Raw genomic sequence first — 141104 nt, 5'->3', positions numbered from 1 at the left:
GATTCCCAGAGACTCCGCCCCACCCAATTTACAGGCCTATCCAAGCTGCTTTTCCAAATGAGCAAACAAGCAGCAGCTGGCCTCCGTGAGCCCCAGGCCCAGCACTAACAGCCTAGATTCACAGCTTGGCTTCACCTGGGAATCTCCAAGCCCGGCACAAGTAGCAGCCATCTCAGGCTGCTTTACAGCTCAGGCAGGATCCCTGGGCAAAACACAGATGGGGGCTGACCTTGGCCTGCACCACCCAGGAAACCCCAGGGCCAGCATACCCAGTGGACAGCTACAGACCACACCGGGGCACCACCACCTGCCCCTGCACAGCTGATCCTCCATGGAGGGCGGAAGTTGGTGGTCAGTGGCCACAGTCAGTCCTTGCCTCTGACTGGCCTGGGTAAATTCCTCCCATTGATCTGCCAACAGCAGCCAAGGCTCAACTACAAGAGGAGGGTGCTCTCAGCCCACACAAAGATCATACCTTGAGTACCCAGCTTGGGTGACAGGGAAGGCTGTGCCACCAGACCCGACAGGACACCTAGTGCATTAGGCCACACGACCAAGACACGGAGTCAAAGCAACTCTACCTAATACACAGAAACAAACACAGGGAGGTGGCCAAAATGAGAAGACAAAGAAACATGGCCCAAATAAAAAAAAACTCCAGAAAAAGAGCTAAACAAAATGGAGATAAGCAATTTATCAGATGCAGAGTTCAAATCACGGGTTCTAAGGATGGTCAGGGAACTTAATGAGGGCCTCAGTGGCATTAAAAAAGGTCCAGTCAGAAGTGAAGGATACACTGAATAAAGCACAATTTACAGGGAAACAGCAGGAGAGTGGACGAGGCTGAGAATCAGATCAATGATTTGGAACATAAGGAAGCAAAAAACAACCAATCAGAACCAGAAGAAGAAAAGAGAATTAAAAAAATAAGGGTAGTATAAGCAGCCTCTGGGACAACTTCAAGTGTCCCAACGTTTGCCTCATGGGGTGCCAGAGGGAGAAGAGAAAGAGTAAGAAAGTGGAAATCTGTTTGAAAAAACAATGAAAGAAAACGTCTCTAACTTGGGGAAGGAAATAGACATACAAGTCCAGGAAGCACAGAGAGTCCCAAACAAGATGGACGCAAAGAGGACCACACCAAGGTACATGAAAATGTAAATGCCAGAGGTTAAAGATGAAGAGATGGGAGGGATGGGGGGTGGAATAATGGGAGAAGAGGTGAGGGGACGAGGAAGCACAAATACGTACAGAACAGCCATGGGGACGTATGGATAGGACAGGAAATGGAGGAGCCAAAGAGCTTACATGCGTGACCCACGGACATGAACAATGGTGGGGGTTTGCCCGAGCGAGTGGGGGTGCTGGGCGGAGGGGGAAAATCGGGAAATATCAGGACAACTGCAATAGCATAATCAATAAAATATAATTTAAAAAAAGAAAAGCAGAGAAATGAGTCGAGCTCCACGAACACAGGGCCAGCAGCTTGGCTTGTGAGGCCGTCACTGGCCTTTGGGTGACGATCCAACACCCATTGTCCGGAGCGGTGAGAAGCATCGTGTTTCCGTTTCCGTCTGCAATAAAGAGTCTCAGCAGTGCGGTGGCTTCCTGGATGACCGCTCCAAACTGTCCGTCGCAGGCACAACCCCGGTGTCCCCTCCACCCCACCCTTCAGCTCGCCCACAGAGGGACCTCTGGCAGGAGCCCTGAGACTGGAGTCAGCTGGGCGGCGGGGCTGTCAGGCAAGGGGGGCTGTCCCGGTGCCTGCTGAGCTATGGGGACCATCAGAGCGGCACACCAATCTCACGTCTGCGGTCGTCTTTCCCTCCCTGAGTGTGCCCCCTCCATTGTCTGGTTCCATCCCTGTAATCTGGACAGACGTCACTATTGTTTGACGGGACCCAGTGATGGTGAGGACTGCCTGGCGTCGCCCGGGTACAGTGACACTTGGGGGCACAGCATCAGGGCATCAAGCCTGGCCTGGCCCCTGGGCGGAGTGCCAGCCGGTCTGCTGACCGTGTTGTGGGGTCCGGTGGCTGATGGCTCAGAGCTCACACCACTCTCGTGTGTCCCCTGGGGGCCTGCCAGCCTCGTCACAGGCCTGGGAAGTACCTGGGCAGGGGATGGCCAAGCACATGGAGACCAGGGGGCGGGGGAGGACATTTCCAAGTTAAAGCAGATCATCTTGTCAGACCTGAGACGTGCACGGTGGCCCCTCCGTGACAGCCCAAGGAGCCAGCACAGCCTCCCTCTCCCTGGGAGCCCCACTTCCGGGGGAGCCCAGAACCTGACCACTAATCTTCCCTGATGCCACGTGACGACCACGGGGGCCTAGAGTCATGAGCAGAGCAGGCTGAGGGCCCTCCTGAGGGCTTGGGGGACAGAAACAAACATGGGGGAGAAAGAAGATGGGATGGTCGAGGAGGGAAGGGGCAAGAACAGCCTCTCATGAGGAGGAGACTGAAGCTTCAGAGTCCCTGCTAAAGCCAGCGGCTCGGGAAGGGGGCCTCGTGCGCCGGCACCAGCCTCTGAGCCCAGGATGGGGCGCTGGTCCTCCAAGTCGGGGGGGACCTCCAGGGGCAGGCCAGGCGTCTGAGCAAGAGTGTCTCTCCGTGTCCTCTCTCTCCCTCTCGCTTCGGCCCCGTCTCCCTCTTCTCTCCCTCTCTCTCTCTCTTGCTCAAGGTAAAAAGAAGCACAAGGCCTTTGGCGAACCATCTGGGTTGAGAACAAGGAGTTAACTTCCCAAACTTCAGGAGGGGCCAGCAGCAATGTGCTCTGAGAATAACACTTTCTGCCCCACGAGGACGCAGTCCAGCGGGCACCGAGGGCGGCATCAGTCTTGGTGTGCCACCTGCCAGTTCACGGGCATCAGGAAACCGCCCCGAGCTGTAGCGGTGGGACCGCTGGCTGGAGGGCAGGACGGGGTCTGCATCTGCCCCACCCGGCCCCATCCCACCGGCCCCGGCTCCTCTGCGACTGGCCAAGTCCTGGGGCTTGGGCCCACTCTGCAGACACGCTCGCTCGGTAACGCCGGCTTCCATCTGCAGCTGGGGTGGGGGGAAGGGCGGGGACCCCCCCAGGGAGACAGAGGAGTCCCCGAGACCTTGACTGAAAGGCACCCAGATGACGGACAGGCAGTTGCAGCCCAAGAGCTTGGACTCCGCCCACAGGCGACCCTGCCTCCCAGCCCCCGCCTGTACTTACGAGTTTGATTCCTTGTGGCTACTATTTCCTGCAGGGATGTCCTCGTCACCCCACGTTCGGCTTCCAGGTCCCCACCTCGGCGGCNTGCCACCTGCCAGTTCACGGGCATCAGGAAACCGCCCCGAGCTGTAGCGGTGGGACCGCTGGCTGGAGGGCAGGACGGGGTCTGCATCTGCCCCACCCCGCCCCGCCCCACCGGCCCCGGCTCCTCTGCGACTGGCCAAGTCCTGGGGCTCGGGCCCACTCTGCAGACTCGCTCACTCGGTAACGCTGGCTTCCATCTGCAGCTGGGGTGGGGGGAAGGGCGGGGACCCCCCAGGGAGACAGAGGAGTCCCCGAGACCTTGACTGAAAGGCACCCAGATGACGGACAGGCAGTTGCAGCCCAAGAGCTTGGACTCCGCCCTCAGGCGACCTGGCCTCCCAGCCCCCGCCTGTACTTACGAGTTTGATTCCTTGTGGCTACTATTTCCTGCGGGGGTGTCCTCGTCACCCCACATTCGGGTTCCAGGTCCCCACCTCGGCGGCCGCCCCTCCGCTGTTACGGGCCCCGCACTCAACAATGCCCCCACTTTGGTGTGACCCACGTGATCTTGTCATCAGTGACAAGATGGATTCCGGCGCCTCCGCCCCAGCTGTGCGATGGGGAGAGGGTGGCCGGTGCCACTCAGGGATCGCTGTGGCTTCCCTCCAGGCCCCGCCCCCGCCGGCCTCAGGCCCTTCTTCCTGCTTTGCTCCTGGGTGTTCAAAGCCAGACTCTGGGGGTGTTTGCCCCACCCAGCAGCCGCCTTGTTTTGGCCATGGTTCGTACCACCTTGAACTTGCCTCGTGTTCACGCATGTGTGGTTTACCTTTCCTCTCCCCTCCCGAGACGTAAGCACCTGGCGGGAGTGTCCATCTGTGGCTCTGACTCCCCAGGTCCCCTCACGCATCAGCCCTACTGGAGCTCGGAGATGCCAGTCCCCACCCCCCACCCCTGCCCCTCACGTTGCTGGAGGAAGAGGGTCTGTGCCATCCCAGGTGACAGGTGAGACAGCGAGTGGGTCACCGCACCTCCCTCCTGGCTCCTTGCCCCTGGACCCCAGCCCCCCAGCCCTAGTCGGCTGGGATGGGGGTCGCACCCAGGCACGGGCCCTCCACTGGTCCTTGCGCAGGGGGCGTCCCTCTGGCCAACGCAGACTTCAGGCTGCACGGCGCCGCGTCCCTGGGGAATGGGCCTCCACGCCTCCCGGAGGCACCCGTTCACCCTCTGCTGCCTCAGGAGACCCTGTCCACAGCAGGGGCCCAAAGCCAAGACTGGGGACCACTGATCTGGCCCATGGGCCTGCCCCGAGCATGGGCCGTGGGGGCGGGGGACTCCGCTGTCTCAGCTTCCCCCTCAGGAAAGCAGGCAGAAGACACCTGCCTGGCTTCAGGGTGCGTGCGCCCCTCTACCTGTCCCTGAGCCTGCCTTCAGCGTGGCTCCCCCTTGTCACATGACACTTTGCGTGCCTGCCAGGGGGACCTCTGGGTGCCATCCCTCCGGAAGTTCTGAGAGTTAACCAGGCTCACATCCTGAAGGTGAGGCTACACTCAGGCACCAGGCAGCCTCGGGGAGCCCGGCGGGGCCTTCTCAGTGAGGGGCTGGCACCCGCGTCACAGACCAGAAGACAAGGGCTCCGAAGGACGAAATCATCGCTGTCCCCGGAACCACGACAGAGCCAAACCCGGGCCAGGTGTCCGCATGCTGGTCGGCCCCCACAGCAGCGGTTACCTAGGTTACCGGGGAACGAAGACTCCCTCTGTCAATCACTCCCCTCCCAGCGGCTCCTCAGGGCGCTCTGGGAAATGCTCCCCTAGGTAACTGGCCAGCAGAGAGATTTACTCTTTCTCTAGGGAGAAGGGGGCTGGTCACCCCGAGGGCACCCAGCCCCCACGGCCCCCCCGAGAGGCCGGCTCCGGCCCCTGTCCCTGCCGCTGGTCTGTGCTCACGGGCACCTGCCACATTTCTCCCGACCCCGTGACATTCCGGCACCCCGTGTAGCACCAGGGTGAGATTTTACTCACTCTCCTGCCACTGGCTCGGAGACACTGCGTCCAGGGAGAGGTCACGCAGGCGAGGTCAAATCCACTGGGTTTCGGAAGTGGCAGCTCCCCGCGGGGCCTCTCCTGCATCCCCAGCCCCCCACGACACGTGTGAGCGAGAAAGGCAGTGTGGCTGCCAGGACTGAAGGCCCGCTTGTTCCAATACAGTCGATCTCAGACTCCCACGGGTTCCGAACGGGGACAGATAGCCAAGCCGGGTATTGAGAAACCCAGGCACTCGGGGTCCCTTTGTCTCGGATGAAAGTGGTTGCCTGCCTGAAGGTCACCCGGCAACGTGACTCGGCCGGCGCGGGCATGGGCTGGGCGAGTTCCTGGAAAATGAAAATCCCTTTGTTGTCCAGGCTGGAAGGTCAGACACTGCCATTTGAGACTGCCTAAACAGCAGGAAGGCCACCCCCACCAAGGTGGCCGGGACCCGGGCATAAGTCAGCACCGAGCAGCGCCCGGCCAAGGCCCATTATCCCGTCACAGATGCCTTTGTGGCCCAGAGACGGCCAGCAATAAAGTGGTGCTTGTTTGAAAGGCCACCGGCTCAGTGGGGCCCGGACAGGGAGATGGCACCGGGCACCGGGCGTCCAGAGAGCGGCCAGCCCCACCCAGCCTGTGGAGCGAGAATCCTGACTCAAGGTCCTTAGATTCTGCAAGGTCCCCCTGAACTGTGACCTGGCAGAAATACAGGGCCTGGCTCCTGGAAGCTCTGATCATGTGTTCACACCACGGACCCTCCTGGGAGGTGTGTTTCTGCTTGGTGGTCCCACCTCGAACATGCATTCTTTATTTTTATCCTCACTCGAGGATACGCTGATTGATTTGAGAGAGAGAGACGTTGATCGGATGCCTCTCATATGCATCCTAACTGGGGATCGAACTTGCAACCCAGGCGTGTGCCCTGACCCAGAATGGCACCCACACAACCTTTGGGCACATGGACATGCTCCAACCAACGGAAGGAAGGGAAGAGGAGGGTCAAAGGGAAATGCAGACCTCAGACCCCAGAGTCCTTGGACGTGGAGACCGAGGCTGGGCGCAGGGCGGCGGGGAAGGGCTCCCCGGTCAGCAGTGACTCAGACCGCTGTCCTTTGTCCCTTGCCCACAGTGCACCGCGGTGCCGGGCTTGGCACAGAACAAAGAGGTTCTGTGGGGTGGCACCAGGGGGCAGAGTGACCCAGGAGGGGACGCACAGAAAGGAAAGGCCGTCAGAGTGGGTGGGGACCAGCCGGAAGTGCAGCGTCACCCCTGGGTCTCCCACAGGCCAATGTGTGCTCAAGGTGGCCGGACACGGAGGAGGAAGACAAAGGTCGGGGGCAGTGTGGCTGTGGGCTAGATCAGGAGGGAGGGGTCCAGAGCCAAGGGTCCCCACTCCAGACCCCAGGCAGGGCCCAGGCCCTGCACCCCTTTCTCTCCCAGGACCTCCAGCACCACCTAGGATGGGGCATCTCTGGGTGGGGCTGTCCTCTCTCCCTGGGGACACCGAGAGAGGGCACTTCGGAGACAGCAGATGTCCAGCCTAACTCCAGAGTGATGNATCCTGACTGGGGATCGAACTTGCAACCCAGGCATGTGCCCTGACCCAGAATGGCACCCACACAACCTTTGGGCACATGGACATGCTCCAACCAACGGAAGGAAGGGAAGAGGAGGGTCAAAGGGAAATGCAGACCTCAGACCCCAGAGTCCTTGGACGTGGAGACCGAGGCTGGGCGCAGGGCGGCGGGGAAGGGCTCCCCGGTCAGCAGTGACTCAGACCGCTGTCCTTTGTCCCTTGCCCACAGTGCACCGCGGTGCCGGGCTTGGCACAGAACAAAGAGGTTCTGTGGGGTGGCACCAGGGGGCAGAGTGACCCAGGAGGGGACGCACAGAAAGGAAAGGCCGTCAGAGTGGGCGGGGACCAGCCGGAAGTGCAGCGTCACCCCTGGGTCTCCCACAGGCCAATGTGTGCTCGAGGTGGCCGGACACGGAGGAGGAAGTCAAAGGTCGGGGGCAGTGTGGCTGTGGGCTAGATCAGGAAGGAGGGGTCCAGAGCCATGGGTCCCCACTCCAGACCCCAGGCAGGGCCCAGGCCCTGCACCCCTTTCTCTCCCGGGACCTCCAGCACCACCCAGGATGGGGCATCTCTGGGTGGGACTGTCCTCTCTCCCTGGGGACACCGAAAGAGGGCACTTCGGAGACAGCAGATGTCCAGCCTAACTCCAGAGTGATGGGCAGGACGTCCCTGTTCAAAGTGAGAGACAGAGCCCTGTTCTGAGACCAAAGACCCCTCCCCGGGCCTTCATCCCATCCGATTGGTTGGTCCATGCCCCGATCATCACTGGTCTGACCAACTGGGACCATCCTCCGGGGCGGGGCTCTCTGAGAAGCTGCAGGCAAGTGGCAGTCCCGGAAGAACCCTGTGAGGTGGTTTTCCACCGAGACCTGGTTCCTGAAAGGGACATGGCCCCTGAAGCCACGCTGCTCTCAGAGTGACACAGAGTGACCAGGGGAACAGGGGGAGGCTAATGCACAATTAATGCAATCACTGTTCCCAGGTCACTCTTTAGAAATTACCCCAATATACGATTTCGGTCAGCAAGCAGAAGAACACCAGTATATGAGACATCACCCCAGAATTGTAGGGGTGGTGTTGTGTGTGGGCGGTGGCCCCACCTGGGTGCTGCACCTGGAGGCCACGGGCCTGTGAGAGAGTGTAAGTGGCGTGATTTGTGCCGATGGGCGGTGGGGGGGGATCGGGTTTCTGGTGTGGAGAGGAGATGACGCAGGCTGTCTGGGGCGAGTTAGCAGAGGACAGGTCACGCCCACAGGAGAGCGAGCCAACCCCCAGGGACACAACGGGGTGCCCTGAGAGGCCCCTAGGGCGACCTCGGGTCCAGATTTCTACGGCCACAAGCTCCTGACTGGCGTTTGTTCATCCCACTGGGATGAGAAGCTGAGAAACGTCCCTTAAACAAACTCAGAGTGCCCCGGACGGCCACAGACACGGCCACGGCTCACACTCCGGGACAGGGGACAGAACAGAGCAGAATGGGGATGCCGAGCAGGGTCGATGGGCTTGTTCCTCGGGGGGGGGGGACCCCTGTGTCGACGGTCTGCACCCTCAGAGCAGGTGGAAACCTGCCGGCAAAGTGTAAGGCTCATACAAGCTTTAAGACACGCTAACATTCAATGGACCAGGACAAAGTGTCTTTAAAAAACATATATGGCCCTGGCTGGTGTAGCTCAGCGGATTGAGCACGGGCCTGTGAACCAGACGATCACAGTTCGATTCCCAGTCAGGGCACATGCCTGGGTTGCAGGCCAGTTCCCCCCAGGGGCCAGTTCCCAGCAAGGGATGCACGAGAAGCAACCGTACGTTGATGTTTCTCTTCCTCTCTCCTTCCCTTCCCCTCTAAAGAAAATAAATAAAATATTTTTTAAAAAACTCAACGAACCACTTATTTTTAAAATTTTTATATATATATATATATGGAGCAGAGATGGAGCAAAAACTAGTGAACCAGAATCTACCCAGCCTGAGTACAGAATCCTAAAGCCAAGTTCAGGGTGGGCAGTTAGCTGGGGAAGTCCGCGGACACAATTCGGTGCAGGGGAGGAAAATCCAACCAGTCTGAAAATACCCTACAATCCAAATGACCCATTTGCATGTTGATGGCATTGAGTATTCAGCGTACTGGGTGCAGACCTGGATGCTGGGGAGACTGACACTCAAGCGAGCTGGACCGAGCCCCAAGGAGAGGGCACAGAACAGACCAGGAAAGTCAGCCACTTGCCGGGGTGCACGGTGGCCCGCTGGTTGGGAAGGCAGCCTCTCCCAAGCCTCCCGTTGGCCCTGGCCGGGCGGCTCTGAATAGCCACTTCATCTCTCTGCACCTCTGTGTTCTCATCGGGAACAAGCGTCCTCTGGAAACTGCTCTCGATGAGATCATTCCTGGAATCACTGAGCCTGTCTCAAAGGCCGTCACGGGCAAACTCCCCTGGTGCGGCTCATCATGGTCATCAGTGTCCCTCGCATTATGGCCGTGCCGGAGACGGTGTTGTGGCCCAACCGGCCCGACAGCCAGCTTCCGATACGTGTCCCCTGAGAGACAGAGGAGGACCGGCTAGGCGTCCAGGGATGAGGGGGCGCTCCACTCAACAGGGACCACCCTCCGACAGTTTGACTCTGGTGCAGGAGGTCTGGGTGTTGAACCTGAGGCTCATGGTTGTCAAGGTGCGCAGCCGAGAAAGTGCCCGCATCGCCCACCGTGGGTGGAGGCCGGTGCCTGCCCGTGTGGACATCAGCTGCCCCTCCACTCATGCCGTGCACGGCTCCAGTACTGACCAGCAGAGCAGGTGCCATGGGGTCCTGGTGTCCCCAATGAAATGCCCCCCACAAGGCCCCTTCCCTGCTGGAGAACCAGCTCCCCTGAGCCCTAGGCCTGGCCATACCTAGCCCCACACACCCAAGAGCCCTGTTCCCAGGGTGGGGACAGCTTGTGTCCCCGCCATGACTCAGGGGACCCACACACACCGGGTCAGCCTTCTAGCCAATAGGCCCTCAGCCACCCAGACGTCGCCACAGCGCCCTGAGCAAACCCCGCACATCATTTCTGCCGCCAGGAGAGCATCGCTGAACTCAGGCCAGGGGAGACCAACTCATCACGGGAGGGCCTTTCTCCGCCTCAGTCCCAGAAACGCTTCTTTTAGCCGCGGCCGTCCCTTCTCGCTGGACCACGGAGGCAGCGCGTGCTCCCTGTGCGACCTATGGGAGCTACGGGAAGGTAGGGGGCGGGTAACAGCCCTCGTCCCCAGACTAGAGCTCACCAGTGACTGTGTCGTGGGGCACGTGGCCTTCACAAGTCGGGGCTGAGGACATTCCCTGCACTCGGCGTGCTTTCTGTCACCCACCGTTCCCACAGGCAAATGTTCCACCTCGCTAGCTAAGCCACAAACCTGTGACTGGCACCCTGCTCCACGGAGGGGAGTCACCTCACTGGGCACGCCGTGTTTGAGCTACTTACGTTGTCTCGAATGTCCTGGTGTCACACACCCCACTGCAGTGAAAATGAGTATGTGCAGCTTTGTGGGTTTTATTCAGGGTTAATTTCCTGAGGATAAGCCTAGGGCAGGTCTATTGTGGGGTCCAATGGTTAAAGCCTTCAGAATCTTGATGTTTCAAAAAAGTAATAAAATGGCCTTTAGAAAACGCTACCAGGTTACTCAGAGGTGGACACGACGGTTCTGGGCTGGCTGTTCTCTTGTGATTTTCTGCCATTGTGACTGTTGACAAACATTGTTTTATTTCACCGTGAACTATTTGATTACTAATGGATTGCACACTCTCCTTATTTTCATCGGCTGTTCGTCTTCCTTCTGAGAGTTGTCTGTTGACGTTCAACACTTCTTGCTGATCCTTAGGAACATTTTATATTTAAGAACTTTAACTCTTTGTCATAGGTACTTTTTCCCAGGAGATTTTGCCTTCTAACTTGACATGCTATTTTCAATTTGCAAATATTTTCAATTGAATAGTCAAACTTTTGGATCGTTGACTTTCTGGGGTCTTCCTCATTTTAAGATAAAAAAGTGGGGTTCATTCTCCCCGTCCGAGTCTTTGGTGGGCCTTTTTTTCCACGTGGATTTATTTAATCAACATGAAATCTACTTTGGCACATGGTGGGAAGTGTAGTTCTAAGTCTTCTCTCCCGAGCAGTAATCTCATAGCAACCCGGAGCCCAAAAACCACTCACTGAAAACCTGCTCTTTCCCTGAGTCGGTGAAAGGTGCACCTTGTCCTGTTCTAAATGGTTTTAAAATATGGGGGCATTATCTCTGTCTCAGGCTTTGTCCTGTTGTTCTAGCATTTTCCTACTATTTGATATAATATTTCTTCATAACACATTTAATTTTGTAGACCAAATACACCCTTAATTTTCTTTTCTAAAAATCTTTGTCTGCTTCCCCCTATTTGCTGTTTTCTAAAGAATCACTTGGTCAAGTTCCAAAAGCCCTCTGAAATGATTTGACTTGAAACTACTTATATATTGTTATTAATTGTGGGGAAAAGTGTGTATTTATAACATCAGATCTTCACATTTGGGAATGTGGCATAACTCTCCATTTAGTTAAATGAAAAAAATTGTACTTGTTTGTCATATGAGTTCTGTATCTGTCCTGAATTCATTTCCAGATATTTCATATGCCATAATAAATACCATCTTTCCTCTCTTCAATTTTTAAACTAATTATTGCCAATGTGTAGAGCACATATTGGCTAATGGTTTTATACTGTAACAAGGACTTTAGAACAAACTGTTTTAATAGCTCCAATAATATTTTTTATTTACTCTCAAGATTTTTTTAGGTGGACAATTAAAACATCTATGTTATGGGTATTCTTTTTTCCCCCTCTGCCTTCTGGAGGTAGATATCATTTCTTATGTTTTTCTTGTCTTATTGCATTGGCTAAAATGTGTGGGTCAATATTAGAGTAGTAAACTCAGCTCTCTTGCTTTGTTCTTAAGTTTAACAGGGATCTTTTGACTGTTTACCCTGATGTCTGATGTTAGGCTTCAGTTTAAGAGACAGAATGTTTACCAAATTAAGAAAGAGTTATTCTACTCCTCACCTGCTAAAGCTTTTTTTTAATCATAAATAGAATCTCTTAGAAATTTATCAAAATGAACATTTTGTTTCTATCCTTAGGCTTACTGATGTTATAAATTATACTCTTTGTGACAGCATGGATGGAACTAGAGAGCATTATGCTAAATGAAATAAGCCAGGCAGTGAAAGACAAATATGATATGATCTCACCTATAAGTGGAACCTAATCAACAAAAGAAACAAGCAAAACAGAACCAGAGACATGGAAATAAAGAGCAAACTGCCAGTGACCAGAGAGGGGAGGGAAGGGGGATAACGGGGGAAAGAAGGGGAAGGGTCAAGTCAAGGAGCATGTATAAAGGACCCATGGAAAAAAGACAAAGTGGAGAGGATTGAATGTGGGAGAGGGTGTTGCGTAGGGAAGGGGAGAGCAATGGGAGGAAAAGAAGGAGAACTGGAACTGGACAACCATTTTTTAAAAATTTTAAAGCCTTCTATTAAAAAACACACACCTGTATGAAGCCGTCATCTCATCTGTGACATAAATCCTTTTGAAAATCAGGGTGGATCATGCTTTTAACATTAAGTAGTATTTTATTCACAATTTAATGCTTCTGTAGGCATAAGTGAAAGTGGTCTGTACTTTTTCATACTATTTTGTCAAGGGTTATATAAGAACTATGCTAACAGTCAAATGATGGGGAGGGGGGCTTTTCTTTTACAGTCTGAGTGAACAAACATGAAAACAACATGAAAATTATCTTTTCCCAACCAACAATGAAATACCAACACACACCTGTTAGAATGGCCAAAATTCAGGCCCTGACAACACCAAGTGCAGACAAGGAGGTGGAGCAGCAGGAACGCCCACTCACAGCCGGGGGGATGCCACGCGGTACGGCCACGGCAGATAACGCCTCTGCAATTTCTTACAAAACTAAACCCACGCTCCCCACAGGACTCAGTAGTCACTCTCCTTGGTCTCCACCCAAATGATTCTGAAAAACCTACATCCACCTAAGAACCTGCACGCAAATGTCTGTAGCAGCTGCATTCTTAATTGCCCAGACCTCGAAGCCACAGGGATGCCTTTCAGCAGGTGATGGATAAACAAACTGTGGTCCTCCCAACAAGGGACTATTACTCAGCACTAAAAAGAAAGGAGCTATTGAGACATGGAAAGACAGGAAGGAACTTTTGAGGCATGTGAGTGGGTAGAAGAAGCCAGTCTGAAGAGACTACCCACTGTGTGATTCCAACTCTGTAACATCCTGGAAAAGGCAAAACTATTGAGACAGTACAAAGGGCAGGGGTTGAGGGGTGAGGTGGGATGAATATACGGGCCACAGAATATTTTTAAGGTGGTAAAAATACTCTGTATGAACTATAATGATGGAACCACGTCATTATTCATTTGTCGAAACCCACAAAACATACAACACTAAGAGTGAACTCTGATTTAGACTATGCACATGAGCCCTGGCTGATGTGGCTCAGTGGACTGAACACAGGCCTGCAAACCAAAAGGTCACCAGTTCAATTCCCAGTCAGGGCACATGCCTGGGTTGTGGGCCAGATCCCCAGTAGGGGGCATATGAGAGGCAACCACACATCGATGTTTCTTTCCCTCTCTTCCTCTCTCCCTTTCCTCTCTCTAAAAATAAATGAATAGAATCTTTAAAGAAATAAAAATAAAAAATAAAGTGTGCACTTGGGTGGTGATGGTGAGTCAGTGTGGGTGCACCACCCACTGTAACCGGGGTACCATCGCGGGGGGGTGGTCATGATGGAGGAGGCTGTGGGGAGCAAGGGGGTGTATGAGAAATCTTGGTACCTTTCAGTTTTGCTGTGAGCACAAAACTGCTCTAAAAAATAAAGCCTATTTTTTAAAAAATTGTCCCTTCCCCAAAAGTGTGAAACAACTTGCCACGATGAGTGTCTGTGCCCAGAACTTCCGTTTTCTGGTTGGATGTGGACCCTCAAGAGCATTTACAGGGGTTCCCAGGACGTCGACCTGTCCGCGTGTGATCAAGCCCGTCTCCTCATTCCCGGGAAATCACCCGAGTTCCCCAAACCTACAAACATACAAGCAGAGAATTATAGCTGTGACGAACGTTCTCAGGTCCACGCTTCATAACTTCACCTGCACCATCACAGTTTCTAATTTTCTCCATTTCTAATTTTATGCATTTGTGCTTTTTTTTAAAATTTGACTTTTTCAAATGTCTTTATTTCTATTTGGTTTTGGGGGGCGGGCAGAGACGTGCAAAACAGTGAAACTAGACCGCCTTCNATGAGAAATCTTGGTACCTTTCAGTTTTGCTGTGAGCACAAAACTGCTCTAAAAAATAAAGCCTATTTTTTAAAAAATTGTCTCTTCCCCAAAAGTGTGAAACAACTTGCCACGATGAGTGTCTGTGCCCAGAACTTCCGTTTTCTGGTTGGATGTGGACCCTCAAGAGCATTTACAGGGGTTCCCAGGACGTCGACCTGTCCGCGTGTGATCAAGCCCGTCTCCTCATTCCCGGGAAACAACCCAAGTTCCCCAAACCTACAAACATACAAGCAGAGAATTATAGCTGTGACGAACGTTCTCAGGTCCATGCTTCATAACTTCACCTGCACCATCACAGTTTCTAATTTTCTCCGTTTCTAATTTTATGCATTTGTGCTTTTTTTTTAAATTTGACTTTTTCAAATGTCTTTATTTCTATTTGGTTTTGGGGGGCGGGCAGAGACGTGCAAAACAATGAAACTAGACCGCCTTCTTGCCCACACACAAGAATAAACTCAAAATAAAGACTTAAATGTAAGGCTTGAAACCATAAAAATCCTAGAAGGAAGCATAGGCAGTAAACTCTCAGACATTGCTTGTAGGAATATTTTTTTCTGATATGGGTCCTCGGGCCAAGGAGACAAAGGAAAAATAAACAACTGGAACCCCATCGAACCGGAAAGGGTTTGCAGAGCAAAGGAAACCATCGACAAAATGAAAAGATACCCCATTGGATGGTAGAATATTTACCAGTTATATATCTGATGAGGGGTTACTATCCAACATTTCTAGAGAACTTACAACATTCAATACCAAAAAAAAAAACTATTTAATTAAAAAATGAGCAAAGGACCCAAATAGACACCTCTCCAATGAGGACACAAAGAGGGTCCAGAGACATGTGGAAGGACGCTCCACGTCACTAATCACCGGAGAAGTGCAAATTAAAACCACAACAAGATATCAGCTCACGCCCATCAGAATGGCCGTCATTAATGAATCAACAAACAACAGGTGCTGGGGAGGGTGTGGAGAAAGGGGAGCCCTCGTGTGCCATTGGTTGGAATGCAGACTGGAGGGTCCTCAAAAAATTAAAAATACCTGGCTGGTGTAGCTCAGTGGATTGAGCACTGGCCTGTGAAGCAAAGGGTCCCCGGTTCGATTCCTAGTCAGGGCACAGGCCTGGGTTGCAGGCCAGGTCCCCAGTAGGGGACACACGAGAGGCAACCACACATTGATGTTTCTCTCCCACTCTTTCTCCTTCCCTTCCCCTCTTTCTAAAAATAAATAAATAAAATATTTTTGAAAAATTAAAAATAGAACTGCCTTTGACTCGAGACACCACTTCTGAGAACATACCTGAAGAACCCTGAAACACGAATTTACTAATATATACCCCCGCCCACGCTCATTACCGGTGTGACTTACAATCACCAAGATCTGGAAGCAGCCCAAGTACCCATCGGCAGACAAGTGGATGAAATGACTATGGGGCATTCAGACAGGGGAACGCTACTCGGCCATAAAAAAGAAGGAACTCTTACCCTTTGTGACAGGATGGATGGACCTGGAGGGTATTACGCTAAGTGAAATGAGTCAGACAGAGTTAGATGTCCTATGTCTTTACATATATGTGGAATCCAATGAACAAAAAACTAACAAAATAGAAATAGACCGCAGACACGGAGAACTGACAGACAGCTGTCAGAGGGGAGGGGGCTGGGGGCCAGGTGAAAAGGGGGAAGGGATGAAGCAGAGAAGAATAACTCATAGACCCAGACAACTGTATGGTGATGGCCATGGGGAAGCGGGGCCGGGGGCCGGGGAGCGGGCGCGGGTAGAAGAGGGTGCAGGGCGGGTAAATAGTGATGGAAGGAAACACACAACACCTCATACAGATGATTTATTATAGAATTGTACTCCTGAAACCTGCATAATTATATTAACCAAGGTCACCCCAAAATATTCAATAAAAGGTTTTGAAACGGAAAAGAAGCACTGTTTTAAAATCTGAATGCTCTCAAACACGGGGATGCCAAACAAATATCTCATCCCCACCCACAGACAGGCACGGGTCTCCACACAGAGACCTGGGGGGCGAGGCCCGGAGTGCAGGGGCCCGGCAGGGGCCGCTCTCAGCACAAACCACTGGGCCTCCCAGCTGCCGGCAGCTGCCCCGCCCCCCCAAGCTGCCAACCATGAGTCCATTCGTGGCTGAAATGCTGGCACAAGTCCCTGGGGGAAGAGGCCATTTAAAAACCAAGTACAGGTCGGAGTTTCCCAGTCCCCGCTCTCAGCTGCAGGGTGGGGAAAACACGCCTGCCCTGGACCCTGACCCTCGCCGGCTCCCTGGCTGGGACACAGGCTGCGAACAAGTGTCCACGTGGCTTTCTGTGCTCCAGGCCACACCGAGGTCCGCTGTCATCCTGCCCCGACGGTTTACTCATCTCTGCAGAACAATGCCCGTGAAAATCAAAGTCACGGGGACCCGCTGCGGGGCTGAGAGGCCTTGGCTCCTCGCGGGAGACAATAGAATCGAGACTGCAAACAGAGAGGACAGGGAACATGATTAAATCACAGAGGCGACAGGAAATCAATACAAGCTGGGCCGGATCGATCCTCCCTCCCTCCGGGCCGCAGCGGCGCGCTTTCTGATGGCTCTGGGGCTGCTTCCTGCCTGCACAGCACAGAGAGGGGCTTCGGGGGCCACGGGGGGACCTGCCGCTGCCCTAAACGCCTTGCTGGGTTCTCGGGGATGGTGGCACTCGCTGCTTGGCTCAGCGGTGCAGCCAGTCACTCCCAGCCCTGTGCACGTAGGAGACACCAGCACCCTGGACAGCTGGGCCAGACCCGAGGGACCCTGGGGCGGCCACTCGGGAAAAGGCGGAACTGCCATCACTGCTGGAAGGACCGGCTGGTGCAGATCTGGGCCGGGCGAGCCGTCCCCTTTCTGCCCCAGGGCTCTGCGTCACTTGAAACGGGACAGTGGCCGTGGTCCACCCAGCAGACTCCACGGCTGGAGACCCGCTAACCTAACACGCCGGCTTTCTGCCCGGGTAGGGCCGGCGAGGAGGGAATCTCGGGCTGAGGAAAGGGTCTCGGGGTTCCGGCCCTGACCTCGGCTGACCAGCCCAGGGTGTTATGCCCCCCGCCAAGCTCCCGCAGCCTCAGTTCTTTTCATCTTTTCCATGAGGGCTACGGGCGCCAGTGACCTTCATGGTTTCTGTAACCTCCAACATTCTCATCCTATAAAAACCGGCCCGGTGTCTCTGTTGGTTAGAGCGTCGTCCCATGCACCAAAGGTTGCAGGTTCGATCCCCAGTCAGGGTGCATAGCAGAGGCAGCCAATCGATGCTTCTCTCTCTCTCCTTTCCTTTCTCTCTAAAGCAATAAACATCAAGCAAGGATTTAAAAACAAATTATCACACCGTAACAATCGGACGGAGATGCCTGTGAAGTGTTGCATGACGGTGACCAACCTGGGGGCCGTAGGGACATTTGTCAAACACTCTGGGCAGAGGACTCTGGGCGGGGCCCCACGCACACCTGAGCGGTGACGAGAGCGCGCCCAGACAAGCTGTCTCCTGCCATCGACCGCGCTGGCAACGGCAGCGGGATGTGGCCACGGTTTGCATTTGTTATTAATAGGCGGGCTGAATTTTCAGGACAAAAATAACATTATCCCCCGAACGAAAGAAGCGTGGAACTGTAAATAAAACATGTGCAGTTGTCAGCGACGGAGAACAGACCCACAGCAGCTCTTCAAAGATGTCCCTCCGCGGGGCTCGGGGACTGTTCTGGACAGAAAGGTGTCAGGTCCCAGTCCAGCCCGGGGGGCGGGGGGGGACTCCGCCTCCGGGACCCCAGACTTGCTGCCCAGAAAGCCTGGGACCGGATGTGCAGGGCCACACGGCGGCAGGAGGGGAACAAAGCCCCCCATGGACATGTCGGGGAGCCTCTGCTGCCGGGAACCTTGGAGGACAGTGTCCACCTCCATCCTGACGGGGGCAAACGGCCAGCCTGCACACCCCCCCCCCCACACACAGCCAGGGCCCCCACTATTCAGACCCCAGGCTCGGGCGGCAGCCTCTGAGCCCCTCTCCTCCCAGGTAACGGGGATGTGCGGCCCCTTGCCAGGCAGCGGGAGGCCCGAAAGGCCCTGGGAGCCCAGCTCAGCCCGCACTGACTGACTGCCGAGGGCTCCGGCCCATCTTCGTCTTTCGTCTTCACCGTTCGGTGTTTTAAACGTCCCGTGGCCCCAGAGGTCCGAGTCTGCACTTGTAATCATTCTCAAAGACTCGGTCTTTCGTGAGCGATGAGATGTTTGAGTCCCCACTGGACTGTTCTTGCTTATTGCCTCAAGGGCGGATCTTGGAGGAGCAGCCTCGATTTTCATTTTCTTTCCAGGGTGTGTCACAGGCTGGATTCTGTCTTCCCCCAAACCCACACATCGGAGCCCTGACCCTGGAACTTTGGAAAGGGCCGTATTTGGAGATGGGGGTCTCTAAAGAGGTGATCCAGGCAGAGTGAGGTCATTTTGGAGCCCTGATCACCTAGGAAGGGGTGAGGACACAGACGCACACAGAGGGCCGGCTGCGTGAGGATTCGGGGGAGGACGGCCGTCCACAGGTCCAGGTGAGGAGCCCCGGGAGGAACCAGCCCTGCCCACACCTGGGCCTTGTCTCCCAGCCTCCGGGTCAGAGCAGAGGCATCGCTGTGGTTCAGCCTTGGTCAGGGGGCAATGTGTCATAGCAGCCCTGGGAGACGAGGACAGGACCAGAAAATGAAACCAAAAGAGTCGAGAGAGGCACGGCCAGCCACTCACGGACTGGATGGACAGCTGAGAGGTTGCAGGTGAGATGCCTTGGCTCCTCCCACTCCTGCCACGAGGCAGGAACCCCGTTGTCCGGCAGCCTCCCTGGCCCAGGTCGGCCACCCCTGAAACGCTGGCCGTGACACTCAGTGGGGGGCGCCGGCATCCCAGAGGCTCTGAGCAGCGGGCCGCGTGGCCGGCTGGGGAGGGCGGCATGAAGGAAGCCGTGTTTGTGCCGGGTCCTGGGGGTCAGATGAAGAGAGGGAAGGAGCGGCATTCGGGGCCGGGGGCAGGTCACCCCACGGAGTCAGAAAGGGGGGCAAGTTTGGGGACAGGGAGCAGGAGGCGTCAGAAGGGCCATCAGCACCTCCCCCCCGCTGAGACTGAGGCTTTGGCTGGCGCCTTGAGCTGATGAATGTTATACACACACAAGGCTGCCTTTATCTGAACCCCAATCACGCTCTCCTTCACCCCAAAAAGAAGGCATAGGTTAATTCCATGCACGTGGGTCATTCCCTTTAAAAATATTTACATGGACTCTCCAAGATTTTTTTAGTACGAAAGAATCACTGAGGACACTCCCCGACCTGGGGCAGCTCGTGTCCGGGAGGGGAACCTGCCCTCCTGACCCCTGGCCCGTGCGCAGTGGTGGGACATGCCGGGGCGAGGGGTGACATGTTTTGAAAGCCCCCCACCCGGGTCAGGGGCCCCCACCCGACCCCAGCAGCCAACATGGGAGCTCTCCTCTCCTTGCAAAACCGGACCGCAATGGTGGTCTCTTCTCCCCCAGCTGTGAGAGAACAGCCCATGGAACAGTGATGACCCAAGTCATGCCTGGCCACTGCAGGGCACCAGGGCCCAGGGGTTGCTGCACTGGCTGGTCCCATGAGCTCAGGTCCTCACGGCAGGTGAGGGACAGCATGCCCCGGGCCCGAGTTCCTCAGACAGAGGTGGGACCCACTCTGCCCCCAGGGGTGACGTCCCCATTTGGAAACAGAGAAATGTCTGATATCGAACTGAGGTCACGCTCCAGGTCCCAGTGCACGGCCCCGGGCCCCTGGCCTGGACATTGGCTGCCAATGGCAGGTGTAGAAAGAGCCACAGCCTTGAGTCATGGAGGGCACGAACGGCCAGTTGGTACTCTGTCCCCGAGGGCAGGACACCTGTCTTTCTTTCCTCTGTGCCCCCAGTAGTCCCAGGGGAGGGTATTGCCTCCAAGAGTGAGAGCTGATGAAGCATCGGTAACATTAAACTCACGGGCAGCACCAGTGAGTGAGTGAGTGAGTGAGTGAACAAATCAATGAGTGAATGAGTGAGTGAATGAGTGAGTGAGTGAATGAACGATTGAGTGGAGTGAGTGAACAAATGAATGAGTGAATGCATGAATGATTGAGGGAATGAACGGATGGTCCCAGTGTGCATGGGAGGACCGCGTTGGTGTGAAACCCCTAAGGTGCACCGAGGACAAGCAGTGACAAAGGTGTCCTGATGGGGCAGAGGCTGTGCGTCCAGCCAGGCTGTCCTCGGACGCCGTCTGATTTCGCCCCCCTGGGTCTTCGCACAGCCCCGCCCACAGGGGCCAGGTGAGCGAAGCCGCCCGTCCGCAGCAGCCTCCCTCCCAGGTGCTGAAACCCGAGCTTCCTACCATTTCCATGTGTGGGGAATCACGCTGTTCAGTTTCGATTGTTCTCCACCATGTCCACATGGGAAACCGGCCCTGCCTGGGTGGCTCAGCTGGTGGGGCCTCGTCCAGGGCCCCAAAAGGTGGCCGGTTCGATTCCTGGTCAGGGCATGTGCCCGGGTTGTGGGTTGAGTCCCAGTCAGGTACATACGAGAGGCAACCGATCGGTGTCTCTCTCCCTCCCCCTTCCTCTCTCTCTCTAAAATCAATAAACATATCCTTGGGTGAGGATGAAAAATAGTAATAATAAGCCCTGACTGGTATAGTTCAGTGGATTGAGTGTGGGCCTGCAAACCAGAGGTTCGCGGTTCAATTCCCAGTCAGGGCACATGTCTGGGTTGCAGGCCAGTTCCCAGCAGGGGACCCACGAGAGGCAACCACACATTGATATTCTCTCCCTTTCTCCTTTCCTTACCCTCTAAAGATAAATGAATAAAATCTTTAAAAATAATAATAATAATAAATAAAAATGTAAAACTGACTCCTAGCTCCACGGTCACATAGAAAGAACTGGGTGGCCGGGCGGGCTGGCCGCTGGCCCGGGGCTCAGCAGAATGAGATCCCCACAAACCCGGGGGCGCCTGGGGAAGGAGGGAGGGCGAGTCACTCATTTCACTCCCAGAGGTCCACCGCGGCGACACGCTCTTCTGCCCGCGACCCAGCCCCTGAACCTGCGGCCACCGGGGAGGCCGAGACCGTGGCCTCCAGCCCAGGTCGCTGACAAGAGCTGGAGAGAGGGTCCGGAACGCTGCTGCCCCAACCCCTGGGGTTGCCCGACCCGGCCTGAGAAGCGACCTCTCACTCGGCGGCGAGCACACAATACATCATGCAGATGGTGCATTATAGAACCGTACCCCTGAAACCTGCATCATTTTATTAACCGAGGTCACCCCCATCAATTCCATTAAAAATAAAAAATACAGGAACAAGGAAAGTCTTTCTTGGGGGCAGCCTGGGAAGTGAGGTCCTCCCTGCCCCCTGCTTCTCTCAGCCCCGGAGACCCCGGGGCAGTGGTGCAATTGTCTGCAGTTTATCAGTTGCTTGACCTGAACAGTGTAACGGACGCCCTTCTACCAACTTGGTCTTCCAGCCAAGGGAAAGACCCCACCCCCACCCCGCCTCTGCCCTCTCCCCGCCTTTCACCAATTTCCATCCCCTCCTCACCTATTAGGAACACGAACACCGGCGTCCGGTCCCCGGGCCCTCACCAAGTCTTCTGGGCTTCACTCCGGGAGGACAGATAATTGTCCCTGAAGCCGGTGCGTTTCTGGGATCCTGGCTGCGGGAAGACAGCTTCCTCCAGGCCAGGGGTCTGGCCCGGCTGCATCGTCAGCGGGTCCCGAGTCCCGATGCTCTGCCGCCCGAGGGAGGCCGCTCCGCACACCCAGGGTCCTCGCCAGCCTGAAGAGGCGTCCCTCTGACCTGGTGCGAGAAGACCACGTCATCACAGACTCCTGCTGGTGTCGGCGGCTGCCTGTGCTGGGCGTGGGGCCGGGGAGGGGACAGACGAGGGGCAGAGGCCTGAGTTGTCCACACGGCTGTCTGTCCGCAGCCTCGGCTCCTCTGCGCCCCACATGGCGGCAGCCGCGCCCCGACTCTCCACAGTGCAAGGCTCCTGCGCCCTCCGGGTCTTGCAGAAATTTGCTGGAACATCTGCCCTGTCCTCCCCCGACGAGGTGGCTTTATTCCTTTGTGGTCACCCCTGTCCCTCCGCAGGAGGACAGACGCAAATGCAGGCTTCTCAACGTGGTCGGCTTCCCCCGCCGAAACCCCCAGGCTCCGCTGCTCCACCGACACGTGTGTGTAGACGTTTAGGAAGCGAAACACAAGCCTCTGACGACAGAAACCACAGCGAGCAAAACCCAGCGGAGCCCCAGACGACGCTCCCTGGGGTGTGCAGGACACAGCTCCGGGCTGCGGTCCCTCCAGCCGGCCATGCTGGACAGCTCCTGGCTGCTCCAGCTGCCCAGCAGCCTGTGAGTCCCCCACTTTGCACCATGAGGGGCTGTCACCACCCCAGAGTGGCCTCGGCCCCCACGGCGGGGGGGGGGGGTGGGCTGTCAGCAAGCGCCCCCTGCCAAGGGGCAACTCCTGGGTCTGCCTGCCCTCAGGTGGAACCTGTTGGCTGCCCTTGGGCCCCAGGGGCGCCCTCCACCCGCTCTCCCTGGCCCGGGTCTCCGCTCCTCCTCCTCTCTCCTGGTTCCTGAGACCACCCCCCATGATGGCTCTCCCTCAACCACCCCCAGGCTCTGCACAGGGCGAACCATTTACCGGCGTGAGCCCCAAGGTGGGACCTCATTCAGATGATGGGTGAGGCAAAGCCGTCTGAGTCAGGGCCGGCCCCTGGGGCACAAGCCGGACCCAGAGCCCTGGAGCCCTGGAGCCCTGGCCAGGTCAGCTCCGCAGGACGCCTGCCAGGAAGCTTTGTGTGAGGACGGGGCCGCACCCTCCAAATTTTATCTCCACGCTGTAGCAAAGAATTGTTTTCAAGCTGAAGTTTGCATTAAACATTTTTTTAAAGATTTTATTGATCTATTTTAGAGAAGAGAAGGGAGAGAGAAACATCAATGTGTGGTTGCCTCTCTCGTGCGCCCCCTACTGGACACCTGGCCGGCAACCCAGGCCTGTGCCCTGACTGGGAATGGAACCCGTGACCCTTCGGTTTTCAGGCTGGCACTCCATCCACTGAGCCACACCAGCCAGGGCTGCATTTAGCATTTTTCTAATCACAAACGAGTTCAAGGCCCGCCCGTGGAAACCATGTGAACTGCCACCAGCAGCCCCGTCATTGCGCGGCGGCGTCAAGAATGGTCATCGAGGGACATGGGTCAGGAGCGAGAGCGTGCGTGGGGCCGAGACGGCGGCTCGGCAAAGCAAATGTTTGCATTCGTCATGAAAAGCGCTGTCACTTATCAAGTAGGAGTAATGACATCGACACCGCTGGAATCGAGCCGCGGCGGGTGGGGCCTCGGCCTTCTGAGGGGTGCCCAAATAAGGAGGCCTTCAGGTCCTTCTACTCGGGGTGCATGCGGGCCGCCAGGGTGGCCATGTGCCCGCGGCGGCAGTGGGTCGGGGTGGACCGTGTCCCAGAGGTCCCAAACAAAGACGAGATGCAATGGAACCCTGTGAGGACAATGTCCCCTTATTCCCCCAGGGCCTTCACTCATCACCACCCAGAAGCACCTAGGGGCTCAGGGTGGCTGGCCTTCCCGCAGGGACCCCTGACCTTGAATAGGTGAGATGCAAGCCTGGGACCGGACCGATTTTGCAGTGACTTGAAGAGAAAGGTGGGCAGGGCCCCCTCCGCTGGGATGGGGAGTGGGTGCCTCTGACCACCCCGAGATAGACGGGCTGTCGGCGTGGCGACTGTGGACTCTGGACACCTGGGCCAGTGTGCGGTGGGCTGCTCTCCCCACGGCAGGCGGGGGGCAGAAAGACGTGGTTAACCACTCGCTGTTTCTGGGGCTTGCGGGGGGCTGTGGGGACATGCAGACGGGAAGTAGAAACACAAGCACAGAACGGGAACCGTGGCTGGGAGCCGGGGTTCCACGGGGTGGGGCTGCCCTTGCCACTGGGGTCTCCGCATCGCCACCCCTGGGCAGACGACCCTGACTCTGCTGTCCACTCCCGAGGCGGCCCCCTCCCCAGAGTCTGTGCTCATCAGGCAGGACCGCCACCTCCACTTCTCGGCGAGACGACCCTGTTGGTGGCCAGAGGAGACGCAGGCCCGGGCCTTGGAGAAGATGGAGGCGCTGCCCCACCCCGGTCCCCGGCCCATCGGCATCGCCCTGGGGGGGATGGCACTTGCCGGGGACATCCCTGGTGGCCCCGTGGCGGGCCATCGAGAAATGATCCCGGGGATGGAACTGTGCCCACGACAGGGCTGGCTGCCAAGTGTGGTCCCCGCAGAAGGGGCCGTTGTGCAGGAAAGAGGAGAGATGATTGCAAATAGGGGCTGACGTCAGCTTTGTGTTTGGAGACCAGAAGTTGGTGGCAGGATGAGGTCATGCAGACAAGACTCCCTCCTCCTCCGGTCCAGCCCTCCCGCTCCCGTGGCCAGGAGGGCCCTAACCCGGGGTGGCTTCTCGGGTTCCAGGTCACCCCGGGGAAGGAAGCGACAGGCCCCGCTCAGGAGGTGGCCCTCACACCACCCGGGGCTGCCTCTGAAACAGGGGCATTTCCTGCGCCCATGAGGAGGTGCGCTGGCCTGGTAGCGTCCTGCCGCAGCCTCTGTCTGACGCGCCTCCGCCGAGTGTGCCCCACGGCTGGCCCTGGCTATGCGTCAGTGCACCCACGAGGAAGCTGGGCCACACTCACCCACAGATGGGCCCCCCCACCAGGGGAGGGCCAGGGGTCACGCGTCAGGGAGGGAGGAGGCCTTGTCCCAGGAGAAACCGGCACCAAGATGGGTAGATGTCCACCAAGGAGCTGGAAGGACCCAGGCTAAGTGACTTACCCAAAGTCATATAGCTGCGATGAAAAAGGGTGGGTCTGAGCTCGGCTCTGCGTGACTGTCCCACTGGGGGCCTGGGTGAGGCCCCCCAGAGAGAGTAGAGGCGGTGCCTGGTAGGGGAGCCCTGACCAAAACACCCTGGCCTTTCTGTCTGAGGTTCAGTCAGTCCCTGTCACGGGAGTGTGTCCCCTTGGGGGCAGGCAGAAAGGAGCAAGGAGGAGGGGACTGAGGGATCCGTGGCTGGCACTGGAGCGAGGACCTAAGGAAAGAGAGAGGATGGCTGCTCAGAGGGACAGTGAGGTGACGTCACCCAGAAAATATCTCATGTCCAAGGAGAAACCGGAAACCGTCCCCTTTTAATATTTTAAGATTTTATTTATTTATTTTTAGAGAGAGGAGAAGGGGAGGAAGAGAGGGACAGAAACATCCATGTGTGGTTGCCTCTCCTGCAACCCCTACTGAGGACCTGGCCCACAACCCAGGCAGGTGCCCTGACTGGGAATCGAACCAGCGACCCTCTGGTTCACAGGCCGGCACTCAATCCACTGAGCTGCACCAGCCAGGGCAACGGTGAATCTTGTAAACATTCTGCAGCCTCGTCTGGTCTCCAGTGCGCTGGCTCAGGGTGCACCTCTGATCGGTTGAGAGCCCAGAAGCAAGCGGATCGTGTTGGGGAGACCCATGAAGTAACTTCCTTCAGAGGTTCTCAGGCTTCAAGGCGGGGAAGCTGGAATCCACCAGGAGTCTGGGTGTGGGCACCCAGGACGGCGGCAGTTAATCATTGACAGGGTGCGAGGCCGTCCAGGGTGTTCAGGGAGTGTCAGCAGGAAGCGGCCGCCAAGGGGGAGGCAGGGACTCAGAGACGCTTCACGTGTCCCACCACGGAGCACCCAGGGGCCCATCCCTGCTCCCGCTGAGTTGGGGGTGGAGGGGACAGCCACCGGGGCTCAGAGCAGTGGGCGGGAAGGGAGGGCAGTGCAGGTGACAATGGACACACCCAGGGGCCGCCGGCCACACACCAGCAGCCTGGGCCGGCAGGGCCTTGTGGGGACGTCCCCCACTCCCCAGTGTCCAGTCACTCTGAGTCACCCAATGCCCACTGCACGAGTGCAGGACCGACTCCAAAGGGGACGTCTCCCTGGTGTTTGAGTCAAGGAGTGCGTCTCAGGCAGGAGACAGACAGGCACTAAGTGAAGGGCAGTCTGGTCCCCCCACATTCTCCTTTGGGCACGATGCCCCCGGGGGTGCACTGGTCAAGGGCACGGTGTGGGGGGGTGCCGGTTCTGCCTGCCTCACCCCACCCACAGGGGTCTCGCCGGATCGGCCAGGGACTCCAGGGATGAGGAGAAAGCAACCGATTCAGAGGAGAAAAGCGTGGAAGCCAGCACAGGTCGACCGCTCATGCAGGGGGGCCCGGAGCAGGGACCCCAACGTGGGAACGGCTATGAAATGAAGCCAGCCCAGGCAGGCCAAACGCCCGCGGCGGGTCAGCCAGAGCCAGCATGCCCAGTGTGGTAAGAAGGGCAAGAATTTTAACCCGAGAGGGACCCAGAGAAGACCTTGACCTGAGAGCAACCGTGTGACACACCCCAGTCCCGAGGTCCCGGCTCCTTCCATGAGACAAGGCTGGGCACCCGGGGGGGCAGGCGGCGACCCCTGCACACTGCTCACACCTCCCACAGGGCGTCCACGCTGGCATCCTGAGTGCACACACTGCAGACGTCCTCAAAAGTGACCAGAGGTGCCCTTCAGGGCTGGGTGCCACTTCTCCGGAAAACCGGGAATGTCAGAGGTCAGACCGAGCGAGCCAGACAGGCTGCCCGGTGAGGGCCCGGCGTGCTGCGCGAGGCCCCGGCAGGTGGAGCAGCCACTGGGGTCCGGTCTCGTGGGCTGGGACAGGCCCCCGGCCACTTCCTTCCTGGGGGGTTGCGTGTGCCTGTGCGCACATGTGCTGTATGTGCACGCACACGCACACATCCACAGGTGTGTGGCTCTTGTTCTGAGGCCCGTGTTCGGGTGCACATGCTCGCAGGCAAAGGCCCGGAGTCTCACCATGGTGGCCCCCGCAGCCAGGCTCCCTGGAGCGCACACACGCCTCTGAACAGATTGGGCTGTGGGTATGAGTGTTATGTGCACCCTGCTCAGACTGGAACTGCCCGAAGGCGGCCGACGTGCCCGCGCGTGGGAGATGGGGTGGAGACCTCGGGCAGAGAGCTTGTCACAAACTCCGTGAACGTCTGAGGGGTGTGTGAGACCACAAGGCGCAGGAGTTTCACGGTCAGGAGGGCAGAGGGACCGCCATCCCCGGGGAACAGGCCTCCTGCAGAGCCTGGGTCCTGTCTGCGTCAGACTACTGAGTCTTCCCCACGCCCCTGGCCACTGCTCCCGCCACGGGAGCTGCCAGGCCGCACGTCCCACCAGCCCGAGCAGAGCCTGGTGTGTGGCCGTGGAAGTGTCCGGGTGAGGAGTCCGCCCAGCTCTGCCAAGAGCTGCCCGCGAACCCCATCTGAGTTCCGGGGGATGCACCCATCAGGGGAACAGGTGCACCCACCACGTGCAGACCCCAGCCTTCCGTGTACTTAGAAGTGAGCGAAGACATGATTTTCACGTGGTGGCGTGGCAGGTCCGTCCACCAGGAGCAGGCCCCCAGCTGCAGCTCGGCCCCGACGGGCTTGGTCTCCCTGGCCCAGGGAACGGGTCACGGTCCCCACATCCACGGTTCTGAGACCACCAAAGCCCACCTGACAGAGCACCGAATTCGAGACTTGGTTTCGCACGTCTGCACACCTTTGCACTGACGCCTGTTGCCTCGATACGTTAGGCAAGGGCTGCTAGCTGTGGAGACACTGAGTCTGCTCAGCGTCTTGAGTCTGTGACTCCGCTGTGCCCACAACAGACCATGCACACGCACCTCAGGGCTGGGCTCCGGGGCGCTGGTGAAATAACCCGCAGGTCTGATCCCGGGACTGTGACCTCAGAACAGGCGGGAGAGATGCCCTGCGTCATAGTTACGCTGAGATTCAAGGCCAAGTCCTCCGCCCCCCAGGTTTGTGTCCTCGCCACCTGGAAGCTCTGTTTTTCAGAGCGCCCGTGAAGGGCGTCTGTGTCGGGGGCAGTCACAAGAACCGAATGACGCCTCCGATGAAAACGTGTACGGTTCTAGATCCGCGGTCACAGCCATAGGTCCGCACGTTCACAGAAACCAAGTCACCGAACCAAACGCGATTATTCCCAAGAAGGTCCTCACTTTGTCCTTCTGGGTCCCGGGCTCACGTCCTTCTGCCGTCTGATGGCACTCGGTACGACGGCGCCAGACGCTTGAGAAAACGCCAGGGGACTTAAGCTCGAACCCGAGGGAACTTCATCCCCCAACTCATTTTTTTCCGATTCTGTTCAGTGAGCTTGACGCTGCGGTTTTAGGTCATGGTTCAGAATCGGCCATGTTGCCCCAGCGTGAACTCCGGGACCCTCGGCGCGGGGTGCAGAACCCCGGCGGTTTGGCCGAAGCGTCACCGGGACTTCCGGAACCGCAGCTTGCTGCCCAGCTCACAATGTGGCAGCGTTGACGCCACCGGGCGGGGGGGGGGGGGTCAAACCCGCCCTGCCCACGCCTCTCTCCTCTCCGCTCTCTCTGCCCTCCGCTCTGACCCCAAGCCCCAATTTAGGTCCCGGGCCCGGGATTCCGGATTCCACCTACAGAACAGTCTCACTCTGATCCCAGCCCCCACCAGGTCTACCACCATGGGGGCACAGGTGGCCGGAGTGCAGACCGCCCCACTGTCGGAGAGACAAGGAGACCCATTCTGCGCCAGAGCCGAGCTCCCAGAAGGGGTTACAGTGTGACCCGCCCAGCCCCCCACCAGGCCTCCGTGGGAGGCTGGGCCATGGGGCCTGCTGACCTGCGCCTCTCTCCGCACAGCACCTTCGGGAACAAGCTGCCCGCAGGCCTCGGAGTCCGGTGGAGGCATCAGAAGTGTGGGAGACTGACCGGAAAGGGACCAAGCGCAAGTTTCCTGGAGGAGGGGGCGCCCCTGGGAGCTGCCTGCTGGGTGCCTGGTACGCCGCAGGAGGGCCCTCATTCTGGGGTCAGGGGGCCCCCGTGACGAAAGGCCTCTCCGATCATCCTCCCCCCGCCCCCACACTGGACCCCAGGCCAGGCCTCATGTTGGTACCCACGGAGGTGATCTCAGCAGGGAGTCGACAATGTGTCTGAGACACAAACTGGTAGGTGTACAAAGACACGGAGGAAAGGGGACCAGCGAGATTCGGGAGCTGCTCCGGCCTCTCTACACCCAGAAAATAAAGGGGGTCGGGGGCCCCTGCACTCCTAGGCTGGCCTGAGCCTGGCCTCTGGCCCGAGGGCCTCGGTGTGCATTCTAGGGCTGCCTTCGCCTGCTCCGGCCGGTGGACGGGAGCCCCTCCCTGCCCCACCCCCGCCCCCAAAAATCCGGCCTTGGGGATGACAACAGTTTTCTCCTGAAGTTCTGACCTTCAACAGAGCTGAGATCTTTTTTTTTCTTTTGCTCTTTTATTCTTTTTCTTTTTTTTTCTTTCTTCTTCTTTTTTTTTTTTGATGAGTCAGAAACTCAGGGGTCCCGGGAGGCCTGGGGCCAAGCGCAGCTCAGGGACCAGGCGGGTCCCCAGCCCACGGCCCCTGCCCTCTCTCTCCCACAGCCGCGTCTGCGCCCTCCGCGCGTGTCGGGTTTTCGTCTCTGCTCCCTGAGCCATGATTTATCTGGCTTTCAGAATAGAAGGCTGAAAGGCCTAAGTGAGTGTGTGGCTTCTGAGGTTGTTTCGATTTATAAATATTTTAACAGGACTTTTATTCCTTCGTCACAAATACCTTCGAAACCTTCGGACCAGGAGCAAATTCCTTGTTGTTGTTTTTTTTAACAAAGGCCATCTTGACAGACAGAGAGAGAAGAGTCAAGAAAACCGTCACCATCTTTAAAGTCCCTGAAAAGGACCCGAGGGTCACACCTGGTTTGTACCCACCTCTAGCGCTCTCATGACAATTGTCTGTTATTCTTACAAAGCTCCGCCCCACCCAAAACTGCAGGACAGCTGGGGACACGGGTCACAATTTAGCGAGTCTTCTTAAGGACTGTGCTGGGGAGGGAAGAAGACAGGTGAGGGACTTGAACCTGCAGCTGGAGGGNTGGAGGGTTGGGGGCCGGGGGGGGGGGGGGGGGGGGGTGGTCAAACCCGCCCTGCCCACGCCTCTCTCCTCTCCGCTCTCTCCGCCCTCCGCTCTGACCCCAAGCCCCAATTTAGGTCCCGGGCCCGGGATTCCGGATTCCACCTACAGAACAGTCTCACTCTGATCCCGGCCCCCACCAGGTCTACCACCATGGGGGCACAGGTGGCCGGAGTGCAGACCGTGGACAGCCACCACCAGCCGCCCCACTGTCGGAGAGACAAGGAGACCCATTCTGCGCCAGAGCCGAGCTCCCAGAAGGGGTTACAGTGTGACCCGCCCAGCCCCCCACCAGGCCTCCGTGGGAGGCTGGGCCGTGGGGCCTGCTGACCTGCGCCTCTCTCCGCACAGCACCTTCGGGAACAAGCTGCCCGCGGGCCTCGGAGTCCAGTGGAGGCATCAGAAGTGTGGGAGACTGACCGGAAAGGGACCAAGCGCAAGTTTCCTGGAGGAGGGGGTGCCCCTGGGAGCTGCCTGCTGGGTGCCTGGTACGCCGCAGGAGGGCCCTCATTCTGGGGTCAGGGGGCCCCCGTGCTCCGACTTCCAGGGGCCCTGGTGGCGAAAGGCCTCTCCGATCATCCTCCCCCCGCCCCCACACTGGACCCCAGGCCAGGCCTCATGTTGGTACCCACGGAGGTGATCTCAGCAGGGAGTCGACAATGTGTCTGGGACACAAACTGGTAGGTGTACAAAGACACGGAGGAAAGGGGACCAGCGAGATTCGGGAGCTGCTCCGGCCTCTCTACACCCAGAAAATAAAGGGGGTTGGGGGCCCCTGCACTCCTTGGCTGGCCTGAGCCTGGCCTCTGGCCCGAGGGCCTCAGTGTGCATTCTAGGGCTGCCTTCGCCTGCTCCGGCCCGTGGACGGGAGCCCCTCCCTGCCCCACCCCCGCCCCCAAAAATCCGGCCTTGGGGATGACAACAGTTTTCTCCTGAAGTTCTGACCTTCAACAGAGCTGAGATCTTTTTTTTTCTTTTGCTCTTTTATTCTTTTTTTTTCTTTCTTCTTCTTCTTTTTTTTTTGATGAGTCAGAAACTCAGGGGTCCCGGGAGGTCTGGGGCCAAGCGCAGCTCAGGGACCAGGCGGGTCCCCAGCCCACGGCCCCTGCCCTCTCTCTCCCACAGCCGCGTCTGCGCCCTCCGCGCGTGTCGGGTTTTCGTCTCTGCTCCCTGAGCCATGATTTATCTGGCTTTCAGAATAGAAGGCTGAAAGGCCTAAGTGAGTGTGTGGCTTCTGAGGTTGTTTCGATTTATAAATATTTTAACAGGACTTTTATTCCTTCGTCACAAATACCTTCGAAACCTTCGGACCAGGAGCAAATTCCTTGTTGTTGTTTTTTTTAACAAAGGCCATCTTGACAGAGAGAGAAGAGTCCAGAAAACCGTCACCATCTTTAAAGTCCCTGAAAAGGACCCGAGGGTCACACCTGGTTTGTACCCACCTCTAGCGCTCTCATGACAATTGTCTGTTATTCTTACAAAGCTCCGCCCCACCCAAAACTGCAGGACAGCTGGGGACACGGGTCACAATTTAGCGAGTCTTCTTAAGGACTGTGCTGGGGAGGGAAGAAGACAGGTGAGGGACTTGAACCTGCAGCTGGAGGGGCTGTAAGGTTGCATCAGGCTACAGGGAAGCTTGGACCTGACAGTGGAGCGCACGGGACCCCAGCGAGGACAGAGGCCTCCAAAAATGAAGTGGACGGTGGTCCCCACGTGGCCACTCATGGCCACACCCATTTGCCCTGCAGGACTCAGCCACGGAGACCTGGGTGCTCTTGGCCAACCGCTGCCCGGAGGCCAGCTTCCCGCCCCTGGCCACAGCCTCCCTGAGCCGGGGTCGTATCCACAGCACCTGTCAGTTCTCTGAGAACAAGGAGAGATGGTGTGTCCCAGGCACCCGGGCGGTTTTCATTCTGAGGACGTGGACTTCCATGTGTCAGGGTGCAGAGTGACACCAGGACAGGGGGGGGACGTACATTGCACTCGGACCGGGTGGCCCCGCCCCCATGGCCCTCTCTGCCCTGCGACCGCCACGGTGTGAGACGCAGCCCTGCCCCCGGGGCCGCTCGGATGATGTTATGGTGCCGGGAGCCAAACCATGACAGCGAAACTGAACTACTGCCCAAAAGCAATTACTGATTAGAATTGATTATTTCTACAAAGAAAGGTGACCGACGGATGAGTTGTCACAGGACAGGGCATTTGGGCAAAGCATCTGCAATTGTTGAGGGGACCGAGCGCCCCGACGTTCAACGGGAACAGAGGCCGTTACGTGCCGAGGATGCTTCTGGGTCCCTCCGTGAACCTGCGATGCGCTGGGGCGCAGCCGCCGGGGTCTCCGGGGCCGTCCGCGGAAGATGCCTCCCCTTCCCCTCGGGAGAAACCTCGCCGTGCCCGACGGGACCCTGGGAGACGGGACCCGGCCTCGTTCCAGCCCAAACCTCGGCCGTCCGTGGCTTTCCCGTCACCAGGGGATGATAAAAGTGCAAACCTCGTGTAAGCACCCAGTAAATGAATGGGGAACGATACGTGACTAAATAGTTGAAATGTGTTGCCGTGTCTTCTTTGATTCGCCCAATTACACGCTTTACCGCCGCCTGTTTGGAGCTGTTGCCTGAGGTCACCGTCCCTTGACCCCTACCTCCTCGCTAATGGCTCGGTCCAAATGCCACATGGCCCCATCAGCGTGCAGTTTGAAAACGGCTTCCAAGCCCGCGGACCTGTACACCCTGCGGTGGGGGGCGGGGCACCTCTACCAGCCTCCGGGGGGTGGCACTGTAAGAGCCGGTGATGAGCATCCTTCAGGGCCCTGTCACAAAGGACATCGGGCCACAGGCCCCTCTGTCGACCCACCCTTCCTCCACCGAGGGCAGCGCAGGAGAAGGAGGGCAGAGATCCACCCGGGCAAGGACGATGTCACACACACACAACACCCAGGACCGTCCTCCGCGTCTCGGGGAGAAAGGGACCCACGCAGACGGCAGGCCAGGACCAAGAGAGGCCCACCAGCATGGGCAGGAAGCACTGAGCTCGAAGGGACCCCACAAAAACCTGCCCGACTGGGACTCGAAGGCCGAGCGATGGGTCAAAAGACAGAAACTGACCGTGGACCACGGGGGACCGCCACCCAAGCTCACTCTCCTCCCCTTGTCACACGGAGAGGACAACCTCAAACCCTCCACCTCAAAGCATCGCTGCGCAGGTCACGTAATCTTTGAAGACACATTGAGTTGGGGATGCAGTGCTCTGAGGCCGCGCAGACGGTCATGAAAATGTCGTGAGGAGCCAGAGTGCAATGGAGTGTCGTGTTCTGTGACACTATTTAAGAGGTCACCCTTAAGAGTAAGGGACACAGGCCTGGCTGGTGAGGCTTGGTGGATCGAGTACCAGCTCCTGAAACCAGAGGGTCCCCAGTTCAATTCCCAGTCAGGGCACACGCCTGGGTTGTGGGCCAGGTCCCCAGTAGGGGGCGCACAGAGGCAGCCACACATTGATGTTTCTCTCCTTTCTCCCTCCCTTCACCTCTCTAAAAATAAATAAACAAAACTTAAAAAAAGAAGAGTAAGGGACACACATATACTGGGGTCTGTCCCATGCAGTCCCATCCCTGAGGCTTGTCCCCACTGGCTGTGGACAGACGCAGAAACCAAGTCTGCACAGGAAGTGAGATTATTTAAATTAACTCACCTTGACGGACGTCCCTTTCTGTCTTCTTTTAAAGCAGAGGCCCATGGTGGCCCCACTCTGTTTATTTTTTCTTATTTTTAATCCTCACCTGAAGATATGTTTACTGATTTTATTTTATTTATTTACTTTTAGAGAGAGAGGAAGGGGGGACAGAAAGAGGGAGAGAAACACCGATGTGCGAGACATCCATCAGTTGCCACGCCCCCAACAGGAAGCCCCGCCCACAACCCAGGCCTATGCCCGGACTAGAAATTGTGGCCAGCTTCCCGCCCTTGGCCACAGCCTCCCTGAGCCGGGGTCGTATCCACAGCACCTGTCAGTTCTCTGAGAACAGGGAGAGATGGTGTGTCCCAGGCACCCGGGCGGTTTTCATTCTGAGGACGTGGACTTCCATGTGTCGGGGTGCAGAGTGACACCAGGACAGGGGGGGACGTACATTGCACTCGGACCGGGTGGCCCCGCCCCCATGCCCCCCCCCACCGCGACCTTCCAGAGCATGGGACACCCCAACCCACTGGACTACCCAGCTAGGGTCCACTCCATTTAAAAACGGCTTCATCACTTCACACTCCGTTGCTTTGGCCTTGAGCGTATTTGTACCTCGAAAGTGGCAAGTCCCACACTGAGACTCTAGCAGCCAGGGAGTTGGCGGAAACATGAAATCGCTTTGCAGGGAGCATGGGGTGGGGATGTCGCTGCCCCCTTTCAAAACATCATCGAGGCGGGTGTTTGCTAGGGGAGGGTGGGGAGGACAAGGATGTGCGGCTGCCTGGCCTGTCTCAGGGGCTGGGATGTGGGACCCCAGGGCCCCCCCACCCCAACGCCACACGGGGCTGGGCCTCTAACAAGTTTGGAGAGGCCCCTAGGGAGGCATGGTGAGGTGGGGGTTGTTGCCCCTGTGGGGTGGGGGAGGTGATGGGCGCACCTAAGGGGCGCGCTCACAGCGAGCAGGGAGCCGATGGGCGAGTCGGGAGCGTCAGTCGCCCGCTGGAAGGGGACTGCTGAGCAGCCTGGGTGCTGCGTGTCTGTCTCCGTCCGAGGGCTCGAGGAGATGCACCCTCCCTCCCTCCATACGGAACCATTCGAGGGAGCCCTGCCAGCAGCCACTGACCCTGCACCCAGGTTCAAGTCCTTCCAGGAAGTCCAGGGAATTCAGAGTCAGACAGAAGGACCCGCCTGACCCTCAGGGGCTCAGGGCACACACAGCAGCCCCACCGGGCGGGGGTGGGGAGTCCAAGTTCCCTTTGCTCCTCCACCGACTGCTAGGGGGTGCGGCCGCCCCTCCTGAGTGGCTGAAGAGCCGGACCAGGGCAGGGCGCGCTGAGGAGGGGGAAGTGGGTGCAAAGGGCCTGAGTCGCCATGGCCTGGCCCGGCGAGGGCTGGAGACCTGGGGGTGCCTCCGCCAGGGCCCCGCCCGGCCCCTGCCCCCGCTGCAGCCTTGACCCTCATCCCTCAGAGGACTCGGCTTCCTGTCACACACACACTCGGGTACCCATGCTCGTACACACTCATATACACACAGCCACAAACATTCATACACACTCACACAGTTACACACTCATACACATTCATACATGAACTTATACGCATTCACACTCACACACAAAACACACACCGAGACTCATACACACGTATACACTCATACACACACGCACACCCTCACATATGAGGTCTGTCTGGAAAAAGCCCAGCATTGCTAATACAACAAGAACAGTTTACACGTCGCTGTCACCCGGCAGCCGAGGAGAGCGGACTGGGACGCACATGGGTGAACAGTGACGACTTCACTGTACTGGTCAGTGGGGGCGGTAGACACTGTTGAGTGAGCGTGTGGACGGTGTGGCCGTCCCATTCAAAATGACGGAGTGAGCAGAGCAACGAATCTGCATCAGATTTTGCGTCAAGCTTGAACCTTCCTCTGCAGAAACCATTCGGATGACTCAGAAGGCCACCGCTGTGGACGACTGGTGATTGGCAGCGTCATGGCGACTACGTGACCACTCACGCGGCACGTCTCCTGCAGAATTTTGTGGCGAAACATCAAATCACCCAGGTGATCAGCCCCCCTACAGCCCGGAGTTGGTGCCCTGGGACGCCCAGCTTTTCCCAAAGCTAGAATCAGACCATCAATGGTCTAAAGAGATTTCAGACCATCAGTGAGATGCAGGAAAATATGACGGGGCAGCTGATGGTGACTGAGAGAGCGGTGTGAGGTCCCAAGGTGCCTACTTGGGAGGGGACTGAGGCATTGTTGTCCTATGTACGAGGTGTCTTGTATCTTGTAGGTCCTTCAGTAAGTGTCTCTGCTTTTCCGAGTAAGTGGCTGGACACCTTCGGGACAGGCCTCGCCCACAGCCACACACACTCATACACATGCGGCAGGAACGGGACAGGACTGCTGGGTGGAGGTGCAGCCAGGCCCTGCCTGTCGGTCTGCTCCTGCGTGGGGTCCCCAGGTGGCCTTCCCCGGTTGAGGGTGGCCGTGTCTCTCCTGGGCCTCGGCAGCTGGGCACCACGAGGAGCGCACTTCCTGGGCGTGAGCCGCCTCCCCACAGCGGGGTCCCTGTCATCCCCCAGGCGTGGCCACGGCTCCCCGGCAACTGCTCTGATGCCGCCTGAAACCTGTAAGGGCCGCCGCACTCGCTGCCGGCAGTCCTGGGACCTGGGAGTGAGCTGAAGACTGGGCCGACGGGGAGATGAAGTCCGAGAGGAGCACCCGTGGGGCCCCCAGCGAGCCGCTCTGCCTGCACGCTGGGCCCAGAGCGGCTTCCGGGTCCCCATCCGGCCCCCCGTGCCCAGCCCCAAGGTCCACACCTGTTCTGAGTGCCAGCATGGGGTACAGGAGACACAGGAGGCGAAAGGCAAGGCCCGGGGGCGTGCCTCATGGCCTCTCAGGGGGTGAGGAGAAAAGTCACCAAAAAGGTCTCCACTCCGGGAGACAAGCACGTCCCCATCGGGGTTGCCGCCCCCCCCCCCGGCGGGCATACTGGACATCCCAGGGGTTTGCCCAGCGGACTCAGCCACAGCAAGGGCTGGGACCGCAGGTCCTCAGGAGGCAGGGCTGCAGAACGTGCCTCCACCTTTGCTTCAGAAAGTCACTCAGGGCAGGAAGGCGCAGGGCCTCCCCCCACCACGTGCCCTGGCCGTGCCCGCTCTGCACGCTGCTCCACCGAGAAACGCTGCCCCACGAGCCCAGCCCCCTGGAAGCCACTGCTCGGCCGGCAGAGGTCTGCGTGTCCGGGCAGCCTCCTCCCCGGCCTGGTGGGGACCCGGAGGCAAGGAGGCCAGCTGCCCAGGGGCTCTCTGGAAGCTGCAGACACATCCCCCAGGCCCAGCGAGCGGTGGCACTCTGGCGGGCAGTCATAGCGGGGACGCGGGGACTCGATGTGCCAGACCAGACAAAATCAGAACAAAATTGGAAGGCATGACTGGACAGAAAGAGACTGCGTGCACAGACGGACAGACTCCCAGAAAGAGACATCAGAAGGGAGGGGGCCTGGGGAAGACGCATCAGGAGCCGGAGCCGTGCCTCAGACATGGGAGTCCAGGGAGCCCCCGAGAGCTGGGTGCACAGCGGCCGGGGCACCGAGGCCTGAGGAAGGGAGGCTGCTGGGCCAAGGGAAACGCAGGGGTCGCAGGGACAGGGGACGAGGCCGGGACAGAACAACCGAGTCGGTAACCCTGCTCCCGGGGGCCTCCCCACCCAGTCGGCTCCGATTCCGGCCCACAGAGCCGACCCGAAGGCAGAGTCAGGAGGCCATCTAGCGGCGGGGCCCGGTGGGGCAGCACGGGCCGCGACGGCGCCTCCTGGGGGTGGGGGCAGGAGGCAGGCAGCCACCTGTGCTCAGCAGGGATGCTGGTGAGCGATGGAGGGGCAGGGGAAGGGCACGGGGACCCAGGGGCGTGGGGCAGAGCCCAGAAAATTAGAAAAGGGTCTCCAGGGTGACCTGGGGTGCCTGGCCAGGTCAGGCAGAGGTGGGGTTTGGAGCCTCTGGCCTGCCCCTCTGGAAAGGGGGGAGCCAGCTGGTGTCTGGAGTCCCAGGAAGTGGGAGGGGTGGGGAAAGGAGAGGAGGAGGCTCGCTTCTCCAGGTGCCTCACCAGTGCCCTTGTGGCCAAAGCAATAAACAGAAACTGCGGCGGAGTTTTGCCCAGACTCCCCGCCCCCACCCACCCATGACGGTGGGGCCGGGGGTGGGGCGGGGTGTCCTCAGACGTAGTGGTCAGGGGCAAGGTTTCTAGTGCCCCCTTATTTCATTCCTGAGGGTTTCCGGACCCCAGGCCAAGGGCAGCACCACGCAGGGCTCCCCAAGCCGGGTCCTGGCTCCCCACACCGTGCCCAGGCCGCTGCGGTGTGGCTGGTCTGAAGGCCCACACTCGCCGGTCGCCTGCGCAAGGGCGCACTCCCCTCTGCCTCTGCGCACCAGCCGCAGCCCCGGGGCCCTGGCCCGGGGCCGGGTTGGTCGGGGAGAGAGAGCAAAAAAGTGGGGGGAGGGAAGGGACTGGGGCGAGGCCAGACGCAGGGCTGCGGCAGGGGAGGGTGGGCCAGAGGCCAGGGGTCCCCAGCACTCCACCTCTGTGCGCTGCGCCCCGTGCAGGCCAGCCCTCCTGGGGCCCGGCCCCTGCAGGCCTGGAGGCCGCTCGCCCACCACGCTCAGGATGGGTGTTCTTCCTAGCACTTCGATTCTCCGCTCACAGGGCCGAAAAAGCTGGAAACATGGTGGGGGGGGCGGGGGTCAACCTGGGGAGGACCCGGGCAAGGCCCAGCTGCATGGCTCTCCGCAGGCCCCTTCCTCACCTGCACCAAAGCGGTCATCTGCCAGCCGGCCTGCAGGTGCCCACAGTGCAGGTCCCACTGTGCCGCCACCCAGGCTCCAGACCTGGCCTCTCCGGCTGCAGGCGGCACCGCTGGGTCCAGGGACAGCCCTTAGCTTCACCGGGGGACAGTGAAGGGCCTGGCTGTCTCAGGGCCAGCATTTGCACCCCACGCAGAGGGCCCTGACTCCGTGACTTATTCCAGAACAATTCCTGCGAGAGTGGGAGTGAGGAGGGCATGTCCTGCAGCCAGCTCCGACCACCAGGCCCTCGTCCGTCTGTCTGTCTGTCTGTCTGTGCAGATGCCCCTGCAAGCCCCAGTGCCCGCTCCCCGCAGGGCCCCACGGAGAGCCAGTGCGTGCGACGTGGAGGGAGCCCGAACCCCACACTCTGCTCGTCCCTGGCCTGCACTTTGCTCAGATCGATCGATCGTGGGGGTGGTGTGTGCAGGGCCTTGCCCACTCCCCGCTGCCCCCAGGCACAATGGGCCTCCGCCCACCTCCCCCTCGGCACCAGCCCACACCCCCTCCCCCTGCATTTCTGCAGGTGGGGTGCGGCACCCGGACCCTCCGGGCCCGGGCTCGGGTCTCTGTACCAGCCCCTGAGCACACCACGGCCNCTGCTCGTCCCTGGCCTGCACTTTGCTCAGATCGATCGATCGTGGGGGTGGTGTGTGCAGGGCCTTGCCCACTCCCCGCTGCCCCCAGGCACAATGGGCCTCCGCCCACCTCCCCCTCGGCACCAGCCCACACCCCCTCCCCCTGCATTTCTGCAGGCGGGGTGCGGCACCCGGACCCTCCGGGCCCGGGCTCGGGTCTCTGTACCAGCCCCTAAGCACACCACGGCCAGAGGGTTAAAAATAGTGCATTCGCCGCAACCCACTAGAGGGGCCGGCTGCCCGACTTTTCCTGGGGCTCTGAGAGCACTTCGAGTCTCCGGGCTCTCGGTCGTGGTCGGCGAGGACACCCGTCCGCCCAAGGACACTCCGAGACGCACAGCGACCCTCTGTGTCGAGCAGGCAGGCAGACCCGGGCTGCACGCTCCGGTCTTGGGGAAAATAAAAACATTTACATAAGACCGTTCTGCCTCTCCGACGCGGGGGAGACGTGTCTGATGGTCCAAGCTGGTTCAGGGGGCAGGTTGGGTGGAGGGGGGGGTGGTGTCTAGTCTGGCCTTTAAAAACTTAAGTTGGTTTTAACTGAAGCACCTACCATTCTGGAGGCAGCGGAGGGGGAATGGGGAGACCTGCAGAAAGCGGGGTGCTGGCTGGCAATCCAGGCACCGGCCGCCTCCCTCACGCCCACCCTCCTCTTTGGCAAAGGGTTTTTTTTTTCCTCCTTTTAACTCGGAGCCTTCAGGTGAAAATAAAGCACCAGCAGCCACAGAAAAAAAATTCTAGTCTTTTTTAGGGTTAACATCAGAAGAGAAAGAAGCTTGCGTTGCTGTGGCCAATCAGATACGCCCCTGCCAGCTATAATATAGTACCGAAGGCAGGCTCCCGCACAAGCTCCCTCGGCTCGCTACCATTTAAAATCAGACTCTTTTTGTCTTTGATTGCTGTCTCCCGCCCCAACTCCGATGTGCTCCGTTATCAGCGACCAGCAGCAGCCTGCCGCTCCAGCCCCCGTCTGGGTGGGGATCGGCCGCGAGTCCCCCGCGCCGGCGGCAGCGGCGGGCAGGGTTCTATAGAAAGAGAAAGAGCCAGGCGGCGAGCGAACGAGCGAGCTAGCGAGCGAAGGAGCGAGGGAGCCAGCAGCCAGCCAGCCGCCCGCCCAGCCAGCCAGCCGGCGAGCCGGCGAGCCAGGCAGGGGGAGCGCACACACAGCCACCCGCGCACCCGCGCACACGGACCCGCGCGGGGACGGCTGGGGAGTCGCTGGTTTCCTTGGACGAGATGCTGCTGGTGGTGAGATGCCTGCTGGTCGCGCTGGTCTCCTCGCTGCTGATGTGCTCGGGGCTGGCGTGCGGACCTGGCCGGGGGTTTGGGAAGAGGCGGCACCCCAAAAAGCTGACCCCCTTAGCCTACAAGCAGTTCATCCCCAACGTGGCCGAGAAGACCCTGGGGGCCAGTGGAAGATACGAAGGGAAGATCTCGCGGAACTCGGAGCGGTTTAAGGAACTCACCCCCAATTACAACCCCGACATAATATTTAAGGATGAGGAGAACACGGGAGCCGACCGGCTGATGACTCAGGTAGAAACCACCGGGCGTGGAACGTGTCGCGAGCAAGGGGGCTCGGGGGGACCGGGCAGCTCCAGACTTAGCGCGTTTGCTCTGCGGGCAGACAGCTCGGCGACTTCACCCTGGCCTCCCCACCCACCTGCCTGCCGGCCATCCCTCCCTCTTCCTGGAGGGAATGCAGGTGAAGGGTCCATCTGGGCTGCAGAAGTTCAGGGTGGGGGCGGGGAGGCCCACGGGAGACCTGGTCCAAGGATGGCCCGGATTTGATCGCTCCAGCTGGGATGGCCTTCCCGCGGTGCCTCAGCGCTGGCTGGTCACCAGGGGAGACCTTCACTGGGGTGGGGGGGGTTGCGTCTGTCCTTTCCAAGTTTGGGGTGGACATGGAGGGAGGGAGAAGAAATCCCCCACAAACAAGGACCGGCTTCCAGGTCCCCGGACAGATGTAGCATCAGACGCCTGCGCTCCCAGGCTCCCTTCTCTGCGCTTTTCTCTCCCACCCACCCCCCCACCTGCCACCGCACCACCCGGGAGGCCCTCCCTGGGAAGAGCGTGGTGGCCGCTCCGACCGCAGGGCTCCAGAGGCTGGAGGCTGGTCCCTGGCCACGTCACACAGTGTTCTGCTGAGACTCCGTGGCGACAGTTGTGCCCATCAGGGCGAATGTATCGATATTTCTTTAAGGATGCGCTTTCCTGCTCCCCGCCTGGTACCTGAGGGGAGGGACTTGGAACTTACTGGCGTCGCCTCGGTCCAGCTTTCAACCTGCTCGCCTGGGGACTAGGGAGGGGGCTGGAGAGAGGAACCAAAGCAAACGCGCGCCCGCTCTCCCTCCCCGCTGCCGCTGGAGACCGCGGGCTGCCAGTCTCCCCGCCCAGGGTGGGCTGTCTGAAACTCCGCGCACGGAGGACTGAAGCTAGAAATGGATTTCCTGGCGAATATAGGTCAACATCCTTTTTATTGCCCTATTAAAATATTCAAGCCCTACCTTTAGGGCTAGGAGCGCGCCGCGGCAGCGCAGCTGATGGAGCGGCGCTGAAGGGGCGCGAGGGCCGAGAGGGTGGGGGTGGCGGGACCGAGACGCCACCTCCGGGGCCTCTGCGCGCAGCCTGAGCCCGGCCTGGCTGCGGAGCTGAGCCAGGACGAGGGCGGGCAGCCGGGGAGCCGGGGGAGGAGGGGAGCAGAAGACAGGGCCCTTCGCCCTCGCTCGCTCACTCTCTCTCCCTCTCATCTGGCCCGACCACCTTAAATCTGGACCTCGAGTGTGGCCCGGCGCGCGCCGGTGCCCAGAGCGACGCAAGCTGCGATTAACTTTGCGCAGGCCTCCGGGCGCCCAGCGCGCCGCCCGCGGCGAGCAGTCCTCCAGCTGTCCGGGGCCCCGACCCCTGGTCACCCTGCTCCCCCGGGAGGGAGGGGGCCTTCTCGGGGTCTCTCGGAGCCGGGGAGCAGGAAGGAGAGGCTGGAGCAGGCGGGGGGCGGGGACACCAGAAGTCCCCGACCGGGAGGGGTCAGCATTTACCCCCGAGTGCGCGGTGCCGACGCCGGAGCGGGGCCCGGGCCGGGCCGCGGGCCTGCGAGCGCAGAGTCGCGCGCCCAAGCAGACGCATTCGGCTCCACTTACTGCGGGCCGATCGATCCCGCGGCTCCGGTTTCAGCGCACGGGGCGGGCTGCGGCCGCCCCTCCACGCGCCCTGCGCCGGTCGGCCCGGCTCGGAGAAGTGCCCCGACGGCCCAGGTCGCTGCGCGCGGGTGCGGAGGCCGGTGCCAGGGCCGGGGCGCAGCGCAGGCTCCGCCGCCTCCGGGCCTCCAGGGCCTGGGAGCCCCGCCGGGGGCCCAGCGCCCCGCGACGCGCCACTCTCGCCGCCGCGTGCGCTGGCAGCATTTGAACTTCTGACCTTCTGTCAACTTCCCTCAGACGAAGAAACGAAAACAAATACTTTTTTTCCTTGGGCAGTGGCTCTTCCCTGTTCCCAGGACAAAAGGACGGGGGAGGGGCAGCTACCGTAGGGGTGGGTGGGGAGAGCCAGGCCTGGGTGGGATCACAGACCCCCATAATGTCCCAGGCGAGGGGGGCAGCCTGGAAGGTGCCCGTGGTTTATCCCTTCCCGTGCTTCCTCCTATTTCCACGAGTGGGGGGGCGGGGCAGTGATGGGGGGGCAGGTGGAGACCGTGGGTGGTGAGGGGCAGGGCTGGGGTGAAGGGGTGAAGCAGGGACCGCCTCCGAGGCCAGAGGAGGTCAGGGCTCCTCCGGGAACCCGCGCGCGCCGGCCCCTCAGCTCGGACAACCACCGAGGGACTCGGGGTTCAGGAGCTGTCCCTCCTCCTCCGTCCCGCCGTCCCTCCGCCGCTCCGTGCGCCTCTGTCTCTCCAAGGTGACTGCGGCCCGAGTCCCTCAACCATGGCAAGACCGTCCCCAGTGGAACTTTGAGAGCAGCTCTGGAACGCAGGAGCTCCTGGTTAATATTAACTCCGCGAGGGGGGAGCGCAGACAGACGCCCTGTCCCTGCAGGCCGCGGGTGCCCGGCGGGGTGCCGGCGGCCGGGGACTCACAGGGGCCCGGGGGCCGCGAGGGGCTGGCCTGAGGGCTTCGAGGGCACCGGCCTGAGACGCCACGATGAGTAGATTTCTGGGTGCGTGGCAGCCCCGGGGCACCGCGCTCAGGTGTGGGTTTAAGGAGTGTTTTCCTGTTTTGATGGGAGGGGTCTGGTTTTCCGGAGTAGGGAAGGAGCTGGGGGGTGTCCCTTTTGAAGTTGAAGCACCCCTCCCCCGCGCTGGGGAAGCCCTTGGGCCGCGGGCAGTGAAGGTCCGGCTCCGCCGCTGGGCGCCCAGCGTCTGCGCAGACGGGGGAGGCGGCGGGAGCTCAGGCGTGGGGAACCGCTCGGCTTCCGCGACACAAAGCGGCCGAGCGGCCCCGCTGGGCTTCACGGTGGCTGCACAGAGTCGGGCTTGGTTCGCGGCCCACGACCCAGTGAACTGATGGCCGCCCGGGCGCAGCGCGTCCTTGCAGCCGCCGGCCCAGGCCGCGCCGGGGGGCGCCGGGGGGGGGGCGCGGAGGCGCGGGGCGCGGACTCGGGCCTGCCTCGGCCTGCGCCCTCGCCCGGGTCGTCCACCTCTGGCCCCAGTGGCGCAGCTCACGACATAGGGGTGGTTCTGTGTCCTCTCCATTCTGCCCTCCCCGCGCCCGCCGCCCGGGGGGCCGCCGCGGGGAGCTCCAAGTGCCCCCAGGAGACCCGCGCTTCGGTGGGATGGGGGCGCGGGACGCCGGGAGTGTGCGTGTCCGCGCTGTGCGCCTGCGCCGCCGGCTCCACATCCCGGCTCTCCGCCGACCCTGGTTTACTGATTGATTTTCATGTAAAACGCGTTCAGTCTTCGAGATGACCTCGCTCCAACTCTGCCCTTCCGACTTTTTCTTTTCCTTTTTTTTTTTTTTTATTAAGAAAAGGGCTATCAGGCCCAGAAACCTGCAAGCGCTGACCTGTTACCCCGGGCGCCCCTCCCCCATTTGTTGGATGCTTAACTCCACAACCGTGTCACTGGGTTTTATTGCTGCCCTGTACGCAGGGCTTTTCCTGTGGCGAAGGCCGTCCCACCCCCTCCTGCAAGGGCGCCCCCTCCACTCTGTAGGAAATGAGCGCCCCCCCTCCGCGGTTATCAGGGTCCTGCATGGGGCCGCCTTTCCAGCGCAGCGCCTGCCGCGGGCAGGAGGCCAGTCCCTGCCCTCTGCAGACCTCACCTTGAAATTGTCGCCCCCCCCCCCGTGAGCCGGCCTCTCCGGGGGATGCCCCCTCGGAATTTTGTCACTGCCACCTCTTTGAAACCCCGCATCCCGAAGCAGGGCGCGCGTCCAGAGAGTTCTGTGGGGTGGGGGGGGCGGAGGAAGCCCACAACGCACACACTGGATTCAGCTGTTTCCAACGCTTCCCCCCCCCCCAACCACGCGCGTTTGTCCGGGACCCCGGCTTCGCGCATCCTGGTGTGCGTCTGGCCTGTTCCTTCCCTGGCTCCCCCAGGCAGCTTCCCTGTGGCTGCGAGTTGTGGGAGCGGTGAAGGGTGGTGTCCAGAGGGAGACTGCCCCAGGCGAAGGGCTCCCAGGCCTCAGGCTTTTTTTGCTGGCTCCCCATCCCCCACCCTCCCGCCCCACCCCCTCCCTCCCTCTCTCCCTCCCTCCACCTCTGAAGTTTGCTCTTCAAACTTGCCGGACACCATTCTGAGCCTCGGGGGGGGGGGGGGGGGGGGAAGGGAACAGGTTAAGGAAAACAAGAGACACAATCAGACCACAGAGACGCCGGCAGAAAGAGTTCTGCGGGGCAGAGGAATGTGGCCGCCCAGATAAAGGCTGTTTGTGGTCCGGCCGAGGCTCGCGCTGAAAATCCTAAGTCGCCCGGCCGCCTATACTGCTGTCTCCCCCCACCCCCCGCCCGCCCCTCCTGCCTGGCTATCAGCTTCCCACCTCCTTCTCTACCTTTGGCTTCCTTCTCACCTCACAGAGGCGCAGGCAGGAGGGAGGGTCTGCAGATAAGGCAAGGCTGTTAGCTCTTGAAGAAGCACAGTGTGTTTTGCTCCATTCCTGCAGAGTCGCGCCCTGGGCCTCTCTCTGGCCTACAGGTGAGGGCGTGCGCCCAGGAAGAAGGGCGGAGCCCCGCACAGGTGCAGGGAAAGGGGGGCTGCAGAGAGGGCTGGGGGTGGGGTGGGGGCACCTTGCAGAAGGAGGGAGGCATGGCCAGTGGTTCCCCTGGTGGGTTCTTCAGCCTATACAGTTTCCAAAAAACCTCATCTGCAGCCCAGGCCGGGTCAGGGCTCTGCAGGGTCCGGACTCAGAGACAGGCCCACCCCCCTGCCCCTGCCCCAGCCGGAGGCCACCTCCTCCGAGCCGACTGGGCTCCTTCCAGGCTCTTTCTCCAACTTCCCTGCTCGGCCGGTCCTGGGGGAGACGGTGTGGGCGGATGCCGATGCCTCCACCCTCCTCTCCCCACAGAGATGCAAAGACAAGTTAAACGCCCTGGCCATCTCCGTGATGAACCAGTGGCCCGGCGTGAAGCTGCGGGTGACCGAGGGCTGGGACGAAGATGGCCACCACTCAGAGGAGTCCCTGCACTATGAGGGCCGCGCCGTGGACATCACCACATCCGACCGGGACCGCAGCAAGTACGGCATGCTGGCTCGCCTGGCGGTGGAGGCCGGCTTCGACTGGGTGTACTACGAGTCCAAAGCCCATATCCACTGCTCCGTGAAAGCAGGTGAGTGCCCTGGGCCTTCCCACGGCCTCCGGCCCTCGCCGGCCACACGCCCACGGGGTGGCACCTGTGTGCCCCTTGGCCCGATTGGAAGCAAAGCCCCCAAATGGGGAGGGGCACTGAGGGCCAGAGAAGGGAGGAAGGTGGTTGGACTGTGTTTCCCATCCTTCGAGGATGGTCCCTGGCCAGGAATCGCACCCGCCCCTCAAGGCCGAAGAGGCCTGAGGTCCTCTGAGTCCCGATGCCCAGGGCGTATGGCCTCCTGAGCCCTGCCCACCCCCCACCCCCGTTTCCGGAGCCCCACTGCAGGTGGTGGAGACAGGGAAGGAAGATGGGGGCACTGCCCTGTTGCAAGACTGCAGCCCCCGTGGTCAGCCAGGTCTGGCCTCAGCCTCCCTCTCATTCAGGGCTAAAGGATCAACGGCCCTAGGGCCCCCCCCCAGCCCCCCTCTGCCTGCCCCAGAACAGGAGGTTCTGTCCAGGGACTAAACCCGTCCGCCTTGCCCCTCCCCATGCGCGCCTGTGGATTCTAAACTCACTTAACTCAGTGGCTAAGCCTTTGGGGGGAGGCCTGGTGGGAGGTAATAAACCCAGCAGTCGCCACTTCCAACATCTGGACGCCGCAAGCCCAGAAGCCCCTGCCCCGCTCGTTAGGAGCCAGCTGGGCTGGCCTGCTGCCGCAGGCAGGGCCAGGCAAGCGGAGGCTGCAGCTGCGGCCAGGCCAGCCCACCGCGCGCGCGCCCGCGCGCTGCTTCCCTGGGCCTGCAACGCCGCATGCGGTCGCTGGCGAGGAATCGCTCTGAAAGGAAGGCTTTACGCCTACACGCGCGAATATCTCAACTTGGCGACTGTGTGCGCCACGTCTCGGTCTCAGCATAAGCTGGCGCATTTAGCAAAACAGTTCACACTGAATTCCGGAGCAACTGTGTCTCCCCCCCCGCCCCCACGCACTCCCCCACTTTTGCCTATTTGCCTTCTAAACTGTATTTTGATAGCAGATGTGAGTAGAAAAACACTTTTTCAAGTGTCAAGACACACTTCGTAGATAAAGAAAAACAGTGGCTGCCTTACACATCAGAAAGAAAAGGAGTGTGGGGGACGGAGGGGAAGGGGTCTCAGTTTTGGAGAAGGGAAGGAGGCGGCCCCCCGCTTCGCGCGTCTCTGCCAGGGACCGGCTTCTCGCTCCCCCCGCCCCCCCCCCACCGCGCCCCTGCCGGGTAACTGGGAGCGCCCTTCCCGGCACCTTGCGACTGTGCTCGAGCGTGCGCGGTCCCTCTGGGGCCACCCCAGTCCGCGGGGTCCCCCTGGGGAGGGTGCCCCTGATGGGGTGGGGTCCTTAGAGGTCTCTTCGCAAATGAGCAGCGGTAATCCGGCCCCAGGACCCTTGGGGGAGCAGACCCTGGCCGCACAGAGCCGCTCATTGGCATTCCGCGCACACGGGCCGGGCCGCAGCGCGCTGCGTGTCAAGCAGGGTCGTGCGACTCGACGACTCCGGCTTGTCTGCGTCCAGGGCCGCATTCCGGGGGGCTCCGGCGGGCCTCCGGCGGCCAGGCCCGCACTTCATGCCGGAGAAACCGATGAGAAGATTAAAAACCCTCTAATTCCAGCAGGAAGACTCTTTCTCGCGATCTCTATTTGCAAAAAGCCTGATCCCAGAGATTGGAATGCAAAGAAGACCGGGGGCCTCCGCGCCCCTCCGCCCGGCCCCCCGCGCGCCACCCGCTCCGATCATTGTCCTCGGGACAGAGAGCCACCGAGGGCTCGAGAAAGCGCGTCGTCAAGGGGCCTTGAGAACGCGGCGGCTTCCAGCGCCCTAGCGGGTCCCGCCATTTAAAATTCAAATACACGTCTTGAGAGGTTGGGAGAGAGGCCTGGCTGTGCAAACAGTGCTCGCGAGGCCCGGGCTTCTGGAGGGCCCGCGTGTGAACGCAGGCGGAGGGGGGCGGGGGCGGCGAAGCGGTGCACCTGAGCAAATAGGGAGGGGCGGCCGGGGGCCCCAGAGGCGAGGGGAGCCGTGGAAGTGTCCCCTCTTCCGAGAGTGTCTCCCTCGCAGCGCGGCCATCGCAACCACAACGCGGGGCCCTTTATTGGATTTTAATGGGAAAATCCACACAAGCCCCGGGTTTTCACACCTCGGCCCGTTCTCTGGAATGTTTGTCCAGTTGCTACAACTACTGCAGCTATTTTCACCCCGCCCCCGCCGCCCCGAAACACCCACACCGGCGGCCCCCGGCTGGGCGCTGGGGGCAGGCGGGCCAGGGGCCCCTGCGGCGCAGCCGGGTGCTGGAGCGCGGTGGGGGTGGGGAGCGGGGGGTGGGGAGCGGGCTGGAAGGCGCCCGGGTGGGGTGAGCTCAAGGCGGCTTCCCGAGGAATCCAAGTGGAGAGCAAATACCTTCTGAATTCGTGGCGAAGTTGGGTGTGTACCGAGCGCGGGGGTGGGGTGGGAGGAAGGAGCGCGGCCGGGCAGCCTTTATCACCACCAGCCCGATCCTGCAAGAGTTGTGAAGGAATGTGTCTGCGTGTGAAGTTTGTCGCCCAGGCGGTGGGGCTCCAGGAGGGAGGCCTTCGTCCGGCCGACCCCTAACCGTCCCCCGGAGCCGCGCGCATCCCCGTCGGGGCGCGTGGCACGCCGAGCGCGCGCCGCTACCCGCGCGCGCCTCTGCCTCGGGACTCACCGTCCTGTCCGCTCTTCTTTCCTCCTCCCCGCAGAGAACTCGGTGGCGGCCAAGTCGGGCGGCTGCTTCCCGGGCTCGGCCACGGTGCACCTGGAGCAGGGCGGCACCAAGCTGGTGAAGGACCTGCGCCCCGGGGACCGCGTGCTGGCGGCCGACGACCAGGGCCGGCTGCTCTACAGCGATTTCCTCACTTTCCTGGACCGCGACGACGGCGCCAAGAAGGTTTTCTACGTGATCGAGACGCGGGAGCCCCGCGAGCGCCTGCTGCTCACCGCCGCGCACCTGCTCTTCGTGGCGCCGCACAACGACTCGGGCGCGGGGCGGCCGCCGGGGCGCCGCGCGCTCTTCGCCAGCCGCGTGCGGCCGGGCCAGCGCGTGTACGTGGTGGCCGAGCGCGGCGGGGACCGCCGACTCCTGCCGGCCGCCGTGCACAGCGTGACGCTGCGGGAGGAGGCCACGGGCGCGTACGCGCCGCTCACGGCGCAGGGCACCATCCTCATCAACCGGGTGCTGGCGTCGTGCTACGCGGTCATCGAGGAGCACGGCTGGGCGCACCGGGCCTTCGCGCCCTTCCGCCTGGCGCACGCGCTGCTGGCCGCGCTGGCGCCCACGCGCACGGACCGCTGCGGGGACGGGGGCGGCGACGGCGGGGGCGGCCGCGCCCCCCAGCCCGCGCCCAGCGCGCCGGGGCCGGCGGACGCGTCGGGGGCGGCGGGCGTCCACTGGTACTCGCAGCTGCTCTACCAAATAGGCACCTGGCTGTTGGACAGCGAGGCCCTGCACCCGCTGGGCATGGCGGTCAAGTCCAGCTGAAGGCCGGGGACGGGGCGGGCGGGGAGCGCGGGGTGGGGGCGGGGGGGGCGGGCAACCGCAAGATACAGCAAAAGACACACGGAAAAAAGCGCACGGAATGAGACGTCAGTTATCATAATAATTAATAATAATAATAATAAAGTAGGGCAGCCCAAAGTAGACTGTAAGGAAACCAAGGCCCCGGGGAAGTTCTGGCATCGTGTTTCGTTCGTTTATTTTTTATTTTTATTTTTTGTTATTGTTTTGATGACTTTTTTCCCCCACCTCTCCTGGCTATTTATTTGTTGGGTATGAATAGATGTTTTAAATAATATGACCCGGACCTTCAAGAGCCTTAACTAGTTTGTTTCTCGGATAATTTATTATTGCCGTGTGAACTGTACTCACATGGGGAAGGAGTATTTTGTGAGGCCAAGCGAGCTGCTCAGAGTCTATATTTTTCTACGCGTCCCCGGCCCTGCCGCTCGGAAAGCCGCGCTCCGCGCGCCCCGCCCTCGCCCGCCGCCTCTGCCCCTCGGCCGGTGTCCACTGAGACGCGCTTCGCGGGGGCCCACAAAATCTATTTTTATACCCAGAATTGTAAATTAGATTTTCTTGAGAGATCAATACTGAACTGAATTACATTTCATTTTTGAAATAGTGTAAAATATGAAAATATATTATTTTTAATTTAACTAATTTCCAGCGTCGCCGCCGTCTCCTCTGGTATCTCCCTGGTGTGATCTTTGCTTTGTCGTCACCGTTTTGGCCACATTCTTGGAAGTCAAGACTGTTACACACTCACGCACACACGTTCCCCCCTTCCTCGTCCTCTTCCTCCTCTTCCTTCTTTGTCTTCTTCCTCTTCCTCTTCTTCTTTCTGGACAAACTGGAAGATCTCTGTTATTTTTAACTTCAAAGAATTTATTAGAAAATGGTATTTTTTAAAAGCGCACATAGCGATGAGCGCACGCGGACGGAGTCTGTAGTTTGTGCAGAGATAAACAAGGATGTTTTGCATTAATAAATTCAGAATAACTGCTGTAAATTTACTAAACTGTATTTTTGAATATTTTGTAATAGTTTTATAGAAATAAAACGTGCCACGCACAGGCTGGTCAGTAAGTCAGAACCGAGAACTGCTGTTGCAGCCCTTTCTTTGTTCCTGGCCCCCTCCCCCAACGCCCCCCCCCCATTTAGATCCATTGCTTATGCTGTGAACTCAGGTCCACGCACATGCCCCGATTTTCACCCCTGGAGAGGCCTCAGCTCTGTGACCGTCTTCCCACACCCCACCGCTTGGGGGCGCTGTGCTGGGTACTGTTGGCCCCCACGCTAACCAGCACAGCTGAGGGGTAGTCCCGGAGGAGGAGGAGGTGGCCCAGTGCCGGCACCCGAAGCTTCTTCTCGGGTTCCTGGTTGTTGCTGCTGCACCTTGCTCCCGGGGCATGGCTACCTCAGTTTGGAGAGCTGAGTTCCCTGGCCTTGTCCGAGGGTCCTTCGCTGCTTTGTTAAGTATTGGGGGGCCTCTAAAGGGGGTCCCCCAGGAGAAGGCAGGATGTGGATCTGTCTGGACCTCCCACGCCTTCCCTCAAGGCTCCCCACAGGCCCCCGGGGAGGCCCACTGCAGAGTGCCATCCAGCTGCCCTCTCCCGCCCCAGCCGCTGAGGTCTCAGGGCCACACTGGTGTCCTCAAGTCCCGCTCGTCTGTCTGAGTGGCTGCTGAGCATGGACTTTTGTCCCTAGGGTCCAGCTCAGTGTCAGTGGACGCCTGCGTCCGTGGGTCTGGGGGAGGAGGCCCTCTGCACTTGCTGCCCCGCCCAGAGGGCTCTGCCCTGGGCAGCCTCGGGTTTGGGGAGGTCACTGCCTCCTGGGCTTTGTGCCTCCAGCCCAGGTGTCTGCGCAGCCGGGCGTTGCCGGGGTGGCTGTGCCGGCTGCTCCGGAGACAGGAGCAGAATGGGACCGGCCGGCGTGTCTGGGGAAGCTGCTCCGGAGGCTGGGCCTGCGTCCCCGGGGGGCTTCTGTGCCGAGGGTGTGGCGTGGCTTCTCCAGGGGGCCGGGACCCGAGGGCACGGTGCTGGGGCCAAAGACCTGTGAGCATACTGAGTGCGCCCGGGGCCGGGCCCTCTGGGTGGGAGTGGTCCTCAGTTTCCCTGGAGGAGGTGTCTTTCTGGTCCTGTAGGTGGTCAGGTTCAAGGTTCAAGGTTAACAAGCCCTGGTGTCGCTCCGTGGTTCCCATGTGCTGACCGTCCCAGTGTGCGTGTAAGCTGGTCGCAGGTAGACCAGAGACCCCAGACACAGCAGCGCCCTCTGCAGACTGGGCACGGCGGCCATGTCACACCGGGTACTTAGCCCTCTCCCACGGCCCGGTCCCGCATTCAGCTTTACACGAAGAACTCTTTTTTTTATGGGCAACAGAAGGGAGCCCGCTCTGCTGCACGAGGCCCCCACATCTCTGTCCGCAGGGCCGACGCGGCCGTAAGTCTGCCGCGTGTAGGCCGGCTCGGCGCCGGTCCCTCCTGTCCAACACCCAAGTCACAACGTCCCTGACACCACTCCCTTGTCCGAACAATCAAAGAAGTTGCAGAGACGTCCTCGTGTCTGTTCTGTGGCCAAACTCCTGCCCCACCCCGCCATGGGCCAGCTCTCACTTCCCGCCACGGGGCCACGCAGGAGCAGCAAAGGGACAGTCTCACTGAGCCCCCCCCCCCCCCCCGCAAGTCCTTCACAGGAGGCCCGGTCAGGCCGGGGGGGTCAGGCTGGGGGCGGGGGTGGAGGGCAGGAGGCACCTCCTGCTCCCTTTGCTGTTGGTTCACAGTCACATGGGAAATGTCGGGTGGGCGTGCCGAGAAGCCCAGTTGGTCGCAAGATTTGGCAAGAAAACAACAGAGTGCTGCTGGGCGGGGCTGGGGAGCCTGCCGCGGGGGCCCAGGGCTCAGTCAGCGTTCTGAGACCAGCGTTCTGAGCTCAGGGGCCTGCTGAGCTCCCACGGGTGGGGTGAGGGAGACGCTCAGCAGGTGCACCAGAGGTTGCAACCCAAAAACATGGCCAGCGGAGTCCGGAATACTTGCAATCTGGGTCTTGACAGGGAAGTCCGCCCCTGCACTGCAGAGCCGGAACCCACACCACGCCGGGCGGCGGGGCAGAGTGAGGGCAGGGCCAGAGCATGCGCTGCGGCCATGGTCACAGCACGGCGTTCGACTGGGATCGGAAGGGTCACCCCTGGATAGCGTGCCTCGCTGTGTCAGAGGGGGCCCGGGAAGGCCCGGGGGGCAGCCCCTCTGGCCTGGCCTTTATGCTGAACAAGCATGAGCTAACCTGGAAAGTAGGGGACCCCCTGGGCCAGAAACACAGTCACGAGACACCCCTGGGCCTTTATTCTCCCGACCCCAGGAAAATCATCTGTCTTTGGAGAGAACTTCCTTTTCTCTTCCGGCGGAGCTTTACATTCTCCCATGAAGAAGAAAATCTTAAAATCCACATTTTCACTATGGAAATGAGCTCTGGGTCTCAGACGAGGACACCCGGAATGTCTCCGGGTGGGGGGGGTCGCGTTCTCAGTGGGCGTCTCCAGTTTCCAGGGTGACGGTGGCTCTGTTGCCAAAATGGGGAGATTGGTTTAAACGAGGTTCAGAAATCTGGGAAACAGAGATGGACTAGAAGCACTACAATGCCAACAATCCGAGGAAAAACTCCCCGCACCACAGAACTTGGCTCCGGAGTGGGGTCCTGTGTCCCTTCGCCCTGGGCACCAACCTTCATCCCTGGGGGGCGGGAGGCAGGGCTGGGGGCGGGGAGCCCCATTCTCCGGGCCCCAGAGGAGATGCAGGATTTCTTCCAGGAGCCCTGCAGCCTGCAGGCAGCAAAAGCACCCCATGTCCTCGAGAGGGAGCCCCGCACTCAGGGTCCTCATAGTCTGTAACCCTGCAGGCCCATGTCATCCGAGTGCCAGCTGAAACCTTTCAGGGGGCAGGTGCCGGCCTCCCTCAATCAGCGCTGGGCCCCAAAACGCAGGAGCCCAGCCATGGGCGAGGGGACCCATCAGCTGCTTCAGAAGGAGCCTCAGTGTGTCAGCATCAGCACGGGGCCAGGCCCGGACAGCCCTGCCTATGGATGGTGAGGCCTCCCCCTGTCCCTGCTGGGGTGGCGCCCTTCCCAGGGCTGGGAGGTGTGGCTGATATCAGAGCCTGGGGCTCTGTGGGGCTGAGTGAACCCTGCCTGGCTCCCCACTCTTGTGTCCCCAGACGCGGGCGACCCCAAGGCCTTGCCTGGAGCCCCTTCTCTGCTGAGAGCTGGGGGGCCTGTGTGCACAAAGCTTCCACTCCGCGTGCTTCCCGCTGGCTCAGCTCTGGGGCCACTGAGAACGCAGTCTCCTCCTGCGCCCACCAGGCCCCCGAGGCTGGCAGACCGCGAGGGAAGCTGGCAGGAGGCTGCAGGCCTGATGCAGGTCCACGGACGGACGGTGCGGGTCCTCTCCCCGCCCCCGACGCCCCCACCCCACGCAGGTCAAGGACCCCAGAGTGTGGCCTCCTGTCCCTGCGTCCTACCCCTGGCAGGGTAAGAGCCAGGCACGAGAGGCTGCCGGGAGTGACGAGGCGTGCCTGGAGAGATGTGGGGTCTAGAGCAGGGGCAGGGGAGGGGGGCCCGCCTCGGTTCGCCACTGGTCCCCGGGACCCGTCGCTAGCGCCGTGCGCCCTACGTACACACCGAGGGCGTCGCGCGCCTGGGTGGAGTCCGAGCGCCCTCTGGTGGTCGCGGCGGGACAGCGCGGGCGCCCGCCCGGCCGCCCGCCGCAAGTATCCGAACTGCCTCCGAAGAGCGGAGGGACAGCGGGACACACTGGGGGCTCTTGGTCCTCCCCCCACAGGCTCCAGCAGCGTCTGGAGTCACAGTCCCCACAGTCCCCACAGTCCCCACAGTCCCCAGAGTCCAGGGGACTCTGACCCCTCGCTTAGCTGTATGGCTCCCCTCCCTGGAAATGACGCCCCACACCTCGAGGTGAGCAGGTGACCTGTGAGAAGGTCTGTCCACGTGGGCAGTGGTCGCTGCGGCCGCTCTGAGGCCACGTGCCTCTTCCTTAGGGACGCACAGCCCTTCCCAAGAGGCCACTGTGCCCCCCACATCCCCTCACGGGTTCAGGGGAAGGCGGGGATAGTCCTCGGGCCTCAGGGGCATCCAGGAGAGCAGCCCAAGGGTCTCTGCGCTCAGAGAAAGCCCCGTTCTCTGGAGGTCCCGGGGGTGCGGGTGGTCCGGCTTCATGCCCCCGTCTCTGGGCCTGCCCCAGTGGGGTCTGGGGTGTCACGCAGCTGTGTCCTGGGTGTCTCTGGCCCAGGCCCGGGGCCGGCAGTGCCGGAGAAGCGGAGTGACCATGGAAAGGCAGCTGGGCAGCCAGCCTGGTCCAGGTGTCCCCCCAGCCGCGCCTGGGGCCCAGGGGCACTGTCAGGAAAGTGCCCTGTGGCTCAGCTGCAGGGCAGGGTGTGGCCTGAGCAGGTGCCGGGTTGGGACGCGGCAGTCAGCGCCTCTTCCTCCCGGCCGCTCCCGGAAGAGCCCAGGAGGGAGGTCTGAGGCCACGGCAGGTCCCGGCACAGCTCTGGGGTCCCTCATCAGGAGGGGCCCGCCTCTCAGCTCTTTCTCTCTTTTCAGGGAGACGTTTCAGGGGGGAAAAGAACCAAACAGCGCAGGGTTGCCGGTTGCTTACCCGATGTGCAGGCCTACTGTGAGACGGGCGTTCTCAACCCGCCTCCATCTGTGACACCCCGGCCGAAGTTCTGTAAGAAATCTCGCCCTACTGCCTGCTATGTGCTCAGGCGCCTCCTGTTCTTTTTGTTCGTTGGGATCAGGCGACTGGGCTGATTTCCCGATCGCTGCCCCCCACGCGGGCTCCTGGGGGGCAGCCCTGTTAGAGACCCAGGGCTCGGTCCGGGGTGAGATGTGGAGGGGCAGGGCGCCTCCTGCCCACAGCACCCAGCATGGCAGGCACCTCTCTCCTCCAGAGCCAGGTCCCCCTGCAGCCTATCCCCCCTCTTACGAGCTGGGTGAAGACCCAGGTGCGGGCCCCCAGGTGCAAGCACAGGCTGCCTCACCACCCCTCACCTCCCACACCTGTCCCCTTCTCGGCACTCTTTTCTCAGGGCTGGAACTGTCCTTTGTCACCAGGGCCGTGAGTGACCCTGAGGCTGGGCTGGAGGAAGCCGGAAAACCTAAGGACTCAGGACCGGGCACGAGAATACAAAGGGGAAACTGAGTCATGCCTGGAGTCGGCAAAGGCGGGGTGGGCGCTGCCTGGGACCCTGCGAGGAGTGACAGCGTCCCCAGGGGCGGGGAGGTAGTGCCAGAGTCCGGGGGGCATGTCACCAGACCAGAACCAACACTCTGGACATCAGGAAGCTGGTGGCAGAGGCCGGGGTGTTCAGCTCCCCCCAGCGTCCAGGTCTTGGCTACAACGAGACAAGGACAATGACACAAGGTGAGACTGGGGGCACCCACACCCCACACAGGAGGGGCTTGGGGACTTTGTGGCAGGTAGGGCTACATCAGTCCTATGTTCTGTATGTCCCTGGGTCAATGTAAGGAGCACCCGTCATTGTTTGAAGGAATGAACATAACTCATCTGCAGAGCTAAGACCCTGCCGGGGGCCCCCAACCCCGCAGCCCCCAGGCTGGGCTGCCCACAGCTGCACTGAGGGGCAGGTGGGGCAGCAGCCGGCCTGCGGGTGACGGAGGCCCATCTCGTCTTTTCTGGGTTCTGTAATTGGATTTAAACAAGGCACGCACCCCCTCGGGGGCCCCAATGCCTGCAGAGGTCTGAGCTGTCCCTAGCTGTCCCCGGAACTGCTGGTCCCCCGTTCAGGGGGACATCTGGACAAAGTGAGGGTGTGTCTGTGTCTGAGAGCCAGAGAAGTGGGCACAGGGGTGTCACCTGGGTGCCGGGCTCCCCTCGACAGGCGATACCGTGAGGCCGCCATCCACTCAGGTGGGGCAGGTGTGCCATCCACACCCCACCATCGAGGGCACCCCGGGTCCCTGGACAAGAGCGGCAGCTGCCACGCGGAGCCGGTAGGGCTGTGAGTGTTGTCCCCAAGGAGCAACCCGTACTCGTCACCCGAGAGCACATTCTGAAGGAATGGGACGGGGAGATGGTGGTGACCACTGTTCCAGGTGAGGTGGGGGCCACAGGGTGCTGGGGGGCGGCAGTGGTGAGGGTGGCTGGGGTGTTCGTGGGTGCATGTTGTTTTGCACCCATGCACACGTGTTTGTGCATGTGCATGTGTGCATGTGTATGTGTGTGCACAGGCGTTCTCTCTCTGTGTGTGTCTGCACATGCTGACCACCTCACAACGATGCTCTCTGGGTGGCGAACTTACAGAGTGCCCTTCCTCACCTCCACAACAGTTTCGTAGGCTCTAAGCAAAAATAAAATCCTGTGTTTTTAACACATTTAAGAAGTTTTCGTGTCGCCCTGTTCTGTGTCCCCTCCACATCACCCTAGTGGCCTCGGTCAGCAGTCAATGCCGTGGCTGCCACGAGAGCCGCTGTGCGCTGTGCTTGCAGGACCGTCGGTTGGGGGCGGGGGAGCGGCTGCCTTCTGAGGGGGTTGCCGACGCTTTGGGAGGGTCAGGCGCCTTTCGGGAAAGTGCCTCGCAGGCCCAGGAGGAATTCAGATGCTGGGGTGTCCCCACCCAGAGGAGGATCATGTTTCCACACTTGAAGCCTGTGCCTGTGGCCACCAGGCACCACCCGCAGTGTCCTCACTGTTGGGGCGACCGGCGGGGCTGAGCGAGGGCGACCTGAGAGCCGGGCTCTGGTCTCAGACCCGCACGGGACCTGCACGTCCGGACAGAGCCACGTCCGCTCTGTGGGCTCGGTCCCCTACCTGGCCCGGCCCTGCCATGCTCCGACCTGCTTGACCAGTGCCAGTGAATGGAGGCCAAACGGGCTTTTCTCAGGGAGTGCCACCTGGCTGTCCCTGGCAGGGGATGAGGGAGTGAGCGCCATCTGCTGGGCAGCTCTGAGACCCTGGGTCTGGGAAGCGTCTCTCCCCACCTCCACCCGCTTTGGGGCCCTTTCTCAGGAAACAGCGGAGAAGAGGGGCCCCTAGTCATCACCTGCACGTGCGGGACTGCGGCCTGGGTCACAGTCTCGGGGGAAGGAGCAGACACCTCGGTGCCATTGCAGGGACCAGGCCCCAACAACCTCGCCAAGGAAGGGGAGAGTCCCCCAAACAGCTGTGGACAGAGGGAATGGACAGGGCCCATGGGGAGTGGACACGTTGACAGCAGCCTCCTGGGAACTCTCACCGCGTGGGATTTCGCATTTTCAACAGCAGAACCATGGGAATGTGGACACGCAGGCTTCCCGCTTCTGCAAGAATGCCCACGGGGGCCTCGGAACCCCAGCTCCGCACGCAACCACAGAGCGTCCCAGAGGCTGGTGCTGCCTGCTTCCGAGAAGGGTGGCCAGGACATTTGCTAAGAGCGATGGCAGCGGAGGCAGCGGGGGAAAAAGTGCCCGGGCCAGCCATTCGGGAGGAGGTGACCCTTGGGGAGGACAGTGACCCAGTGGCCTGGTCTCAGGAAACAGTGAGAGGAGGAAGGGCCCTCCCTGAACCGGTGGCCCCCGGAGTGGGGGCAGGAGGAGGCAGAGAGGCAGCCCTCCCAGGCCGGGGGGTGCAGGCCCACAAGTCCCCGCACTGGGGGTCTCCCATCGGTCTCTGCTCTCACCCCAGGCCTGGTGGTCTCAGGCACTGGTGTGAAGTCAGCGTTTGGTCAGTGTCCGCCTCGGCCTCGCCCGTCTCGGGCCCCAGTCCGTCCTCGAAGCCCTTCAGAGGACAGGGCTGCCCCGATACCCAGGTCAGTCCACCAGCACCGGTCTCTCTGCAGCCCAAGAGCACCTGCAGACTCAGGTGGGGGGGACGGGCCAGCGTGGGGCTGAGGACCCCTGAGGGGCACAACCAGGCTCAGGGCTGACCAGAACGTTGCCCCTGGGCAGTCCACAGGCAGCGCCCAAGGGCAGCCACCGAGCCCTCCAGGGAGCAGGGAGCTGCCGTGCCCACCGTCTTGGCAGCCCCCCACCCCCTGTGCATAGCACGTTCCCCGGGGCTCCTATGTGCAGGGCCACCAGAGAGCACGGCCCTCGTCCCCTCCAGCCCCAATGGGGGGTCATCCTCACTCAGGACACACGTGTTTGGACAAGGCCTGTCTGAGGATACACAAAGCCTACTGCCATTGAAGGGCCCACACACAGAGACTTCGCTTGTGCCCACGGGACCAGCGTAGGCTCCAGATGGCCCCCTCCGCCCCCAGGCCAGCGTGCACCTGCTCCCGAGTCCAGACCCCTGCCCCCCGCCTGCCCCTCAGTGCTGTAGGCCGCCCTCTGTCCGGGCTCCAGATGAGGGGCCTGACCCGGGAGAGCGGGCTCCAGCGGGACCGGGGTGGTGGGCAGTTGCCTCGAGGCTCCAGCAGGCGATGGTTTACGGTTTCCACCCAGGCTGTGGTTTCAACCTTCCACCAAGTCATGCCTGACATTTCCACCGGACACGAGAGCCACTTCCCGCTCGACCTGCTGCCACGTCGAGCTCTCCTTGACCTTGGGGCAGGGTGGGAGGGCACTGGCCCCTCAGCTGCCAGGACAGCACCCCCAGAATTAGAACATGTGCCATGCAGGCAACCCGCCTTGGAGGCCCCCGGCCTCAACCCTGCCACGGGCCACCCATTGTTGACTTCAAGTGGTGACCCTGTAGCATGTGGCCCCTCTGAAGGGGGCACAGGGCTCTCTAATCCCAAGAGAGACAGCAGGTGTTGGTGTCCAGGCCCCACAGCCCGCCTGCCCAGCTTGGGGACAAAGGGCACCTGCCCCAGCACCACCTACGGCTCCAGAGAAGCCCCTTCATGCGGAGAGGGCTGGGACGGGCCGCCCCACCCCTGGGTCTTGGCCTGGGTGCCACGCAGGACCCGGGTTGGGAGGGGGGTCTGTCACTGCCGGGCTAGTGTGCGTGTGCACGGGTGTGCAAGAGGAGACACCGGCTCCTCGAGCTTTCCCTTCAACCATGCTTCCTGGAGCGCTCTGCTTTGGAAGCCCGTTTTCCACCCAGGTGGTGACTTGTAACCTGGGCAGTGGACAGCACACCTGGCATGGCATACACACAGGTGCGGGGTGGGGGTGGGGGGGCGCTGCCTCTATCTGTAGGGTTAGGGCAGGGCACAAGTTTCATTTGAAAAATGCTAAAAATTAACCCTGGCTGGTGTGGCTCAGTGGATTGAGCACTGGCCTGAGAACCAAAGGGTCGCCAGTTCGATTCCCAGTCAGGGCACAGGCCTGGGTTGTGGCATGTGAGAGACAACCACACATTGATGTTTCGCTCCCTCTTTCTCCTTCCCTTCCCCCTCCCTAAAAACAAATAAAATTTAAAAAGAAAAATGGTAAAAATTGTTTTAAAAAATGTAGAAAGAGAATGCAACCCCCTGCTTCTGGGTCGGTTCAGACCCATGCAGCCCCCGTGCGGTGCAGACAAGGTGCCTGAAACCCCAGGGTTGTCCGTCCGTCTGTCCATCCCCGTGGGAAGCAGGCTGGGCTGAACCTGAGTGGCGAGAGGAAATGAGAGCTACAGAATGAAAGCAGAAACGTCAAGGTATTTTATTAACACATTATTCCAATTACAGTACAGCTCGAAACACATTTCCGCACGGCGTCACACAAGGGTACACAACAATACAGTCCCACTGCGTCACTCCGCTCCCACACCCACTCCCGAGGAGGCCGCCGCGGGCCAGCAGCGGATGTGCCGCCCAACGAGGCGCCGGCCCGCACACTGAGGAGCCGCCGGCTCGCTAGGACACGCCAAGTCCGTTGGCCCAGAGGAAGGACGCAGTCTGAGCGCTCGCTGTGCCCGCAGCTTCGCGCCCGCCTGCGTCGCGCACTAGGTTAGGAAGGGTCACAGTCAGCCAGAGCAGGGACAAAGGCCACGCGGGCGGGCAACTCCCAGCAGAACAATGGGGCGTTACTACTAACACAACCCACGCACAAGAGGTCCTGCAAGTGGAGGGCAAAACAGAGGGGTTAGTGCCGCCGCCACGCCGCTGCCGTGGCCTCCAGAGTCGCGCTGCAAAGTAACAGAACGCAGGTGTTATTCTCTCCGACCACAGACCTGGAGGGACAAGGCAGGGGACAGACCTGTCAAAGCAAAGCTGAGAGGTGATGCAGGGTCGAGAAGTGCACGAGGGCGAGTCCACACCAAGGGGGAGGGTCAGGGGCGAGGGCGGGAGGCGGAGCCGGGGAGAGAGCAGGGAGGGGTGGGGGTGCAGGGAGAGTCCAGGGGACGCCCAGAGCAGCAGGGACAGCTGGCCTGGGGCTTCGGTGTCGTTGAACCTGGAAATTAAACGGTGGAATTAAAAGCTTTGGAGTGTGAGTCCTCACAGAGGAGCGCACGCAGGGCCCGCGCCTGTGGAAAGCAAAGCAGGATGGTAAAGCCGCAGGACCGCCCGCTCTTCCGTCCGCCAGTGTGCGCACCGGCCCCTCCAACGGCCACCCAGGGCAAGGAGCGGCTCCGTCCTTCCCACGCAGCGTCCACTGCGCACGCCCTTCCACTGGAGAGCAGGCTACAGGGCAGTCGAGCTGCAAGGAGGCCAAGGCCAGCCTTCCGGAGCGGCCGCCATCACCAACTACGCGGTGTGCGGAAACAATGCGCTTGCCTGCCGCTCTGCAACGTGAAAGTTTTAAAACTGCATGATGTTTCTTTAAAGGGGCTGCATTTTTCTATAAACCTCTTAAAATCAGTGAAATAAAACAAGAGCAAAACACCAACACAAGGCCCTGTTCACAGGCTAGTCGGTGAGAAGTCGGTGAGAAGTCGGTGAGAAGTCGGAGGAAAAAGCCCCTCCTCCCGGCCAGGACCTGCCGCCTCACTGAGACGGCCTCTCGGGCCGGCCCCGCCCGCCACGCGCCACCGGAAGGTGTACCTGGGATCCAATATGAATCAGTGGGTGTCACTGTGGTTCCAGGACACAGAACCACAGCCGCGAAGGGATGGAAATCAAATAGGTTGCAAAAAAACCTCACACAAAAATCCTTAGGATTCAGTACTAAACCAAGACCACGGGCCTCTGTAAAGTTATTTAAAAGTGTCCAAAAGAACACTTCGTTCACAAATTTTAAAAACAGGTGAAAAGGGTACTTGAAATGCTCACTAAATAAATAAATTTTAGGATTGTCTCAGCCTCCCTCTCTGGATCTGTGTGGCTGCCTTCCTGGGTCTCCAGGGCCCCCACCGTCGCCCCCCCCCCCGCCCGTCTGTGAGCTCCCCCCACTGGCGTCCGTCACTGAAAAGTTTGTAAAGAACCCCAATACTGAAGTGTGCCCTCCCCCGACTCCAAATAAACTACCAAACGTGGGGGGAGGGCTCCACCTGACCGAGGGCAGGAAGGGCAGGCCTAACAGCGGCCGGACCAGGGAGGGGCGTCCAGCCCGACCCGGAAGGGCGCTCGGGCAGGGGAGCCCGGGGCCGGGCACGCAGACCGCACTGCAAACCCAACTGTCCTCACGGCCCCGTCAGTCCACTGGTCGACAGGCACGCTGAGCTTACCTTCAATTAGACAGAAACAAGGAACACAACAAACAGAAGAGGCACAGAAAGACCACAGGAGAGGAAGCCACAGCTGCTGACAAGGCCTCCCTGCGCAGGGCCCCCTCACGGCCCCCGGGAGCGGGGCCGGGCACTGCAGCAACCCTGACGGCGCCCACCTCGCGCCCCTCAGCAGGGGCGGTCCAGCAGGCACTCCCCACCCGTCTGCTCCCCAGTGGGTGCGTGAGGAGACGGCCCAGGGCAAACACTCGTCACAGCCGCCCCACTCCAAGAGTCCGTCCTCCCCGCGGCCCTTCTCCTGCCCCTTCGCCACCCCCGGCCCCCAGCTCTTCCCAGCAACAGAAGCCTCTGTTGGCAGAGTTAAGCACTTTTGCTGTGGAAGAAAGGACCCCTGGGTGCAGAGTCTATGCTGCTACAGTTCAGAAACGCTACAGAACCAAGCGTGAACAGTTGTTTCTCAAGACCTTTACAAATCACGGAAGGACACCCCGAATGGAAAATACTTAGGAAGGAGCCCGCCCCTCCCGCCCTGGGGCCAAGGCCACAGGCACCTACTGGATGCTGCCTGTTCAGGAACGGGGACCCTCAACATTTCCTCTGGAAAGAGAGACAAGATTTCTCCTTTAAAAGAACACTGGTATAAGGATTTAACACAGGTGGCCAGACCAACAGTACCGCAAGGCTACGCCCAGGTAGCTGGGTGAACTCGTTACAACACAAACTCGGAACAAGCTAATGCGAAAGCAAAGTGCCGCTCGGCTCCACAAATCGCCTGCAGTGTTCACCGCACGAGGTGCACTGACAGTCACTGGCTTGAAGCTCCTTGAGTTTGTGGACAAATAATACACAGGTCAGGATAAATGTATTGACTTACTCCCATCTTTATAAAAATCGAATACACACACGAACACATCAACAATTACGGAACTGTATCCATTGAACTTCCGTGAGACAACACAAGAGAACTAGCAAACAGCTGAGGTGTGGCCGAGCTGAGAACACATCCAGTCACATGTGGGTGCTGGACGCCCCGCGACACACGCGTGCGCGCGAGCGGGGGACAAAAGAACAGAGATAATGGTTGCAGCAGATCTTCTGAGAGGGCTCAGCTCCGGCGCCCGACTCCCCGCGGGAAGCGCGCTGAGAGTGGAAGGGCCCTGACTTCCTAGCTCCTCTCTCCTTCCCTGCAGCTCCCTCCCAGGAAACGCAGCCTCGCCCGAGGCCTGGCAGCGCAGCGGGCGCGCCGGGCGGTGGTGGGCGTGGAGCGGCTCGGACCTGCGCCCACCAGTGCTCCAGGAAAAGCCCACTGCACCTCTGGGTCTGCACTGCAGGGACCGCGTGTCAAGAGGAAGCTGGCCTGGGTACAGACAGGCACGCACAGCCCCGAGCATCCCAGGAGCCGGCCCAGAGCGAGGGGCCCACGTGGAACGTGCTCACCGTGGCCCACTGAGCGGCTTCCGTGCCTCCCCTTCCTGGAGCATGCGTGACTCTGGTCCCCGTGCCACGGTGCACTCAGACTGCTTCAGAGAGTGGCCCCAGCTGACTCGGCTCAGGCTAGTGCCCCACGCACCCTCAGCACAGACCCTACTGACTGTAAGCCCCTGCTGGCGCCCGGTGTGGGGAAGGGGTCTGGGCGGCTCTGAACTAGAGCTCCGCCCACTCCCACCTCCACACAGCTCCCTGTAGCTAACTCCACGACGCCTCTACGAGCGAACACACTGCAGCCACTTGCGGAGGGTACAGTGAGCCCACGTCAGCGGCTGACAGGCACAGGGCATTGCCGTATGGGAAACCCCACAGAGCCCCTGGGCACGGGCTGGCCTGGGCCCTCCGGAGTGAGACTAGCAGGTGCCCAAGCGGACCCTACAAGGCCTACACTTTGCTACACTGACGTCTCCTAGGAATGGCCGGCACTCCCACGGCCCAGGCTTGCTCTCAGCACACAATGCCACCCGAGAACGAAGGAGACACAGGGTCTCACAGGGTCTGGGGACTCCCCTCCAGTGCTGGCCCCTCACTTTGAAAAAGTAAAATAACACACTGACTATGCAAACAGGATGGCACTAACTCCCATGACCCAGGTCTGGTGCCCTCCGCTCCCACAGGGGCCAGGCCGCACAGGCCTTTGGGTCCCCACTCGGGTCCCCACCGGGCTGACCAGGGACGGCCAATGGCAACAAGCCTCCATGTCCACTGACTCTACGGGTAAGTCCAGCACAGCTTCCCGGCATGCAGCACGGCGGAGAAGTCTGGGTCTGCCCGAGACCGAGGCTCCGGAGCTCAGGTATCTGCGCGAGCAGAGGCTCAGGAAGGCACTGCGCCAGCGCCGGCCTGGAGTGCACTTCCCAAGGGGAAGGCAGGTCCCACTAAAGGGGCCCTCCGCAGCATCGCCCAGGCAGGGCCACAGGGGACACGCCAACCTCACCCAGGGTCCCGCCGTTCCTGCGACCCAGCCCCCTCCAGCACCCGCCGCAGAGAGAGCCGTGCCAGGGTTAGGGCCGCCCTGCTCTCCGGTCTGCGGGAGAAAGGAGCCCCGCCCACTCAGAAGGGCTTCGAAAAAGAAGAAGAAAAAGGAGGAGAAGGAGGAGAAAGATTAATCAAAGCAGTAACCTGCTCCCCAAGAACGGTGCACACCAAGAGCCAGTGCCGGGGTCCTGCCCTCTGCCCTGCATCCAGGAAAGGAGAAAACCACCACCCAGGTCTGGTCAAGCTCCAGGCTGTCCCCCTGCCGACAGGTGCGCAGCGCCTCCCACCGGGCAGCGGACGCCCCGAGGGCCACGGCCAGAGCCCCCCCCACAGCCCCTCTGCGCCCAGGGCAGTACGGCAGTGACCCCGGGTCCTCGCCTTACTTGGGAAGTTAAGTGGGGCGGGCAGTCCCTGGGAACTCAGAACGTGCAGCGGCACGTTCAGACCCTTCCCGAGAGCAGATGAGCCGCACATGGCACCCCCCCCACTGCTTTCCAGGACATGCAGCTGTAGTCATGGCCACCCGCGTTTCCACCTGCGGTCCGAGAGCCTCCGGGGACTTCCGGAAAAGACAACCGGCCTAGCCTGCACTGAAGATAAGTGCAACCATTATCAAGTGTTCTTTGCTGTGAAAATACGGAGAACCTGCCGCTAACGTCCCTCCCTGACCCTGAGTCACAGGGAGCGCTCGGTCGGTCAGACAGTAAGGTCACGAAGAACAACGTCTACATGCATCGTGAGCACTTCGAAAACAAAAGAAAACAAGGACTAGAGTTCTCGGAGGTGACAACAGAATCTGAAGCCATCTAACACCGAACTGCAGCCTGCCTGCCGTGTCCCACAAGTCCGGCTCCCCCCGGAATCAACGCTGGGCTGCCCGGAGCTCCGGACGGTCGGCAGGGCTGGGTGGAGACCGTGGCGGGCACGGTGGGCGCCGGCAGCTCCCTTGAAGAAATTCCTCAGCTTGTGTGTGCGGTGTGAGGTCGGTCTCCCTGCCAGAAATCACTCGACAATCAGGGCCACGTTTATGTGGGACAAATCTATCATGTGCCTGTGGGGACGGGAAAAACAGCCGACATTAGTGCTGCAGGCCAGGGCAGCTCCCTGAGGCCTGAGGAAGCTCCCGGGGGGCAGTGGGCCCTGGCCAGGGGCGCCAACTCCAGGGGAGTGTGGGCTGCTGCAATGCCACACGCAGAGCGGGACCAGGGGCCCCCCGCCCCCCAAGGAAGGCAGCAGCGCCCCCTGCGCCCTTCCCCAGGGGCAGGCACCCGCACCCGCACGTGAAGCAACAGTGCCTCTGACCCAGAGTAGGCGGCAGAGGGGTGGTGCCCCCCGCGCCCAGGCCCCCGCCACCACGGGAGCCACGGCTACCTGTGGAACTTCTGCTGGAACGCTAGCGCGTGGGCTGGCTCCTTAAACTTGGCGATGGCTTTCCGTTGCTGGGGAAGCATCTGTAAACTCTGGAGAACAAACAGACATTTTAGTTCCACACTATGTGGTAAAAGAGACACATGTGTACGTATCAGACTTAGCACAAAATCCAAGTTCAGATGGACACTCGGATCCCTAAAACAGTGTGCTTTGGTGAGCCATGGCCGGAGAGCACGTCCGCTCTCCAGGCCGCGCACTCAGGCCTGCCCACGCAGCGGGCAGCCTCCCCCTCCCCCATCTGAGCCCGGGGCCCGCACCCTGGAGAGCCCTCCCTGCTTGTGGGCCTTCCCATCGAGCGGCTCTCCGTGGTGTCTCGGGCGTGAAAATGCCAGGCTCCTCTCCTACAGGGAAACGCCTCCCAGCCTCAGCCGGGAACAGCTGACGGGGCGCCTCCCCCACGTGGAGTGAGGGCAAAGGGCCCCGTCTCCGCTGTCTGCGTGTGAGACAGGAACACGCCTACTGGGAGAGGATGTGCCCGCGCAGAGCAGCGGGAGGTCAGGGCGGCGGCCCTCCAGGGCCAGAACACCGTCCCAAGTCTGCTTCCTGCCTGGCCCCTTCGTTTGCACTTTGGTGCCTTTTCAAAAAATCAAACCCTATTTTCTAGGCATGACAATGAATTGCAGAACGGTCCCCTTTCAACAAATCAAGATGACAGCATCACCCTCAGGAAGAGCCACAGGAAGACCCACGCCGTACGAGCAGCGGAAATGCTTGCTCGCCATCGCCACTCCAGAGGGCTCTGGAGACAGGCAGGTCCGGGTGCCACCTGAAGTTCAAACCCACTCTGTCCCCACCTTCCACCAGCCCACGACAGAACGGCTGACCCACTGACACTCCCCTGCCTTCCTGGACGGCCCCAAGGACCAGCAGCCTCCCGCCGTGAACCACAGACAGGGCTGGAACACTCGCACCCCCACCCACGCAGGGCCGCCCTGCCTGCCACACCCACTCACGGAGAGCTGGGCACGCTGCCTGCAGCCAGGCCTCCTCCCCACCGGGACGCACGCCCCCTGGCCAGGAGTGCGAGTCCACGTGGTCAGACCCGCTGGACGCTCCTCCCTCTGGCCAGTAACCCTCACGCCTTCAGGAACTCCCCACCAAAAGCCGACGACAGTCTCACTCATTTTAACATGACAGTGCAGCTGCTTCAAAGGGCCCCTTGTGGGGACAGGCCCAGGACCTGACTCTGGGGTCTCTCCTGCTGGCAAGGAGGCACCAGGAGCAGCGAGCGCCGCCCCGAAGGGGCCTGAGCAGTAACGGGGGCCCTTTGCAGCAGAGTCCTGGGCAGCCTGGCCCCACGCCGAGGTCACCAGATCCATTCCGGCTCCTTTGCACAATCACAAAAACCAACCCCGTTTTCTAGCTATGAGGACAAACGGCAGACGCGGTCCCTACCCAGCCAGTACAGACCACCAGCAGCGGCCCTCCGGGCCGGTCCTCTCCAACACAGGTGCGGCGTGCGTCTGAGCACCTCACGTCCATGCCCACCACGGGCCACCCTGCCTTTCTCAAAGACAGGCCCTCCCCCAGAGCTCTGTGTCCTTGCCCTGTCTCCTGAGACCACTATTTCATCTGGATGTCTCACGACTGCCCCGGGACTCTGTGGGACAGCCCCCACCAACCTGTCTGCCATGAGAACTTCAGGTCCCGTGGCCATGCCCAAACATTTTGTAAGCCTGTCGGTGCCTGGCCACCCTGTTCTCCCTCCCAAAGGCCCTGGGTGCCAAGTGACAGACTGCTTTCACTGGAGATGCCAGTGTTTTCCAAGTCGCTCGCCAGCCCTTCCCGGTCAGTCGGAATCAGACTTGGTGCCAGAGGTGCTCTCGCCGGCCAGGGCACCTTCTGCTCAGAAGCTCCGACGGGACCCTGCCTTCCTGGCCACTCAAGGGGGCCCCATCTGTGTGGACTGGGACACTTTCTCAGGCTGGCAGCCTGGGGGCCTGAGCAGCTGCAGGACCGCCCCAGGACAGGCCACCTGGTGTCAGGCGCTGCCCTGGTGTCCTTCCTGCCTCACTATGCCGCCCCTCGGGGACACAGGGCTCCCTGTCTGTCATACCCCCCATCTCAGGTTATGCCAGGGACCAGTGAGTGCCGAGGAAGTGGCGAAGGTCTTCTGTGGCCCCGGAGGGTCTGATGATCCGGGATGCCTGCACTCACGGCGGGAAGCGCTCTGTTCAGAAGCCGCACGTCAACAATGGCCCCGGGACTGATGCCAAAGCCTCACCTCAAAGCTTGACTCCAGCTGCCTCACCAGCTGCATCCCGCCTCCAGGACTATTGGGACAGGGAGGCAAACATCGGCAGAGGCACGGCGACAGTCAGAGAACTGGGCACAGACAGGCGGCACCTAAGCACCGGCTGTTACTGCGTTGGGGTCCTGGGGACCCCGAAGTGAGGAGGAACTCCGCACTCTCAGGGGGAAACAACCTTTTGTTTCTCCGCCGGGGCGTCTCAGCCATCACCGGTGACAAGCTTTTCTTAGCACGTCAGGCACCACTCAGCCACCAGGGAAACAAAGACCATGAAGGAAGGGCCTCGGACCCTGTCACTAGGGCGCCCTGGGCCTCCGAAAGCCCTGCCCCCACGCCCCCCTTCCGTGTGCCTGCAGGTGACAACCAGGTTCCAACTCTCACTGCGCCCTCTCACCTGGAACCCCGAAACCCGCCGCTCACTCCCTACTGCCACTCCTTCCTTCTGGTCGGAACTCCCCCCTCCCCCAGGTGAACAGGCATCTGCAGACACGAATGCCTGTGCGGCAGACTTTCCGGAGAGGCGTGAGTGTGGTTCCAGGGGAGGCCATGATCTGAGAGCAAGGTGCTGTCTTGTGGACCCCGGGGCCGGAGCAGCAGAGCACGGGCGCTGCACCCTAACCGGAGGGCGGGGAGCCAAGCCCGGCCCAGCACCACGGCCACCACTGCTGTTGCGCCACATGGGCATGAGGTGGCGCCACAGCCCGAGGGCTCAGCTGTGGGCAGCAGGAGGCCCCTGGGCCCCACCCCTCTCAAGCCTATTTACATGGAAACCGCCATTGTAACAAGACGTTGTTGCAAGTATCTTTTTTAAACCCATGCTCACCATTCTGACTCTGCTACAGAAGCTGGTGACACCTGTGTCATGTGGACGTGAGAAGCTCAGCACTTGTGACGGAAAGTTTGACATCTCTCCCCACTCAAAACCAGCTCCGGGAGCACACGGCTCTGCCCGGGGCCACGCACGGCCCAGCAGGAGCCGTCCTCAGGGACTTCACGGGACTGGGGACCCGCCTTGTGGGTCCTCGTTCTGGGGGTGAGCGATGCACCTGAGAGCGTCTCTCCCCCATCCCTCCCTCCCTCCCTCTGCCACGAAGAGGAGCCACTGACTAACCCAGAGCGGCTTCCGTCGCCTTCAGGTGCCCTACCACCGACTTCGTGACTGCTAACACAGCCTCTAACACGACCTCTAGGCTTCCTTCCTCGGAACAGTGGACAGAGAGGCAGGGTGGGGTGGGGTGTCACCCCAGAGAGGCAGAGCCCCGAAACGCAGAGTTCCGGTTCTCCCATGGCCATGACGAGGCTGGGAGGCGGAGCTGCTATGCACAGTGACAACCCCCAGCCTCCGTCAGCACTGGCTGCAGGTCAGGACGTGGCACCGGCTCAAGGGCACACTGGAGAGTCACCGAGGGTGGCCCAAAGGGGCCAAGCCCCACCGCCACACACGGCCCCAACAGAGACAGCAGGACAGCGGGCTGCGACACCAGCCCCCTACAGGAAGCCCCAGTCCTCTGGACTTTTACTCCTGGGCTCCCCACTGACCTGTGATCTGACCCCAAATAGCAGCCACAGCAGGCCTGAGTCTCAGAGCGGGATGACCACACCTGCGCATGCGACACCCTCCAGTGTCCGCGCTGTCCCTGCGCGTGACTCCTGACAACAGGGGACTGTCTGGGGACCACTGGGGACTCCCTGGGCTCCGTGCTTCTGACAACAAGGAAGCCACCCACCCCCCCAAGCCCCCACACCCCACGAATCGGAAGTGTAGTCTTCAACAGAAGCCAGCACGCTTGGTCACCTCTCCGTCACTGTGTGCTGCAGGACAGACCCTGTGGTCGCCCTGGGAAAGGCAGAGCGTTCCCACGGCACTCACGCACTCTGCTCCCCGCCCTCAGGGACGCTCCACAGAACGAGAGACCGAAGACGCACTTGAGAGGAACCCCCCCCCCCTCAGGACGCTGCAGCCACAACATGCCCAAGAGGAAGCGCCTGGCGCTCCCGCAGACTCGGGTCCCCCTCAGCCGCGCGTGCAGCACTCTGTGCTCAGACGCAGGCCCGCTGGGAGGGAGGGCCCCAGCGGTCCGTGCCGCCCACAGCACAGCGGGGCGTCTGCAGCCGGCCAGGTGGTGAGCCTGAAGCTCCCGGAATTTTAGCTGGTTTTCACATCAAGGGGCCAAAGACAGTCCGTGTTGTTCCATGTCTGCACACTCGAACCCACGTCCCACAGCCGCTGGCGTGGGAGGCTGCTTCTGGGAATTAAGGTCAAGAAGACCGCATACTTCACAAATTTATTTCAAACAAAGCTAGCGTGTGGCAGAAAAACACTGCTTGCACAAACGCGTGTGTGAACTCTGGGACAGCCCAAGGAGTTCAAAGCACCGTTTGCTCTGGTGGAATCACTGCTCCGCGTCGTTTGTAAGTGACACCTGGAAATCCTGGACATTCTAACTCCGAGGCAAAGGCCCGACTGCAGGTGCACGCGGACGTGCCCTTCCCCTGACACCACCCCCTCCACATGCAGCGACCCATCCCCCGCGCAGACCAGAGAGCCACGGGGCAAGGAGCCCAATGCCGTGAGCCAGGCAGCTACCTGAATGGGCCCCACGGACGTGAGCAGGCCCCGAAGCTGGGCGTCAGTGGTGGAGGACGACAGGCCTTCCACGGACACGACACAGGGCTGCGGCTTGCACTCCACCACCCGCAGGTTCTGCTTGTTGGGCGTCGGGCGCCCGCGGCCCATTGGCCCTGCCGCTCCCCGGCCTCTCCCGTGCATGAGGACCTGCCAACGACAAGAGTGACCAGTCAATTTGGAAGCTTTGTGTTTTTCTGCACAGCTGCTAAGACACAAAAGTGAGCAAGTAACTCAGAATCCATTAAAATGCACCACGAGCTACGCATTTCCTACAGTTTTTGCCCACCCTTAGAAAAGAACTGAATGCCCACAGGAGACACTGTCGCCCAGCCGACTGAAAGGAAAGGCCAGGCAGGGGCCCCGCCAGAGCTGGCCTGGGGCTCAGCAGGGATGCGACGCCCCTTCTGCGTTCCCGCCACGCTGGGTGTGGGCAGAGGACCCCGGGGCCCAGGAACGTGCTGTAAGTGGCACCCTTAGGCTTCGAGTTGGTCCCAATGGCCCCAGAGCCCGGGCCCTACCTCCACACTCCAGGGCTGCTCCGCAGGGGGCGCGCCCACGGCCGCCACACAGGCACTGCAAGCCGCTGCCTCCCGCCGATCCAGCTTGCGTGGACAGCACCCCCCACCGAGCTGGAACTGTAGGTTACAACCAGCACCGACATCCTCTACCAGAGCACCAAGCTTGGAGCGCCGACCTCACAGGAGGGCAAATGGAGGTCAGGACGGGGGTGTGCAGCTGCGTGTGGGCCAGTGGCTGTCCCCAGGGGCCCCGAGGGCATTTGAAACACCAACGCCAGGCGGACTCCCCTTAGATCGTCAAACACACAAACAGCAACCGCCAACACAACATTCGGTGCAGGTGGAACAGAATTAGACCCATTTTTGGTTGGACTGGCAAAAACTAGGATTTTTTGGTGTGCTGCAAATGCCAGTCATCAGTGTGCATGTGCCACGGGAGGAGAGAGGCTGAAGCGCGCTGCCCTGGGCACAGAGCTGCCCGGACAGTGTGCTCTTCCAAGGCCTCCTCACCGCACAGCCTCGGGGCGCCCTGGCTGCAGAAAACCAGCACTGCACCCCTCAGTGGCTGAACCCCCACGCAGGACTCGCTGGGTCTGCCCACCCGCCTCCTGCTGCAAGAACGAAGACCCCCTCAGCCCACACCGCGACACGGCCGGGGTAACACGCCAGCGTGGTAAAGACACACTCGAGACGCAGGACCGCCTTCGCGTCCCACACTGCTGCTCACGTGGCCCGGCCCACCCCAGGCAGGAGGCTGGACCAGGTGGCCGAGAGCTTTCTGGGAGGAACCCAGCAGGCACTGCTGCCCCTCCTGCCCGGCACATCCGGCGGGGCACGTGGCAAGGCCCTGGGCAGGCCACGCAGGGCCCCCTCTCTAGGGGCAGGGGGCGGGCCCTCCACCTGTGGGACAGACAGATGGGACAAGGAGCCTCGCCCCTTGAAGAGGAGGCCGTAAGTCCAGCTCACAAAAGGAGAACACCCACCCCAGCAGGAGGAGTCAAAAAAGCCACCCTGCCACCCACAGGGCGAGGGACGGGCTCAGGAAGCAGGGGCAGGGCCACTTTGCCAGGTGGGGTGCTTCCCCCACAAGGCCCCAGTTCCCCACCTGCCAGCTGGGGAGCCAAGGAGGAGGTGACAGACAGCCCACGGGGTCTGGAGAGCCAGGGGGCAGGGAAAGCGGGACGGGCTAAGCCACCTCGGGGCACGGCTGAGAGAAGCAGGAAGCCACCACACCCTTGTGGTGGGTGCCGTCCTGGAGCCGAGCCGCTGGAAAGGTGTGCTTCTGCGAGCAAAGGGAGAACCAAGGGAACTGGGGTCCCTAGGCCCTCGTTTGGGCACTCCCTCCCATCCGACCCGCCAGCCTCGCGGCCCGCAGCGCCAACGGGACGCAGGCGCACCTTCTTGGCCGGGTGGATCCCCGGGATGCTCCTGATGCCCGGGGGGCCGGCTGCGTGCACGTGGGCCCCGCCCGGCAGGTGCTGGGGCTGCGGGAGCGCCCCCTTGGTCAGCGTCACCTTGCGGGCAGGCTGCTGTCTCACTTCTGGGGGCTGGGGGGGCCTCTGGGGCTGGCCGTCCGGGTGAAAAAAGCCATCGCTCTCTCCTCCCTGCTGAAAGGAAGAAGGCAGCCGACTGGTCAGTGTCTGCGTGGCCCGACACCCCGCCCGCCACGCCAGCAAGTGTTCGATCGGAGGCGAGCCATCAAACCCCGTCACACAGACCCTGCCTTGGCACTTGGGCCACCGGGAAACGTCTCACCTGACCGTGTCCAGGTTTGAATAACACCTTTGAAATGAAAACACTCAACACCTGGACCAACCCACAGGAGGTCTGTAATTCAAGTCCACGCTGCTTAGTTCACGGAACAGCACTGAACTTGAAACACACTTTATACTTCATGGACATTTTCCACTTGCACGAGCATGGGTGTTCAAACCCCGAGAGTCTGGGTAAGTGCTGGTTTAACTCTTCCCTGCGACTCCGCCCTCCAGCACGCAGGCCGCCCCGTGCTTGCTCCCCTGGCTGTGGTGATAAACCCCAGGGTGTCTCACGCCGCTCGTTACATGTGCAGAAAGCGAGTGCACATCAAGCTGCACCACTGACATCAGGACGCCGAGGGCAGCACACGGGCCCTCGGGCCACGCCCACCAGGCTCCAGCTGGGTCGGGGTGGCAGAGACCAGCCAGGAAGGACGAGTGGGCACCAGACAGCCAGACCTTGCCCGGCCAAGTTACATGATCTCGACAGGGATGGACGCTCGGAGGCGGACAGTCAGTGCAGAGTCACGAGCAGCACGCTCTGCGCTGACATACCCGGGGACCCAGCGGCCGGGGGTCAGCAACCCCCCCCCCGCGCAGACTGCTCTGCACTGCAGCGCTTTCCGGGAGGAGCGTGGTGACTTGGCCCAGAGGCAGCCCATACAGCTTGTCTGTTTCCCCCTGAACTTCTCTCTTGGAGACAGTTTAACGAAACACAGGGAAGGAACAGGGGCTGGAGCAAGATGGGTACAGGTAAGATTATTGCAAAAACCACCCCAGCTAATGGCACCTAAGAAAACAACGAGATTGAACAGTCACACAGAAGGGGAGGCTTGTGGCCATGGAAGCATGGGGAGATAGGCAAAGCCACCCCCTTCATGAGCTTGTAACTGAACAAAACTGTCCAAAACAAGCATTTCAGGACGCAGGACACAGAACAGCGAGTGCAGTGCACGCAGGGGAGCAAGGCAGGGCCCCCAGGGGCTGGTGAAAAGGCCGTCAATGGAGGCAGCAAGCTGGGTGAGGGGGGACCAGGAGGGCCCACAAAGCTGACATCCCTTGGCCAGAAATCCGAGAACCAGAGTGAGGAAATCTGGCAATGGGAGAGCTACCGAGGGCCTAGCTCGGGCCCCCCAGGCGGGGCCCCGGGGCTGGCAGGAGGCGAGAGCCTGGGGACTTTGAGCGCAGCTCCAACCTGCACAGACCGCCCGCCGCGGGACCCAGGGACCTGACCCAATCCTCCTGAGGGGCTGGCTGACCGCTAAGCCGCGTGGCGACAGGGCCAACCCCTGGGAAACCAGGCTGTGAAAGAAGAATAAATACTTTGACCTAAACGAAAATGAAAACACAGCATATCAAAACCCAGGGGATGCAACTACAGCAGTTATACCAGAAGGAAAAGACATGTAAAATCAGTAACTTGAGCTTTTATCTAAAGAAGCTAGGGGAAAAAATAGAAGGAAATAAATAGATCACAATGAAAGATAATGAAATAGTAAACAGAAAAATAGAGAAAAGTCAATGAAACCAAAAGTTGGATTTTTGAGACCAACAAAATTAATGACCCTTTAACTAAACTGACCAAGAAAACAGGACTTCCCCGATAACTGAAATCAGAAACAGGAAAGAGGTGATCAGAACTGGTGCTACAAAAATTAACAGGGGTATTATAAACAAATTTATACAAACAAATTAGACAATCTAAAACAATGACAAACTCCATAAAAGATACAAGATACCAAAACTGATTCAAGAAGAGACAAAGATGCCCCGGAAAGAAAAATCCAGGACCAAATATGGATTCGGATTCGGTGATTAACTCTCTCGACTGCTTCATGAAGAAAGACTGCCAGTCTTAGACGACACCTTCCAGAAAGCAGAGAGGGAAGGACATTCCCCCTCAACCCCGAGGCCGGTGTCACCCTGATCCCAGAGCCAGAAAAAGCCGTCAGAGGGAGAGGAAGCCACAGAAGAACACGCCTGTAGACACACACAGGAAGAGAAATCGCATCAGTGTCTTCACGCACTGACGCCGCAGCAACGAGAAAGGCCCGCACACCACAACCACGGAAGACACGTCCCAGGGCAGCAAGGCCGGGCAGCACTAGAGAGAGGGTCAGCTGGGCCCAGCTCGTTCCCTGAGAGTGGCCAGGACCAGTCCTACCGGGACAGGCAGAGCTCATCAGGACAGTGGCCAGACGGGTTGGGAGGGGCGGCAGTGGCCCCAACTGAGGGCCTCTCCCGAGAGCTCCTTCACACCGCAGGTGCAGGGCTGAGGGCTGTCTCCCAAGCCCATTCCCACCCCAATCACCTGGACAAGTGCGCACACCCGTCCCCAGGGCAGCTTTCCCACACCAGTGACCCTGGGCTCCGACCCAGAGCCGCCACCGTCGGGTCAGAAGCTCTGCGGCGGGACCCAGGCCCAGCTGCGCCAGACCCAGGCGCGCCCCCCCCCCCCGCCCGGCATTCTGTGACTCCGCCCCAGTGATGTGCATTACTGCTGCCCCCAGACACACTCTGGCTGCGAGTCAGCACCACCAGTGGCGGAGCCCCCCAGTGCAGTGAAGGCAGGCCCCCTGTGGGGGGAGGTGGTTCATGTGAGCAGGCTGCTGGCAGGCGCACCTGGAACTTCCTCCCAGGGGCTTTTATCAGAGGTGTGGTGGGTTCCCCAGTTGGGCAGTGATGACTTGTGCTAAGAGCACAATTATTCAATGGCTATGACATTTTCTACGCCAAAAAGTCAAACATTTTTAAGGATACATACAACAGGTCCCCATCTTCCTTAAGAGCCAGTGATCCATCACACAGTAATTCATCTAAAATCCTGCTGAAATTAGGTTCCCACAACATTCATAAATGCATGACGCCTGTGTTAAGTCACACGGTTCCGAAACCTTTCCCTCCCATGGGCTGACACGTCACAGCAGCCCCAAGGCCCCCCCACAGCGTGCTGACTGCTCCCCAGCGCCCAGGCTCCCCACCCGTGAGAGCCACGACCCAGCCCCCAGCTGCGCCTGCACCCTCAGCTCTCTGGGGGAGCCTCCCATTTTATGGGGCTCCCTGGAAGCCCACCTGACAAGGTGAGAGTTCAAGGCCACCTGGCACCTCATGCTATCTCGTAAACATCCTCAGAAACCTGTTGTTCAGACCCCGGTTGGTCCATTTTGCTCACCAAGCTACCCCAGCTGACACAGGCAGCGTGAGGCTGCGAGGCTACGGGCTGTCTACGCACCAGCACGCAGCGCACTCTGGATGCGGAGTGGCGCCATGCGTGCCGGCAGAGCCCCGCCAAGCCCGGGCCCGATGTCAGACCTCGGCAGGACTGGGAGGGATGAAAACCACCAGGCAAGAGAAGGGCCCCGTGGGAAGCTGCCTGCAGACCCTGCTCAGGAAGATTAGGGTCTGGGGACGGCTTATCTGGCACAAAAGGATGCAGCCTGCACCCAGCACCCAGCTCTAGCCCATCACACTCTAATACCCCAACCGCAGGTTTTTGCGCTTAAAAACCCCGATCTGAAGAACCACCGAGTCCTAACCTCCCTTGGTTGGCCCTGCTTTCCCTCCTATTCCCGCTAACAAACCCTGCTCTCCTTAGCTCAGCTTCTTGAGCGACGCTGACCTAACACCCGAGGGCACAGGCAGTGCCAACGGGCACAGTCATGGCTGCTACACCTGGGGCCAAGGCCGTGGAGGCCGGCCTCTGGCCTCACCCGAGCTCCGTGCTGCCCTGTGGAGGCAGGCCCGTGAGCGGATGCGGGCGGCCTGAAGGCAGGGGTCCACGCGGACTGTGGACTGGAGGGAGCCCCTGTGTGACCGGAGCCGGAGGCAGGCTCCCTGGAAAGCCAACGGCCACTTACACAGAAGGGCCTGCACCAGCCCCAGGGACCGCTGTGGGCCCATCTGAAGGTACTCAGTGAGCACAGGTGTTTGCGTGACACATGCGCAACACCAACGACTTTCAAACTGGGAACTAAGAACATAAATAAATACGCAGTAAAGAAACACCCCAAAGAAAAATTTTCTTCATCAGTATTTTGAATAACTGTGGTCCTTTATATCTGACCATATCCATGTCAGATATGAATCCTAAAAAAAAAATAAGTCCTAAACTTTTATTTTCCTTTCAAGAAAAGTTGACTCTTTCATACAGGTGTGACCCCCATTTAGAGTTCAGAAATACAGGATAAGAGGACTTGTGGCCAAGATGGAGGCGAAGGCAGTCACACACTGCCCCCTCCCACGACCAAAAGACAAATTTAAAAACAAAAAACAACCAGAACTGCCAGAAAACCAAAACTGTAGGGAAGACCAACAACCAAGAAAGTAAAGGAGAAACACCCACCCAGACCAGTACCGGTGGAGATGGGCAGCCAGAGGACCGAGCCGCCCCACAGTCCCGCACACAAACCGGGAGGAACAACGGGGGAGCCAGACAGACACACAGCCCAGGGCCCAGCGCAGGGAAATACAGCCTCAAACCACTGACTGAAAACACTGTGGGGGCTGAGGCAGCAGCAGGAGAAACTCCCAGCCTCACAGGAGAGTCGGCTGGAGAGACCCACAGGCTCCTAGAACATGCACAAACCACCCACCCAGGAATCAGTTTGCTTGTGGGAAGCGGGGGAAGTGACTGAAATTCGGCCAAGAGCGGAGCAAGCGGCACTGTTCCCTCTGGGACCCCTCCCCGACAGACAGCGCCACAAGGTGGAGACATGGGCTGCCCCACCCTGGTGAACACCTAAGGCTCCGCCCCTTACTGTGTAACAGGTATGCCAAAGGAAAAAAAAGGCCCAAATGAAAGAACAGATGAAAGCTCCAGAAAAAATACAACTAAGCAATGAAGAGACAGCCAACCTATCAGCTGCAGAGTTCAAAACACTGGTGATCAGGATGCTCACAGAATTGTTTGTGTATGGTCTCGAAATAGAGGAAAAAGTAAGGTTATGGGAAGTGAACTAAAGGGAAATGTACAGGGAATCAACAGTGAAGGTAAGGAAACTGCACCTCAAATCAAGGGTCTGGAGCACAAGGAAGAAAGAAACATTCAACCAAAACAGAATGAGGAAACAAGAATTCAAAAAACATGAGGAGAGGCTTAGGAACCTCTGGAACAACATTAAATGCTCAAACATCCGAATCATAGGGGTCCCAGAAGGAGAAGAAGAAGAGCAAGAAATTGAAAACTTACCTGAAAACATAATGAACAACTTCCCCAATCTGGTGAAGAAAATAGACTTCCAGGAAATCCAGGAAGCTCAGAGAGTCCCAAAGAGGTTGGACTCAAGGAGGAACACACCAAGGCACATCATAAGTACATTAGCCAAGATTAAATATAAGAAGAAAATCTTAAAAGCAGCACAAGAAAAGGAGACAGTCACCTACAAAGGAGTTCCCATAAGGCTGTCAACGGATTTCTCAAAAGAAACCTTACAGGCAAGAAGGGGCTGGAAAGAAGTATTCCAAGTCATGAAATCCAAAGACCTACATCCAAGATTGCTCTATCCAGCAAAGCTTTCATTTAGAATGGAAGGACAGATAAAGTACTTCTCAGATAAGGTCAAGTTCAAGGACTCCATCATCACCAAGCCCTTATTATATGAAATGCTAAAGGGACTACTATAAGAAAAAGAAGATAAAAAACTATGATCAGTAAAATGACAACAAACTCACAACTACCAACAACTGAACCTAAAAACAAAAACAACCAACTAAGCAAACCACAGAACAGGAACAGAGTCACAGAAATGCAGATCCCAGGGAGGGTCATCGGCAGGGGAGGGGAGGGAGAGAATGGGGAAGAGGCTCAGGGGCTAAGCCGCATGGATGGCAGGTACAAAATGGAGAGGGGGAGGTGAAGAATGGTACGGGAGACGAGAAACCACAGAAGTTATACGCATGACCCGTGGACATGAACGTAGGGGAATGATGGTGGGTGAGGGGGGTGGTACAGGGCAGAGGGGCATAAAGGGGAGAAAAAAATGGGACAACTGTAATAGCATAATAAATAAAAAATATATATATATATATTTTAGATTTTATTTATCTTAGAGGGGAAGGGAAGGAGAGAGAGAGAAATATCAATGTCTCGTTGCCTCTCATTCGTCCCCTGCCAGGAACCGGGAACCGGGAACTGGCCTGCAACCCAGGCATGTGCCCTGACTGGGAATCGAACCGAGATCGTGTGGTTCACAGGCATGCGCTCAATCCACTGAGCTCCACCAGCCAGGGCAATAAAATATATTTCTAAAAAATAAAATAAAGTTCAGAAACACAAGTATCACGAAGTGCGTCTCCACACTTTTTGGGGCTGCCAAAGCTGTGCGCCCTCCAGAGCTGAAAATGGCCCACCGAAGTCCACAGCAGGCGTCTCTCCATGGCCCTGCAGGGGTCCTCCCCTCTGACCAGGAGAGAATTTCACCACCACTCAACGCACCCTGCTCCAGGGAGGGCAGAGGAGCCAGCGTCTGTCTCATGTCTGCACTATAACCACCCCTCAGCCCTCCACAGGACAAACGTGGTCGCCCTCACTTTAGGAAGGAAAGCCCCAGGCCCTGGTCACACTGGAAGAGTTGGGCACGTGGTCCCCTGGGAACAGAAGGTCTACCCATCACTCAGCTGAATTAAATGAGGGACAACCATAATAATGTGCTTCTGCGTTTTGCTGAAAACCACGTGGAGCACTCAAGGCTTAACTGTAAGCAACAAATCATTTCGTTTTCTAACAAAAACAAAGCTTCCCCTCCCCAGTTGAGAGAACAATTCTTGCTTTTCGAATTGGCACAAGGAAAAGCCAGTTCTCAGGAGAAATGTTAAATTCCAGGGTCGCTGCAGACAACACCAGGAAGAGTCAGAAGGCGCTCCTTGCGAGGTGTGGCCGAGGACAGACTGCCGTGCCCACTCAGAGAGACCCCCCAGCACACACGCCTCCCGGAGGCCCTCTAGAACTCGGGCACAGAGTCGGGGCACCGGGAGATGCGAGCCCAGAACACTGTCCATTCGGATCAGGGACTTCAGACCCTGTTTTCTGAAGGTAAGGGGACAAAACGGCAGGTGAAATTCTGGTGCGAAAGCCACAAGGCCACTCTGAGATGCCTTCCTTGGACAGCAGAGGTCACTGCCAAATTCATTCCACGATGGGGCACTTGGATGCTAAAATGTCTTTCACACCCTCCAAAACAGATGAGAAAAAAAATAAATTGACCAAACTGAACTACCGAATTTTTCGGACTGTAAGGTGCACCGGACCATAAGACGCACCTAGGTTTTAGAGGTAGAAAATAGGAAAAGAAAATTTGAAGTAAAAAATGTGGTAAAATATTTAATAACATAAATAACATACCCCATACTCCACCCCCAACAGCGAGCCAGGTAAGCTGCATTCGGACTGTAAGACACATTCCCCTTTCCTCCCACATTTGGGGAGGGGGGTGCATCTTATAGCCCCAAAACGTGTTATTTTTGTTGGTTCTTTTGCAGATGATTATCTTTTATAAAAATGTGCCTTTGGACTAGTTTTTCTTAAGTATAAAGGTAGTAACTGAGTTAAGAAGCATTAGGGAATACTTTTTATCAGCTTAATCTTTACAAAAATGTGGTTTGTGGCCACCAACATTAGCAGGACAAATTTATTTATAACAAATGGCTTAAATGTACAGATAAAAAGGCCTATTGATACCGCCAGGGCATCTTGCAATTTGACGGATCAAATCTTATTTTCATTCTTAAAGCCCAGGAAGAAGAGATATCGCTGACTCGCCTTCACTGGTGAGCGAACTGATTAATCCCTCTCTATAGAAATCTCAGCTCTTGATTACACCTATCAGACGCTCAGAAGCATTATGCTAACTGACAACACTCTGACAAATTCCCCAACCGTCTTCTCAGCCTTTGTGGCCCTGCTAGCTTGTATTAACCCTGATGAAAAATTAATTTTCCTTATCTTTTTCTAAACCCCAAAGTCCAAATCCGCCAAACTGGCAACTCTTTCTGTAAAGGTATTATGAAAACCTCCAAAAGATTAATTGCATGTCTTCAGGTGACATTAAATTAATTTCTGTGCCATGACAGACACTTGATACTCACACTGAGAGGACAGATAACATTGTCAGGACACGCAGAAGGACGGTGGCTGGGGTCCCAGGCAGCCCCCTGTGAATTCCCCTCCGACAGGCCTGCTGCCCTGTCTCGGTCTCCGCGGTCGCCACACACGCAGGCTCCCCCCCCCCCCACCCAACCTCGCCCTGTCACCTTTCAAAGCACACTCGGAATCGGGACAGCGAATGACAGGCGTGCTGTGCAAGGCCCCCCACGTGAGCACACAGAGGCCCAGAGGACAGCAGCAGCGTGGGCCCGTTCTCTGCGGCCAACTATCCCAGCCTGTGGCAAGTGTGCCGGCGTGTCAACAATGTCCATCGAGAAAGCTCCTGTCACATTCTGGGAATGGGCGCAGGGGTGACGGAAACCTGGCCACCCAGTTTGGCCCGTCACACCACCCTTCCGCCCTCCGAACCCTCCCCGGCGCACCCTCCGCTCGCTCACAGCTGCTAGGGCTGGCCAGCACAGCGGGCTTAACCACCCTTGTTAGAAGTTTTCTGAATCGGCTCGCACAGCTCTGTACTCTCACTGGGAACAGAGTGTTATCTTAAATCTAGGAAAAAGTCACACGGGGGAGAAGCAGCAGCAATAGTAACTGTTACCAACCACGGCCGGGAGCACAGCGTTCGGAAGCCTTGCTCAGCCACGCCACGGGGCAGCAGTCAGGTGACCCGGACTCCCAGCACCAGGGCTCGGAGTCGCCCTTACCCACCCCCCACCCCACCCCCACCAGCAGGAGGGAGCAGCCCTCCTGCGGACGCTGTGAGCACATGGGAGCCCTGGGCGCACAGCGGCTGCTGCCGTGACCCCCGGACCGCGTGGGAACCCCAATGTGTGGAAAGGCCTCAGGAGCACTCTGAAAGGAAAACGGGCACCTGTGAGGAGCTGTCTGCATGGGAGAAGGCTGCGCTCACTCGGCCCTCACAGCAACCTGAGGGTCCCCATTCAGACTGGAGACTGAGGCCCAGAACAGTTAAAGGACTGCTGGGGGCCCCGAGGACAACAACAGACAGCCATCCGCAGGCTTCCTCCTCCAAAGCCACGGTCTCCACATGCCCCGCCCCAAACAGGGGTTCCCGAGGGACGCACAACAGGCGGAGCTCAACAGAAGCCCCTGGAGAGGGAAGAGTGACTAGGAGCTGTGAACCCAGACAACCATGGTCCTGTGACGGTGAGAACCAACACCAAGAAAGGAGCCACAGGAAGTCCTTTGTGACACACTCACTGCGACCCAGAGGAGGGATGATGAGGGTAAGACAATGCCAAGTCAAGGACCAGCAGGGCAAGGGTAGACTCCAAGCGCTGCCAGGGGACTCAGGCTGCTTCGCTTTCAGAAAACCCCAGCGCACAAAACCCAAAGATCACTCATCTGGTGCTCAGTAACACAGCGGGACAGACAGGACAGGCCTCGGGACTGCCGCACTGTCACCTCCCGGGTCGCAGAATGGAGAGAGAACAGCGAGGAAGCTGTGAGGCCGCTCCGGCTCTTGCAGAAGTCAGAGTCCAGAGGACAGCTACCTTGACTGCACCCCCAGCAGGGCCTGGCTCTGTCCCCTACCCCTGCCCCAGAAGGGTGCCAATGCAGAGGGCACTGTGATCAGCAGCCTCAGAACCATGTGGGGGGGGGGGGCCCTGCAAAGCGGACCCCAGCACTAATCTCCCTGAGAACCTCATAAAGACGGTACAGAGTGTCATGGTGCAAGCAGGGGGGAATACAGGCCACCTATTAATATTTCAAATCACAGTGAATGGAGTTGAGAAAAAGCAGATTCAAGTAAAACACAATTATGGGTCTTACTGAATACAGAATTTCCAATTCATATTATTGTTGGGGACCACTCTGCCTGGTTTCAGGAATTACAACTGCTTCCCACGGCTAAGTAAGGCTGAGTGCGCGACCTCCGGAACGCGAGACACGGGAGACAAAGCTTGTCTCTGGCAGCAAATGCTGCCTCAGCTTCCTTCCCTGCCCCCCCAGCGTGGTCGATGTTGATGACGGGTGAGGCTCCTCACAGCGGGGGGCAACCTAAGCCAGACACGATCACTTGCGAGGCCATCATGGAAGGACTCAGGGGGCTGCCACAAAGAGGGAGCGATGGACCCTCGCCTCCTGGCTATTCTGTCATAGCCCGAGTCCCCATGTCCTGTGGGAGAAGCGCTTCCTGGCTCTAATCCACTTAAGCCTGAAAACCTGATGGGGAGGGGTGCAGCTCCTTGTCTTATTAGAGGGTATCTGGGGTAATCAGGCATAAGAAAGAATTCCTAAGAATCCTGTGAAACCTGCTTTGCTAAGAGTGCTTTCACTCATATGTTAAGGGTCCGAGCAGTAAACGAGTCTGTCTCCCAAAGTTTCTGCAACCCCCTTTCCTGACAGACACTGACTCAGACTAAGCCCTCAGATTTCTTTGAAATGTTCTCTATTGTTTGATCCTTGCCACCCTGTATTCCTCTGTATTACAACCCAATAAAAGTCCCTGGAGGAAGGGGCTCCTGGCCTTTTTCCTCTAAGACATTGGCCGCCTCTCCACCCCACGCAGATCGTGTCTTGGTAGTGTTACTTTCATCCATGGCAAACAGAGGGACTTGAGGGCAAAGTTGCCCCCACATACTATCCCATTACGAATTTTCTTACAGCGTGTGGAAAACTACCATATTTCGTTGTGTATACTGCACACTTTTTTGCCTGAATTTTTGAAGGAAAGACAGGATGCACATTACACGTGGGTAGTACTAGTTCTGTATCTACATAAATGTTTCTAATTCTTTTATTTATGCTTCCGTGTTGTAAGTGTAACTCCAGAAAGCAGTAACGACATCCACATGCAAAATAATACCCTGGAATACAATGATCGGTTTTGTTTCTAAATATAAATAAATAAAAACTGAATAAAAAAATTCACCGGCTTTCTTCCCTGAAAGTCTAGGCCAAAAACGTGGGCGTGCACCACGCACGGGAGCACCTCACACAAGACGCGGCGCTTTGGAGCGGGCGGACCTGCGGACGGCAGGGCGGAGCACCGTGCCCAGTGGGCGGCGCCCGAGGGCTGCCCCCCCCCCCCAGGAGGGCCCACGGGCTGCCGGCTGGGGTCCATTCAGTCACCACCACCAGCCAGCTCCTGTGCTCGCTCAGCTCACAGACGGGTGCACGAGCCAGGAGCCCTGGGACGGAGGACGCTCACACGGGCTGTCCAGCACGTGCTTCAGAAGTCCTTGTGGTCACAGCGCCAGCGGCCCCTTCTGTAAGGAGCACGCACCCCACTCGTGCCTCCTGATGGGACCACCTGCCAGACCAGCGCGCCCTCCCTTCGTGCCCCAGGGCTCACTGTACCTAAAGCTACACAACAAAGTACTTGCTCTGTGGAGGAAGCAAAGGAAATTTTATGCTTCAAACACACTGGACAACCTCCACACGCCGTCTGCAGAAAGAAGCTGATGTTGACAACGGTCTACACCAGGGGGCGCCACGTGGTCATCCAACAAGACCCAAAGACCACTGGGTGCTGCAGCAGCAGATCCCAGACAGAGGGCAGACCCGCCATCTAGGGGGCTGTGTGGGAGCACCCCGACCCCCCTCCGCTCCACGCCCACTCTGGGGACAAGGGCACTCGAAGAGAAAGGCGCAGAGACCCCAGAGGGGCAGTGACGGCCCCACTTACCCCGCCTGGCAACTTAATCACCCTGACTTTGGAGCTGATGTGAGGCCCGTCTCCGCCACCGCTGTTGGCCCGGTGCATGACAGTCCTCTTGGCGCTGGGCTTGGCGTCCGGGGGCCGGCCCTGGAGGGCCGTCCCTCGGGCAGTCTGTGCCGGGGGCAACGCGTCCCCGTCCGCAGGCTGTACCTGCAGGACTTTGTGTCTCAAGTGCTTCAGTGGTTTCACTGCCTGTCCCGGGTACGGCACGCTAGCACCAGACGGCACGAAGTTGGGCGTTTTGGGCTGAAAGTTCGAAGGAGCAGCATCCTGGCTCTTCACAAGAAGCCTGTTTTTCACACTCTGCCGGACTTGAGCACCAGGGAAGGGCAGCAAGGGGTTCCCGTTGGTGGGCAACGGGGACTGCGCCAGCGGCTGCTCCTCCTGCTCCGGAGGGGCCGCGGGGGCGCAGAGTTGCTGCTGCTGCGCCAGCCGCTCCAGCAGTTCCTTCTTCCGGGCCCCGGCCTGCTGCTGCCGGCGCAGCTCCTTCTGCTTCAGGATCTCCTCCCGCAGGCGCTTCTGCTCCTCGATCTTTAAGCGGTACAGCCTCGTCTCCTCATCCTCCTCGGGGAACTGGAAGACAGAACGCACACCGCTTACTGGGCAGCGCCAGGCAAGGCAAGGCAGCCGTTCCCGTCATTTCTACAAACTCCGAAAAAGCAAAGTTCTCAAACCTTTCGTTCAAAATTTGAAAGACACTCTTCCGGATCTGCTTACAGACTTTAAGTCCTTCCACTGGGGAGGGAAAAAAATTACACAACTAAAGCTAATTTGGAAAATCTTATCAGAATATTAAAAAGTAAAAAGATGTGTATTTCCATTCATTTACATATCTGAAAACAATTAAACCACTCGTTTAAGATAGGAAAATATGCTCCGAGTGGAAGTGGCCACAGCAGGGGCCACGCTGTCACACAGGCTTTGTCTGGCTCTGCTCTGACGGGCCGACAAAAGGTGGGTATAAATGACCTGAAAGGGCCTGATTAGAACTATTGATTTTTTGTACAGATTTTCAGCCTGATCTCAAACTCATTTGTCACAGAATAATTGGTTGTAATGAACAGCACAAGTCAATCTCTCTGACCTTGAACTCACGTACTCTCTTCAGAATCAAAGCGCTGCCAATGGCAGTGCTGGAATATTAATGGTACATAAAAAAAGCTTAATAGCCCCAACCATTCTAAAATCTATCAAAAAAACCCTCCAAAAGTCCTACAACTTTCATCAAAACCATGAAATCAGGAAAGTTTATTAAAAGTTAAGCATTTGTTAAAAATTGCAGTAATTTTCTTTAAAAGCAACCACAGCTACACTCGATCCACAGATCCTTCACAAATGAATGCAGTAGAATTTAATCTAACCAGAGGTCAGATGTTAATAAACCTCAAGAACTGGGAATTAAGACCATAATGTAGCTGAAGACCTTGCTGGTGCCCCCGGAGCCTGTGCCCTTGACCTACAGGACAGAGTGTGACCCTCACCGGGGCCTGCGTGTCATTTTAGAAGCACTTCCGACCAAGTCGGCCATCTCGCTGCAAGATCAAGGACAGACACGGAACGGCACATCCGCAGGCAGATGAGGGGCAGCAGGCGGGTGCGACGCAAGGACAGTGGTCCCACAGTGTGGGGCCAGGGTGCTGGGTATGGCAGGAGAATGGCCTGCTGGGGAGCAGAGATGTGCCCCAGCCCCCGAGAAGGGGCTAAAGCGTGTCCCACAGCAGAGGTGGGGGGACCGGTGAACAGGTTTGTCCTCAACTGTGTCAGTACCAACGGGGTGAACATAAGAAAATCAACTACAAGAAAAATTGAAGATATTTAGAGGTAAAAGAGTTTTACTCTTGGTGCATATTCCATGTGCACAGAAAACCGAAAGCCAACAAAGGAAGACGGAGCGCAGGCACGGCCTCCTGCAAGTCCCTTCACGCACAAAGCGCCCGGCCAGCGAGACCGCCACCGCAGAGCCTGCTGAGGGAGCAGAGGCATCTCTGTATCCACTGCCCCAATCGAGTCTGAGTCCACGTTGTTTTTTCATATATTGTTTTACAACCAAAGGCCACCCTTCTCTAGGAAGAGCTGGACCCTGTACTCACACTTCTGATTGGTAACGTGCCACGACCACTACCACAGTCCATGAGAAAACGGACTCCCTGCAAACCTGACCGATCAGAAGACAACACCAGTGCCGCGCGGTCTCTGTGTGACTAACAGAACGCGACCTGCCTCTGTCTCTGTCACAGGGAACTCCTCGTGCCACTGTTCTTTTACAGGAAGGGCACTCACGACACTCATCCATCCCAGTCTACGTGAACTTCATCAGCACCCCGTCCCAGGCGCACACCGCCAACGGTGAAGTAAACCAAGGCTGTGAGCAGTGGAGTGACGAGCTCAGGGTCACGGTGCTGGCGGAGGTGGGTCACTCCGAGGGCACCTCCCCCGTGCCGTGCGGCATCAGCACCCACAATGCGAGCTGTGGCCCGTGGCCGTCTCTGTGCGCCTGGGCAGCAGCCCGGGACTAAACCTTGACCGCAGAGAAGCCTCAGACCAGCACAGCCATCTCTTTTCCGGGAAACCAGTGGCCCCAATGGGTCTGTCTCAGCCAGATCCCAATGACACTGAACAGGAGCCCACTACAAAGTTCACGGCCAGCACTGTACTAATGCTGCGCCAGCCCAGCCAAAACATTGGCAAGTGGCAGAAACTCATTCAAGGTGCAAATAAGATCTCAAGTGGAAACCATGTCATACCGACTCTTATTTACCATTTAGTCTTACGACGTTTACCCCTATTTAAAAATCAGTAATAATGTAACAACTCAGAATGCCCCTCCAAAAGCTCCAGCAGTCTCGTCTCCTCGTTATGCACCGTGTAAACCCAGGAAAAGTCACAGGAATGTCAACGCTGTGTATCGGGGATAAGCTCCCTGCAGCCCACGGCCCACGCCCAGCCCGGCACCGGTTCCTGTCACGCAGTGTCACTGAGCACAGCCACGCCCGCAACCTCCGAGGTGTCCCCATAGCTGCACAGGATGCAGCTGGGTGTGATAGGAAACAGTCCACACTCTCCCGTCTGCAGCCCTCACTGCCTGGGCCCCAAGGCCCACGCACACAGCCTCCCGGGCACGCAGCTCTAGCCGCGTCAGTGCACGGGCACCACCGTGCTGGTGCTGGTGCTGGTGCCGGTGCTGATGCCAGTGAGGGGAGAGCGCATGTCTGCAAGCACGGCCAGGAGGCCGCGAGGAAGGCCCAGCGGGGACTCGGGGGAAAGACTCTGCGAGTGGCCCGCTGGGTCGGAGCGACGCAGGAGGCGCAGGTGGGTTATGAGGCTTCCTGTCTGAGCCAAGCACCCACTCTAATGACAACGCCCTACCTCCAGCTCCGCTTTCGCTTCTTCCTTAGGTTGTCCCCCGGGGCTTCCGGGCTTCGCCTTCGAGTCCGTCTTCCCCTGTGTGTTCCTGGGCCCCGGCCCGGACCTCGTGGGTGGCGGCGTGCTGCTGGTCGGCTTCCCGTGAGAGGCAGGCGTGGAGGCGCAGCGGCCACTGCTCATCTCCATGACGTGGGAGGGCGCTATGGGCAACTCGCGTAGGTTGCTGTTCCTGGGAGCAGTCGGCTGCAGCTGCTGCAGCGGCCGTTTGCTGACATTCTGAGACGTTGTGTTCTATCGCAACAAGAAAGAGACTCCAGTTACCACGGGAAGCTTGGGAGGAGGACCGCAGACAGGCTCGTCACTAGATACAGCATTTAAAACCCATTCCAGCTAGTTAGTGACTTCTCTTCGGGGCAGACACGCCTCCCTCTCATCGACACCGCTGGCCCCCGCTCCATGCAGAAAAGCACGCCCCGCAGTGAGGACCGGGATGGCCAAGGGCACTCACTCCCCACAGACAGACAGGCTCTGCTGTGTGGGGCTGGCACAGCGGACAGAGCCAGCAGAGGGCGCTGCCTGCAGCGAGGCAGCAGCAGCAATTGCACCGGGTCCTCTGCACGGGCGCGCGCGCGTGCGCGGTGGGTGGCACGGCACCAAGTGCAAGGTCCGGGTCCTCAGAGAAGCCACTCCCTGAGGAGGAAGATGCCCGCAAGTTCATCCGAGAGGAGACACTTGGTCATGTTCATCCCTGGGATTTTTCTTAACCCTCTCCCGAGGATACGTTCACTGATTGTGCGGAGGAGGGAAAGGGGAAGGCAGAGAAACAGAAACATTAACGGGAGAGAGAAACACTGGCTGGTTACCTCCCGTATGTGACCGGCCCGGGGAGCGAACTGGCAAACTTCTGGTGAACGGGACGACACTCCATCCCACTGAGCCACGGGCCGCGGCCACCCCCGGGATACTAACAGAGACCCAACACCTGGGGGAGCCCACAGACGTGCGATGGGGACTGGACCTCTCCAATCCCTCCCAGGGGCCGACCTGTCGGGAGACGAGGCCGGGCGTGCCATCTGCCATCGCTCCAACAAAGTGAGACCTAGGGACGACCGCCACCTTCCCAGGCCTGGACATCCTTCCTGATGTCTTATCCCCCTCTGGCCCCAATGTTACTTTAAGAAAGAAGTGAGAAAACTTGAGATTGAAAGTAACTGAGTGACGTGCCTGAAGCTCAAAGTCACAAAGGGTAGCACTGAGAGGAGAACCTAGGTCGCCTCACAGCCTAGAAGGCCACCCATTACATGGGCTCCTTACCAAGGGTTACTTCACGGAGCATAAGGCAGGGAGAGTGACTACTGCCTCCTGTTGCTGAAGCGACACACTGCCCAGCCTGCTTCCGTTCGTGACCAGCCCCCCACTTGCCTGCGGGCCCCGTGAGCACAGCAGCCTCGCAGGTCTGCGTGCTGGCACTCTCCTGAGGAAACCGGGGGGCCCCGGGGCCTGAAGGCGCCCAGCAGCAGAGGGTTTTCAGCGCCTGCCCCGAGCTCCTTCACTGACCCACCCAGAGCCCAAGGAGGTGGAGACCGTCTGTGAATCAAAGAGTGAGTCACCAGCGCCTGCCGGGTAGCTCTGTTGGTTAAGAGCGTCATCCCACCACCAAAAGGCTGCAGGTTCGATTCCCGGTCAGGGCACATACCTGAGTTGTGGGTTCAAGCCCCAATCAGGGTGCACACAAGAAGCAACAAACTAATGTTGCTCTTTCTCTTTTCCACTCTCTCTTAAAAGCAACAACTGCAGTCTCAAGTGAGGATAAAAAAAACTAAGCCACCAGCAATGGCACAGGGGTGTGACCAATACCCGGCCCTGTTTTCTGAAGTCCCATGTCTGTCAAACACCACTCTCACCACTGCAGGAACATGCAGGTACACGAAAGCCAGATGCGGGACACGCCACGCGGGCAGAGTCGCAGAGGCCTCGGGGAGGGGACTCACGTCCGTGGACAGGAAGACCAACTTCCTAAGCAGCTTTTGAACACGCAGCCACCGCAGGACCACGCACTGCATTTGTCTCGTTAGTTAACTCCGAGCTGGAAGCTACCCCAGCCCACAGCTCTGCGACCCAAAAGGCACCACTGGCAGAAGGCCGGGACAGGCAGACACTCACATGCCGCAGCCCCTGGCGCTGGGGGCACTGCGTCCGACCGCTGTTCTGCTGGGGCGGTGCCGTCTGCACGTGAGGCCTGAACTGGGGCTGTGCCACGGGCATCAGCGGAGGAGGGGGCACGGACAGGTGGTGGTGGTGCTGGTGCGGCTGCGGCTGGTGAGGAGGTTGGTGCTGTGGCTGGGGGGGCGGCGGGTGCTGCGGGGGCGGCTGCAGCGGGGGCTGCTGCTGGGGCTGCGGTGGTGGCTGGTGCGGAGGGGGCAGCGGGGGATGCAGGGGTCCCTTTGGTGCCAAAAGAAAGAGAAACAACGGTTCATAAACGCATACACTTGTTACATTCCAATTCAGCCACTTCTTTACACATCCCAACTCCAGAAAGAAATTTCAAGTGCCTAATGGCCCCTTAGGTGTTCTGATGAAGGTAGTCTCCTATTTGACCTTGGTTGCTTTAACCCCAAAGTCCCAAGGCTCTGCCCTAGGGACGTGACTAAGGACGCAGGCAGAACCTCTAGGAGGGCTCCCGCAGCACCGGGTCTCAGAACGTGTGGACACAGTTACGCTGTAAAAGCGGCCTGCGCAGGTTTGTGGTGCAGTGACAGGTGACACCCTGACTCACAGGAGCACCACCGCCATCACCACAGGTGCACGTGGTCCCCAACTGGCAGGATCCCACCTCAGGCCACCGCAGAGCAGCACGCTGTGGACGGGTGCTCTGAACAGACTGGGAGACGCAAGCGCCCAGGGTTAGTGGGCGACTGTCTCAGGTGTGGGGCTCATTTAATTTCCTAAGTACTTGTCTCTTCTGGAACCCTTCTGTCATGAGGATGCAGTCACTGTGTCATTTCCGATCACAAGAGACCACTCTACCTATTCTCACACCCCGAACAGCCACCGCTCTCCCGCCACGTGACACCCCCCCGCGTGGCCCACGTGGCTGGCTGCAGCTCACCGCCGTTCTCACGGCCACAGTGAGCATCAAGTGCAAGGGCAGCGCGTTCTGTGAGGAGAGGTCGGGGATGGAGGCAGCCAGCCGCAGAGGGAACTCAACGCACCCACCAGGAGGACTGGACGGCACCCCTTCCTCCACAAGCAACCTTCCCCACGTAGTATCAAAACATGTCCTAATTATATGAGCAGTATAGCCACTAATACAATTTTAAAATCTGAAACTGAGTTTTTTCATGTCCCCGAAACGGACAACTTTCCCACTTCTCCTGTGACTGAGGAAATAAACAGCACTGTCCACAGAGCCGTCTGCAGGAAACAGTGCGTGTGGGACCAGCGGCCTTACTCTTCGGGCGGCCCGCACACTCAGCAGGCAAGAGTAAAAACGTGAGGCTGCGTCTTCGGAAGCACGAGGCGCACAGCCGTGGCACACCCCGCCCCCAGGAGGCCCCGCCCCACTTACCTGCATGGCAGGCTGGGCATGGGCGGGCAGGAACGGCTGTCCCGGGCCCGGCAGGAAGGGCTGCCGGGGGGGAATGAAAGGCCGCGTGGCCGCGGACCCTGGCTGGCTGAAGTGAAGAAGGCCCACGGGACCCGGGGGCTGCAGGGCGGGCCTCACAGGCCGGTCCCGGGGGAACACAGGCTGCTGTCCCTGCTGACTGAACGCTGGTCCGGGCTGAGGGAATGGTAAAGGGCTGGGCGCGGCCACAGGGTGACTGTTGCTGAGAAGTGTGGGGGGGGGTGGCGGCGGCGGGGGGCTGCGCTGCTCCAGAAAGAGATGACTCGGGAAGCGAGGGTCACCTGAAACTGAAAGGCACCGGGACGTCAGCCCCTGGCTGCACAGGAGGTGCACGTTCAGGAAGGGCGGCGACACACCCTCCTCCTACGGAAAAGCTTCAGGTGGTGGCAGGCGCGAGTGTCCGCAAAGAGCCCTCGGCCTCCCCTCCACTTCTCAGTGGCTTCACCGGTCATTTTCTCTAGCTGATTTACTCCTTTGCGGGAGGAGGTGTTCGCATGTCAGCTCCCAGTCCCGTCCAGCTTTAGCACTGGACTTGACGGGAGGAGTGCGGGGACACACAAGCCGACACCCTGAGCAAAGTCCCGAGCGGGAGCTACATGCGGTTACAACGGGCGAGCCTGGCACCTCGCCTGCCCGCTTGGCCATCACTCCACGCCATTCCTTACCTCCTAGGAAGAAGGGGTCTCGGTCCTGGGGCGGGGGTGGCGCCCTCCACTGGTCTTGAAGAGGGAGCCGAGGGGGCTGGCTGAAGTGGCTGGGAACAGGTCCAGGGGTGTGCTGCGGGAACTCCGGAGGGCCCTGCCGCACAGCAGGGAAAGGGGGTGGAGGCAGAAAAATGACCCTCAGGATTCTGAGTTCTCCCCCGAGAACATGGCGGGACTCACCCCCACGGCCCCTCCACGCACATGTGCACACGTCACCCAGTGACTCCGCCACACGAGAGTCACACATCAAAGCACAGCCTCTAAACACTGACTCCGCATTTCCGAATGTCCACAGCCCCTCGAGACCACTTTGAAGCTTACTGAGATCCGCGCAATTACTGACCTTCGTCCACATTAATCTGAAAGGGGAAATGTCTACTTTTGCTGTTCTTGACACTGATCTCAAACATGTTATTCTTTGCTACCTTTGTAACACAACCAAAAGCTACAACTGTGAACCTACTTTACTTTAAAAGAAGAAATAGAGCCCTGACCAGTGTAGCTCAGTGGACTGAGCATTGGCCTGCGAACCAAAGGGTCACTGGTTCGATTCCCAGTCAGGCCACAGGCCTAGGTTGGGAGTCAGGTCCCCAGTAGGGGGCAGCACTCAAGAGACAAACACACATTGATGTTTCTCTCCCTCTCTGTCCCTCCCTTCCCCTCTCTAAAAATAAGTAAATAAAATCTTTTTAAAAAATGACTCTCTGCCCTGGCTGGTGTAGCTCAGCAGAGTGAGCTCGGGCCTGTGAACCAGACGATCTCAGTTCGATTCCCAGTCAGGGCACATGCCTGGGCTGCAGGCCAGTTCCCAGCAGGGGACTCACGAGAGGCAACCACACATTGATATTTCTCCCCTTCTCACCTTCCCTTCCTCTCTAAAGATAAACAAATAAAATCTTTTAAAAAAATGACTCTCTTACAGACAGCATATAGTTGGATCTTACAGAAAAAAAATTTATAGTAAAACAAAAATCAATCTCTGATAAAACAGAATATGAAATGTTTAAGAAACCACATTACTAATAAAGGAATATTACACAGTTAAATTGCACTGGATAGAAAAATTTAAACTCTTACAGAGTAACATTTTTTAGTACCTAAATGTTACAAAGTAGACTGTATAAATAAAACTAAAATCGTTTCATTTTTCAGTTGGCCTTTCAAGAATTCAAAGGTTTAAAAACACACATTTGCTTAAGAAAGCCTCCCGTTTTTGTAGGCAGATAAAGGCCTCACAATTCTTTTCCCTTCCCCAGAAAGAATTCATTAATTTTACACATCATCAAAATAACTTTTATTTAATAATACCTCATTCTTTGAAGCTCAGCTATTTTTATTTCTCAACTTTTAAAAACCACACTGTTCCCATAAAATTCTAATGCATTTTGCCATTTTATTCCTAATACAATGAGCTGTCCCTCTAACTGTGACATCGGTGTATAACGCTGCACATACTTGTGCAAACCGCACCCGCCTTCCCACTCTAAGGCTGTGCTCTGCCCATGGCGTTGCACAAGTGGTGCAAAAGGAACGCAAGGGTGAACACGGTCCTGTAAGCCCTGCCGCCATGACGCTGAAGAAACTGGGTTTCAGCACGAACATCCACACAGACAGGCCTCAGGCCTCCGCGACACGCGCTCGGCCTCCGCGTGCTCCTGCAGGTGGGAGTGCGGAAACTCTCCCCTCGCCCACGCCTGGCAGCGGGGACCAAGCGCATCAGTGAACATACTACCAAAGCAGGAACGCCAGGAACTAAGAGGTGGGAGACGTGTGAGTGAGACTGCGGTGTGCAATCGTGTTCCTTTCTTGGAAAGCTCCTCCAGCCTGGCAATTGTATGCACTTCCTCACAGTAACGGAGACCAGACCGGACGCTTCCACCTGGACGGCCTGCCCACTCTGCGTTTGCACCGCAGTAGCCCCACGCCGGGACACACGCTTCGAACGGTGTGGCCTCGCACGCTGCCCCTCAGCAGGTGCACCAGGTGCTCAGCCACTGGCCTTCTTCTGCAGCCGCCACGTTCTTGCCCTGGTCTTAAAAGTCAACGAACCAGGTGCATCTGCACCTGGGTTCCACTAGGTAACCGAGACAGAACACGTGTTAACAGAGGACTTATTTGTAAAACGTAGCATCACCCTGCCTCAGTTCCACGTACCTTTTTCCTCACATATACACATATTTCAAAACATGTTTTAAAATCACATTCAGACGGTTCCGATGATAAGAAATAAGTGGCAGGGAAAATGAAGGTAAACCCGCCTGTCCTCTGGTTCACAGCAAGGTCTGCCTGGCCACCCAGCCTCCAAACACGCAATCTGACCACGAATCAGCAACGCTCAGCCGCAATAAAACCCTCTTCCATTGAAACAGCTGTTTCAGGCGATTTGGAACAATTTCGATGAATACTTGACTGTCCCTCTTCTGGGGGAGGGGACACCAGGAAAGGATTTCAAACAGGGAGGTCCAGAGGGACAGGAGAGGAGTCACTAAAACAACCCACAGAGAGCAGTGCAAACCCACAGACCAAAAGTGCGCTTCCGAGATGCCGAGAAGGCGCACACCGCAGCCTGAAACCCGCTACTGATGGAAAAGGTGTAGGAACCGCTGAAACGTACATCTGTTAAAAATGAGAAAGTAGGTAGTTTCCTTGCGTTTTTCACTTACAAATCAGTACAAAGTGACACCTATCTGAAGACAAATGAAGACATTTTCAGCCTCTGCTGTGCTCTCTGTGACTGCTGTTCCCACACAGGAGATGGCTGGTCCCCTCAGCACCCCAGCGTGTGAGAAGCCCCCCTGCAGTGGCCGTGGGGCACGTGCTTCTGCTGCCGTGGGGGCAGCCCACGGGAGTGGGGCCTGGGAAGCACCAGCTCCGTCCCTCCACGCCCCCAGCATCGCAGGGCACACTGAGAGACGGCTCCGCTGCTGCGTCTGGTCGGACCTCTCACTGGAAGCAGGAGCGGCACACCCACGCCCGGGCTGAACATACCGGGCTGCCGCGCCGTCAGCTACAGCTCTACTGCTCACTTCTGGTAATGACTGTGGCCTTGCTCACAATTAGAAGATGCTTGCAAGAGGCTCCTGCCTTTCTTTCTTGACTGATAAACGTGGTTTTCTTCATTACTTAATACATGAAGCCCCTCTGGTCCTCGCTGCTTCCCTTACTGGGCCCTTACTCATAACCCACACCTTCCCACAACTGCCCAGGGATTGCCCTGCTTTTGAAGCAGCTGCCACTCGGGCTCTGCATGCCCCACCCCCCGACCCCGCATAGCTGGTGCCCCCCCCCCCCCCACTAGCTTTCCTCATTGCAGTGAAGCCGAACGGGACTGCAAAAGCAGCCGCTGCCTCACCGCAAGCAGAAGGTCTGCCAGGGGCAGAGCCCGGCTCTGCCACGGGTGGAGGGGAGCAGAGCGCTCTCTCCCTGACGCCCTCACTCTCTTCTAGAAAAGGGACCTGCCGAGTCAGGAGAAGGAACTCAGAGAGACAGACTGGGGCGGTTGGTTCTTAGTAAGAAGTGCACTCTGCCTGAGACCTGGGCACATTACTTCCTGGGTCTCAACGCACTTTCAGGTTTCCTGGGAGATAATTTTAAATATTCTTAACTTCTGAAGACATTTTTGGTATTAAAATGAAAATAATGGGATCGCATATCTTGCCCCCTGTGCAACGTCAATACTGCCAGGTCCCCAAACCATCCTGCCTCTCACTAACCCACGTGCTGCCTGACCGCACACACGGGCACGCAGATGTCAGCAGTCACACGTAACCGGGGCCTGGCACCCAGAAGGCACCCAGAGGCACCATCAGCTCCCACGGTCACTGAGCAAGTGCCCAGGCCTGTTCTCAGGCGCAGCCCTGAGCCCGTGGCGGCCCTCTCTGGGCCTTGGGCCCCAACCAAGGAGCAGAGAGAGTGGGCCGTCCCTCTCTCCTGGGAGTAGGTGGGAGAACGAAACCACCAGAGTGGACTGGAAGCTCACTGGGCACCGTCATTTTACAGGGCACCGTACGGGCAGCATCCCACCCTAAGAGCACGACACACCGCTTCTGACAGTCACATGTTCCTGCAACCTCTCTGTGCTCAAGCCAGAAGCCTGCACAGAGAAGGGGCCGCTCACCTCAGCCTCGCTCTCCCGGCAGCTCTCAGCCCCGGCCCATCAGTGCCTCTCACCAGCGCTCCGCCACGCTCAGCCGGGCCCCCTGCCACAATCGAGAATACCAATGCCTGCTCAGTGGCTGGCTGCCCACAGAGCACTGTGGGCTGCGAGTGCTTTGGGAGGACGTGAAGGAAGGGAGCCAGAGACAGGGAGGCCCAGAGAGCAGAGACCCTGCTCCCCAGGGTCCAGAGCTGGGGAGCCCTGGCCCACGCGCAGTGCACGGGGACCCGGAGGGCCAACAGGCACCCACCCAGCCTGCCTCTCTGCCTCACCTCTAGGACCGACATCACTGAACTGGCACCACTGCCAAGTCATGGAGAGGAAGTGAGGGGACAAAGAGTGCCTCCCTCACCTGGCAGTCCCCACTTCTGAGGACCAGGTGCTCTCTGAGGAAGGATGGCCGGGGGAGAGCACGGGGCACAGAGCGGGGCCGCTGAGCGAGGCCGGACACAGGTTGCAGTCGAACCACGACTCACACACCTGACACGCTGCATCTGTCTCAGACGGCAGTGCCTAGGAGTGACCGTTCACCTGCATGTGCAGTGTCACTTAACAGAGTCGGTCCTAACAGGAAAGATGGACCAGCAGGGAACAGGGAGACACAGAAGTCTGCAGGGTCAGAGCAAGGGCAAGTCCAAGCTCGAAGTGGGCGGCCCCGTCGGACCCAGGAGCACCTGCCCAGGGGGTCGGCAGAACTCAAGGACCTGCGCACAGAAGCCAGTGGGAACACTTTAAGCTGCCGGACCCTGAAAGCGGTCTGTCCCGGAGAGCCCTCGGCGCCGCCTTTTTGAAACAGGACCCCCCGCAGAGCAGGGGCCCTCAGCTCTGCCATGCGTTGAACACAGACGCCCCCCCATACCTGGTGCACGTCTCCACTGCTCCCACAGTGTAAGGGGGACAATAATGTGCCCAGCTAAAAGCCCCACACCCCACCTGCAAATAGGGTCCCTAATAACATCACAGAACAGCTGTACCACCCAGGACACCCCCATTTTTACGTAAAAACGAAGAAGCCTGGTGCTTAAAGTCACCATTAACCCAAGCTTTTGTGACACGCAGTCTCTACACACCCCAGCTGACCAAAGGCTGCACTCACGACAGCGCGGCCCCACACGGGCAGTGGCAAACCTGGGCCCAGGGAGTGCCTCTTCCTTTAAAGAGAGACCCGACCCGGGTGTGCGGGGCGGAAGGCACACGACCCAGCGCTTTGCGGTCTACAAAGAGCTCGAGGCTGAACCACGCGTTCAGACCCTGGGTGTACCCAGTGCTCTTTCTTCGGTGGCCCCTGCTTCTGCCAGGACCGACCTGTCTTCACGTGACGCCAAAGAAACGGTCATTCCCCAGTCTGACTCGCTTGGCCTCAGGAGGTCCTCTGGATGGGACCATTCATTGCGTAGCGGCCATCCTTTCACGGTGTAAAGGCTAATAAGTCACCAATTCCCTCTGTCAGACACAGAAGCGGTTTAAGACTGTCCGTGCCTTGTGAAGGCCTCTCTTAACAGAAGCTTCGGCACTGATGTAACTCTTCCTTTGGGGGGAAAAAGGCCTCTTTAATCCTTTCAAATAATTGCTGTTTTGCTTTTCTTTATATCCCTTTAAAAATCCAAGGTAAGAAGTTATCGTTCTCTTTCACATAATTCTTACACAAATTGTACCTCCACTCTTTTGCATCTCTTGCTAATTACCTGATGTTATCTCCACTAATCCTATTGAGGAAGAACTGATAACTCCCCTTACCAAAAAGACAGAAACTTTGCATAAATTGCTCAGCACAAAGTCCATCATACAATACAGAGAATAAAGAGCCTCTAACGGCTATTCTATGACTTATCAGTTCCCCTAAAAGGGTCAGTTGGTCTAGTTTAATAAGACTAATTAAATACCTTAACAATATCATTGAAGCTTCATGAATCTTTCAATAAAGTACAACCTTCCTCTACATGTTTCCATTTCTTAATCTCACTTAAAATGCAGAGAGCTATACAAGAAACCACAGACACTTAAGAAGGCCTCCCAGTTAATTCTGATTAAATGGGCTAAGTGAAAAGAATGAAGCCCACCAGTGACCCCGATGATGGAAATCACTGTCCTCTATGAAAATGCTAATCCTCTTACTCCCAGGTTCCGCAGACTTCCCTCTCTCAGGCAGGCCCTCCTGCAGGCCCCGATGCTGTGTGCGCCCCGATGCTGCGTGCGCCCTGGAGAAGCCGAGCCCCAGGCACCGCGCGCCAGGCACCGCTCTGTGAGGGGGCGGGAGGCCCACGGGACCTCCCCACACAGCGGGAAGACTGCGGGGGCCACTCGGGCGATGCTGTGCTGGGAGCTGCAGCATTTCCACTCAGCTGTGCCAAAGCACTGTTTCTGGCACACGCACTAACGCCGATATTTACGCTATTTCACAGAAGAAAAGCCCTCTATTCCTGCAGTTCACCCCCCACCCCCGTTCTCCCACGACAGCCTCCCAGTGACAGTCTCCACACAGCAAACATTTCTCCTTCACCACCTAGTGATGGTCACAGTCCGACAACAGAGGTGACTCAACCACAGAACCCCAACTGCTGCCCAGCTTGCTGAGCTGCAGGTCAGTGCTGAGAGGAGGGGAGGGCACAGCACCACGGAGAGACCAGGCTGTCCTGGTCCCAGTCCCACATACTGCACCCAGTAGGTGGTCCTCAGCAACTGCATCTCCCAGACTCAGTCCCACCGTCTGCGCAGTGGGACAGAGGACGCCAACCCAGATGGAACACAGGCCTGCATAGAGCCTGGGTATGGCGTCCACTCGGGATGTCCTCACCGCCACCGACCTCTGGCACCCACACTATGGGAGAGGAGCCCATTCACCAGGACTGATGACAAAGGAGGCAGTGGTTCTGTCAGCTGGGGCACAGTCTGCAGGCTGGGACGCCCTCCACAGACGGTGTCCCCAACAGATGGCCCGCAGCCCCACCCTGACCACCTGCAGACAGCCCTGCTCACCAAACCCAGCCCCAGATGCTCGCGGCAGCTTCATGACAGCAGCCCCAGGCAGGAAGTGATCCCAGTGCTGAAGCAGGGGACAGACGGACGGGCGTGCCCACAGATACAGTGATGCTTACTGGTGAAAGGGGCGCACCACTGACAGGTGCAGCCCAGTGGGTGCACGCGAGTCCCAAGTGCACCACGCTAAGTGGAGCTACAGGATGAGCAGGACACGTGCCCCATGGTGCCAGGGGCGTGACGAAGCCCTGGGCCCAGAACCCAGGGCAGAAGCTGCGGGCTGGGGGGAGGGGTTGACAGCCAAGGGGCTGCAGTGAGGCTTGCGGGGGACGGCACTGCTCCCCACCTTAACCGCGCCAATGACACACCTGCTGAACCCACAGACTCGGAGGCCAGGACTAAGTTTCTTAGATCAAAGAAGTCCGATCTTTTGGGACACAGCGTCCAGACACTTTATAACAGAATAAAGCCTCTTCCAAAGTTTACCTTAAAAAATGTATCTAAACAGAACCGTGGGCCTTCAAAAACTCTGGGAAAATAAATAGTAAAAAGCAACCAGTGTGCTTCACAGGACACGTCCCTAGAACCGACAGTTCTGAGGCTTTGGAACCTCCTGGTGAGAGCATTTTACCGGGTGAGCGATTGGATCCCGGGGGGCAAACGGCATTCAGTTCCCGTCTGCTCCTCACGGCACTTCGGACCCGCACTACGGACCCAGCAGGCAGGGTTTCTGGGAGGCTCTCATTTCAATGTAACAGTCTCACTCAGGCAGAGCACACCAGACAGACCGCCAAACACGACACAGTGCAAGTTTACCACGGGGCCAAGCCCCTCAGGGACTGTGACTCCCACGGGCCACCCCCCAGCCTCCAAGTGACCCAACCCGGCCCACCCACAAAGTGTGTGCAACGGGACACGAGGCCAGCATTGGGGCACTGCAGTGAACGAGCCCCACACTTAATCGGTGCAGCACAGCGTGGGGCTGTTCCTCTTCCTGCTGCAGATGGGAGTCCACTGATACGATTAAACTTGATGGTGTGATGACACACGGTTATCACGATTAATCAGAAACCCACCAGCAAATGGAGGATGGTGGGTAGCATGTCACCTGCATTTTAAACTGCGTTCTCTCCATGCAAGTCTGATGTCTTGACAGCTGGAAAGGCCTCGCCCGAGTTCCCTGCTCCCACCCCTAGATCTGATAAAACGCCCATCGTCCCCTCCCCACCGTCAGTCCTAATAAATAGGAGGCACCGCAGGCAAGTTTGTAACAGGATGGGTTCAAAAGAGAGCCTGTGTCCGAGATGGAAGGGAGCCGGGCTCACAGCTGCACAGACCGCCGTCGGAAAGAACGGAATTGGACGCAGCAGTCTCACCAAATGCAATTTGCATGGAATGCCACCTAGAACACATCCAGGAGCTGTCAATCACCGCCATCTGGTCCCAGGCACCCTCCGACGCGCACACGCACACACAGACACACACACAGACTGCACTCAGACCTACCTGCGAGTGCTGGGCCAACACAGGAAACACCCATGGAAATCCCACTCACTGGGTCTACCTCAGCAGAGATGCAGTGGGCAAGAAGACGAATTTAAACAGAAAAGTCTTCTTTTAATGTGATTTTTAGTTTTAATTTAGCAAAGATCACTACGAAATTACTCAGCAGCCAAACTAATTGGTACTTAACTGGCCCCTGTTGAAACACCAGCACTTCCCAGCACTTCCCAACACAGCAAAGCAAGATCAATGGCTGGACGGCTCTGGAGACACCGGGTCAATACCCTCGCCCACGGGAGGGCCTGCTGCACTCCGCCCAGCAGCGCAGGGCACGAGCCCCCGCCCCGGTCAGTGACCTCTCCAGGCTGCGCTGTCAGGGGCTGTGAATGCAGACCTCAGTGTCACTTTTGAACGGGTAGACTTCAAAAACAACAAACACCTCCTGGAAGACAAGCACGCAACTGGAAAGTCTACCTAAGGGAAGGGCTTTATGTTAAGAACAAAACATTAGAAGGGGGCCTCTGTGGAACATGGACCCACGAGACTCACCTGTAAAACAAGCAGCGCTGGGAACTGGAAACAGAACTCAGACACAAGGACAGGGTCTCCGGGTCAGGCTGGCTCGCCTCTGGGACTTTCAATTTAGAAAGGGCAGGTATCAGCACCGAGCCCGATTTCCAAGCACACCAGTTCTACAAGGAGAATTTCTCAAGTTTTCCTAAGACTGCCAAACAAAACTGACGTTTAGAAAGCGAAGCTGAACGCTGCCGCAGAAAAGGGACACGGTAGCACCACGGACAGCTGTGCCCAACGCCTGTCCAGTGTGGGAACCTAGAGGCCCTGCGCTCCCTGCCTGCGGCTTCTACTCTTCAGTGCGGACAGAACCGAATCACTGCAGCGCTAAACGCACGGATCCACGCATGTGTCCTTGAAAACAACAAGTGACCGAGGACTACACACCCTCTGGACACCTCCCACTGTGTGCGGTTCCCAGTGAAGAGCAGGAGCGCTTGCTGCTCTGCCCCTGTGTGCACGTGGTCAGCTGCTCACCTGCCCCTCTGGGCACAAGGCCCAGGTGTCCCCTGCACACAGGATGCCTGGGACTCCCCGGAAGTTTCTCTGCAGACATGAACCCAGTGCTCACGGAAAGAGGTGAGGCTGCCAACAAGAGGACCCCTGTCCCAGGAGTGAAGGGGACTCACTGCGGGGCTCATGCCGAGACAAATGGGACCCCGAGGACCTGGCTTTTGCTGCCCAGAGTTCCGTAAAACTCAGACATCCCAAAGCTGAATCTACCGTCGGCCTCCTGACCTGCTTGATCAGTGTGCGTGTCGGTATGTGAGTACATGTTTGACAGAGCAAGAGTCAGTTCGGGGCACAGGCACCGAAGGACCAGGACCGAGTCCACAGGCCCCGCCACCAGGAGGCCATCCCCAAGGGGCTCTGGAAAGCCAAGAGCCCCGGTCCCCTACTCCTACAGCTCTACTCAGGGAAATGGCCTCGAGGGCCATGTGTGGGCCCTCCCCAGGGTCTGGGGACCAGCGCTGTGCAGAGCACTTGGCCCGCAGGAGAGACCCACCAACACAACGCCACGTTCACCGTGAGGGCAGCGCATTCAGTCCAGCTGTTAGAAGGAACGAAAAAGTACTACTCCAGAACGACTGCATGAGCGAGACACCAGAAGGTGAGCTAGCACGAGCCCCCATCCCAGCAGTACTGGTGGGCAGTTTAAAGGGCAACCGCTGCCCGTCTGTAGTGCAGACCCCACACCCGTCCCTCTTTCTAAAGGAGACCGGCTACAGAGACAAACTGAGCTCTGGGCTTCGAGACCCCAAGCCCCTGTAACCAGCTAAGACCCAGCACCCGGGGCTGAAGAACAGCCTTGCGGTCAAGGGCAGTGGGCCCCGGAGCTGAGGGAGCACCCCTTGGGCCATCGCGCCCTGCAAGGAACGTGCGGCGCGACTGCTCACTCCCAGGCCCGAAAATAACACCACCCGACGCGGCTCTGCAGCGACCACCCAGAGCAGCCCTGCGCCCCGCGGCTGCCGAGCTCAGTCTCTCGCTGAGCGCTCTGTCACTGCCCTCCTGCAGCGAGTCCACCTAGGCCTACAGTGTCACGGTCACGTCTGCCCGACAGGGAGATACAGGTAGGTGAAAACTGCAAGTGGGGTTCTAATCTTACGTGAGCAACCATGTTTTTGCAAAAACCTCAATTACATACAACATTACTTCGTTCTTCCTTCAACTACAATTGCTCTGTCATCATGTCGATTTTTTCCTACAATGCCCATTTTTGGAAGTCCAGTAATGACCCCACACAGACGCTCATGGCCCTGGCAGGCACTGCAACGGACAGGACTCTCCAGGCGCCAGCTGATGCACTGCTGCACCAGGGCGCTGGTCCGATACCCGAGCGCTCACAGGCTTGGTCTAGGGCACAACGATTCATAGGTGCACCTACTGAGACCAACAGTCTGAATAGGGAACTGTACAAAATAAATATCACCTGACTTTTAAAACATAGTTTTTAAAACTTGAGTAATTTAAAGAAAAAAAATTAGTTAATGTAAGGGAATGATATCAGTAAAAATCAGTTTCAGAAACCACACTGTAATTCATACAAAATTATTACAGCCCTGGCTGGTGTGGCTCAGTGGATTAAGTGCCGGTCTACAACACAAAAGGCTGCTGGTTCAATCCCCAGTCAGGGCACAGGCCTGGGTTGCAGGCCAGGTCAGGTCCCCAGTAGGGGATGCCCAAGAGGCAACCACATATTGATATTTCTCTCCCTTCCTTATCCTCTGTTTAAAGTAAATAAATAAAATCTTTTTAAAAATTATTGCAAATCGAGGAAGTTTCTAAAAACTCCAAACCTTAAACCCAATACTGATTTCATTTGTGAATAATCATCTCGCTATGTGTCTAGATCCATCATTAAAACCTTCCGCTGAATTCCATCCAGAAACGCATCTGCTGAAGCATCAAAGCTGGAGCCGGATCTAGGCAGCTCGCGAAGCCCAGGCTGGCCGGCTGGAGCAAAACCACATCTGTTTCACATACAAATCTCACTGAAGTTTCTGGCTCGGCCCGTGTCTTCCCACTGTTCTTAAAAAGAACATGTCCTCATTGATTCACTAAAACCGTGAACCAACTATAAATCAAACCCAAAATTCAAATAAACCGAATTTACTTAAACAGATACAACTATTTATGGATATTTTCCTTCTAGTTAAGACATGTTAGAAGAATGAGTATTTAGAAGACAAAACCTTCCTTTTAAAATACAAAATCAACTGCCATTAAGACTCCCGAGGTCTCTTTAAAAACAAGGAGACCTCATCAGCATTCCCCAGAACAGCACGCACACGCACGCCCGCCCACCGGCACGCACTCTGCCGAAGCAAGGCTCCTCACTTAACATCAGGCAATAATAAAATCCAAATTCACGCCATGTGAGATGCAAGGCAAGCCACCGATGACTCTGACGCAACAATTTTAGTTAAAACTAATTCCATTAGGAAAAATCCACTGACCTGAAGCTTTTAACATTTTCCACTGCAAAAATTAAAGTCGGTATTTGCACACTCTTAAACCTTGGTTCAGCTGGACCCCCCCCCGCCCCCGCCGTGTGTGCGGCACTGGCACCCCTAGTACATGTGTGCTCAGCGCCTGGGGTATTAGCAACTCACCGGGAATCGCTGGGGTCCCACAGCAGGTCTCGGCTGGCTCGGCACGGGCAGCAAGGGCACTGTGGAGAGACACCTGGCGTCACAAACACGCTGCACTCACTCGGACCCGCGGCCCCAGCAAGTCCACGCCGCAAGTTTGGGGTAAAATACACACAATGTGCACAACATAAAATACACTGAGTTTTCATCGAGGGAAAGCAGGGCTTCTGTCTTCACACAACAGCTCCGGCAGAAGCTTCCATTTCACAGTGAACTCCCACTTAGAGTTAAAATATTTTGCAACCAAAGAACCACCTACTGTGTTTTTACAGCCCTGCCCGAGCAGGTTACCCAGGTTATCCGATCCCAGGCCTATCTTCCTGCTCCAATCAACTACATACACACTGAAATCTAAACCCTCTAGAGCCACGAAGGATGAGCGGGGCCGGAAGGAGAGCGCAAAGCAGGCAGAGGAAGGAACAGAGAGCCCGGGACACCGGCACACAGAACCACCTCCTGTTCCGCCTGTTCTGCAACAAGCAGAACCCCCGGCTCCACCAGGAGGACGGTGCCGCCCCCGTGAGGGGAGGAGGCAGGTGCTGGGCTCGCACCCTTGGCTGTGTCAGAACACCAGGGAGCACTCCTGACCTGGGGGTGGGTGGCCCTGGGCCCCTCCCCAGTTCACATGCTGAAGGCCTGAACCCAGTAACCCCCAGCGGGGTTGTGTTCGGAGACACAGGTGAGGAAGGCAGAGCAGGTCCCGTGGGCGTGACAGACTGGTGCCCTTCTGAGGAGAGAGTGCACACAGACTCGCATGGAGGAGCGGCCTGTGAGGGTCGGAACATAACTTATAAGCTAGAAATGTAATAATAACTATACACTGTCTTAAGATAGCACATTCTAAAGAGACGTGTGGTAAACAAGAGGACGGAAATGATCCAGTTTAAAAGTCAATCAAAATTGCTTTAAAAACAGTGCTGAAATCAAGTATTTTTTTAAATGAACTATGGCTACTCAACGCATTCTATAGGCCTTGTCACTAATGTCACACATCCCATTTACAAAGTGACAGTGTGTCTGAGCCTCTGAGACTACTCAATCAAAGCGAAGTGAGACTGGAAATACTTATTTGGATAGAAGGTAAAAGGCAGAGAAGTCCATCCCTCTCTGGAGAGTCTAACCCAGTGAGTCAGAATGTCAAATCGAGAGTCGATCTGCAAAACTTCACAACAGTAGCCAGTGTTCTGTGACGCTGGCTACCAGGCCCTGGGCACATCGATTATACACCCGAAGGAAAACAACGGAGCGGAACGCAGAGAAAGAAGGAAAAAACTAGGCCATCTCTAACCTCAAAAGATTATCACAAAATCAAGAAAAAAACCACACATTAAACAACATAAAGATGGCAGTTTTGAAACTACATACCACATACAAAGTTCCCAGATCTCTGAGAATACATATTATGTATTTTTAAACTTGGATTTAAACGTCAATTCCTATCAAATAGTCCCAATATAATAATAAAAGGTTAAAAATTTAAGGCTCTTGAACAGGGGGAAACAACAGCAAGAAATCTAGGAGAAATCTCTTGAAGAAACCTGATTATGATTAAGAGATTTCTCACACAGGAGCCTTCTGACCACTGGCATGTTTGTTGTTTTTTTTAATACACTGTGAGCAGCAGTAAGAGAACAAGAGCAGAAGCTGCCGAGAGCGCCTGAGAGCAGGAGAGCAGGGCAAACACGACCTGGCCCGGCTGGGAAAGACCCCGTCAGCCCCGGGGCGTCTGCCACCTGCCCGCACAGGCCGGGGTCTGCAGGCCAGAAGATGTTGTGCCCGCCCCTCGGACAACCTAAAACTCGGGCGGTGAAGAGACCAGGCCAGCTGAGTCTTGAATTCTGAACGTCTGATATTGAACGTTTTTATCTGCTGTTGTCTCATGTACTGAATGGACTGAATCAGCTCCGGGTCACGCGGCAGCACCCACACCGGAACTGGTGTATCACAGTCTGACGGAACACTCACACTCAAAAAGGAGCCTGTGCCGACACGATGCGCCCGTGAGCCAGCGCTCACAGAGACTCTCACGGTGCCTTCGCCAGCCCACGGCCCCAAAGGACAAGGCTGTTTTCCTCCCCAGCTGGCCTGGCTCTGAAGGTGGGGCCCGGGCCTTCGTGTCCCCCATTGCTGTTCCCACCCCAGGTGTCCCCGCCCCAGGTGTTCCACACGGGCTGCCTGTCTCTGCCCACCAGCTCCTGGCCTCCCTCCTCTCTGACCTCGCAGTGAAGGGATAGGTGTCGCTTAGAACTTACGAATGAAAGGGGATCTGTACCCCCCCTACCCCCAGCTGGCATGACGACTCATGGGAAGCCCTAAGTGGGACCTGGGAGGACACACTCCACAAACACTCTTCCCAGGGCATGCTGGACATGCCCCGCACTGTCCCCATACCTCCGTTGCCCTCTGGACTAGGGCTTCCCACCCAATCCTAAACGCAGACAGACACTCTTCAGCAAACAGCCAGGCCCGGGAAGCAGCAGGTGTCAGAGTGCTGGGGAAGGCGTCCGTTGGCCACAACAGCCTGTGACTTTGCAGCGGCCGAGGAGACACGTACCTTGGACAGGCGTCACCACCGCCCCTTTGAAGTGGGGGTTTATGTGGATGTTCTTGGGCTGCTGAGGCGTCACGGGCGGAGGGGTCATCATCACCCTGGGGGCCTCCATCTGGGGTGGCACGTGCATCCCCTGCGGTGGTGAGGGGTGGTGCGGGGGCTGCAGGGGCAGCAGCGGCTGCAGGGGCTGCTGCTGGAACAGGCTCCGGATGGGCTGCTGCTGGGGCGGGGGCGGAGGTGGCGGAGGCTGAGGCTGTGTTGGAGGAATCAGTCTTGGTGAGTGCGTCTGAAAACCACCAAAAAAGACAAGATCACAGGAACCGACATTCAGGTGCAAAGTAAAGATGACCGACACGGTACAGATTTACACGGACTGAAGTGTGAGAGTTACAGGTTGGAACGGAGCTCACAGTGACAAGCTGTGCAAGACAGCGCCAACTCCAAGTGAGTTCACACCAACGGCGTGCGGACGCGGGCAGACCAGCTGCCCGCCTGCGCAGTGGGCCCTCCATCCCGTCACGTGACGGGTCTCAGGGCGAGGAGGCAGGGAGGACCTCGTGTGGGTTCCGCAGGAGAGAGACTCCGCCCACCCCGCACCGCGCTGAGGGCTGGCCTGGCCACGGGCCTCCGCTGGGACTGCCCCACAGAAGGGCGCACGGCAGCGGCATGCGGGACAGCTGTCCCTGCCTTACAGACCCCAGAGGGCAGGACGGGGACTTTGGTCGTTACTCTGCCCATGGACATCACTTCCAGGCACACAGCACCACGCCCAGAAGGGCCGCCCCCATCTGCTCTGGCTCTAGGCCCTCAGCGCGACGGCGGCCTTACCACAACAGGAGGCTGCGTGGGGAGCAGCGCAGGGCGGTGGTCCTTCACGCGGCCCCGCTCGCCGCTCTCCCTCCGCTGGTCCCCCATGCCGCGGCACATCAGGGCGCCACCTCTCCGCCCGCCGCGCCGGGAGCCGTAGCGGCCCTGCTTGTGCTGACGCTCTCTCTCCTCAAACTCCAGCAGTGCGGCCTTGGCCTCCGCTGAGAGCTCTGTGGGAAAGAGGGCACACGTCAGAAGCACACGGAGAGCACGCGGGGAAGATGCACGGGCAGCGGAACCCCCACAACAGACAGCGGCACCACAGGAGGGAGCAGGACCCCCAGGGCCACCGGTGAGACCTGCTCCGCGAGGGCATGCTCTGCCCGTGGAACCCCCGCGTCTCCTGTGGGAATGACCTGGGAGGTGCCTTCCCTGGGGACTGCTGACGTGCGTGTGCAGAGGGCAGCTAAACTGAGCACGCGTGCGGCTGCAGGGTGGGGACTGCCACGCTCGCTCAGCTGTGCTCAGGGCCCGGCCGCCCAGTCCCCTGGCCACACATGGCTGTCCCAGTGACCTCGGCACGTGAACTGCTGACGCACAGGGGCACAGCAACTCGGAAAGTTCATGCAACAAAACAAATCCCTGACTCTTCTGCATTTAAAACAAAATTATTAATGCAATCACTCTGAAGTCAAATAACTAGAGTGAATTTTATACAGAACAGAAAGCATTTAGTATTATTTCAAATTGTCAGTTTTGTGAAAAAAATAAAAGAAAAATCTTGAGCATGTGAAGAAAGACTGAAACACACGCCCTCTGGCAAAGAGCCACATCAGAGGAGAGCTCAGTCACCCGAGAAACAACGGCTCGCCGATACCAACCCGTGTGGGGCACCAGCAGCCCCCACCCACCCGTCTGACCACTCTAGGGATCTGAAACACAGGGACTCCGCCCTTAGGAAACCTCAGGGGCACATCACCCTAAATTCTCAAGAAGGCGGCTGGTGGAATGGACGCAGCTTCTCTGTTAAGTACTGGGCTGTGGCGCGTGGCCTGACAGGAGGCACAGATGCTGAGAGGCAGCTTCGGCCCCACTGCGCGGCGGAGGGCCAGCGTAAATGTCACCAGAGCGTCTCCTCCTTTGGACTCCACCGTCAGCTCCAGACTCCCCCCAAACCTCTAAGCCCCACTTCATTTCCTTGCAACGGTTTCTATGGTAACCCCCCCCAAATTAATCGAGACCCCACTGGAAGGAAAATTTAATTTCTTCTTAACAAGCACGGACATTCACTCTCATCTCGACTGCAGGATTGGCTCACACACACTTTTTCTATGGTGATTCAGCGATTATCTTTCCAGTGGTTCTAAGTGTCAAGATTAATTTCACTATCCCCAGTAATAAAATGGTTTCAAATGACATCTTTAATCAGCAAGTAAAAATGCTTTCCTCCAATTGAGACAAGCTGTCACAAAAGGTCACCAAAATATGACAGGATGGAAATTACATTTGTAACTTCAACTGAAATGTTAATTTCCCTTTAAGTGTTTTCTGAACTCCGTCCAGATTCTGAAGTAAAGCGGTACAGGTCATCATAGCGAAGCTTTGCACCACACCGTCCCTTTCTGAAGCTTAAAGAAAACCCATCTCCATATGAACAGTTGCACCACAGTGGGACTAGCCCTAATCCAAACAGCCGGCTCCGGGCCAGGCCCCACAGCCGCCGAGACTGCCGCACGCAAGCCCGTGCCCTGCACCCGTCAGACCGCCACCGCAGGCCTGCGTGTGGACCGCCTGACCGTGCCCAAGCACCCCGGCAGGCCTGGAAGGGAACGCCCTCTGCACAAGCAAACCGGAGGCTCAGGCCCTCATTTCCTTTAAAGACTGGGACGTTCTCAACATTAGTCGATGACTTCACAAAATAAACTTCTTACTTGTATTCAAAATGCTGAAAGACGTCATTTGCCAAGATGCACAAGAAGAGAAATGTATTCAGATAGCAAGACACTGAAACTGAAAGCCATCACCAAGAGCAGGTGAGCAGCTTTAGCTGGACGAATGCGAGCACTCCTCCCCGGAACCTCCAACTCCGGCCCCGTCACCATGAGCACAGACGCTCGGTGCAGGACTGCCCAGGTCACCCAACGTGGCCCCCGTGCTCTCTCTAGGTGAGCGTCTTTCTAATAAACAAACCCGCCCTTCTGTTTGGGGGAGGAGAGGAGCATGCTGAGGTCAGAAGGCAGCTCGCTGTTCTAGGAGACCGATCCCTAAATGGGCAGAACAGCCCCTCCGGTGCCGGGAGTCACCGTAGCTCTCTGGGCACTAGCAACCCTGTTTCCCAGTGCTCAACCAACTCGGGCGGCAGTCCACGGGTCTTGGCTTCCCAGGCACGGAGCCAAGAAAGAACTCGGTGCCCCGATTCTCTGGCCTGACCGAGCGACCATCCTGCACAAGGCATCTGTAGTCCTCCTCTAAGCTCTAGGGACAGTGAGGGGTCAAACTGTTTGTGAGTGAGTCACAGGCCTCTGAGGACCTTGGGCGCCCTCCCCCGTACCTAAGGGGCCAACTTGCCCACCACTGACCCCTTCCAACCTCTGGTCTCCGGGTGACATGGCTCCAGAGCTGCCAGAGGCCTTAAAAAAGTAAAAAAGGGATTCTACACAAGTTCTTCAACAAAGGATGTACCAATGGCCCTGAAGAGAACGAAGTGAGACAGGACCCTGACAACAGAAGCAGGTACAAAGCACACGTGAGTGTTGAACACCAGCAAGCCACACATCTCACCACACCCACGCCCGGGTGGAGGTGAGGCCGACAGGGACGGGACGGCCAGGGGCTGCACAGAGGCGGCAAGGCCAGGGAAGGGCGACCCACGAAACCCACTGCAGCCTGCAGGGGGCTGGCCGCAGAGGGAAAGGTGCTGAATGGTGACCACCGAGAGATCTCTCAGCTCAGAACGGGTGGTACCCCAGTTCGATGACTGGATGCGTCAGGTCCCCAGATGACGCAACCACGCCACGCCCGGCTGATGAGACGGCGGAGACACCCCTGCCCCAGTTTGGGACACGGGCCCCACTGGGCCTGCTCTGCGGCATCACCGCTCCTCCTGCTCCCCTTAAGGACACTTCTGTTTTCCTCTCACACCTTAGGCCCTTTACTTCATCCCCTTTTCCCAAGACCAAGTTCAAATCCTCTTTTAGAGACCTCTACAGTGCTGGACTGGCAACTTTGTACCTAACTCGAGAAAAGTCTTGGAAAATCCTAGGCCGAGAGGTGGAGCGGTGGCAGAAGCTGCCCGGGGAAGGTGTGGCGAACGCTGGGCCTGCAGACAGGGCCCCGTGGAGCTGGGCCTGCAGAGCGCGGCCCAACCGACTCCCGCTGCTCGGCTGCGCGTCTCGGGGCCCGGCGTCCTCTCGGAGCGCCACACCTGCCACTCACAGAGACGTGCTCATGTTTTTAACCAAAAAAGGGTACAAAGAACGGTTTGAAGAAGAACCAAAGGTAATAACCAGGGGTTAGTGTCTTGGTTGTCACTGGGACCAAGACCAGAGCCCTCCAGCCTCCTCCCCGGCCCCCTCTGCCTCAGAACACGACACCACACCCCCGAAGCCTCGCAGTGCGGCTGCAGCGGGCGGCAGCCACGCGCCTGTGCTGGGCCCCACCGTGCGCCTCTGAAGCCGGAGCCCGAGGAGGGGTCCAGGAACCATGCTAACAAGCCTGCCGGGTGCTTCGGGGCTCACTCGGGTCTGCGTACCACGGCTCTACTCTCTGCCGGGGACGCTGGGAGAAACCCTGGGGCAGAGGCCGGCACTGGAAGAGGCTCGGTCAGCGGCAGCCTGCCGCCAGTCCTGAATGGCAGGGTTCGCTCAGAATGTGGGTCAGTCGATTTCACCCCCACACAAGCCGCCTTGCATTTTCACAGAATGACCGTGACAGCACTGCGCCCAGCGCCCAGCCCACACGGACACCACCCCCCGATGGCCTCTGCGATGCCCTAGTGGATTACCATGATGGTGACATGGAAGAAGCCAGAACGGGAGTGAGGAAAGACGAGAGACAGGCAAAACAGTTACCTAAAGTTTCTGGAATGTTCCTTCTCTCTCGAGTTACATCTGAGAGCCGAATGATTGTTCCTTCTTTCCTTTCGGTTTTGAAACGCAATCGTCCAGATTCTTCATCCTCATCATCTTCTTCATCTGATTCTTCTTTTATTTCCTTCTGCAGTTCCAAGGTCTCCATGCCCCCCTACAGCAGACACACGACACGGGGGAAAGAAAGTTAGCTCATCTCCTCTAGAACTAAGGATGGAAGAATATAAGTTCTTCACACCTAAGATGTAAAAACACCTCATAATGTCCTATTTTACGGCCATGAGAAACACTGAACTGACTCCAAAAGAAAATAATCTTGAACACTGAAAATTAACTTATTGTTAAAAAAAAGATTGCATTCCCACGTTGCAGATCACACTTTAGAGAGAACGAATGTGAATCCCAAACCCCTCACTGACCAGGCATCCGATCCAGACTCTAGCCAAGTTTGGTCAAACTAACACTGGGGTTCTGTGGGCTCCCTTGGTGGCATGTGGCCCACCTCGTCACCTTGTCACTGACACCAGATGACAGCACACTGCTGCCCACTACACAGGCAACTAACCGCTGAAGTCTCCCCTCATCACCCTCCCCCTGGCGCCCGGTCTGCGGCAACCGCTGAGTCGGCCGCCCCAGCCTTGTTCCTGAGTCCCTGCTTCTCACCGACACCGGCCCGCACGTCACGCTTCGCGGCGCCACATCACTCCTGTGCCAGAAGCCCTGCCCCTCGCCAGTCCCACACCAACTGCCCCCTTCCCCGCTGACAGCCTCCAGCCGGAGCTGCGTATGTCCTTCCGAGGCCTGTCGCCTCCCACCTGGTGTCAGGTCAGATTGCTGGACAGACACTTGCCCAGTGCCAGTTCCTGGAAATGCTTTTCACAGAGTTAAAAGCCGTCTGTCTTCATAATCTGTCATTTTTAAGCGTCCTGTACTCATGACAGAATGAAGAGCGAACCGCCGCACTCGCCAACGCACACGACACTGAACAACGCCATTGCTCCACGCTTTCCCGGCAGCTGCAGCGCGGGTGACCCCCACAGGCTGGTGCAGTCCCTGCCCTGAGTAGAAAGGCCACCGAGGAGGAAAAAACTGACGACTGATGAAGCAAACTCTGTCACCACAGCCATCTCCCACCAACTGTCAGCAGTAACGACAGTTCAAGGACTTGCCAGACGAGCTGAACGGACAGCAGACAGCACCGAAACTAACGCAGTTTACCCTGCATCCGTATCTCCATCTAAGAGGGCGGAAGAGGGCCGAGCGAGTTGAAAACTATGACTCTGAAACACACACAGATGACTCTTGAACACGGTGGGGATTGGGGCACAGACCCTCTGCGTCGCCCAAATACTGAACGTCTTTCCTACCCTGAAGGACAACTCAGAACAGAGGCCCCAACGTGAGGCCAGGAAGGCAAAGGAAAGAAAAGGACAGGTTGGCAACGGCGGATGGGACTGGGTTTACCAACGGGCAGCGTGACTGCTGGTCTCTCCCGTGTGATCCAAGACGCACGCCACCTTCATCACAACCCAACCAGATGTGTCGCAGACACTGGCAGGTCAATGACAGAGCTACTATGGAAATTCAAAGGCCCCAGAAAAGACCAAACGATCCTCAGAAGCAGAACCCAGCTGGTAGACTGACGCCACCCCAGGCCGTGGCACAGTGACCAAGGCAGTGCTGCGCGGGCAGGGCCACGGGAGGCCCCGGAGAGATGCCTCTACAACAGACAGCAGTGCAGCAGCTACACACGTGCCAAGAACGACGAATCCATGCCACACACACACTCCTTAGCTGAGACAGAGCGTGGGCCTAAGTCAAAACAGCTGAGAAAACGGGATTCATCTTTGCAACTCCAGAGTAGGCCAAGACTTCTTGGGTCACGAAATTATTGTTCACGAAAATTAAAATTTTCTGCTCATGAAAAAAATACCTTTAAGAAAATTAAAACCCAGCTACAGGCTCAGAGAAAATATTCATTCCTATGTCTGCAGTGGGCCTACATTCCGAACATACAGGTACCATGATCTACACAGAAAACACACAGACTTGCCATGTGAATAGGTGTGTGCATGTGTGCACACAGACACTGTTCTGTGTAGACTACGGACAGCAGACAACCTCCTTTTTAAGAGACTAAAAATGGACACCAAGAAGAAACGCAAGTTCAGCCCAGAGAAAGGCACAAACACCCTTAGTTCCCAGAGAAATACAACTCTCGGCCCGCAACCATACCCCCACCAGAGACACTCTGCAGAAAAAAACCAATATTATCAAACGCTGGAGAACTGACCCCTTCACAGAGACTGTGGGGAGAGGAGGACGGTGTGGTCACGGTCACTCGGAAAGCCCTCTGGTGGGTCTGTGTGGAACTGGACACCCTGCCACAGCGTCTCAGTAACCCCCTCCCAGCTCCAACCGAGGGAAAAAAGGGGCCCCGGGAGCCTTGGGGGTTCCTCAGCACTGCTCTGCTCGGCGTGCAGGTGCACGCCAGGCACTGCAGCAAAGGCGGGCGTGGTGGTCACCACTGGGCTGCTGAGAATGGAGTGCAGCAGGGATCCGGCCTCGGAAGGTCGGGCTGGCTCTGCCCCGACCCAAGGCCTGAGAGCCGCTCAGATGGAGTCGGCACTAAGGAAGGCACCCCGCGCCCCTGGGAGCAGTGAGGCCGGGGCGCACCGCATCCAAACCCCTCTGACTGCAGCAGAAGACGACAGGAGAAGGGCGACCAGGTTCAACACAAGAGCATCCTGGGCACCACGGGCCAGAAGCAGTTTCTCCACCCGCTCCTCCCGCGCACAAGACACAGCGCAGGTCTGCGTGAGATGTCGGCAGGCAGAAGGCCTGGGGGTGCGCAGGAGGAAGGGACCGATCCCAGAGAGAAGGAAGAGCCCCGGCAAGTGTCACTAACAAGTGACAAGAAGATCTGATCCTACAGGGGAGCTGGATCCTACAAGGCCAGCAACAGAGGGCAGCCGGGCCAGGGTGGCCGGGCTGTGGCGTCTGCCCTGCGCAGTGTAGAGGGACAGCCACGATTCCACAGTGAACAGACTTCCGAGACGTCCGAAGCGGACGAGACAGATCGGAGACCACCCGTCCGCACCCACGAGTCACTGCACGCAGAGCTCACGCGGCCGCACGGCGCTCCTCAGAGTCCAGCCGAGCAGCACTCGATCACGGCCTGCGCGTGGACTCTCCCTGGGAAGCCGGACCTGCTATCCTGCGCACACACTGTCAGCCGGAAACTGTTCTCACAGAACAAGGTTCTGTGAAATCTCACTGCCTCACTGCGATTTTTTTCCCTCACCCAAGGACACTCTTTCATTGTCTTTAGAGCAAAGAACGAAAGGGAGAGAGAAACATCAACTGGCTGCCTCCCACACACACCCAGACGGGGGCTGAAGCCACGGCCTTCCAGTTAGGAACAACGCTCCAACGGATGCGCCGCCCAGCCAGGGCTCACCACGTTCCTTTTTAAGGCCCTAAAGAAACCGATGGCTAAGAGGGACCGTGTGACAGATGACCCTCCTCCTAGCACAGATTTGTACATCAGACCCAACTCACTCTCAAGAACGGGACCAGCAAAAGGTGCGGGATGCAGGGACCTTCCCACCTTTGGGTGCAGCGGAGAGAACACCCAGGGGCCCCGGCTGCAGACCCCACTCTACGGCTGGAGTCTGCCACAGTGACACACGACGCCTTCTCGGGGGGGTGTGCAGGGCGGGTGTGGCCAGGATGGGTGTGCAGGGCGTGCCCCCAGTTAGCACTGCAGGATGTGGCCAGCAGCCCTCGGCAGGACCCACCAGGCAGGTGTCACGCCGTCCAGTAAAGCGACCTGCCCACGGGCCGGGCCGCCCGTCAGTCTGACGCTGAGGAAGGACTGCCTGGGATGGCGGGGGGAGGGCTGCACAGGTCACGTCCACCGTCCTCCTCCCACCCACAGAGAAGGGAGGCGGGGTCCCAGCACCGTGAGCTACAAAGACGCCAGTCCACAACCCAGTCCACACGGCGGAGCGCTAGGACAGGGGGACAAGCACCGACACCAGCCCGCAGGGGCACGGCCAACTACTCGGCCACATCCTGACAGCGTGTAACTGTCCCTGGAAATAGGACACTTTTGGAATTCCTAAGAAATATTTTTTAATCCTGAAAAAAAATTAACGCCTTATATATGGGAAAGCACTGCATTTTTTCTCTTTGCGGCCTCCCTCCAGACCCCAAGAGGCAGGATGACCCGCGGGATGTGGCTGCACAACCAGGGCCCACGTGCGACCTGCGGAGCGACAGCAGAGCACAGAGGGGCGCCCCAACTCTCTCCTCAGCACACTCCGCCAGAGTGCGCAGACGGGTGTCCTTCTGTGCCGCCGTGCACGCTTGTGAGTCAAGTGCTTCCCCACTGTGGTCTGTCCCCTCACGTCCATGCTCACAGACGGCAGGGCACGCCTCGTGCATGTGCAGCACCTGCGCCCCCTCTGCTGGGGCACAGGTAAGGACTTGCTGGGCTGCTGAAGTGACCGGGGAGAGACCAGCGTGCCAGCCGGCCTTCTCCTCTACTGACGGGCAGCAGTGAGAATAGGACACTGCAGCTAGGGAATACCTAGGCACGAGTTTAGGAGATCGGGGCTTAGCTGTCGGGAAGCATTCTAAGGGGTGACCCACGCACAAGAGGGTGCAAAAGAACCACACCAGGGACCCAGAGAGCGCAGCTACCTCAAGGCTGTCAGAGAGCATGTACCCTGCATGCCCCTGCATGACTCTACCGACCGAAACCCCAACACATTCAGTACTGTATCTGCCTCATGGAAAGCACTCAAAAAGAATCCAATCTTAGAAATAACTACTGAGACGCCCCAAAACAATCTGTACTACACAGTCTAAGAGGCCCGTGTCCACAATCCTTTGGAAATTACATACATACTCGAATATGTACCTCAGTGGCCAAAATCCAGCCATTTTTGACTTCTCCAACCCAAGCTTCCCCAGAAGGAGCACAGGAGGAGTGAGGGCGGAGGCCTCTGGCACGGGGCTCTGCGCCCCACCTCCACTGCCCCCCCCTCCGTGTCGCACACCCCAGCACAACTAGTGCCCTACTGCACCCGGGGAGGCCACGTTCTTTCCTCATGAAGCTCACTCAGTGCTTGTTTTTAAAAGCAAATCACTTTTTCTTCCTCTTCCCAAAAGCAATCAGAGGTGACTCCGAAGATGGTTTGCTCTTCACTGGACCCACAAAATCCCATAAAACCATGCCAATCAAGACATTCAAATCTCCACATTCACCTTAAAGAACACTTGTGAAACTACCAAGGCCATCAAGGGTGTGCATACTCGAAAAGCCACCAAGTAGCTGAAAGATGTCACTTTTAAGAGGCAATGTGTCCCAGCCCACCAATACAAGGGTGGAGGTGAGGGGTGTGCCCAGGCCCAACCGCGGGCGGGGTGCAGGGTCGTTGGCCCAGGAAGTGTGCTGAGTTTGTGCCGCACATGCTCCAAAGTGCAGAGAGCAGTGGTGCACTGAAGCGTTTGGATGCAGGTCCTCGGAGCACATCCGGGTGAGCGAAGCTCCCAGGACGCAGCTCAGAACTCGCAGAGCTCACGGGAGGCCCCGCCCACACGCGCGCTCGCCCACCACCCCGAGATGGTCCTACTGAGAAAGAGCCCAGGTACCTAACCTGGACAAGGAGGCGGAAGAAAAAGACCCAGGAGAGACTGGAGAAAGAAAAACTGATGGCCTGGGGGTGAATTAAGCATGAACTAAATACTAATAAAAGTAAAAACGGGGGAAAAAATCTCCTTTCACAATGAACCACTAAAGACAGATGAACAACCCATCACTAGCACCTTTTTCTCTACTGATACTTCAAAAAAGAAGTGACCATGGAAACCACCTAATGAAGATCAGCACCATCCCCACTCCCTGATCCCAGATCCCAATTCCTGGCCCGCCCTAAACCGACCTCCCATCTCTTTATTCGCGGCTGGACAGGTCTCGTTTGGGAAAGGGGGAGCAAACAGGACATCAATCACCCTGGGATATTAGCACTGCAAAGATGTCTTTAGCAGGTCAATAATCTTTTCACCTTCGAGGGACTTTATCAGATCCTGTCTAAAGCCAGATGAAAGCTCGGCATTAAGTACTGCGAACAATTGACAGAGTGTCTCCCCCACACAAAGCCGTCTGCTTCCTCAGGGCGCGCTCTTCAAGGTCACCATCCCTGCAGCCTTCCAGAGTGACAAAGGAGCGTCACCTCCAGCCAAACAAGCTGTCAGCACAAACTTTGTCACAGCTCAGATAAAGAAACTGGCAGACAGTGATAATCAAGTCTAATTTCACTCCCTCCCAAGGGGAGGGACAGGACCTCCGACCCATCTGGAAACCGCCAGGCCGCCCACCGCCCGCGGCAGACAAAGAGGGGACTCACTGGGAACTCGTCGAGAGGCTCGTGGATCTCGATGTCCAGCACTTCGTCATTGTACAGCCGCCCCTCCTCGGGCTCCTCCACGTACTCCATGTGGTCTTCGGCCAGCTCGGCCTCCTGGCCCTCGTACTGGCCCTCCTCCGGGTACTCGTGAGCGTACAGTGCAGACCCATCGGACTTAGGGTAGCCCAGGTCCTCCTCTCCTTGCTCGTACTCGGACTCCTGCTCTCCAGACTGGTCGTGCGTGCTGTCAGACAGCTCGTAGGACGCGACCATGCCAGACGTGGCTTTCAGACTGACTGTGACCCCCTGAGAGCTAGAGAGGACGAACACCCAGAGAGAGGAGCCAGTTAGAGTGGACCTCAAAACCAAGTCACCATGTCAATGAAGTGTTAAACGATAGCCCGTGAACAGCCAAAAGTTACTTCAGCTCTTGTGAATACACACAGACTCCCACAATGGCCGACACAGCCCGTGCGTGGAGCCAAACCGGCATGGCGCACCCCGACGCGACAGCGCCCCCATGACCAGCAGCTGCGGGTTTTCTGCCCAAGAGCAGCAGACCAGGCAGGCAAGACGGCAGGTCTGACCAGCAGCTCGGGACTGAAAGGAAGCAGACGGAGTGTACTTCCCTCTACCCACCAGATGAAAAGGATGGCATCTGCTTTCTAATATTTCTAAGTAATAAAACTAGGAGCACTGCTCTATAAACAGAAAATCATAGATGCAATTATTTTTTTAGATTTATGGTGCAAATTATAAACTCCTATATAAACCATTAAAATGTTCAAATACATGAAGTTTACTATAGTCACAAACACAAAAAATATTGCCTCGTTATTTCTGAGTGACATACAGGGGGTTTTAAAACTGCAAAAAAAAATCATATTCTACCTATTAAGTAACAAAAGCCAAATACCACCCTGGCTGGTGTGACTCAGTGGACTGAGTGTGGGCCTGTGAACCAAAGTGCTGGGGTTCGATTCCTAGCCAGGGCACATGCCTGGGTTGTGGGGCTGGGTCCCCAGTACCGGGCCTGCAAGAGGCAAACACACATTGATGTTTCCCTCTCTCCCTTCCTTCCCTTCTCTCTGAGAGCAAATAATTTTTTTAAAAAGGTAAATATCAACAATAAGATATAAGGTAACACTTAAAATGCAAGATTTTGTGATAAATCTAAGTCCTACACATGAAGTACTTGGTATTAACAGAAGCATTAAATGCACCTTACAAATGTGGGGCTCAAAAGCCGCATGAGTGTGTTTCAAGGGCAGCCCACGGTGTGCGGGTGTCTGGAGCTGGAGGCTTCTGGAGGCGCTGAAGGTGTGAGGGTGGAGCCCGTGATGGGATTGGTGACAAAGGAGCCCCGGGGGGCCACAGGAAAGCCCAGTGAGAAGGCGCCCCTGTGCACAAGGAAGGGGGGCCTCACCAGAATCAGCCAACCCTGCACCGTGAGAAGGAAAACCTGGCTTTTACGAGCCGCCCAGGCTGCAGGTGTCGTCACAGCTGCCCAGAGAGACTTCGGCAACTGTATTCAGACACTCAGCTCCAGTCTGAAGTGGAAACCGAAGGAATGTCCCCGGTGCCAATTCCCAGAGAGCAAACAGCCCGGTGTAACTCACACCTAGTGAGCCCCGGTCCAGATGGGGGGAAGCAGCAGCAGCAGCAGCGCCCAGCATGGGGGCACAGTGGGCGAAGGGGCTCCTGCACAAGGCGGCGCGGGGGGCCCTGCGCACTCCTGTCTCGCCACGAAGGCGGGGGGGCGGGGGGGCGGGGGGGGCGCTGAATGCACGGCCAGCATGGGTTCCACAGGGCTGCTCAGAACGGAAGGCTATGCGGGGCTGTCACGCCCGAGCTACCCTGGCGTTCCACGTGCGGTGTGGTCAGACGTTACAGATCACACCGCACGGGGTTATCTCTAGTAGAATCACGGTTACAAACAGTTCTTATCAACTCAGCTGAAGAAAGGACACTTCTAAGAAGTTAACACTGAGTACCTGAAATTTTCTTCGTCTTCATTATCACTCTGTAAAAGATCATCGTTCAGCTCTTCATCTGACAAATCAGACTGGTTCTAATTAAAATAAGAAATATCATTAATGCATGTCACTTCCATAAAAAGATGTTACAAAAGTGCAAAATCACGTTGACTGGATTGTTTCCAACCTTGCTATGAAAACATTTGCCATTCAGGAAGTTTTTGCGGTTGCTATAAGCAGTGACAAAATCAAGAAATGCTACACAGAGAACACTGGTTAACCACCCCAGGCTAATTTCTAGATGCAAAGTCAAGTAAGTACAGAAGCTACAAGCATAATGATCATACTTATTCTAACTCTAACCAAAAAGGGGGAGGGATAAGTTTTTTGATGACATCCTACAAAATTTTTGCCATGCATGTACACAAATAAAATGGTATTCTTAAAACTTTACTAAATTTAGCAGTTTTAGTACCCAAAATCTAAAGACTTTTTTTTTTAAAGATTTTATTTATTTATGTTTAGAGGGGAAGGGAAGGAAAGAGGGAGAGAAATATCAATGTATGGTTGCCTCTAGTGCGTCCCCTGCCGGGAACCGGAACTGGCCTGCAACCCAGGCATGTGCCCTGACTGGGAATCGAACCGCAATCGTGTGGTTAAAATCTAAAGACTTTAAAGAGAGAGAAAAAGAGGAGAACGTTGGAAATGAGCAGACTTTAGATAGCCGGATCACCACCCAGAAATGGCAACAGATTACACTACAGCTCCAACCAGGGGGCCTGTGCAGATACATGCGACTGCTCAGGCCCCGGCCCCAACCACGACAGCCCTGGGCCCTCGTCACATCCCTGACAGAAGTGGCCGGTGGACTCATCGACTGGCAAAATTTCTGTAGGACCAGGTTTTAAGTGAAATATTCACCAGCATCTTAGATGGGGAAGGGTTGACGTCACACTTTCCTTCGCTATATAAAATTATTTCTATGGGATGTATAAATTACCACTTCCCCTCTAAAAGACAATCGAAGCCCTGCTCCCACACGAACACTGGGGGTGGGGAAGACTTGGTTTTCTGCTTACAGATGAAGGAAACAAAGCAATCTTTTCCTGGCATCTTTACAGCTTACGCAAACAGGCTCCCTCGCATTTGTCTGCAGAGTCTCCGTTACAGTACTTTTGATGTAAACCAGAAATCTATCATACATATTTTCACCCTCACTGGAGGATGTGCTTATTCACCTTAGAGAGGGAGGAGGAGGGAGAGAGACACATCAATCAGCGGCCCCGAGTGCGCCCGGAGCAGACACTGAACCCGAACCCCAGGCCCGCGCCTTGCAGGGACCGCACCCTCAGCCTTTCGGTGCACAGGTCTGTACTGCAGCCAGCCGAGTCCCCCAACCAGAGCGAAGAAGGTCAATCTTATGAGTAGTTCTTACCCGTGCCAAGGCCCCCCAATCACTGACACTAGAATAGGACAAAACACAGACACTGTAGTTCCTTCCCTCAGAGGTAGGCTGGAGCGGCTGAAAACGAAGCAGAGCGCTTAACAGTGGAAACGAAGTTCGCCCAGCTGCCCCGCACTGGTCTCCCAGCTGCCCCGGTTTGAGTGACAAGAATGCCGCTAACAGGTGTGAATAGGGTCTGCCACGGACTACGTCAGGTTTGGTCGACCAATTCATTAATTCAGTAAACTGCTTTCAGGAAATCTGTATAAATTAACCCTTCAGTGAAAGCCAAATTTCATTCAGTTAGAGGCTGCTTCCTGGAGTTTTTTAGTTGAAGTTTTATTTGTCCAAAACCAGCACACCAATGAATTATTCCCAAGCAAGACAGGAGCACACCTGGTCACGGACCCCCCGGCAGCGAGCATCACTTCCGAGTTCTGCAGATCCGACCCCATCGTTTCTGAACCGAATGAGGTAACAGGCACAGGAGACAATGGTCACAGTGCCCACTGTGTCCACAGGGCTGGCACAGAGAACGAGACTAAACCTTCAGGCCCAAAACCCATCTCCCACTGCCTCCCAAAGAACTGGAGTGAGGGAGAGTGAGGGCGGGCTCTGCTCGGGACGGTCTGCCAGCAAGCAGGGCACACAGAGCCCAACAGAGCAAGAGACAGGGGCCAGGAACGCTAGGGAGGCCCTTCTCCCAGGTTCCCCAAACCGCTAGCCGCGCCTCCCCCGGGGAGAACGGCAGGAAAGAGAAAGGGCAGTTCCCCAGTGGGTCCCCAGGACTCCCAGGAGTACAGGGGCTGCGCGGACGGGGGGAGGGGGCAGACGTCCAAGCCTGGAAGAACCCCGGGTGTGCCGGGAGAACCTGGGTGTGGCGGGAGAGCGCCAGTCCGGTGCCGGCTGCCACAGAAGGAGAGCTGCAGCTCCAGGAGGGGGCCTGGCCTGGCAGGAACCGGCCATCACAACCTCCACTCACGTCGAAAAGCTCTCACTGGGTCCAGCCAGCCTGCTCCAGCAGGCCTTTGCGATCTTTTCATTTTTATCTTACATTGAAAACGTGACCCGAATCCCCTCCCTCCCTGACACAGATGGGCCTGGCCTCAAGCTGTCCCTGCCTGTCTGACATGTTTGCTACACTCAGCACACGGTTCTGAGTGGAAGGGGAAGCCATTACCCACTCTGGCCCACCAGTGGCCCAGAAGTCTCTCTCCAGATGACAAACTTACATCTCTGTACCTTTTGTGGGAACTCAAGTGGGAAAAAGACAGTGGTCGGGCAGCCAGTACACTCACCACCTGGGCTCCGCTCACAGAGCTACAATAAACGCACTAATAAATTCCTGGCCCAATGGCTAACCTCATTAGCAATCAAACAAATGGAAAGGAAACCAACCAGACACCGCTTATCACCTGCCGCATGGTCAAAGGTTTATTTTTTAAGTGGCATCAAAGCTGGGAATGAAAGGGTGAACGAGGCTCACGCTCAGGAGCTGGGGGCCGGGAGAACCTTCCTGGAAAGCGGCCTGGCAACAGGAAACAGGCACCTCACACCTCGCGCCTGCAGACCAGAGACCCCAATCTGCAGAGACTGCCTGAGACCAGACTCTCCAATCACAGTGACACTTGTACAGTAAAACGCCATTCGTGTGCTCGCTTCGGCAGCACACGTACTGGAACATCATCACAACGTCTAAGGGTCACATCAGAGCAACTTAGGGCGTGGTGAGTGCGCGAAGATGAAGCCCTTAACTAAACCTTGCTGACGCTGGTGAGAAGTGCACGGGGTCCTGTTACACCGTTCTTTCTTCTTTTGTACAGGCCTTATATTTTCCATCAAAAAGGTTTTTTGCCCCCCCCAAAAGTCATAACCAATTAGCTAGAAACAACCCCAATACACATAAAAACAGCTAGGTATACCACAGTATACACAAACAAGGAAATAACATGTAGCCATTATAAAGGACTTTAAAGTAACATTTAGGGACAACAGACACTGATACAATGATAAATTTAAAAGAAACAATGTTTTACGTATCAGGTACATTTTAAAGCACAGGAAAAAGAATAAAAGGAGTCCCAGTCAGGTGGCTCAGTTGGTTGGAGCGTCGTCCTGTACACCGAAAGGCTGTGGGTTCGATCCCCGGTCACCGTGTATACGGGAGGAAACTGATGGCTGTCTCTCCTCTCTCCCTTCCTCCCTTTCCCGTGCCTGGGTGTGGAATGAAAAAAATGCGGCACCATGTCGGTCGTGAGGGTTTGCCCCTATTTCTCCATTACTCACTTTTATATCACTGAACTCTCTCTCACAAGGTACAAAGCATCTGTTTCACGTCAGAAAGGAGGGGACGGAGAGAGGAATGCCACTGTTAATACTGAACAAGCTGCCGAGATGCCCAAGGCAGAAGAGACCGGCAGGGAGCACGGGGTCGGGGAGCATGGGGTCAGAGAGCACGTGCGCCAGGGGCCACACCCACCCACCAGCCCCATTTCATAGATAAGACGCCCATTCCCCACAACGGCCACATCACTATCCATGGCACACGGCGCTGTCCTGCCTCCACTGGCCATCGGGGTACCGACCAGCACTTTCAGGAGCCAGGACAAATGCCTGCAGGGGGTCCCTGGGGCCAGTGAGGTGGTGCCCTGAGAGAAACACGGGACGGGGGTCTGACTTAGGCACAAGCACTCTACCCACCTGAACACTGGCACCTGACTGGCCAGACACTTACAGGACCACACAAGAAGGAAGGCCGTGTAGGCCTCAGGGGCGGCCCCCGCATGGCACGCACACTTCAAGGCTCCGAATGGGGGTTGCCTCTCCGACCAAGTGCAGGAGGGAGGCCCTGGTGCCCGCAGCGCCCCATCCTGGTGGCACCTGCACGCCAGGGCACGCGGGAGCTGCGGGGCTCCCTCGCTGCGTTTCACCTCCCAGCCTGCTGCATCCCCACTTCCACGAGACCAGGTGGATCTGCAGGTAACTGAGGTAATTCTCACTCAGGGTCACAGGTGCAGGCAGAGCCACTTGAGGGAGAGAAGGTGGGGACGGCCAGTCCCAAGCCACCTGCCGGCCAGGGGTGCCGTCAGAAACAGGACACAGGCAGAAAGTGACTTCAAAAGAGCCCCACGACAAACCCTCTTCTCAGGGACACCGCTGATAACTCGGCACAGTGAGCCACCAGAAAACGGCATGCCTAGGGCAAGCTCCTCACCAACCAGGCCACCGACGAGGTTACAAGGAAAACCCATACAAATCTGACACACGATGCGGCCCGATCACACGGAAGTACAGGCTTGAGTATGAATGTTGACCGTAAGAAGCCACCACAACCTTAAAACTTCAAAATACTAACCATAAAGAATTATGTCAATTGTACTTCAACTAAAACCAGAACTATCTAGCCCAGGCTGGTACAGCTCGTGGACTGAGCGCCAGCCTGTGAACCACAAGGGTCACCAGTTTGACTCCTAATTAGGGCACGTGCCTGAGTTGCGGGCCGGGTCCCCAGTTGGGAGCGCGCTGGGAAAGGCGGTTGACTGATGTTTCTCTCCCTCTCTCTAAAATTAATTAATGAATTTTAAAAAAGCAACGATCCATATGTAATGAAAATTGCAAATGTTTTCACTGTTAATAATAAAATTAAAAATTATATTTCACTTTAACCTTTGGCTTTATTTCTATTTTTAACCTATGTTTTATTATGTTCAAACTACTTTGGCAGAGTGATACACACACACACTATACAAACAGATACACATTAAAGACAACAGCTTTAAAGTTCCCAGTCAACCCGACAGGCTGAGAGGAGCCCACACCAGGTCCCAGACAGGGTCACAGCCGCCTGACTGCCGGTGCGTCTGAGCGTGTCCCCACTAGCTCATCTCTGAACCCTCCCGAACGGTGGATTCCAGACCCAGTGCGGGACCCCGAACACTACCTCGCACACGGAGTGCCTTCAAGACAGGTCATGGCTGCGTGGCCGCCCCTTTCTCAAACTCAGGACCTGCTGACGCCCTGGACGGCGCGGGAACTACTGAAGGCTGCGCTGCTCGAGGTGTGAGTCACCGGAGAGTGCACTCGCAGCTCCCTGTGCGCTTACTCAATAATTCAGTTCACCAAATTTTAACCCACGCCCAGCTTTCTGGTAATGCGCCCCAGGCAGAAGACGCATGAGCGTCCCCATAGTCTAAGTGTAATCAAACGACCACCATTCACTAGTTTCGGGAAGGCCTGTATTTCTTACCTTTTTGCCAGAGAGCAAGTCTTCTCCGAGTAAGTCGTCTTCGAGTTCACTGGGGAGAAACAGACACATCAATGCATCAGCCCACGACCCTGGGAAGTTTGCAGGTGGCTGGGAAATCTGCCCAGGGCTCCCGGGCTTGGGTACCACCTGCACGTTAGGTTTGCTCCTTTCCCTCTCCTTTACTAACAACGAAAACTTGTCTTCCAACACACAGGGAACACTGGTCCTCTAAGTCCGAGAAGCTCTGTTCCGGGAGGTGGTTTGGCAGACCTCGCAGCGTAGTTTCCCACTGAACAGGGAAGTTGAAACCACAACTACTGAGAGCGCTCGACACTCACCAAACGCAAACCCTGGAGCAATGCAAATGTGGCGAAATACCGCTGAAGGGGCAGGCAGGCGAGTCAGAGTAACCGAGAGCCCTGTGTCAGCGTCTGCGTGTCAGCGTCCGGCCTTCCACCGGCACAGCTGCGCTCTAGAACCGGGGGGCGGGCTCTCCCCCAGGACGGGGACTCCAAGCAGACCACACAAGGGCCGAAGTGTCTACGTTCTCTTCGCAGACACACACTTTCACACGCTGGTGAAAGAGCACACAACACCGTGCAGGAAAAGACTGCACACTTAATCACATTACTGACAGAGACCTACCAAGGGACAGTGTGCTGCTCAAGGGGACACAGGCCACAGACTCAGAGGGAATCTTTAGTAGCACAAATGTTTTCCCAACTATAAAGAATCCCTAAAATCCATTAAAAAAAGAGTTGCCCCCCACCCCACCCCCGCAAACAAAGCCCCACACAGGCACGGAGAGAGGAATGATGGAGGGGGTGCCCCGCGGGGAGCGGGCTGCGAAGGCAGACTCTGCACCCGCGCGGCTCAGGTACCTCTTGGAACAAGGCCTGCAGGGCCGCTTCCTGGGGCGCCCCCTCCTTTTAGGGCACCTCTGCTCCGAGCACTGAGGTTTACAGGCCGGGGAGGCGCCCTGGGGAGCAGCGGACTGGACGAAGGCTGTGAGGAGCCGTTCCCCACGCACACAGACCCCCACTTCCCAGCGGGAGCCGGCCTGTCTCCCAGCAGCGCTGCCGCTGTTCTGCAGTCAGGGCCCCCGACCTTCAGAGCCAACTTTCCGACCACAGGCCAAGGTCGCTTTCCCACTTCCAGCACAGCTTGTGAGATGGTGCGGCACGTGCGCAGGGAGACGCTCCACCAGCTGGCAGCGCCGCCGCCCAGGCTCCAGCCCCTCACCGAAACTGACTGCTGCCTGAACTGACACCCATCGCTCCTGGGGAATGTCCACACACACACACACCCCCCTGAACAGATACCGCACATCCTCAACCCCACTAGGAGCCAGGGCAATGCAGACTTAAACGGCAGTGAGATGCCACTGCACGCATGTCAGAACAGCAAAGGCTTGGAAGTTCACCAGATACGGGCAGGGCATGGACAACAGGAACCCCGGCAGAGCGCCCCGACAATGCTGGGTGTCCACCAAGCTCAGCCTGTCAACGCAGAGAGACAGGGAGCTGAGACAGCGGGTGCCCGCGGGCTGCCCCCCACACAGGACAGCCTCTCCCTGAGTGCCCACCCGCCCGCGCTCCCCAGCCCACTTGGGAAGAGGACCGGGCAGCCCACACACCGTCTGCAGAGATCTCTGCGGTCACATGGCAGAAGGAGACATGGCAGCGTGGCCACACCCCACGCAGGTGACGTACCTGTCCCAGTCCTCGTCCGCAGCCCTTCTCCTCCAGGACCGCTCCGCTCCGGGCTTGTCAAACTGGTCGAAGTCATCGTCTGCAAGAGAGGCCACGAGAGTCGGTCTTCCCAGAGCAGAGCCCACCCCACTCCCTCGGCACCCCACCACCGCCGCCTTTCTCTGGGGGATTTCTGGTACGACACTGTCCACACATAACTCTTATAAATACTTCTGCCATTTTTAACACTAAAAAACTTTGAAGTACAAAACTACCCCCCCAAAATCAATTTATTGAAAGACCACTGAGAGAACCCAGTTATGAAAGACCACTAGGCATGAAAGACCACTGAGAGAACCCAGTTATGTTTTTACTACAACTACAAGAAAGAAAGAACTGCTGATCTGGCTACCACTTTTTGTAATGGTTACGTCGTTTCCAAATGCGTCAGGAAGAAGGGAGACCCTTGCTGAGGAAGCGTCAAGATGATGTGGGAACAGCGTGACAACAGGAGCCCAGCACGAGCCCCACACACACAGAGCGCCCTGAGCAGGCAGGGGTCAGGGCACCAAAACCCACCCCCCCACACACACAGTTGAAAATCTGCGTGGCCTCTGCCAAAACTCATTAGTTATCCCCCAGTGCCCACGGAGACTGGGTCCAGAAACCCCGCAGACACCCAAATCCAGGGAGGCTCGGCCCCCTTGGTTGGTTGGAGCGTCATCCATACACCAATAGGCTGTAGGCTCCTCAGTCAGGACACACATGGGCTGCAGGTTCGATCCCCAGTCAGAGTACATATGGGAAGCAACTAACCAATGTTTCTCTCTCACAGTGATGTTTTTCTACCCCCCTCCCCTCTAAAAATCAGTAAACATATCTTTGGGTGAGGATTTAAAAAAACAAAAAAGAATTCTGTAGTAATCACATTTTTTAAAAGATTTTACTTATCTATCTTTAGAGGGGAAAGGAAGGAGAGAAAGAGAGAAATATCAATGTATGGTTGCCTCTGGTGTGTCCCCTGCCAGGAACTGGCCTGCAACCCAGGCATGTGCCCTGACTGGGAATCGAACCTCAATCGTGTGGTTCACAGGCCCTCCCTCAATCCACTGAGTTACACCAGCCAGGGCTCTAGTAATCACATTTAAAAAGAAAAAAGCATGACACTTTAACAAGTAAAATTTTAAAACACATATTCTTTAACCTAGAATATCCAAAAAATAATGGTACTACTCAGTATGAAAAATATAAATATTTTATATTTTCTCCATACTACATATGTCTTTTGTACACACAGCATACTTCATGCAATTTTTAAATTCACTTTCATCATCCCAAAATCAGATGCAGACTCACAGCTGTGCACGTCAGACACACACGTGTGCAGGTAGGAGGCCTGAGAAGCGGCAGCACACAGACAGCGCCCCGGAGAGCCTGCCGAGGGCGGCCGCGGCGGCTCTCTGAAGCCCCGGGACGGAAGATGTGGAGGAGGAGCCCCAGTGCCGCCCAGCTGCACTCCCAGCCAGAGCGGACAGAGCTGCACCGCCTGCTGCCCAGGAAACCGGCCAGTCTCTGTTGATAGGGTGACTGTCTAAGGTCCCTGGAACTGATCCTGAAGGCCTACATCAAATTAAAAAAATCACTCAAGAAACACGCAATTCAGGTGCACTACAGATAAAAACAGAAAAGGGCAAATTCTACAGAGACCATGATTAAAGAACTAGAGGAAGGCACGGCGACACTGTCGCATCAGTCAGACGAACTAAATCGCAGGTGCACACACGAGGCCCTTGGCCGAACAGGGCCTCCACCTAGTTTTGCCTGGCCGCGCACCTTGTGCCCGCCCAGCGGCAGCCGTGAGCTCCGTGCTCCAAGTTAAGGACACTGGTACAGCCCTACAGGACATCTGGCCCTTCGATGGCCACCGTGAGGTTGATGTAGCCCCGGTGGGAAGGAGTTTGACACCCTGCTCTAAACAAACAAATCATTAAAAAAAATAACAGAAAGAAATTCTGCAACTGAAAAGGAACTACAGTGAAAACCCCACCAGTGGCCCTCCAGTAGACATGGACTGGCAGGAGGGCCCATGAACTTGAGCACAGACTGACAGAGACTGCCAACCCCAAGCGAGGCGCACCGGGCCGTGCGGCAGGATGCACACTCGGCCATAAGGCGATTCTTAACAAACTTCAAAAGGTCCACATGGCACAAAACATAGTCTCTGGGTTTAAAAACCTAAAAATCAATAATGAAACAAAAACTGGAACATTCAGATTAACATTAAACAGCACACACTTCAGCAACCAACAGGTCAAACAAGAAATAACCAGAGAAATAAGAAAATACTTTCAGACACAGGGTGCAGCAAAACTGGTACTTGGCTGGGTAAGTACCAGGCTGGTGTGGCTCAGTGGATTGAGGGAGGGCCTGCGAACCACACAATCGCGGTTCGATTCCCAGTCAGGGCACATGCCTGGGTTGCAGGCCAGTTCCCAGCAGGGCACTCACGAGCAGCAACCATACATTGATACTTCTCTCCTTCTCTCCCTCCCTTCCTCTCTAAAAGATAAATAAATAAAATCTTTAAAAAAAACTGGTACTTGGAGGGAAATCTATGACTGTAATTTTTTTCTTCTTAAATTTAAGCAATTAATTCAACTCTTTTTTAAATCTGCAGGTCAAACAAAATACACCCCTGGGCTGTTCTGACAAGTCACCAAACCTGTGAGAAAAGCAAACAATCAAAACACTTATTTTCACTGCTTTCCACTCTGCCTTCGCTGGACTGCTGGTCAGTGCTGCGTACCTTACACTTACTTTCCAAAGGGTCTCCATGTCCCTTTTCCCTCCCCCACCAGACCATAGACTTCCTGACACAGAGAACCCCGTGTGGGAAAACACGAATAAGAAGTTTTGCTCACCGCTTCTGTCACATTAATACTCAGTGAAAAAGTTAATACTTAAGTCACCGTCACCCTTGGCAGACGCTGCTAATAAATTACAACACCCAGTTCTGTCGAAACCAGGAAATCCGTCTGCCCAGCTAACTAACAGCAATCACATACAAACATTGCTTAAAATTATACAATGCTTGGCCCCACCCCGATCTGACTGAGAAGGCTCTTTTTGGTCTGTCTGTCTGTTGTTCACAGCCGCCCAGTGATTCTGGCAGACAGCTGGGGCTGGGAATCGCGTGGCCCCAGCCCACCCTGTCCCTCAGAGCACATGCTGCGGAGGGGAGCTTCGCTGCCATCTCGGCACAGAAACACTTCCTGAAGGGAGGTCAGTCCCACGAAAGTCAGAACCAGAAGCCAGGAGCTTGCCAAACTAATTAAAATAAACACTTCTCCACAGAGAGAGACCCTCCACGCACGAATGGCATGTCCAAAGGCAGTGGCTGTGAGGAAACTCCAAATCAAGGAAACGCAGGGCAAGCAGCAAGAGCTCCGCCTGGAACCGAGGTCACCAGGCCCGAGGCTCTCGCTGCCCAGCAGGCACTGCCTGAGCCTCGCACGTCCCGGGCGTTGACAGACATGCTCAGCACCCAGGGCGCACGCGGTAACAGAAACCACTCCCTAGAGGAGGTCACACTCTAACAGGAAGAGACACAATGACCCCAGTGCGCACGGACGTGACCCACTTTACTGGGAATGCCAGAGCGGGGGGGTGGGGGGGTACAGAAGAGGGGGGCGAGCAGCCACACCGTGGCTGCCTCATGCAGGGGTAGCCTGCCCTGCCGGCGAATACGGAAGGGGAGTGACCCCAACAAAGGGCGGTGGGTGGGTGTTTCTCGGCAAGGGAGCTGGCTGACCCCGTGCAGGTGTGCACACTGGCGCAGAAGGCAACCCCAGAGGAGGTATGAAAGTCGGGGGGCTCCTGGAAGCCAGGGCCTTCGAAGGCAAAGGGCTGGGCCGAGCTCAGGGGAAAACCCATGGAAGCACAGCGGGGACAAAGTGCTGCTGAAAAGGCGAGCAGACATGGCGTTTCTGAAGAAGAAAACCATCTCGCTTCCTGACACCTAGTAAACAGGGAAAAACTGCACAAGTGACTGGATGAGACACCGCTACCGCGCCGGGGAGGAAGAGATTTCCCAAAGGAAGCGAACAGCAGCGGCAGTGAGGGCGGCAGTCTGCCTGGACAAAGGCCCGCGCACACCGAGACCTGCCTACTGAGCCCAAACAGCAGCATGCATCCCCCGACCTGGGGTGCAGAGGGTGAAATGGCCGTGGGAATGACCTGGAACTCTGACGCACACTCGGACAAGAGCCCTGGCCCCCCTCCACTCCTCGGACACCTGCTGCAGTCCCTTCCCGTCTGCTCCCCGCCCCCCCACCGAGCACCAACAGGCCTTCTTCGCCCTGTCACACGGAGCAAAGTGCCAGAACACACTACCCACACGAGCCGGGGGTTGGAGGAAGGGAGGTGCGCCCCTGAAGATTGGGTAAGGCTAGCTCAGCAGCACAGAGCAGCCGGCTCCTTGTCTGCAGACTCTCCCTTAACTTGTAGCAAACACTGTTTTAATAAGGGTGTCGATTAAGTATCTATAATGAACCCAACTCTTTTACCTAGATTTCTCATGCTTTCCTCATCTTCTCGAGGAACCTGGAACTTGCATTAGAATCTTACAGAACATTAACCTGGAACAGGGTTCTAGCAACTGCCTGGTCCAAGGGTCAGCAAACTAACCCAGGGCCACTGCTCGTTGGAGTACACGTTACCGGAACATGGCGTGCCAGTTCAACTGCCCAGCATCTAGAGCTGCGTTCAAGTCCAGTGGGCAGAGGGGCGGCGCAGACACCAGGTGACACGCGGAGCCCGCGTCAGGCCTTCAGCGAGTCTGCCGGCCTGTGCTCTCGTCCAGCGCTTGTCAATCTTTTTCCTCTCCTGGCACGCGCAAAGTAATCACGGTACTAAAATTCTCTGGCACACCAAAAAAGAGTATTTTTTGCTGATCTGACAAAAAAATAAGTTTAATCTTGATTTACCAAAATAATAATAACAGCAATCTACCCTTTTTGCTCCAAAGTGACTTTTTAAAAAGCCAGGTGTCTATACTTGTACGTGAGGATTTCTGGGACCAAGGAGTAACCAGGGGCAACCTTATCACGCAACATGACCAATAAGATGTAACTCTATTATACGACCTACATGTGCATGTATAGTTCAAGCCAGGGCACCCACTCCAGAGAGCCACTGTGCCGGCTGCTGTCATGTTCCTGTTTGACAACCCAGGGGAGAAAAGGTCTGTGTGCCTGACCACGGGAACAGCCGGGTGTCACGCGCTTCCAACACCCTTCAGCCCAAGGGTTGAAAACCGCTGCTGTGGGGCAGAGGTCCGCAGCCTTCTCCCGTGGGCCTCGAGGGACTCTCACGCACTCTGAATCACTACCAGAGCCAAAACTTTGTGTTTCACTGGGAAGGAAACCCAGAGCCTTTAGTTAAGCAGTAACTAGGAGAAAGGATCAGGGTAACAATCAAGCTCTTGGAAAGTGAGCACACTGGCCCTACCGTGTAACATTCAATTCTGAATAGCCAAGCAAAAATTTCAGAAAATTTCACCCACATACCATGCTGCTTAAAAAAATAATTCCCAGGCACTGTTTCAAAACCTCGCCCAGGCCCTGGACAGGCCCTGCCCGGCGTGAACGAGGTCCTGCACGCTGCGCACCGGGCCACCTGTCTGCGCGGCAGCAGGCCCACCTCTTCCCCAGGGGGGAGACCAGTCCCAGGAGGGCCCTGAGGGTGGCAGGGCTCTGCCGGCACAGAGAGCTGCCAGGCTGACCCGAGCTCTCTGCCCTCCTGGGCAGCCTGAAAAGGGCGAAGTCTGAGCCCAGCCCACTAGGTACTCCCATCGTGACTGAGAGTCTAGAGGAAACGGCACCCACTTCTTTTCACAAGCGTCTAGACTCCCCGGTTTGAAAATGAACCCTTCTAAAATATCGAAGGTCAGCTGCTGACTGTTAGGCGTGAGAAACATCGAAGACAGTAGCAGGTCCTCCGACCAATCTCTTCCTGCCACAGACACGGACACAGAGGAGCCTGCAGTGGCCCCTGGGGTCACCGTGCAGAGCTGGACCCTGCACTTCCCAGGGCTCCTCGCCTGCAGCCTGGGGGTGACAGGCTGTACAGGGGGCACGGCTGATGGATAAAACCCAAATAACGCCGGCAGCACTGAAAATGTGGACATGGGCTCCATCTTCCCTCAACAAGCTGGCACTTTCACACTCGTTTTTCTCATTTAATCCACCCCAAGCCCCATCTTACAGAGGTACAAACCGAAGTTACACAGCCGAACTGTATTTTGACTCAGGACTGCCAAGAGTCTCAGCTCTACAGAGCTCCTGAATCTACTCAGGAAACAACCTTGCTAACACAGCCTCTGATTTCCTATGTCAAAGGCTGCCGGCCAGCCAGGACCCCTTGAGTGCAGGGGACCGCCATGTGTAAGTGGCACCTGCTAAATCACTCGGGCGGAATCGCTCTGACATGCAGGCTTCGGTCTGATGGCCTGCAGACAGCATGCTCTTTCAGTTAGGGTCCTTTTGTTAATTCACTTAGTTGCCAACATTTTAAAAATAGAACTTATGTAAGTATAGAGTTCCGTTTTCTCTCCAAAAAGAAAGAAAAGAAAAATATCAAAAGATCTAGAACCATGGGCCCACATTCACCGTAGTGAACTGGCCAAGGAGGAGGAGAATCCCTCCTTGGTGGGAGAAGGCCCCCCGGGGGGACGACGGTCCCGCCGAGGAGCCGCAGGCGCTCCCCAGGCCGGACCGACCCCAGCCCTCCTCCAGCCTCTACTGTCCTGTCTTCCACCGGACTCGATGAACTACCAAAGCACCCATCCTTCCAAAACAACCTCAAGGGACTGCCGCACCAGCCTCAGGCTTTTCACATAAATGAGGCATCAAAATCCAGTAATGAGAGTTTCAAACGCTGAGAACAGAGAAAATGAAAGGCAGAAAAGCAATAATGAGGAAAATTCCCAGAACTGAAGCATTTCCAGACTGGGAAGCATGTTCACCAAACGCTCAGCACAATGGAGACAGAAAGACTGTGCCAGAGGCAGCAGAAGCTGGGGGCGGGGGTATCACCAGACCTCTCCAGGGCGGACCTGGGAGAGAGGGAGGGCACTGTCCCAGAAAGCTCCACAACGCGTGCCAGGAAGCCACCCTACCTCATGAAGAACAGGACAGCACATGCGTACACGCAAGTACAAAGGAAGGCAAGTACAAAAGTCNTTATGTAAGTATAGAGTTCCGTTTTCTCTCCAAAAAGAAAGAAAAGAAAAATATCAAAAGATCTAGAACCATGGGCCCACATTCACCGTAGTGAACTGGCCAAGGAGGAGGAGAATCCCTCCTTGGTGGGAGGAGGCCCCCCGGGAGGACGACGGTCCCACCGAGGAGCCGCAGGCGCTCCCCAGGCCGGACCGACCCCAGCCCTCCTCCAGCCTCTACTGTCCTGTCTTCCACCGGACGCGATGAACTACCAAAGCACCCATCCTTCCAAAACAACCTCAAGGGACTGCCGCACCAGCCTCAGGCTTTTCACATAAATGAGGCATCAAAATCCAGTAATGAGAGTTTCAAACGCTGAGAACAGAGAAAATGAAAGGCAGAAAAGCAATAATGAGGAAAATTCCCAGAACTGAAGCATTTCCAGACTGGGAAGCATGTTCACCAAACGCTCAGCACAATGGAGACAGAAAGACTGTGCCAGAGGCAGCAGAAGCTGGGGGCGGGGGCATCACCAGACCTCTCCAGGGCGGACCTGGGAGAGAGGGAGGGCACTGTCCCAGAAAGCTCCACAACTCGTGCCAGGAAGCCACCCTACCTCATGAAGAACAGGACAGCACATGCGTACACGCAAGTACAAAGGAAGGCAAGTACAAAAGTCTCATATAATCATGAATGAATCCTAGCATGAAATCAACAACATAGGAAAAAGAATAAAAACGGAGAACAAGGTTTCGGGTCCCAGAACACAGGGTTGGTTCCGCACTGGAAATCTATGAATACGCTGCACTGTGTCAAAAGGTGAAAGAGGGGGCCTCATAAATCACTCCAATAAATGCATCTGCTAAAATTAAAAATCCCAACTAAAAAAACAAACCTTCCTGGCCCTGACTCGTGTGGCTCAGTTGGTTGGAGCATCATCCAGTAACAAAAAGGTCACAGGTTTGATTCCCAGTCAGGGCATGTATGGGGGGCAACCAATCGATGCTTCTCTCTCACATCGATGTTTCTCTTTCTCCCTGCCCCTCTCTCTCTAAAAGTAATGGGGGAAAAATGTCCTTGGGTGAGGATAAAAATAAAAAAACTTTCTTAGTTAACCAAAAGTATCAGAAAACCACAGAAATACCACACTCAACAGCAAAATAACAGAAGCGTACTCATTAAACCCAGAAGACAAGACAAAGACACCCGCTGTCACATTAGTCAGCGTTACACTGGAGGGCCCGACACTGAAGGACTCCAGGACGAGAAGTGCCAGAAACAGAAATGAGATGTAAACATCAGAATAGAAGAGACTGCAGACAGGACTGTAACTAAAAATTCTAAAGCACCAAACTATTAGAACAAGATTCTAATAAGCCAGCTGTCTATAATTCAATTACAAAAAATAAAAAAAACTTTTCTATAGATCAGTAACAAATTTGAGAATAGGAGAAACAAAACTACACCATATTTGACAATGAAAACAAATACGAAATATCTAGGAATTAAAAGAACAAAAAAATGAAAGGAGTATAAAAAGAAAGCTGTAGTGATGTCAGTCCCACTGGGGCACCAGACTGTCCGCTCTGTTCCATCAGTGCCCTGCACAGAGCAGGCAGGCAGTGAGCCCTCGGTAGGTGACCGATGGACCAAGAAAAACCACCTGATACATTCTTATTGCTGATGGAGGAGCCCATTGGGTAAAAATACCAGTCATCCCCAAATTACGTTAATAAACCTTAATGTGATCCTAATAAAAACTTCAGTAGAATTTTTTTATAGAACATAACGATTTTGAAGTTCACTTTTCAAAAAATGCGCAGGGCTAATCAAAAAATTTCATTAAAACAAAATGCTGTCTAACATATACACAATGAAGCAATAATATTTTAAAATTACATCCTGGCTGGTGTGGCTCAGTGGATTGAGCATGGGCCTGTGAAGCAGGGGATCCCAGGTTCGATTCCCAGTCGGGGCACATGCCTGAGTTGCCGGCCAGGTGCCCAGTAGGGGACACGTAAGAGGCAACCACACACTGATGTTTCTCTCCCACTCTTTCCCCTTTCCTCCCCCTCTAAATAAATAAGTAGATAAATAAATAAATAAAATCACGAATAAGAATTTATTATGAAGATGGAGAATCAGTAAAAATCATATTAGAACTGTCAGGGCCCCAAATTCACACTATCCCAAAATAAAATCCCATGTAAATAAAAGCTAAAAAATATTTTATAAATACAAACACAGGAGTATAAAATATTAAAGCATAGAGGAACTTCTGGCACAGCAACGCCACTGTGGAAAAATTATACAATGCATGAAAAGATATTTAATTTCACTAGACTGAAAAAAAAACCTACGTTACAACACTGAGGCTTTTTTCTGTCTCATGATTATCAAAAACATTTAAAAGTCCCACCCTAGCATTGGCTGTTTTCCCCTCAACTGAAGGGTCGCTGGTTCCATTCAGGTCAGGCACAGGCCTGAGTTGTGGACCAGGTCCCTGGTTGGGGGGTGCACGAGAGGCAAGCAAGCGATCGATGTTTCTCTTCCTCTTTCTCCCTCCATCCCCCTCTGTAAAAACAAATAAATAAAGCCTTTTAAAAATATATTTTTAAAATGTCTGGGAAGTGGAGAATCTCCTACATCACCGATGGAGAGGATCCAGTGGTACCAGTCTTTCTGAGGACAACGTGACAATACCTAAATGCGGTAACTCTCCGCGCACTATTTCCACGCGAAGTGGTATCCCTCCGCCAGAACCGAGTGCTAGGACACAGCTGCACACTTCCAGCACCGCCTTTCCCACGAAAGTGACAGACCCGGAAGTCCCAGCCACGCTGCCCACGTGGACCCGGAAGCCCCTGGACCGGAAGTTCTGGGGCTGCCCACCAGGGAGCAAGGATGATGGGGGGGCAGGGGGGCCCACGTCGCTCCAGGTCACTGTCAAAGGCCACCCACCCAGGAGGCAGTGGCAATGGGGCGCTTGGAGACGCCTCATGCCCTACATGCTTGCTTAGCAGATGTCCCCGCCCGGACAGCGGAGCATGCGCGCAGACCACAGGGGGCACAGCGGCCCTCTGGAGTGACAGACCCCCGGGGTGGGCCATGATGAAAAAAGGGCAATAACTAAACGGTTCAAACTGAGTGAGGGTCGGGAGAGAAGCGGGGAATCGGGAGAGAAGCGGGGAATCGGGAGAGAAGCGGGGAACCGGGAGATGGAGATGGAGATGGAGCGGGCGGCGGACATACCGGACGAAGAACGAAAGCTCGAGTGGCTGGGCGGGTGTCGACGGGGCCTGCAGCAGTAAGAATGGGGGGACCTAAAGAAGCCCAACTTTCCGGGCTCGGGTTTCCTGTGGACACCAAAGACCTTTTCTTTCTGTGTTTCACAGTCAGCAGCGAGAGAACAGGGCGCCCCCCCCCCGCCCCCCGTCCAGGCGCCTGCATCCGGAGCCTGCATCCGGAAACCGCTGGCCCTGGCCTTGGCCTTGGGAAACCCCGCTGTCCATGCGAAAGTGCCACACAAGCCAACAACCAATGAAAAGCACCATAAAAACACAGAAACGTGCGCGCTGCCCCAACCAGGCGGCGCTGTGGGGTGGGCCGCGCCCCGCACCCCAGAGGCCGCCCGACCCCACCCAGGGCGCGGCGCAGGCCTGGGCATGCGCGGGCCTCCGGAGGACATGTCTCTCCTCTCTTCCCTCCCCCTCCCCCCAAAAAAGAAAAAATAAAGTCTCGTTGACCCACGGGCTCCCAGACCAAAATCTGAAAAATTTTTTAAAATAAAAATAAACATAAAAAACACCACAGCGACCGCCCCCCCCTCCAGAGCTCACCAAGTGAGGAAGGTAAACCACGGCTTTCACAGTTCAACCCGAAAAACCCGAAAGCCTCGACACATCGAACACGGAGAAAAACGACCTGACATTCAGGTGGCACGCAGCCAACCCACCCAGAGCTCGACGTTCTGGCGACGGTCTCCACACAGACGTTGGGACACTACGGCCCAGTCTCCGGGCTGGTGACCAGGCCAAGGCAGGCGCGGGACCGGACCCCGAGACCCCACACCCGTGGGTCTCCCTGTTTCCATGACGACCAACTCTCGTGGACACGCACCTTCGCGCCTCCTGTGTCAAACTTGAGAGACGATGCTAAAACTCACTTTCGAGTAGTCTTCCGTATTAAAAAAAAAGGGGGGGAGCCTCCATCAACACGTGATTTCGCCAGAAGGTGACTTTCTGAGACGGGAGAGTCGGGTGTCCCGTCAAAATCACTTCCACACGGTGACCGAGACGAACTACCCGGGGACGCGGCCCGGCTCTCGGCACCGGCGTGGCCCACTCCCGGCGTGAAACGCCGACGCGAACCGCTAACAGGTCTCCGTCAGACTGGCGTGGACTCACGTGGAAGCACGGCCCGCCGAGATGGAACGCCGCCGTGGCCCCAGGTCCCCTCCCGAAGGCGGGCCTTTCATTCTGGGCTTCACGCTCATCCCGACGCGTCAGCGAACCCCCACCCGGCGGCAACCACCCCTGCCCTCCCCGGGTCTGGGCGGCCCGCTCACAGCCACCTCCACTCCCGGGCCCTGCGCTCGGTGCGGAGGCTTCAGCGGGGGCCCGCGGCAGCGCACGGGGACGCGGCCCGGGCGCAGGCAGCAGGGCCCGGCGGCTCACGTACCTGCCGCGCCGGCTCCTCCTCCCGCTCCTAGCGCGGCCGCCATGGTGCTGATCCGCCCGGCTGCAGCCTCGCCGCGCCGCGCCAGCTGGGGGGCAGCGGGCGGCGGGCCAAGACGGGGGACGCGGCGAGCGAGGCAGCGGGGCCCGGCCGCTCACTCCGCTCCTCCGCAGGAAAACAACAAACTACCGCAACATGGCCGCCGCTCCGCCGCCGCCGCCGCGGTGCACGTCGGGATGAGGGCGGCCGGAAGGCGCCTCAGGGCCCGCCCCGCAGAGGCCGCCGCGCCTCGGCGCCTCCTTCGAGAGGCCGAGGCCGAGCGAGGAGGGGAAGCGGGCAGGCGGCCACCCAGCTCGGCTCCACAAACCCAAGAGTTTGACGTGCAGGCGGGAGCGGCTGCGGCCCTACTTTGGTCCCAGGCTCTGTCGGTCGCAAGCGCTTTTCAGCAGCCGGCGCCGCGCTTTACGGCCGGCGGCTCTCCCGCGGGCAGCGGGAGCGAGTAGGCCGCGCGTACGGAGTGGGGACCGACTTTAGTCTCTGAGTTTGGACAGTGAGGCGGGGAGCCGGAGCGGAAGCGTCTGCGGCGCGGACTGACGGGGTCAAGAGCGCGCACCCGGGCCCAGTCGGCGCCGAGGGTAGCTGGGGAAGCGCAGGCGGCGCATGCGCACTGCCCGGGTCTGCGGCCGGGCTGGTGTAACGCAGGGACAAGTGCGGGGGCGCCCGGTGCACCCAGTCCGCCTCTCAGTGCTGCCCTGAGACTCGCTTAGCGGAGTTTGTCTTTTCCTTTTTATTGAGTTTATTGGGGTGACACTGGTTAACAAAAATTATACAGCTTCCAGGCGCACAATTCTACAACACGACACA

The 141104-nt window shown here is 57.7% G+C and overlaps 2 protein-coding genes across 4 annotated transcripts; one reads left to right on the top strand and one right to left on the bottom strand.

Moving 5' to 3' along the window:
* The first annotated feature begins 40673 nt into the window (after nt 1-40673).
* Nucleotides 40674-49690, top strand: SHH (sonic hedgehog signaling molecule). The gene is made up of 3 exons (XM_037049503.1): nt 40674-40976; nt 45935-46196; nt 48903-49690. Exons 1-3 carry the CDS (start codon nt 40677-40679, stop codon nt 49679-49681), a joined length of 1341 nt encoding a protein of 446 aa, XP_036905398.1. The 5' UTR covers nt 40674-40676; the 3' UTR covers nt 49682-49690.
* Nucleotides 49691-60268: 10578 nt separating this feature from the next.
* Nucleotides 60269-140852, bottom strand: RBM33 (RNA binding motif protein 33). Of its 3 annotated transcripts, none has more exons than XM_037049501.1 (18): nt 140244-140852; nt 128365-128443; nt 126653-126701; nt 120981-121057; nt 118987-119299; nt 112553-112724; nt 108504-108712; nt 107679-107961; nt 105086-105144; nt 92723-92855; nt 92001-92344; nt 90596-90874; nt 88436-88723; nt 85037-85642; nt 72930-73136; nt 70973-71161; nt 66075-66163; nt 60269-65754 (listed from the first exon to the last, which is right to left on the bottom strand). In XM_037049501.1, the coding sequence occupies exons 1-18, from the start codon at nt 140284-140286 to the stop codon at nt 65706-65708; spliced, it is 3468 nt and encodes a 1155-aa protein (XP_036905396.1). In that variant the 5' UTR covers nt 140287-140852; the 3' UTR covers nt 60269-65705. The 3 variants fall into 3 exon arrangements, with proteins under 3 accessions (XP_036905396.1, XP_036905395.1, XP_036905397.1); XM_037049500.1 differs by having other exon boundaries at nt 72930-73139; nt 140244-140851; XM_037049502.1 differs by lacking the exon at nt 72930-73136.
* Nucleotides 140853-141104: the final 252 nt, after the last annotated feature.

Source organism: Sturnira hondurensis, unplaced genomic scaffold, assembly GCF_014824575.4.
Source record: "Sturnira hondurensis isolate 20B ecotype Veracruz unplaced genomic scaffold, ASM1482457v3 Scaffold0006496, whole genome shotgun sequence".
Classification (NCBI taxonomy): Eukaryota; Metazoa; Chordata; class Mammalia; order Chiroptera; family Phyllostomidae; genus Sturnira; species Sturnira hondurensis.
The sequence above is the reverse complement of the archived record's forward strand: the minus strand, read 5'-3'. Positions and strand labels throughout refer to the sequence as shown.

Coding starts and splice junctions, on each gene's coding strand:
- RBM33 (XM_037049500.1), bottom strand. CDS start 140,286: ATGGCGGCCGCGCTAGGAGCGGGAGGAGGAGCCGGCGCGGCAG. Junction 92,345..92,722: donor AGACCCCTTCTTCCTAGGAG/GTAAGGAATGGC, acceptor GGTGCCTTTCAG/TTTCAGGTGACCCTCGCTTC. Junction 73,140..85,036: donor TGATTAAGTTGCCAGGCGGG/GTAAGTGGGGCC, acceptor TCTTCCTTTCAG/CAGGGAGGAGAGAGCGATGG.
- SHH (XM_037049503.1), top strand. CDS start 40,677: ATGCTGCTGGTGGTGAGATGCCTGCTGGTCGCGCTGGTCTCCTCGCTG. Junction 40,977..45,934: donor CCGACCGGCTGATGACTCAG/GTAGAAACCACC, acceptor CTCTCCCCACAG/AGATGCAAAGACAAGTTAAA. Junction 46,197..48,902: donor CCACTGCTCCGTGAAAGCAG/GTGAGTGCCCTG, acceptor TCCTCCCCGCAG/AGAACTCGGTGGCGGCCAAG.